The sequence below is a fragment of the Puccinia triticina genome, chromosome 1A (assembly GCF_026914185.1).
Source record: "Puccinia triticina chromosome 1A, complete sequence".
NCBI lineage: Eukaryota > Fungi > Basidiomycota > Pucciniomycetes > Pucciniales > Pucciniaceae > Puccinia > Puccinia triticina.
Window position 1 is genome coordinate 4,286,057 of NC_070558.1, and position 132,632 is coordinate 4,418,688.

Consider the following 132,632-nt stretch of genomic DNA (forward strand, 5'->3'; position numbering starts at 1 on the left):
GAAGAAACACAATGGACGCGAGAAAAAAAATGAGTAATCTATCTGTCTGCGACTCGCTCCATGTTACCAATGAAATTGGTTTGGTAGAGAAAAAAACAATTTCCAGTTGCCTTCGTGTACTGCACACATTTGAAGCTGGAGTACTGGAACGAGGAGAGAACAAGGGAGCCTACTGTGGGTCTTTTTCCTTCACGGCTGATTTTCCATTCTCTTTTTTAGTCCCATATCTTGAAGGACCGTGATCGCGTCCATAGCCACCGGGAGCACCCCAATTATAGCCTCCAGCAAAATCGTCTTGTTGATGATAATCCTGGTCTGAATAGTCGCGGTATCTTCTGTTATACCCGTCATCTTGATGATAGTCCGGGTGGGCCGACTAGTCCGAATGTCTTCTTTCTTGGCCGAAACGGTCTCCAGATCCTTGACCCCTTGAACCTCCTCTGCCTCTTGTAGAAAGCCTGCTCTCTTGACAACCGACATAGTCTTCCTGCACCTTCCCTTTTGATTCTTTTGGTTTACCTGTCTTCAGATCCCAGCCAAACTTCTTCCCTCCGTACGCATAAGGATTGTCGGTCCATTCAAGTTCGTCTAAAGCCTTTGTTACATTGTAAGCTCTAACTCTGACATCTTCTCTGTAGATTGATATGTCTACCGCCGAGACAACTCCTTCATCCACCGGCACTTGATAAGAGAAGGTGTTCTGCCTCACGATCAAGTCGTACTGGAAACCGGTGAGAAATTTGAATTTTTTGATGATCTTATTGACGTTTGCCTTATGTTGGAGGATCCACTTGGCAAAATCAGGAAAGTTATACATATCCCTGTACGTTATGTAGAAATTTCTGTGGTTAGGCGTCCACTTGACAAAGGTTTGTGACCATTTGTTTGGATAGTCGCATCCCGTATAATTTCCGTCTTTTTCATCTGACCTAGATCTCTTATTCTTATGAGGTTGGATAGCTTCCTCTTGCCAATCTTTGTCAAAAATCGTCAAAGGCAGAGGGCCCCTAAATTATCGAATGTTCTTGTTGAAATACGGGGTAAAACCCATGTCAAAATGCCTAGGAAGCAATCCCTTGATAAAAACAATTGTTGTCTTCTCTGCAGCTCGTTTCGCGACGTTGGGCGCTGTGACAATAGCGTTGGACGATTTCGCCCGCAAAACATTTGGCTTCATTATTGGTGGGCCTCATGAGCTAGAAACGTTCGTGGTCGCGAGAGCTTTGACCTCCTTCTTATATAAACCAAAAAAGAACTCCGCATCTTCTTCGTCGCCCTTATTCACTGCCTCTGTCAGCCGGGCTACTATAATAAGTTAGAGCCCGGCTAACTATTGTAACAGTACAAAAATTGTATGTAATAATAGCGGCGCAGAGCGCCGCGTACAAAATAGACTTCTTTCTTGTAAGAAAAGACCTAACTGCGGCGCGGAGCGCCGCGTACATAAAAAAGATCCCTTAAAAATGAGTAAGGATAGTACGCTCCGGCCAAAGAAGCGGCAGGAGAAAGAACAGTAGATTCAAAACCCGTTCTCAAGCCTAGAGAACGGGTCGCCAGACACTCTCAGGAGACTACTAAACCAAGAGTAGTCTCCATGAGAAATAGAAGGGCTTCGGTCGGGGAGGAGAGAAAGAATTATACTACTCCTCCTCCCCCGGCCGATGATGGAACACAAACCACGCTATTCCTCGAGCCGAGGAATAGCAAAAAGATTGAATAACAAATAAAAGTGAACAGGAGCAAAGGGACTAGTAGAATCCCCCTTCACTCCCGTCACCCTTGAAAGAAGCACTACTTCCTCCGGCCGAGAAACCGAGGAAGTATTTGCAATAAGAACTACAACCCTACCGGTTGTAGCTCGAATATATAATCGAGGGCCTTTGGGCGAAGGAAGGCCCCTCAGATACCTTTCATAACCAGCTTGAGGCCTAGCCAGTCTTGCCACTCGTCCTACCAACCAGTACGCCAGCCTGCCTTTGCCTTGACTTTGGTTTTTATCGGATCACTTGTGTTTTTTTGCCGCAGACTCCCTTTTACAAGTAAGTCTGTGTTTTTTTCCTTTCTACCGGGATTTCCATCCCTTTATATCTCCTGGGAGCATTTCGACGCGCAAATACCCCCTTGTTAAGGGCCCCAGACGTCACAGGCTACAAACACCCCTGTGCATTCAGTGCGTTGGCCCTGTAAGAACTGCGGAGGGCAATAAAAAACCCCAGGCGCCGCTGGCCCCTCCGTTAACCTATTTTTTGGTTCATTAGAAATAGCTTTCTAAGCTATTTCACACTTTTTACCGCGCTTTTGATGCGCGCGCTACTGTACCGTGCTCTGTCGCCGGCGTAGCTAGAAGAGCACTTGTGCTCTTGGCATCACCGAGCCTGACAGCTTCGGTTATCTTCTCCCATAACTTTTCTCTCTTCGTCTTCTTTTGAACGACGTCAACCGGGACAACAATCGTAGGGAGATCAGATTGATTTCCAGATTGGTTATTGTTGACTACTACAGAGTCTGAATCGATAATCGGCAGAACGCTTGAAAGAATAGATTTGTATTGCGCGGCTGTGTCTTCTGCAGATGTAGCTCCGTTTTTATCACGCGTGTCCTCTGTATGACCTGGGGCCTCTTTATCATGAAGAATAAGATCCGATTTGTTTTCAACACTATGTATGCAATCTCTACAACTCAGAGAATGCTAACCTTTAAACGCATTACTGTTGTCGCTGTCGCTGCCATCTGGGACAATCTCTATACCGATTTGATTTCCTTCTTTAGCTGTACATTCCAAAGATAATCCAAAGTTAGCTTGCCATCAACTCTGGCTGCTTTAATGTGACCCTTTGAACTAACAAATTAAGTTTGGATTGTTTATAGTGCTTGGTGGAGTCTCTTGACCTCTGTTTACGTCATCGTTCTTTGGATCACCTAGGGTAATACCCTGTATAGCAGTGTCACTTGTCTGCGTATTCTTTGCTGCCAATCGTCGTGTTGCGCGCTTCACCATTTCATCAACCATTGTAAATAGTTTGAAGAGTTTTGATCGAAGAAAGGTTGTCAAGTGAGAAGTGAAATCTGAAAAAGATGCGGTGCTGAGGAAGAGAAACCGCAGGATATGGAAATGAGGAAGCTGTGGTAGTAAGAGCGGTAAAGATGAGGTGACACGATGATGGAGAAAAACTCAGGACAGGAGGGGGTGGGGCTGGTACTATAGGTGACCGGAAAAGCCCTGACAACTGAGCTTGGTCCCTTTGACTCAAGTCAGCCCTCCTCTGAGTTTCCTCCCGGTCTGGCCTGGCTCCACAGCTTGCGTGCTTGGACCTTGGTGACCTCCCCTAGCGGTCTGGTCACTGTCCAAGAAAAGAGGGACCTATTGTTTTCATATCCAGACAACTAAAGGACAGTGAAACAAGATATGGTGCCAGCCAACTTGAATGCTTATGCCTGGTTTGGGCCCTAGAGAAACTCCATTACTACTTAGATGGCAGTGTATTTCATGTTGTAACAGATTGCTCAGCTTTGAGATCACTGCTGAACATGAAGACTCCCAACAGACACATGCTCAGATGGCAGATTGCCATTCAGGAATACAGAGGCAACATGACTATAATCCACAGAGATGGGAATATTCACAAGAATGCGGATGGACTTAGCAGATGGGCCTTGCCAAATAATCCTAGTAACCCTGCTTATGACCCAGAAGACAAAGATGATGATAGATTCCCCATCATGGGCATCCATGTCTCTACTTTCAAGAATGAGTTCTTTGACTCAGTAAGAGAAGGTTACAACCAAGATAAAAACACTGCTATATTTTCTGAACTTTTGTTTAAAGATGCTAAAGATGCCCAGCTGAAAAACTCTCTACAAGATCCTTGGAGAAAGCTTTATGATGAAGGAAGATTCTCTACATTTGATGGCCTAATCTACTTCAGAGAAAAACATAATTCTGTCCTAGTCCTAGCTGACAAAGAAAGTATCAACACCATCTTGCATGAATGCCATGACAGTGTCTACTCTGGTAATCTTTCTGAAGACAGGACATTGGAGAAAGTGGCTGATACAGCCTGGTGGGCTAACTGGCGACAAGACACTGGTGAATACTGCTCTTCCTGTGATAGATGCCAGAAAGCCAATAAAGCCACAGGCAGAAAGCCAATAAAGCCACAGGCATGAAAATTGAAGAACCTTCAAAGCCATGGGATGTGATTAACATGGATTGGGTAACTTCCTTGTCCCCTGGAGGAGCTGCTAGTTTCAATGCTTGTCTGGTAATAGTAGACAGATACTCTAAGACCCCAATATTTGTACCCTGCTTCACCAGGAAAAAAAAATAGTCACTTGATGGCAAGTGACATGATGCAGCTTTGGTTTCTGCTCCAGAGCTACTCCAGCGCTGCTCCAAGTCTGCTCCACCAGCACTTGTAGAGCTTGCAGGACTGCACCAGAGCACTCAATTTGGCACAGTCAGCTGATCCTAATTTTTTCCCAGGAACAGCTGATGCTCATCATAAGCTGAGCAGTAGGCATTGACTGAGCCTGGGCCGAAGCTGAGCATTGGCTGAGCCTAAGCCACAGCTGAGCATTGGATATCACAAGCCTGAAACAAATCCAAGTGTCAGCTGGACCAAGAATATTCCAAATCTGAGCATCAGCTTAGCCAACAATGGTCCAAAGCTGAGCATCATCTTGGAAAAGGCTTGTGCAGAGCTTAGGATCAGCTGGGACAATACTGTTCCAAAGATTAACACCAGCTGGGCCAAAAATTTTCAAAAGCTGAGCATTGGCTGAGCCAATGCAGGTACAAAGCTGAGCATTGGCTGAGCCAAGGCTGTTCCAAAGCTGAGTATCAGATTTTTTGAGACTATTCAAAAGATTAATAGCACCTGAGCCAAGGCTGTTCCACAGCTGAGAATTAGCTGAGCCAAGGCTGGTCCACAGCTGAGCATCAGCTGAGCCAAGGCTGGTCCACAGCTGAGCATCAGCTGAGCCAAGGCTGGTCCACAGCTGAGCATCAGCTGAGCCAAGGCTGGTCCACAGCTGAGCATTGTCTTAGCCAAGGTTGGTCCACAGCTGAGCATCAGCTGAGCCAAGGCTGGTCCACAGATGAGCATAAGCTGTTACAGGAGTGGTCAGACTCAGAATCTGAGCATTGGCTGGGCCGAGATTTATCCAAAGCTGAAAATCAGCTGAGCCAATACTGGTCCAAAGCTGAGCATTGGCTGGGCCAATGATAGTCCTAATCTGAGTCTAAGCTGAGCCATGACTGGAATAAAGCTGCAAATAAGCTGGGCCAGGACTGGTTCCAATCTGGGCAACAAAGCTGAGCATGAGCTGGGCACCAAAGCTGAGCATAAGCTGGGAGCTAAAGCTGAGTATCAGCTGACCAGAAATGGGGATCAGTGGTGCCCAGCAAAAACTGAGGATCTCCTGTGGAAATTCTTAAACTGTTTAGATGGTGGGTAGATGGTGGGTAGATGATGGGTAGATGGTGGGTAGATGGTGGGTAGCCCGCTGGAGCTGGCATGATGTCACTTGTCATCATATGACTATTTTTTTTCCCTGGTGAGCTTCAAGGATAATTCTGCCATGGACACTGCCATACTGTTTTGGAACAGAGTAATGCCTAGAACTGGCATCCCCAGAATCATCATCTCTGACAGAGATCCTAAGTTCACATCTGAATTCTGGACTGGTTTACATAGTATGCTAGGAACCAAACTCTACTTCTCCACTGCTTACCACCCCAGACTGATTGATTAGCTGAAAGAATGATTCAAACACTGGAATATATGATCAGGAGATTTTGTGCATATGGTCTAGAATTCAAAGACAATGATGGTTACACTCATGAATGGGTTTCACTTCTACCAATCCTTCAGCTAGCATATTGCACCAGAATACATTCAACCACTGGAAAACCTCCTGCCATCCTGGAGAAAGGCTGGATCCCAAACCTTCCCAGGAATTTCTTGAAACAAGACTCTGTAGACATTCATCCTACTGCTCTTGCCTATGGGAAAATCTTTGAGAAAGCTAGAAAACATGCTGAGCAATGCATAACATAAGCTACATCTTAAAATAAAGAAAGATGGGACAAGAATCACAAAGACCCATCCTTTAAAGTTGGTGATAAAGTCCTGATATCCACAGCAAACTTCAACAACTTGTCTGGCCCTAAGAAGATGAGAGACTCCTTTACTGGACCATTCCTTGTGAAAGCTTTACATGGAAAGAATGCTGTAGGAGTGATTCTGACTGAAGAGTTCAGCAGGGAACATCCTAAATTCCCTGTTAGCTTGGTGAAACCATACAGAGACCCCAATCCAGATAAGTTCCCCTTGAGACAGAAAGTTAAAGTTGTTATTCCCCCCATGGATAAGACCCCTCAGAGTAAAGTCATACAGAAGATTCTCAGAGACAAGAGATTGAGAGTAGAGAACAGAGATATTATGATGTACTTGGCTAGATACAAAGGCATGAGTGCTGATCATGATGAATGGCTCCTTGAGAAGGACATTCCAGACTCTGCTATCCTTCTCAGGAAATTCAGAAGTGAGAAGAGGTCTACCCCTGTGGTTTAATTTCTTACAAAAATCCAACATTTTTGGTGGTAGGGAATGTCAGCCTTAGAGTCAACTCAGCTGACCTAAAGTCTGCCTTTTTCTACTTTTTACATATGAATTACTTCATATCTTTTTCATCTTTGGAGATAACATTGTTTTGACTTCATATTCTGTTTCCTCATTCAATTTTAACCCTAGTTACAACTTATCAATTCCGTGTAACTACACTCCTTCCCTGAGTTATTGAGTTGTGGCGCGCATGCGCAGTTGTGACGTGTCAGTGCTACCAGGCTCGCCAAACCACATGTACATATGTAAATTACATAAGCAAACTGTGAAAATTTTCGTAGTCAGGATCCCCCTTGCCTGAGGCAGTTCTACAGACTTCAGCACACCAGAACCACACCCCAGATAACCCCAGGATCACCACCAAAGAGATTACCACGCTCCCAGTATACCTACTGTCACAGGCGCCTGGGATATTGACAGTAAGTAACCTCTTTCACTGAACCTTGTTTATCTCAGAGGTACAACTCTGTGTCTGCTTGATTTGCTCTTCTTTTGCTGGCCTTTGCCTTATCCTTGATCACAGGGCTGCCCCTGCTAAACATCATTCTTTTTCTGTGGTTTTTGTAAGAAAAAAACCACATAGGTTTCCCTTTAAAGAACCTTGACTATCCAGAAGGAAGCTAAAAAATTGTGGCTGGATTAAACTTGTCTAATCCAGAAGCCCTCCACGTTTTTTTTTGGTGAGAGGAGGCTGTTGCACTCTCTAGCACAGCTTGGCAGCACTCTTCTAAAGAGGTATCATTGCCAGTGGACGTGCATTCCCACTAGAATAACCTTGAATATCTGCTTAATCTTGAATCTGCTCAGTCTCTTTCTCTCTTTCTCTCTCTCTCTTATATTTGTAGTTTCTTTATCCCAAGAAATCCAAATATTACCCCCCATTTTCTTGTATCCTGTTGTCACTATAGAGACTCAGGCTCACAAAGTTGACCCAAAAGGAGAGTCACACTATCATAGGAAGTTGAATTGAGTGGAGTTATGTCCATAATGGGCAAGGTGGATTCTGAAGGGGGTATTTGAAACAGGGAAAATTAAATCCGGTTGACCTGACCAATTTGGCTGGATGTGTATGAGCGTCAGACAAAAGAAGCAAAACACCACAACGAGATCAGGGAGGGGAGCCAGAGCATGAAAGGTATAAATAGATCACAGTTTGGGTATCTTTCTCCCTCACCCTCCCCCACCTGGGCATTTTAAAGCCACGGGGTACTTTCAATGGCAACAAGAGTTTATGGTAATAGTTAGTGGGATTCGCGCCAGCCCTATAAAAATCAAATCTTGTGTTTTTGTTTCAAAAGTAGGGGAAACCCTTGAACCGAAATTCCATGATTTATAGGTTTTATTAAACTTAGATTAAAAGCTACATCATGTCTTTATCACAAGCTGAATGCCTCACACTATCTGAGGAAGAGTGGAGAGGTAGGAGGAATGAGGGGACTGAACCTTGGGTTTGCAGTGGCGAAGCCCCCTTTGCCTTTAGTAGCGCTAAATTAGCGGTTTTTGGGGCTGCTATGCTACACCATTTTGTAGTTTAAAGTGTATTACAGTTAACGCTAAGTGATATTCAAGAAAAAAATGTAATTTTAGCTGAAAATTACGGCTGATTTGGCTGTAATTGGTAGCTAATTATCTTTAATTTAGTGTTAGTGTGTTTCAGCGGCTTTTTATTACAGCCAAAGATAATAGTCGGAATCATGAGCGGCCAACTATAACGCTAAAGAATCAGCGCCAGTGATTTAATTTGCGGAGTAGTTGCATTGTTGCTTCTCATGACCTCAAAGTATTGCATGCAATCAGGTTGAATGCATCCCAGATCAACCAGGATACTCTTAAAATAGTCATTTTTTTGGTAGTGAATCTGTGTTCAATCCTGTAACCATTCAATTATTTTTAAAAACTAGAGATATGCAGTTGTATTGGGGGTTAAGTGATAAAAATTTCAAGAGGAGAAATTTGTGAAAATAAGAGGACACTAAACAAAAATTGAAAGAGTATTATGGGAAGAATTCTGTCAAACAATTATACAGACTGAGTGAAATTTTAAATCTGGGTGCGCAATTCAATTTGGATCCATGGGCACAGGAAGAGTCATTTGCAGAAATCAACTAAGAGTTCTATAAGATACTAATGATTCAATGAGAAATATTTTTAAAATATTTATTGCAGTTAACTCCCTCTCAACCCACACATGAGTATGCAAGCACATAATTCCTATTAGCCCATGTGAAATTGTCACACCAAATCGGCCAATGGAAAGTGCACCTGAAGTATCAATCTGTTCTTTCTCCTGAATCATCATTTGGAGAAATATGACTTGCAAGTGAGTTGTCATCATGAGTTTTCATAATATCATCAGATATTGAAGGGTGAGAATTTTTGAATTTCTCCCATGCATGTTCTGTGTAAATTATGTATTTAAGGTCGAAATCCTGTTTCAATCAAGCTTTCAGAATTAAATTCATCTCTACTTCAAATAAATTGAAATAACTCACCGTAAAGTCATCTCTAGGGACATTGTGTCTAGCATAAAAAGCATTAATACGCAATAGAAGTCCTTTTTGAAAGGTTTCCCGGTACGTGTAGCCTGGAAGTTCTCTATCTTCTTCTCTGCATATGGGGCATCTGTAATGTTCTTTTTTCCAAGGAGCTACACAATCCACATGGAATGAGTGTGTGCAAGTTCTCCATTTTTCGTTTTTGCTTTGATTCAAATCTCCAAGACAAATGGAACATGTATGTTCTTCTTCCTGGTGGACCCACATGTAAATGGAAACAAAGAAGGAGAAATAAGTTAGCTTTTTATAATCTTTTCAATCTGGTCTCAAATTTATCACTCACATTTTTTTCTTCAATGGAAGTTGGGACATTTGCAGATGATGAGGATAGATGCTTTTTTACTTCTTGAGAGGAAGGAATGTCTCTGGGGATTCCATCAACCACATTGGAAATCTACCAATCATCATTCACATGGTATTTTTTTTGTTTTCAATATTTTTTGTTTCTGGGATGGCCTCAACCAATAAGATTACTCACTGGAACTTCTGGTAGACCATTAAGCACTGTTGATCTAAGAATATCATTTCCAGGCATTTCTTCCCCATGGAAACCCTTCAAAAACAGACAATACAATGTTTTCCTTTAATTTTCTTGTCCTGCTGGGTGGTTCAAAACAGCTGGATTACTCACCAAATCAGTTTCTTGATCATTGCGAACTTCTGGTCCTAGAAAGCTAGTACCAGCATTTTCATTTCCATTGGAAACCTTCAAAATCCATAACCCAGATAGACTCTTTCTAAGTTTCATTTTCCTCCTGGGTGTCTCAACTAACCAGATTACTCACCAAATTTCCAGGCTGATAATTTTGAACTTTTGATGTATCAATGGTGTTGTCTTGTTTTCTTTCATTTCTATACAAACTCTCCAAAACCTATACATAGGTCACATGTTAGAAAATAAATGTACTGCTGTTGTATTTTTGAACGGTACATCACTCACAGAATCTCCTGGATGATTAAGCTGTGCTTTCAATCTGAATGTATTCCCAGGTAGTTCAGTATTGGTTCCTCTCTGAAAAACAAATGATTTAAATAAGAAAAAATAAATAAGTTTTGGTACTGTCATGAATGTTATAAAAAAAAAACTGTATCTATCACTCACAGAGATTTCAGCCTGATTGTATGGCACTTTTGATCCAACAGCAGAGTCACTAGAGATTTCACATTCTTCTTGTTGATCATGGCGCAGCACATTTGATCCAACATCTGAGTCTAAATGACAGCCATCTGAGGACCCCAATTGGTTGGGAACCTCGTCCCAAAACTCTTTCCCGCGAGGCAGAGGTGCAGTGACCAATGTAACAACTTGAAGAAGCTTTAAAGAAAAAATAATTGATGTTCAAATTCAGTGTTTTCATCTTTTTGGATGTAATATAGAATCTTACCGTAATCAATCTCATTCTATGAATAATTGAGTTGGTCAAGTTTATTATGTAAAATAGTTTAGAGGAGTTGATAATGGTTGAGAGACTAGTAGAGTGCTAAGCGGGAATAATTTCCTCTGGAATGGAAGCCAGCTTGCGCTTGCCTTATATATTCATTACTGTGGATAGCCATACATACAAAGCCATTATCTTGATACTGGCGTTAAAGAATGGAACACCCTTCAACGCGACTCAGCCTTTGATGCAACACAGCCCTCAAAGCGACTCAGCCTCCGACGAGACTAAGCCTTTGACTCGGCTCAGTCTTTGGCGCGACTTGCCCTTTGAGGGGAGTCATGCTTCAAGGTGACTCATGATGCTCGAACGCAACTCAAGAAAAAAAATCAAAGCCAAAGTATTCACAACTTGATACATGTGAAGAATCAAGTTGAAGAATTGTTGCAAGGAGAAACACACCCTTCGACGCGACTCAGCCTTTGATGAAACTCAGCCTTCAACGCGAAGTTTGAAGAGGCTCAGCCTTCGAAAAGACTCAGCCTTCGGAGGACTCAGCCTTTGAAGAGACTTAGCCTTTGAAGAGACTCAGCCTTTGACGAGACTCAGACTTTGCCGCGACTCGCCTCTGAGGGGATTCACGCTTTAATGCGACTTGTGATGCTTTAACAAAACTCAAGAAAAAAAAACCAAAGCCAAATTATTTATAACTAGATACATGTTGGGAATCAAGTACCATTTACTAACCTAGTCACTTCTTCAGGGGAATCAAGAATTTAAAAGCTACGCTGCCCTGCAAAAAGCGGCGATTTTAGCGCAGCGTAGCGGCCGCCACAATAACTCCCCAGGCCAAAAAGCGGTAGCGCAGCGGGATTATCGCTGCGCTACCGCTGAAAGTAGCGGTCCCCCGCTTTTTCCCCAACCCAAAAAGCCGTAGCGCAGCGGGCAGGGCCGCTACTTTCTGCGCAGCGGGCAGGGCCACTACTTTCAGCGCAACCCAGCAGCCACCAAAAATTGCGCTTTGCTGCGCTTTTTTGGCGCGCAGCGGAGTAACGCTAGGCAGCCAGGCCAAAAAGCAATAGCGCATGGGGACCACCGCTGCGATACCCCTGAAGGTAGCGGGTCCCCGCTCTTTCTCCGAACCAAAAAGCGGTAGCGCAGCGGGAAGGGCAACTACTCTCAGTGCAGCACAGCGAGTCCATTTGCGCTGCGCTTTCCGTTGCGCTGCACTACTTTTAGTGCAGCTTTTTCAGTCTTGGGGGATGTCAGCGGGCTGCTGATCTGGACAGCGCAGCAACTGACAAACCCTCTCTAGATAGCGTCTCCTGAAGCCTCTACTCAAAGGAGCGCACTCAACCGCAGCTATTCAGTGGCATAGATCTGTAACATGACAAATAACATGTCACAGATTAACAGATCTGCAGAGTACAAGTAAGAGGAATTTCTCTAACTCAGAGGATTCCTCGGATTAGATTATATCAAGCCCACCAACGTTGTAATCTTTGACACTCCTCAAACACTGCAATTGGGGCCTTCGATCCAATCTCTTTTCTTTCTTCTTCTTTCAACCTTCAACTCTCCGACTCAACCTCGCCAATAACTGGTAAGCTTGAGTCTCCATTTCCCATATCTCATCCTAGATCCCTCTAAGGAGTGCCGCTAGCCTCTGGTCAACAGACGTCAACAGCCCCTTCTACGGAGGCGTGGTTATAACCTCCCGCAGAAGCGGTTCAGTAGAGCTACGAATTTAGTGTTGTGACAGCTATATTTCTTTACTTTATTCAGAGCGCCGTCACCAAACAGACACTCCCTGACAGGGGAATTAACCCTCCCCATATTATGATTTAGATCCATCATAGCTGCTTAAACTTTTGAACAAGGGAAATGTTGCAGCCATCAAGGTTGTGTTTGATTTTTCACCAACAAGAGTGAATTGGCACATTCTTTCCAGAAGTAGACAGATTCCTTTGGATTTATTGCTTCTGAGAGAGGTGTTATCACCACCAGCTTCCATTACAAACTTCATGAAATTTATTGATGCAAAACTAAACTTGACATTTGTCAATTCTTTGATTAGATTACCACTGTCATCCCTCTTCCATGGTGAATATGTAGTGGAGTTGAAGTAAGAAATGAGCTCACTGAAGCCACAAAACCAACAAGGGGCTTGGGGGGGGGGGGGGGGGGGCTTCCAGGCCTGGCTGTTGGATTACGTGTAATCTAACAGAAGGACTGTGTCCCCCTTTTTGGTTTGTGTCACTACAAACATTACTAGAGGCCAATGCGGCTGCGCCGGTGCAGAATCCACTTTCCACATTTATCCTCATCTCATGAGGAAATAAACAGTTAGGTTGAAACTCAGCCCACAATAATTTTACTTTGGATTGCCAGGGTATCATTGTTAAAGCTACTGCTATGACTACATATCCACTTACTGGATGATTAGGGTGACAGTTTTGTCCCTGGCAGCATGATTGAATTTTTTGGATATCTTGCCCAGAGGGGTTCAGACAATGGTATAATTGAATTGGATGTTATTAAAGTCTCCTAATACTGTTTATTACTCATTCAACTGATCCAGAAAGATTTTATGACTTGCCAGATCCTAAGTCATGGTAATGTATGCTCTGGTTAATGCTTGCTGCTAGATAAATGAGAACCATCAAATTGAGTTCTCCGCTTCCACTGCCAGTCTTCTTCATTTCAATTTTTCCACAAATATTTCTTATTTTGCCTTCTCCATATTCTTCCAAGTAAATATTACTTGAAACATAGTGCATTTGATAAATTCCATGGTGAGAAAAACAGTTTCACTTTTTGAAGACAAAATCTTTATAATTTTGGCTCTTAATAGCAGATATTTGAAAATAAATGAAGTGCAGAAAGCACAAAGATTATCTGTTCATCACCAAGAATTTTTTTCAATACTGTCTTCTGCTTCTCCATTGAAAATTTCTCAAGAAATCTGATGGGAAAGGAGAGTGAATAAAACAATAAAAAAGTATTCAGGAAAAACCTTGCCTCATCTCAAATATTTGCACCTCAAAAAACCCATGAGAGGAGAAGTTTTCAGGTGCTGTCAAGCTGTCTCCATCTATCATTTCAACCACACACTCTGGTAAAATGTGCTTGGGGTTGGAGTACCCCCCAATCCACTCCAATGGTTCTTTGAGGCAACCACCTTGCACTCCAAAAACTTTGGTTCCATGCAATCCTTGGAGAATACACAGTCTACACACTCTAAAAATCAAGAGCATTTAGCCTGTCCCCATGAGTATTTACTTATTTTCAGTTTCACAATGTGCATGATTCTTATTGTTTCTGCAACAAAAATATCTTCACCTCCATTCAGATGTTGGCACTGAAATGTTGAAACATGATAGCAACAATGGGAGGTTACGCTACCCGTAACGGTAGCGTAACGAAAACGTAACGGAATCCTTGCCGTTATCGTTACCATGACGGCGGCAAAGCTTCCGTTACGTTTTCTTTAATTTTTTTCCCTCTCTTCCTAGCTTAGTTACGTTATCCCTTGCAATTATAGGAGGATAACCTGCGCAAAAAAGGGGAGTTTTCCCCCTTTTATGGCATTTTGACCTCTGGTAACGCGGTTAACGCGTTATCTCCGTTATTTTTCCGGGTATTGAGGGTGAAAAAACCCTCTGTTACGTTACCCACCGGCCCAAGGAGAAATTTTGCCAGATAACGGTAACACGTTATCTGGTAACGGTGGGAAGTTATGTTACGAAAATCCCTCTGGATATTGTAACGTATGTAACTTCCCATTGTTGATGATAGGGGTTTCTGTGTGAAATTGTGGGCCATCTGGAAGCTTCTTATGACTCATATCAAAAAAAATTCTTAAGGTGTGCTAGGGTTGATCAGCTCACCCTGGAAGCAGGAAGACAATCACTTCAGCAAATGTCAGGAGAGAGAGAAGAGAGAGAGAGCATACAGTTCCCGAAGCCACACAATTTACGGTGGACTCACCTCAAAGATCTGCAGTTTTAGAGCACTGCAAGTCCAGAGTAGGTCCTTGTTTTTGAGCTTCCGGAGGTCAATTTTGGGCAAGAGCTGGGACTCAAGTTGGGCAAGCTGAGCGTCAAGCTGGACCTGGAGCTGAGAAGCGTTCTGTTTGGCAGTCTTGTTGGATTTTCATCTCTTCCCTCTGCCTCCTTTTCCCCTTTTCCTTATCCAGACCTCTCACAAATGCTTGTCTCTCCTTGTTATATTTTAGATTTGGTTATGTCCTTATCTTTTTCTAGCCCAGTGACCTTGATCCTTGTCTAGAACTGTCTGTGTGCTCTCCTATCTATTGATGACCTTGTGTGCGTGTGCACTGTGTGTGATATCTTGGATGTCACTGATTCTCTTGTTCCTTCTTCCATCCGCTTCCACTCGCTTCCTTGCATATTCAATATGTCACTCAAACACAACTTGATGCTTGTACTTAGTCTATATATACCTAGCCTTGTACAAGCAATCAAGACCTTATTGGTTCATCTCCTTCTTTTTACGCCCTTTGAGCCGGTCCAGTGAGAAATCCCCATTTCACTGTCCATATTCTTGCTTCACTTCTCAGACCCCATTTGGGTCTCACAAGTTCAAAACTCAACAAGTCTTGAGCTTGATTCTGTTAGGTTTCTTGCGGAGGGAGGCGGTCATTGAGAGCTTGGATGGCAAAGAGGGCGCGGAGAATGTTTTTTAGGAGTAGAGACGGAGAGCGAGGCGGATGAGATCATCAGGGAGCCGACGGCATGGGCTACCTCCTTGATGTCTTCGCTCCTTCTTCCATCCGCTTCCACTCGCTTCCTTGCATATTCAATATGTCACTCGACCACAACTTGATGCTTGTACTTAGTCTATATATACCTAGCCTTGTACAAGCAATCAAGACCTTATTGGTTCATCTCCTTTTTTTTACGCCCTTTGAGCGGGTCCAGTGAGGAATCCCCATCTCACTGTCCATATTCTTGCTTCACTTCTCAGACCCCATTTTGGTCTCACAAGTTCAAAACTCAACAAGTCTTGAGCTTGATTCTGTTAGGTTTCTTGCGGAGGGAGGCGGTCATTGAGAGCGTGGATGGCGAAGAGGGCGCGGAGAATGTTTTTTTAGGAGTAGAGACGGAGAGCGAAGCGGCAGGAGGAGGAGGCGGATGAGATCATCAGGGAGCCGACGGGATGGGCTACCTCCTTGATGTCTTCGCCAGATCGTGTTGCTCCTGGTGTGGTTTCCTCTATTACTACACGGTTGATTGGTCTGGGTTTTCAAGGGTGGTGGAGGGGGCGAGAGAGTGGTATGGTTTGAGAGCTGTTTGAGAAGCTGCTTGTTATCAATTTTCTGGCCTTCTGCTCCTCTTGTTTCCTCTTTGTTGACCCTGTCAATTACTCCTTGCTGGCTTTGCTGGGAAGCAGATAGTTTTTTCTTTGGAGGCAGGCGCGGGCGAGACAAGATTTCCGACCCCATCTTAGCCCCGGTCTTCTTCTTAGCCTGGTCAATGGCTTACCCCTGATGGATCTGTTGACGACTCCGTTTGGGTGCCCCTTGGTGGTCTGCAGAAAAAATGGGCGGGTGTAATCAAACCAGTTACCAATCGCCAGCTAAACTCGCCGTGGTTGATCAGACTGGGTGGTTTGCTTAGCTGAGTGAATTTCTAGTTTTTTCCGGTCAAAAACAAAGCAAAGATTGGCCAGAATAAAAAAAACCTGTGCGCGTTGACAGTTGAAATGTGGTTTGTGTAGCTCATGGTTTCCATTTTCTACTTGAAGGGTTGTTTGGGGATGAAAAACATCCGGGGCGTGTTGGTTTGGTGACAATAGCAGCTGGGTCAATGTGGTGAGTTGGCTTAGTGGTGATAGTGGCTAGATCAATTCAACAAAGGACCAGAACAGTGGGGCTGCCATGATATTGCAAGTGTAGGTGGACCAGGGGTTTGGTGTCAGGGCGCGTCTCTAAAGTGGCGACGCCCTGAATGGAAATGAACAGGTTGTGAGTTCCTAAATAGGAAAACACGCTCGACTCAACCGGGATACGGGAGGAGAAAGCCGCGCCTCCGTTGGAGGGGCTGGTAGAGCTAAGTCGTACCGGAACCTAAGAAGGTTCACAAGCTCAAGCTTACCTAGTAGGGTAGCAAGCGGAAAGAACCGTTAAGACGAGGAAGTGTGAACTGCGGAGGTGAAGGCGGTGAAAGGGATTCGGAGGCGGAGGCGGAGTCGAGGAGTAAGGAGTATTCGAAGATATAAGAAAGGATGAGATGTAACTAGATGAAAGCCCCGGTCGTTTTGTATCAAACAAGGAAGACGGGCTTGGTAATCTAAAGAATAATCTGAGGAACCCTTTGTGGGGCGGAGGCCCCAGGTATTTTATACTTGACTGTGATGGCCACACTTAGGAGTCAGGCCTCCACAACGTTCTACTAGACCCACGCGTGACAACTTCGCGTGGATTGTTCTCACTCGAGTTTGACATACCATGCCCACGAGTAGAACACTCGCGTGGAATGTGCTCACTCGAGCTTGACAACCCGTGAGCGTTGTGGAGCTCTACTTAGTCGCGCTTGCTCGCGCACTCGCTGTCCTCGGCGCGTACTGTGCCTGGAGCGGCACTATGCGCGCACAGCTCTTCTGCTGCGCGTGTAGTGTCAGCTTTGGCGCTGTCTGGACTAGCCAAGGGCTGACATTTGGTAATGATGGGATGGCAACAGTTGCTGTAGGTAAGTTTGAGTTCAAATTGGAGGCATGCAGGCGACGGGGATGGAAAGGCGTGCAGGAGATGGCAATGGCAACAGGAGTTGTCAGTAAAGCACCGCGAGAGCTTAAATAGCAGGATCTGATGGTTGTGTTTTCCCCAGGATGTTTGGAATTGCTGCAATTCCAGCTATCCATTGTCCTCAACCCCTCCGCTGTTGCACATGCGGAGTCTGAGGGGAAAAGAGTGGGTCCGCCCCCACGGGTCCGTAGCCTTAGCTGCGGGCCGGGAGCCTTCACGTCCATCACTTTTGAACCGTGCACTTGACGGCTTGACACGGGCTGGGTGTTGCGCCTGTGGGCATGGCTTTGCCAATGTTGGAAGGCTGGTTGAGAATTTAGAATTAGGGTGTTCAAAGTTGAGTTGCATAAAATCATAAAATTCTGAGGTGAAAAAAATATGTACACCCAAACACTCAAGTTAGAGCAACATTTCTAAAATGGTGCATATGAAATCATCATTTGAAAGTTTCATGATTTTATGATTTTATGTAATGAAAATTTTATGATTTCAACTTTGAACACCTTAAATGCTTTGTGATTTTTTTTTTTTTTTGATTTGTATGGTTTGAGGAAAAGTTATAATTTTTGGATTCTGGGGGAACCCTTCATTTTTTTTTTTTTTTTTAGGATTCTGGGAAAACTTTTTTAGGATTCTGGGAAAAAAGTCATGGTATAGCGGTTTGACATATAGCAGTTTCATTTTTTGTTGAGGGTAACTGGGTGACACAAGACTAAGAGAGATTGACGAGGTGTCAAGGACATAGTCCAAGCACAGTGAGTCAACTTGTAATAATCATTCAGTGAGAAAGGATAACAGTCAAGAGAACAACTAGACTATATACATGTATCATATAGGCTAAGTTGTGGGTGTATAGGTTAGAAGCATACTACATAAGGAAATGCTAATATACTATCTCAACATTTTTTTTTACGTAGTTACTTCCCGCACTGCAAAAAACTCTTTGCGCACTGCACAGTGTGCGCAGTCCCAAACACTTTGCGCACTGCGGATGAAATACACCACTTTTTCAAGATTTTTTTTGACCAATCAATAGAAAACCTTTTAATTGGCCTCTCTGGATTTTTTCGGAGTTTTTTGAATCATTCTTCTGTGTTAAAAAAATCATGAAAAACTAGAACAAATGTAGGATGTAAGGTTCCCATTTCCCAAAATTTCCAAATATTTTATTGAGTAATGTAAGATATAAAAACAGCTCTTTTGGAAAGTTTTACCTAATTTGTGCAAGGATAAGGGTCTGAAAAATGAGCATATTTTAGTGGATGTACTTTGCGCACTGCAGGGGGCGTCCACTCAACGTGCCGGCCACAGTGCGTGGTAGCTCAAAACGCTTAGCGCACTGCAAGCGCAAAACTATGAAATTCTCCCTTTTTTTTCTGCCAGCCGGCAGAGAGGATTTTTCCTGCTCCTCCATCAAATTCTTGGAGGATTTGGAGCCCCCAGCTGGACACAAAAAAAGGATGAATAATAAACACAAAAAATAACCTGAGCGCAGGCTCCCGCTCCCCCGGGAGCGCTCCTCCGGGGCTTTCAACCTGCCAAATACTCACGGATCAGGTACAAAGCCCCTCAAAAACAAAGTTTGAGGGGCAGAAGCTCCGGCTGCCGCACCGATGGCCGGCACAGTCCGGTCATTGAGCAGCGTCTACACACTGGATCCCCCGATGACCGGCCAGGTGCAGTGCAGATTACCGGTCATCAAGTGGAATATGTACTCCTGTCAATGACCTGGTCGCTCCTTTCATCCAAAGGAGCACATATTTACTATACTCAATGACCAAGTCCACCCCGGTCATGGAGAGGAGTAAACCCTGGCCTTGATGACCGGGTCCGTTCCGGTCATTGAGAGTAGTGTTTTGACCAGAACGGACCCAGTCTTTGAGAGGAGTGCAAACTCTCCTTGATTACCAGGTCTGCTCCGGTTATTGAGAGTATAACATACCCCCCTCAACGGTCATTGAGGAGTAACCACTGCCCTCAATGACCGGTTCCGGCTCCTCTCATTGACCAGAGCGGACCCGTTCATTGAGGGGCTATTCTGGAAATCATCAAGAGGGAGTGCATCCTCCCCTTAATGACCAGTTTGTTCTGGTAATCAAGAGGAGTGTTTCTCTCCTCTCAATGACCAGAACCGACCCGGCCATTGAGAGGAGTGTTTCTCTCCTCTCAATGACCAGAACAGACCCGGTCATCAAGGCAAGTGTTTACTCCTCTCCATGACCCGGGTGGAATCGGTCATCAAGTAAAGTATTGTGATTCTGCTTAAGCTTGAACAATTCAAGATTCTCAGGGGGCTAAAGTTATGGCCTTTGAGCCACAGCACCGGTAAAATTTTGGTTTTCTGACCAACACAGCTCCAAAATTGACATGTCAGCCCCCTATTGTTGCCCAACAGGAAGGCTGAAAACCTGAACTCAAATGTCAGGATTCCATGATTTTGTGAGCCGCAGCTCCCGCGAACTCACAGGAAGTATCACAAGGGATATCACAAGCCACCATTGAGCGCTGCACTTAGTCCTTCCAGTCCCGCCTCTCCTAGCTCGGCAGGGAAGTACTGAGACTTCCCCCGAGCTAGTTGAGCACCTCCCCTTTCCCTCTCTTTCTTCCTTTCCCTTTTTCTCTTCTCAATGGTTTGTATGTAGAGGGAAGTACTGAGACTTCCCCCGAGCTAGCTCCCTTGCCCCATCTGCAATACAATCGGAGGTTCTAGAACTGCTCGCGCCCTCGTCCTTGTCCTCGTCCCCTTGCCTCTTGTCCTCGCCCCTTGTCCCAGTGAAGTTCTCCGTGTCAAGAGCTTACACTTTTTTTTTCTCAAACCTCTACCTTGCTAATCACCTCGACCACGCATACCTTGCAAAAGCTTCATGTCCACCAGACATACGACCTCTTCCGATCAACTTCTTCCACTAACAGAAACCGAGGCGTAAAGCCAAGAGAGCAGCCGCCGCTGCAGAAAAACAACGTCACACGACTCTACCCGTCGAACTGCCACCAGCCCCGCCAGCGACCTCACACCAAACGCCACTCTCGACCTCGCAACCGGCTACAGCAGCCGTTCCAACCCTAGTCCCCGGCCCCCTTGAAACTCACTCCTGCCCCCCATCCTTATCAACCTCCCTAATCCTTCCGCAAGCGGTAGGATTCCCAAGCAGCCCAACAAAATCGTTTTTTTTTGGCTGACAACAACGTCCCTCCAATCATGCGAGTGTGGTCCCCAATTGAACCGATGGCTACAACAGCACCCCCTCCACCAACAAAACCCTTCAACCCATTGCTGTCAACACCACCAACCGTCCCCCCACCACCTCAACCCCATCTAAAGCCAGAGCCTTCCACATCTCGCGCCCTGACGACTGCCTCCCCAGACACCCAATCAATCACCATGGCACACGGAGAAAGACTAGGCGCAAACTCTGACCCGCCCCCGAATGCACCACAAGCCTCATCATCAGCCCCCGGTCCTCAAGCGGACAACTCTTTTGTGGCACAGCTACAAAGTCTGATGTTGACACTTCAGCAGGCCAATCTCGATGTGCAACGTGCCGCGGATGCCAGAGCGCTGGCTGCGCAAGAAGCCGCAGAGGAAAGAGCGAGAGCAGACACCAAATGCTTCCGAATAGCTCAAGCGGCCGCGGAGGAACGAGTAAGGGCGAACGAAGAGCGCTTTGCCCAACTGCAGGAGACCCTGATCCGCACAACAACTCAAAAAACAGCCCCACCAAGCCCAACCACCCCACCAGACGACCATATCGACCTCTGTAGGTTCTGCACATCCAACAGCCCATCCTACATAGGGCCCTGCCAAGAGACAAAGGCATTTTTGGCCTGGATCCAGGCACTAGAGATTTTTTTTGACACCAAAAAGGTTACCGCTACCAACGATAAGATCAGGATTGCCGGCACGCTCATCAAGGAAACGAATCTCTTATTGGTATACTCAAACAAAGCAAGAAAGCACCTTGAGAAGCCCTGGAACGAATTCAAACAAACTTTCTTTGATGCGGCTCTCCCGGTACGCTGGCACCAGGGACTGAAGGAAAAGATCCAGTCCCTCAAAATGGAGGCCACGGAGACCTTTGCACAATACGAGACAAGGGCTCAAACCCTCCAATGCGTGATTAACTACGACTCCGACCCCTTGAAGATCTCGGATCTCAGCCTTGCCAAATGGCTAAGCGGCGGGCTACCCACTGAGATCCAAGCCAACATCCTCAAATTTGAGATACTCAAAACCACACCGTTTGATTACAGCCGTTTCGCGAAACATGTTCGCATCTTCTTCAACACTCTCCCGGCTTGAGCACCAACAAACCAACCCAGAGCGCAAACAACAACGGCATCCACAAATGTTACTGCAACCACCAAACCTAGTGCCACCGGGACCTTGTCGGACAATCTGCGCTGGTGAATCCACTCATACCTGGATGTGATGGGCCGCTGCCACTGGTGCAGAGGACACTGCGGCATGCCGAATGGATCTTGCACCAACGAACGCGCCAGAGGGAGGGTCGAATTCCCTCCGTCCTACGTAGCGCCACCAAAACCACCAAACTACACCGCCCCCCTAACATGGAGCTCCGCAAGAGGCCCAAGACCCCGTCCCCCTAACGCCACGGGGGGTCGAGCAACCTCGCGACCAGCTGGAGTGGCAAGAGTCTCGGACAAGCCAAGCAACCTATACTCAAGCATGATGGTCACATTGACGGCGGCCATTGAGGAATTGGAAAAAATTGTTGCCCAAGGATACAATGAAGAGGAAGAGATGGTGACTGAAGACAACAAAGCCGCCGCAATCCAAACGTTTGGTGTTCAACGAATCACTCAACGCCCTGATCTCCAACTCAATCCTAGGGCTAACTGAGGGGTATGTGTGCAATCCCCCTAAACCCCACAAGACCCTGCACCTCCTCCATAAGGGGCGTGGCTTACAAGGCCACATTTTTACAGTGAAGAACCCAAGACCAATAGCCACTCATCCAAATAGCCGTTTCCGCCCAATGATGCCCCATCTTCCCGTTAACACACCACAACCAGCTTGTCTGATTGTTGCCCAATAGCCACTCATCCAAATAGCCGTTTCCGCCCGATGATGCCCCATCTTCCCATTAACACGCCACAACCAGCTTGTCTGATTGTCGCTCACACCCCCACCCAATTTCCCGTCCTATTTTCATTTGAAGAATACCCGACAATTTCACGATCCGCCACTAACTATCAAGACCAAAAACATCACAACCAACCAACGCAACAAGACACCACTCTTTGCTACTCAACCCAAGATGTACATGGCCAAGGCCAACGCTCCAAACAACCACCAAACCATCACCCTCACCGTTGTGGCAACAGTGGGCCGCTACGCTTCACTACGCTACAAGGCCACTTAGCGTTAGCGTAGCGGCAAAAAGCGCCCGCCCATTTTGAGTAGCGTTAGCGCGCTGTTAGCGCCGCTACGCTGCGCTACGTTTCAGCGGCGCTAACAGCGCTCCAATCGTTTGTTAGTGTTAGCGCGCCGCTACAGTCACTACGCTACGCTACGCGGCGCTACAGCGCTTTTAGCGGAAAAAAGGCCTTTTTTCAGCTAAAAGCACTGTGGCGCACCGTAGCGCGCGCTCTTTTGCGCCCTGCGTGTGTAGCGTTAGCGCAATTGCGCGCATCTGCGCTAACGCTACGCTAACAGCTAAATTAGCTGCGCACCCTTTGCGCGTAGCGTTAGCGCAGAAAGGCGCAATTCCGCTAACGCTACGCTAAAATTTAGCGGAATTCCGCTACGCTACGCCACGCTAACGCTACGGTTAGCGTGGCTGGCCCACCGTTGGTTGTGGTGGACAATCTGGTACATGCGTAGGATCAGGCTTTTTGCCGCGCATGGCGCGCGCCGGAGGACGTCAGGAGTCAACACATCAAGGCCTCAAGCTCTCAAACTTCAAAGCTTTCTCAAGTTTCAATAGCGCGGCGTGGCGCGCATCCTCAAGGCGTTTCAGGTTTCCTTTCCCTCCTCCTTTCTTTTCCTTTGTTTCTGTTCTCCTTGGTCAGTTTTCTTTTCTTCATGTTGTTTGCTTTCTATCTTTCACACTGCGCGCTTTGGATAAGTTTGGATGAGGAGGGTTGGCCTTGGTTTTGTTTTGTTCTGTCTCTTGTCTTGTGTCTCTTGTCTTGTCTTGTTTGTAGCGCGCGTGTGCGCGCTAGGTTGTGATGAGCTGTCTGTTAGATGTCACAAGCTCCAGAGTTTGAGTTCAGTTCAAACTCCAGCTTTGGAGCGGCATGGACCCACTCTGAACAGTATAATTTCAGTCAATCCATCAAAGTTCAAAGTCTATTGTTCCTGGGCCTTTCAGCCCGTATTCTGAGTATCACACGTCTTTAAAGTTCTTTACCCCACAAAACGCCGATCTCCTCCACCTCTCTGGCTTAGATCACAATTCCGCCGGCAGTATTCCCGGTTTCTCCCTTATCAACAAAACCGCCTACGCGCATCTCCAGCCGTTGTAAAATCAAAACCCCCCCCCCAACGCTACACAAAACACTGTGCTCACTCACGGCCAAGAATCACCGGAGGGCATACGCAAGTTATTCAAAATGAGGAACTCTGGCCGGTGCTAGGCCGGCAGCAGTTCGGGGAGGGGAATGGAAAAGAAATGAATAACTTGTGTATGCCCTCCGGTGATTCTTGGCCGTGAGTGAGCACAGTGTTTCGTGTAGCGTTGGGGGGGGTTTTGATTTTACAACGGCTGGAGATGCGCGTAGGCGGTTTTGTTGATAAGGGAGAAACCGGGAATACTGCCGGCGGAATTGTGATCTAAGCCAGAGAGGTGGAGGAGATCGGCGTTTTGTGGGGTAAAGAACTTTAAAGACGTGTGATACTCAGAATACGGGCTGAAAGGCCCAGGAACAATAGACTTTGAACTTTGATGGATTGACTGAAATTATACGGTTCAGAGTGGGTCCATGCCGCTCCAAAGCCGGAGTTCAAACTCAACTCAAACTCTGGAGCTTGTGACATCTAACAGACAGCTCATCACAACCTAGCGCGCACACGCGCGCTACAAACAAGACAAGACAAGAGACAGAACAAAACAAAACCAAGACCAACCCTCCTCATCCAAACTTATCCAAAGAGCGCAGTGTGAAAGATAGAAAGCAAACAACATGAAGAAAAGAAAACTGACCAAGGAGAACAGAAACAAAGGAAAAGAAAGGAGGAGGGAAAGAAAACCTGAAACGCCTTGAGGATGCGCGCCACGCCGCGCTCTTGAAACTTGAGAAAGCTTTGAAGTTTGAGAGCTTGAGGTCTTGATGTGTTGACTCCTGACGTCCTCCGGCGCGCGCCATGCGCGGCAAAAAGCCTGATCCTACGCGTGTACCAGATTGTCCACCACATCCACCCACGACTTGCAGTCTGTCCCTAGACTGCTCGTCCCATACCGTGCCTAAAGGAAATCCAAGCCCTGAGAGAGAAAGAGAAACAAACCAGGCGCTCCCGCGGTGCTCACGAACGTGGCAAGAAGTAGAGTTTTTGACAATCGCGGTAGTAACTACCCGGGAGGTGCACACTTGGAGAGGAACTTACTTGTGGTCAGCAATGTCCTCCCGGGAAAAGAACCTCTTCCCTTGATCCGCGGCGAACCGACGCTTGAGCTCCGTGCCGTCAAGTTCCGCCAGGACATAAGAACCGCCATGAACCTGCTTCACAACCCGGTAGGGGCCGTTCCACCGATGAGCAAACAACTGTCCCCACTGAATTTTGAGTGACCGGTTATTCCAGAGGACCTGATCGCCCGGCTTGAGGGGCTCTTGAATCCGTGACGCCTTCTTTTCTTCCCAGTACCGCACGGATTCGCCTCTTGCATCCACCATCCTTTTGTACGCGACACCGCGCGTCTCCTCGCTGCGTTCCAACTGAAGAGAGCGCGCCGCCAGCAGGTCCGCAGTGTCCTGGACTGAATCCCAGTCAACTCCTAGATAGGACTCCAGTTCCAAATCCAACGGCAGAACGGCCCGCTGGCCGAACACGAGCTCGTAGGGGGAATAGCCGGTAGTGCGCTTAGTCGAGATCCGATCGGCGAACAGAACCAGGGGCAGGAATTTGCGGCAATTCTTTCCGCTCTCGCCTGCCAATTTCACCAAAGCTGCCTTAAGGGGTCCATGGCCACGCTCCACCATCCCTTGTCCCTCGGGGTAGTAAGGAGTGGATACGCGGTGCTGGCCGGGCAGAGCGCGCAACATCGCAGCCAGCGCACCGCCAAATTCTGAGCCGCCGTCCGTCGAGTAAGCTTGAGCCAATCCATAGCGCATAGTCCAGTGTTCTTGCAAAAACGCGGCCACCGCTTCTGAGGTCAAATTATTAAGGATCTTGGCTTCGACCCACCCGGAGAAATCATCACGCGCCACTATCAAATACTTAGCGCCGCCGGCTTTAAGATTTACGGCGTCCATAGATACGCGCCCGAAAACTGTCGCCTCCCCCGTAGGATAGCGCAACTCCTGCGGGCGTCTGAGGTCCTTTTTCTGGCACGCCTCACAGCTGCGACGCCACCTGACAACCGCCTCCTTTAACGACGGCCACCAAAAGCGCTCCGCTACCCGCCGATACGTCTCCGTAGAGCCCCTATGGCCCAGATCCTCGTGAAGCTTAGTCAGTATTTCCTGCTGCTTCGCCGGGACGGTCACTACGATACGAGGTAGGGGACTTCCCCTCTTCATTAGTCTTCCGGCTTGCAAGAAGAAATCCGACGACCGGCGCTTCAGCGCTCGAAAATCCTTCGCGCCCATCCCTTCCGGCTTGAGCAGAGTAGCTAGAAACAGCTCCATACAGCGCCAATAGCCTTCCTGATAGCCTGAATAAGCTTCCTCTGCGGCAACCGCGTAGGAGTGTCGTGCTATGATGTGAGGTGCTTCTTCGTCAAAATCCGAAGGGGGGTCCGACTCGTCGTCTCCTCGAGGGCGTCTTGAGAGGCCGTCGGGCATGGTGAAAGACTTCCCTGGCCGGTGGACAATATCAAAGGAAAACAGATGAATAAAAGCAACCCAACCCGTCATGGGCGCATTGGGAAGGCTGGGTGCATTGATCATCTCAATCAGAGAATGTGCGTCGACCTGAAGCTCAAAGTGCTGGCCCCAGAGTATGGTCTGCATCTTCTTGAGAATCCGCGCTACGCCGCACAGTTTGAGTTTGGGCTGAGAATAACGGGATTCCACGTCTGAGAACAGAAGAGACTTGTAAAGCGCTGGCCGGTCCAAACCCATCTGATCCTCCTGCGTAAGGACCGCTCCAGCAGCATGGAAACTGGAATCTACCGCGAGCTTGATTCTGCCCGCCTCCGGGCCGTAGTCAATTTTCACTAGCACAATGTCCTGACCGAAAATTGTCTTGAGTTTCTGAAACGCGGCCGTGCATTCGGCGGTCCAGATCCATTCGAAATCCTTCCGAGTTAAGCGTTGCAGCGGGAGACAAATCTCGGACAGCGCGGGGATAAAAATGCGCACGTAAACCACGACGCCCAGAAAACCACGTACCTCCGTAGGATTAACCGGAGTTGGCCATGAAAGAATCTTATTCACTTTAGATTCCGACATCTTCCGGCCTTCTTTGCATACTACATGCCCGACTATTTCAAGGGCGGGAACACACGCAGCTAGCTTTGAAGCCGCGACCGTCAGTCCGGACTCCTTTATTCGGAAGAGAATCCGCTCAAGTGTTGTTGCATACTCCCATATAAAGTGACGAATCCCGGAATGCCATGGAACCGTCTTGTTGTCATAATCAGAAGCTGGGCCCTTGATGCCTCCGTCGTCTATGAAGATGCCGGCGTATTCGGGAATTTCCTCTTGTAGGATCCACGTCATTTGCGCCTGGTACACGGCGACTGAATTAGTGGCGCCTTGAGGCAGACGCGTGAGTTGAAAACGCCCTAAGGGAGTATCAAATGTAGTGAGAGGGCGAGATATGGGATCCAAGGCGCGCTCGTCGTAGCCACCCATTATGTCGCCTAACCCGTAGCAAGCTTGACCCGCGAAAGATTCCACGAACTCTTCAGTGGCCGGCGGCACTCCAGCATCCTTAACCGTTACTTTTTTCAAAGGCTGAAGGTCGTGGACGACTCGCAGCTTGCCGTTACTTTTGAGGACGCAGAAAACTGGGGACGAGTAGGTCGAGGTGGATTGTTCATACAAGCCCGTCCTCACACGCTCCCGAATCAGTCGAATAAACTTGTCCAGTTTAGCCGTGGGGATAGGGATCCTCTTCTTCTGCCAAGGCTCATGGTCTACCACTGGGATGATGTAGGGCATCCCGTACGAATCTTTTAGCAATCCTTGCTCCTCTTCGGTGAATGCAATGGCAAGGTTGCGCTCGGACAAGACATTTTTGATCAGGTTTAATTCGTCGGGACGAAGCCAACTCGGTGGACCGAAATTCACGACCTTCAGCCTCTCCTCCGTTACCCGTCCCTTAGGAACAAATGGACCCGCGAAACTGCGCGGAAGACTGCGGTAAGGGTCCCTAGAGAGCAAAGGGCGGCGGAGCGGAGGGTTTAGTCCTTGCGGCATAGGAGAATTTACCGGCTTGATCTTCTTGGATACCGGCTTGTATTTTGCTGCGAAAGCAAGACAACCGCCTTTGCTCCATGCGTTGACCAGAGCTTTCTGAGTACCAATCTTGAGCCCAGCTTCCAGCATTGTCCACGTCCTATGTTCGGCGGAATCCTCGAAAGCCGCCTTTTCTGCAAAGGTGAAAGAAGCGGGCAACGCTTTGCTCACAATTGTGGCACGAGGTAGGGTTTTCGACAAAGACGCGGCATCTTGCCCGGAGGTGCACAACTGGGAGGAACTTACTTTTAATCCTCCCAACCCCTCCGTCACACCAAAATACACAAATCCTCCCTCCACCGCCATCCAATATTCCGCTAGTTTCACCTCATCGCGGAGGATCTTTAGTTTTACCTCGTTGCGGAGGCTCTGGAGTTTAGGCTCATCGCGGAGCTGAACTAGATTAATCTCATTGCGGAGGACGTCATAGGCGTATCTAGTTTATCCTCATTACGGAGACGAGCAGGAATCAAAAATGACGCTAGTTTTCCCTCATTGCGGAGGCGCAACTGATAGGCTGAACGGTCCTCTGGAGGGAAAAGACGAGACAATTCAACGGTAGGGCTCACATATGTGGCATGTAATGTTTTCGACGGTGCAGTAGAGCCCTTGGGGGTGCATAATTGGGAGGAACTTACTTTTAGTTCTCCCAACCTTTGCGCCAAACCTTTTCCCTCCTTTCTGCCCGCTATTCCCGAATCATCCATCGCAAAGGAGGCCCTTGGGCCCTGAACCGCATCCAAATCTTGAGATAACGTGAGAGATAAGTGAGGAGACTGAGAGGAAACCGTCGAAGAAACTGAGGGGCCAAAAGAAATGATGTTTTTTATGCTTTGAGGATTTTCTGATTGTTTTTTGACGTTTTCTGACTGTTTTTTCTGATGAGACTGAGAAGATAAAGAGAAATAGCGCCCTTGAGTTCCTGAATGTGCAGTTGATTCAGCGGACAGAGTTCGGAACTCTAGATTAGATCTGCCGCCTCCCGAATCAACTGCGCCTACAAAAAATGACGGCCCTCCAAAGGGTCGTCGCGAGCCTTCCCTTTGTGAGAAAGAACCGCTTTACGTCCATGTCCCGGAAACTCGCGCTCCCAGCGCCCAGAATCAACTGAGCATAAAGAGACCTCAATCTTGCGGCCAGTCGAATCCGGTAGAAGGATCCTCTCGCCGACTTGATTGTCAAAATTGAGAGAAGCATTGAAGTCCATAAGAAAAGGCCGACCAAAAATGAGCGGCCCGTCCATGCGCGTGATCCAGAAGTGACACGAGCCGACGATTGTCTTCCCCACTCGGATTGGAACATCCTCCGCAACCCCTACGAGTTCACACGCCTGGTTTCCAATCCCGTAAACCGCGGAGCTAAAATTCACGCGCGGGCTGATATTAAACTTATTAGCCATGGAATCAGAGATTAGGTTCAACTGAGAACCAGAGTCGATTAGCGGAAGGGCGTTACTCTCCTTGTCGCCAACCAAGCATGGCATGTAACCCAATGGGCAAGAGTAAAGCCTCATTCCATCAATCCGCCCTTCTCCTTCCGAATCTTCCGCCAAGGTCCCGGAAGCCACCTTCATCTCCTCTGCACCAACCTCGACGCGCCGCCGGGAAACCCACTTCTTCATTCCTTCCACAACCGAAGGGGCCACTGCCAAAAGCTCCGAAACCGTGACGTTCGGCACCGAGACGTCAAACATCTTTTTAAGTATCACGTCCGCCGCGTTGGGGTGGTCCTTGGAGATGCCACGCTCGAAGCGCACCTTGGGGGACGATGGGGTCGCCTTAGGCGTCACCGGCGCGGCTGGGGTGTCTTGCAGGGAAGGAGCCGTAGGAACCCGCTCAAACAAATCGGGTTCAGCGTCCATCTCGTCCGTGTCCGACCCCGCCTTCGGGGCTGGAGCCTTGTGCATCGGTCGCCGCGCCACGGAGGGGGGAACAACAGGGGCTTTGAAGGGCTTAGAGGCCTCGTGCTTCTTCTTTGCGGGATCCGACTGATACGTTCCCGAGAACGACTGAGAGGAAATTGAGGGTGGTTGCCAGGGGTCTAAGGAACCGCACGCCGCTCGAAACTCTTGCTCCGGAACACTAGCTGACGCCGCCTTAGGGTTATAAGAGGAAACTACATGCCGAATAGGCCTCGAGTTGTCGACCGGGATGAGCGCACCATTTGGAAGGAAAAAGCTTCCTCCGCGTTGCTCGACCAACTTAGCTTCCTTGTCCTTCTGCAAATCCGCGCATCGACCGAGCCCATGACCCTCCCTATGGCAGTAATAGCACACCATAGGCCCTCGAGGAGTCGACGGTCGCACCTGTGCCGCAAATTTCTGCTCCAAGCGTTGCTCAAATGACTGAAGCATGCGTTCGATGTTGTCCATAGTAGCTGGAGATCTAGCTTGCGAAGGCGCCTCCTTCGGACGACGGTCGGACTCGATCTTCTGCATGACCTCGTTAGACTGCTTGAAAAGCCCTGCGGGAACCGGAACTTCAGCGCGAGAATCTTCGAATGTGAGAGCCGTCTGGTTCCTCATAACTTCCTCCACAGCCTTCTTCATAATCTCAAACGTAGGTAGTTTGAACCGGTTATCTTGAGTAGTTATCATGGTCTTGTCCTTAATAAGTTGATCCCGAATGCGCTCCTGTAGACCTAGCGAGAATGACTGATAATAGAGTCTCTTAATTTCCTCCACAGAATCGATGTGGTCCTTGCGCAAAAGATACAACTGGATAGGTTGCCAAGACTTGCGGAAGTCCTGAAAGTCCACTACCGACTGCACTCCTCCTTTATCCTTCCACGTCTGAACCAGCTCCTCCAGATGCCGAGTGGTAAAGCGAGCTGTATCTATTTTTCCCCAGTGGGAGAGCATTGCCGCTCTCAAGAGAGTCCAATTCGGGGGTTCAAAACCATCCAAAGTCTCGACCACGTCCTTAACTTCAGCCGTGCGAATGAAAAACCGCACCTGCTGAGCCATGTCGGCCTCGGAAGCGCCATCAAGTCTCGCAGCCAACTGGTAATCGGCCAGGAATCTCTCCACATTAGAGCCATCGAAGCCTAGGGACTTATCTTGAGGCTTAATCTTAACCATCCGAACACCAGATGCACCTGCCACCGGTTCTGCCATCGCGCTAGCCGCCTTGATTGATAATCTGAAAAAGGAAGCAAGGCGAAATCGGGAGGCTCACAAAGTGGCAATGTAATTCTTGACAAACTTGTAGCGGAAAAACCCTCGGAGGTGCACAACTGGGAGGAATTACTTCTAGTCTCCTGTGCCTCCGCCGCTGAACCCTAAAATAAAGAAACAAAACTAAAAAAAATGAAACAAGACCGCCAAGCGTCTCGAATCTGTCGAATCCAGCGAGACTGTAAATCTTGAGGTCTCTGGTTTGATCCCGGCTCGGGGGACCAAATGAGGAACTCTGGCCGGTGCTAGGCCGGCAGCAGTTCGGGGAGGGGAATGGAAAAGAAATGAATAACTTGCGTATGCCCTCCGGTGATTCTTGGCCGTGAGTGAGCACAGTGTTTTGTGTAGCGTTGGGGGGGGGTTTTGATTTTACAACGGCTGGAGATGCGCGTAGGCGGTTTTGTTGATAAGGGAGAAACCGGGAATACTGCCGGCGGAATTGTGATCTAAGCCAGAGAGGTGGAGGAGATCGGCGTTTTGTGGGGTAAAGAACTTTAAAGACGTGTGATACTCAGAATACGGGCTGAAAGGCCCAGGAACAATAGACTTTGAACTTTGATGGATTGACTGAAATTATACGGTTCAGAGTGGGTCCATGCCGCTCCAAAGCCGGAGTTCAAACTCAACTCAAACTCTGGAGCTTGTGACATCTAACAGACAGCTCATCACAACCTAGCGCGCACACGCGCGCTACAAACAAGACAAGACAAGAGACAGAACAAAACAAAACCAAGACCAACCCTCCTCATCCAAACTTATCCAAAGAGCGCAGTGTGAAAGATAGAAAGCAAACAACATGAAGAAAAGAAAACTGACCAAGGAGAACAGAAACAAAGGAAAAGAAAGGAGGAGGGAAAGGAAACCTGAAACGCCTTGAGGATGCGCGCCACGCCGCGCTATTGAAACTTGAGAAAGCTTTGAAGTTTGAGAGCTTGAGGCCTTGATGTGTTGACTCCTGACGTCCTCCGGCGCGCGCCATGCGCGGCAAAAAGCCTGATCCTACGCATGTACCAGATTGTCCACCACACCGTTCAGGATCATCCATTTTCGAGGACTGACGCCGTCCCCCATAGTCATCTTTGATAGGTGGGGGGTATGTGAGCCGCGGCTCCCGCAAACTCACAGGAAGTATCACAAGGGATATCACGAGCCACCATCGCGAGCTGCACTTAGTCCTTCCAGTCCCGCCTCTCCTAGCTCGGCAGGGAAGTACTGAGACTTCCCCCGAGCTAGGTGAGCACCTCCCCTTTTCCTCTCTTTCTTCCTTTCCCTTTTTCTCTTCTCAATGGTTGTATGTAGAGGGAAGTACTGAGACTTCCCCCGAGCTAGCTCCCTTGCCCCATCTGCAATACAATCTGAGGTTCTAGAACTGCTCGCGCCCTCGTCCTTGTCCTCGTCCCCTTGCCTCTCGTCCTCGCCCCTCGTCCCAGTGAAGTTCTCCGTGTTGAGAGCTTACAGATTTTGAGCTCACAGCTCAAAAATCTGTCCAAGCATTCCTGGGATCACAATATGTGCTCCTTTCAATGACCGGAGCAACCCGGTCATCGAGAGGAGTACATATTCTCCTTGATGACCGGTAATCTGCACTGCACCTGGCCGGTCATTGGGTGATCCAGTGTGTAGACGCCGCTCAATGACCGGGCTGTGCCGGCCATTGGTACGGCAGCCGGAGCTTCTGCCCCTCAAACTTTGTTTTCAAGGGGCAGGTTGAATGCCCCGGAGGAGCGGGAGCCTGCGCTCAGGTTATTTTTTGTGTTTATTTTTCATCCTTTTTTTGTGTCCAGCTGAGGGCCAGCTGAGGGCTCCAAATCCTCCAAGAATTTGATGGAGGGGCAAGCTGGAAAATCCCCTCTGCCGTTTGGCAGAAAAAAAAGTGAGAATTTCATAGTTTTGTGTTTGCAGTGCGCAAAGCGTTTTGAGCTAGCGCGCACTGTGGCCGCGACGTTGATTTGCCAACCCTCACAGTGCGTGACAAGTTTTTTGCAGTGCGCGAAGTACAGCCGTATTGTAGATGCAATGTGCTATCATGTAGTGAAATTTCCTCATTTTGCATACCCTTCTTTTTGCACAAAGTGGCTCAAAATTATCAAAGTAGCTGTTCTTACACATCTCATTACTCAATAAATGATTTGGAATTTTTGGGCTATGGGAACCTTGTTTTTTAGGCCCCCACATCCTACCTTTGTTCTGGTTTTTATGATTTTTTTTAACATGGAAGAATGCTTCAAAAGACTCCCAAGAAATTCAGAGAGACCAATTAAAAGCCTGTCTATTGATTGGTCAGAAAATATCTTGAAAAAAGTGCATATTTCACCTGCAGTGCGCAAAGTGTTTGGGACTGCGCGCACTGCATTGCGCGAAGAGTTTTTTGCAGTGCGCAAAGTAAGTCCGTAAATTATTTGAAATCTTTGGCCCATGGGAAGTTTGATTTTCAGGCCTTCAAATGCTACATCTGTTTTTTGCTTTTAATAATTTTTTTAGCACACAAGGAAATCTGGAAAAACTCCCAAAAAATTCACAGAGGACAATAAGAAGCCTTTCTATTGATTGGTTGAGAAAAAACTTGAAAAAATTTGATATTTCTCCCACAGTGCACAAAGTGTTTGAGGACTTTGCGCACTGTGCAGTGCGCAAAGAGTTTTTTGCAGTGCGTGAAATAAGTCCGTAAAAAATACAACATAAAACCAAAACAGCAAGTGTTAGCAGTTCTTTGTTTTTTGGTGAAGCAAATTGAGTGGATTTGAACAACAAAGCAGCTACAGGGTGAGAAAGGCAAAATAGAGGGTTTTCAGCCCAAATCAAAAATCTCATCATGTGGGAATTTGCCATAAGACATAGGCCTCCACTGATGTGGTCAGCTCTGCTCAGTGCTGCTGTCTCCCATTTCCCCCCTGTGCAGGCCTAATTGAGCTTGAGGTTGTGGCAACACCGCAACTGCTGTGTTTCACTGACAAAAGAGCCAAAATAACAAAGCGCAGCTGCCATCCGCTTTTCCTGGCGCTAAAAAGTGATAGCGTCAGCGGCCAGGCGCCACCTTCAGCTTCAGCGGCCAGGCTGTGAGCCTGAGTCTATTATGTGACAACAGGACAAAAGGAAAAGGAGGGTAATTGTCTGGATTTCTTGGGATAAAGAAATACAAACAATGAGAGAGAAAGAAAGAGAGAAATAGAGAAGATCAGGCCTAGACTTTAGAGTCTTTAATTATTGATCTGGGCTATTCTCAACCTGGAAAAGTTGGATGCCAGCTGTGTGTGAGCTCACGCTCCGCGACCTCACCAAAGGAATCACAAGGGTGTCACCAAACCACCTCAGACCAAGCTCTTAGACCTTGTTGGCCCGTGCCCTCCTAATCCAGCAGGGAAGTACTGACACTTCCCCTGGACTAGGTGAGCATTTCCTCTTTTCCTCTTCCTCATCTCTGTTGTAAATAGAGTAGGGAAGTACTGACACTTCTCCTGGACTAGATTGCAATGCATCCCTAGTTAGGTTCCAGAAGTGTTCCCTCCAAGGTTAGACCTTGTATCATGCCCCCTCCGTGACTCACAGATTCCCTGATCAGTGAAGCTTGGTTAAAAGCTTACACTGTGCCAGGCCAAAAAGAGTGCAACAGCATCCACTCACAACAAGGAAAAATTGGTGGGATTCAGAAGTAGGGTTGATTGAAGCTATATTCCATCCTAAAGACTACCATTTTTGATGATTTGAAGGTAGGATAATTTTCTTGGACTATGTACTTGATGTGTTCAATGTGAAAAAACACTTATGTGTCATGTTCTTTTGTCTCAGAAACTCAGCACTAAATTTATGCTCATCCATGATGTTTGGACAACAAAGGGAAATAGATTTGCATTTATCAGTGCCGCGGTGGCTTACATTGACTCAAACTGGGATTATGTGGTCTGTCATCTAGAGCTCAAAATGATACTCCAGAAGCACTACGGGCTAGTAGATGCCCGTAGTGCTTCTGGAGTCCTTATATCTAAGAAAGGTGATCTGTACAAAATGTTGTTGGCTCAGACAAATGATTCTGGCTCAAACAACAATACTATGGCCAGTACAATGTATCATCTGCTTAAAGATAACAAACCAACTAAGCATTCAGAACACATGTGGGAACCGGCTAGCATGGATATTTGATGCTTCTGCCATAAGCTAACTGTGATTGTAAACACTGGCTTGGATGCATTGAACCTCAAGACTTTGCCTCCTGGGAAGGCTAAGGAATCAGTCCTTGGTTTCTTTCCTGTGCTTGGAAAATTTCTTGAGGAAGACAAGACTGAATCTCTTGACGTAGCTCCCAAACTAGCCCCTGCTCCAAAGATAAACCCAGTTGAACTTGAACAAGAAGATGAGGATGAAGAGTGGGAAAGTCACTATGGTAACGCCGACAACATTCTGGATGACAAGCCTGCTGCTGCTGCAAATAAAAAGTATGTCAATCCCTCCGGCTCTGCACAAACCAATGTTTACACTGCTACTTGGGGTCAACACGCTGTAAGACTCAAAAAGCGGTTGTGAAACCCTTTTGCTGAATGGTGAAGGGGATGATGGAGGTGCAGAACTCTGCCCTTCTGCTATCAGATAACAAGACCCACCAAGCTAAGCTTGGCAAGTTTTAATCAAGTGATAGGTCTGGTCTAGTTCCAGGTGAATTTGTTTGATGACAGGTATGTGATAGTTGAGAGTGATTTCAGTAGCTATTTGCAAATATGAGGGTTGTGGTGAGGTATAGATGTGATGGTAAGTGTGAAGGTGGTGTGTAAATAACTGGTGAGTACTGAGCTGAGGAGCTGACAACTGGGGAGGAGACAGCTCCTTATATAGACAAAAGTGGAGCCCCAGAGGGCTTGTGGGTTAGGGTTTCAACTAATTTAGACAACAGTGTGAGGGATTTTAGCTGGTGGGAGTAGATACAAATGATGTCATAATATGTCAAGGGTACATAAATGATGTCAGAAAAATGCAGTAGGGCTGCATGAAGGCTGCGTAAAGTGACAGTAGACTGCATGAGTTGACAGGTGGATGCAGGGGGTGCATAAATGAAGTCTGAGGCTGCAGAGTCAGTGTGTGATGACATCATAATATGGCAATAGAAGAGTACTTGATAATATTTAATGACTGTAGTCTGATGGGGCAATGTATGTTTGTATCCTGTGATGTGTATAAGCATAATTCTGTGATCCTTGACTTGAGGTTTGTGACAGGTTGGTGACTTGGTATGTTGAACGTGTGATGGGTGTCCAGTGTCCAAAGAAGTGTAGGTTCTAATCCAGCGGGGTTCAGGTGATGCTTCCAGTGGTGACTAGGGGTAAAATTGGCCGTAGAATCCATTTCTGAGTTCTATTTGATTGTATCTTGAGGTGTATTGTGAGTATATATATGTATGAGAAAAAACATTTGATTTTTCACTTTTCCGTCTACCACAATGCAAATAAATTGAAACTCAAGGTGCTTATCACAAAACTTGACATTTTGATTAAGCAGATAACTCAATCAGCGGCCCAGCAGGCTAATTTTGTTTGATTTGCCAAAGAAATGAATGTCCAGGTTTGCTGGCTATGGCATTGGCTGGAACATAAAGTACTAGAGCCAACCAAAAGCCATCAGCGCGCGGGAATTTATTGACCGCTTGCTTAAGGAAGACCAGGGCCAAAATGGGCCTGGGCACTTTGAAGATGCTTTCTTCCTGCCTTGCGACTGGAAGTAGATTGACAATCTCAACCGTGAGCTTGAGATGTGTACACAATACCTCCAATTTGAATGACATCATTTTTTTGTTTGGGACTCATCCATTTACACTTTTACCTAGGTTTTTGTCAATCTGACATCGCAGATGTAGGGAAATCAGCCCACTGGTGCTCATGTAATCCCGGAATACCTGGAGCTCAAGAACCAGCTTTCCAAGAAGCTTAGTAGCTCCAAGGAAGATGATGCTTTGTACCCAATGTTTCATACAATACTCCAAAAAGTCATCAAATACTTGGATGAAGCATTGGCCTGAGAGACTCTGGTGCTTGCCACAATCTTGCATCCGTGCTTTTGCATGCACTTATTTGAGCTTGGATTTGGAAGCAAAAGTGTTGAGGTCGCCAACTGTCTCAATCTACTCACTCGACGCTTTCAAATCTACAAGGAGAAGGCCCACAATCAGCGCGCTGTATCAGAATCAGAAGTCGTGGAGATCAAAAAGCCACCGCCCGCCGAGCCCCAGTCATTCATAGCGCGCCTGGCCTTGAGGATTTTCAAGACACCTGCGCCGCATGAAGACAAAGTTGAAGTGTTCTTGAAGGCCAATATACCCTTCAAGAACAAAGCCATTGAGCTCAAATCAACACCATTAACATGGTGGAAGATGAAAGCCAATACCCACCTGGCACTCTCCCAGATGGCTTGAGCTTATCTGGGAGCTCTTGCGCTGTTGAACGCCTATTTTCAGCTGCATTTTGTTCTGTTAACCGGGGGCGCTTACTCCCATCAACCATGTCACGCTGTGTAAGCAGCATGATGTGGCTTTGAGAGGAGGTACCCCTCACTGGAGTGTTTGAGGACGCAGGGACATTGGAGGACTTCCTGCCAATCTGGAAACCCAGATTTGCCCAGATTTTGCAGGGAAATCCAGGCAGATCTAGGATTTGGGAAAATTGAGCCCAGATTTCCCCGCAAAATCTGGAAAAATCTGGGTTCCCAGATTGACGGGAAGTCCTCCAGTATTGAGATCATAATTAGCCTCCCACAAAACAAAACAATTCTTCTGTTTCCATTGTTTCTACCCCATGCAGCTTATTCTAGTAGTCATGCATTATCCGTAACAAAATTACAACCGCCCCAGTGATAATGTAACTTAAATTGTGTTGTTTTCCCTGCCTTTTGCAGACAATGTAATGGGACAATGAAAAAAGCACCAAAAAAACAGTTACTGTAACTATTACATGTTACGCGTTGTTGTGGGGTGTGGAAACTCCAAACCTGGAGTGCCAGGGGAGCCAAGAGGTGGAGCATGCGGAGCAATGAGATTCAAGGTTTTTCCCCTTCAGCCACAACACGCGTAAAGGGACGGATAACTTAAAAAATCCTGTTATGTTACTGTTATCCCTAATGTCACTACCCATTGTTGATAGTAATATGTGAGGACAAACAATAGGTGTCAGCTTTACATGGTTAAAGCAGCTGCGGCTGAATGAAATTCAAACCAACACCTCCCCCTGCACTTGAAAATAGATGAATAGCAAAGGGTTGCTTGGAGGAGGTTAACTGATTGGTTGAGGACAAGGATGAAGCAAAATATATGAAGCTTTTTCACAAGTGACATGTCCTGAAAATTTGGCTGTTTTCAGCCAGGAAACCCCCTGTAAATGGGGGTAATGAAAATGTATGGTTTTTTTTGGCACAAACCCATAATGGTAGGCACAAAAATGGTATGAATGGGCTTTCTTGGCCTCATTGGTAAGGAATTCAAGTGGATGAATTTTTTCTGGGTAAGGGAGGGTAGCAACTAAGATGTATGAAATTCCTGAGAATGCACCAGAAAAGCCCCCCCCCTCCGCCTCAGAAGCACACCTTGGCTTACTTTTGGTGCCCCCAGGTTTTTTTCTTTTATTACATCATTGGTCACAGGGCAGCAGAGCGGCCCATGAACCCTAGTATACCATATATATCAATGTCTCCCTTTTCATGCAGAGTAAATATTTCAAGTCCAAAAAAGAAAAGAAAAAATCCCGAGTTGTTTTCCCGGGCTCCCAGCTGGTAGGGAGCCTTTTGAGATGGTTGTTGGAAGCCGGAGGGCGGCGAACTTAGTCAGTCCCTCTTCTGAGGGGCGGGCAGGGGCCGCTCGCGCGAAGCGCAAGCCTCCAAAGGAGGGACTTGGGACTAAGCGGCAAAATTTGGTGTGAGTCCTGAGTACAGCTTTCACCCATTTGGCTGGTGTGAAAGTTTGGCACCACTTTTCTATAGCATCCTGGTGGCCAAATAGGCCTCCCAGGTGCCAAATTGAAGGCCTGCATCTGGCCTTCAAGACTACATAGGCCACATGTTGATGCCTTGAATGGCCTTAAAGCTACAAGGATGTAAATTCATGAAATCATGATTCCAGGATTGATCTTACACCATGCTATTGGATAAGTACATGAAAGTTTCAATTACTTTTAATAAGTACATGAAGTATGTTTATTGTTTGAATTGAACAATTAACTACATTTGGTATGCAGGCCACTCATAAAATGTGTACAGGAGTTGAAAAAAACACACTCTGGTCGCTGGGACAAGCTCGGCATGGTTTTTGAAAGCATGTCCAGCAGCTCTACAAGGGGCTTGATGGATGGTGGATGGCTGGATGTCTGCACAAGAAGCTAGGCTTTGATTTGGTGCCACTCATGAGCCTGCCCGGGTAGTGGTTGATGTGTAATAAGAGATCCTTTGAAAATTGGGGGTTGGCCAAGCCTTAGGTGCGTCAGGATTCACACCAAAGCTTGACACTTGGGGGCAAGCCTCTCTGTGAGACAGAGACCCTGCGGGGCCCCTAACTTCAGGATGTAAACGGGTTGGGTTTGGGTTGGAAAACAGTGCCCGAACCCGGACCTGATAATATGTCGGGTTGGGGCGGGTCGGGTCAAAATTCCAAATACGCTGCCCAAACCTGAACCCGACTAAGTGTAGTCGGGTTTGGGTCGGGTCCGGGTTGGGTTTGGGTCAACCCGGGCTCTTTGAGCCGTTGAATGAGAATAGAGACAAGTTGGAAGGGATAGTGAGAAGAAATGATCAAAAACAAGAAAATATATATACATTGCAGAAAATAGAAAGTTGAGAAAAAAACTAGGCTGAAGTAGAATTAATGGAAACCAGATCCAAATAGACTCCTTCATCATCCATTATTATTGCCTCGTCCGCGCAGATCCAGGTTTGCCCGCATAAGAGTGCTTCAAGAGTGCAGGGTTTCATTCGGGTTCGATAACTACTGAGCATTCTGCCACCTGTGGAGAATGCCGACTCCGATGCAATGGAAGTCATTGGAGTCATAAGGATTGATCTTGCTAGTATAGCAAGAGTTGGGAACCGTTTGCTATGGGTGCTCCACCAGGAGAGGACAGAAAAGCTCTTGGATTCGACCAGAACTGGTGGTTCCTGGAGATAGAGATCTAGCTCGGCGGTTGTAGAGACTGATTGGGCAACCTTCTTCTGTTTGAGGTATTGCTTGAATCACTGATTGTCTTCATCGAGATTAGGCAATTTCTTTGTGTTGGTTGAGTTGTTTTCTTTGGGATTTGGGCTTGGGATATCGTTTGCAATGGATTTATTTTTCTTGCTAATCACCTCTTTAAACCAGGTCGAAAGGATACTCTTGATTTGGTTGATTGTGATTGTAGCTTGCTCATTTCCAAGCTCCTCAGAGACAATGAATTCAATGCGTTGGAACTTGCAACGTGGATCAAATACTTGGTTGATGGCTGTGAAGTCTTCCATCGGAATCCAATACTTGTTGAATTTATCCTGCATGGGCTATGTCATTTCTAAGATGTGAGCCAAGCTGCTGCGTAGGGAGGCTTTGAGCTGCTTATCAATCTTCTTCATAGTTTTGTAGGCAAGGTGTGCAGTTGGGTATTGCGTCATTCCAAGCGTTAAAGTAGCTTTAATAAATAAGGAGTGAATACAATGTCAGTTAATTGATAGATGGTAATTGAACGCAACAAAGAAGAAAAGACTTACCCAAGTAGAAAACAGCCAAAAAGTCCTTCATTCTAGCAATCTCCTCCCACTCAGTTGAGGTAGGAAAATTAGAGTAGTTTGCATCTTGAATCGCTAGCTGTTCAAACACTTCTTGGTACGGGAGGGCCAACGTAAGCATTAGATAAGTAGAGTTCCAGCGGGTGGGAACATTGACTGATGGGAATGCTTGCTGGTCCATTCTAATAAAATCAATTGCTTCCTTGAAAAACTGTTTGCGCAAAGGGGTGCTCTTAGTATAACAAACGCTCTCCCGAATCTTGTCAATAGCTTTTGAGAATATTTTAAGGCCATCCTTCACAACCAAGTTGATGACGTGGAAATACTTTCCCTTCATCTCAAGGGGGACTCCGCTCCGAGCTGAAATGACTGATATCACTCGAGTGACTGCAGAGTTGTTGGCTGTGGCGTTGTCAACGGTGATAGCTGCTACCTTATCAAATATCTTCCACTCAGTCATCGTAGCTACAAGTTGATTGGCAATAGCAACACCGGTGTGAGGAGTTGGAAGCCCTTTGAAGGAAATGACACAAGTCTTCAGGGTCCAGTCGGACAAAATATAGTGAGCCAAAACCACCATAAATGGTGTCTGGTTAGACAAGGTCCAGAGATCTGTGGTTAAGGCTACCCAATTAACATCAGAAATCTCGACCGCTAGCTTTTCCTTCATTGAATTGTATAGAGCCATGGTATCGGTCTTGAGGGTTGTGCGAGTAAAAAAATTGAACTGGGGTTGTAGTGAGGCAACAAAGGCTCAGAAGAGTGGTTGTTGGACAAAGACAAAAGGCTGTTTGTGTGCGATGATCATTTTAGTTAATAGTTCGCGTGAGACGTCCTGAGAAAAGATCCAATTGGTTGCTGTTGGTCCTTTTGAGCCTGCTGCTGAGAGTTTCAGCACAGTCTGCTTGGTTGCACTGATGTAGGAGCTGCATTGATCAAGGTGGCGCCATAAGTGCTTCGTACCGTTGACGCTCTTACCGTCCAGTTGTTGTTGGCAGTGTCGGCATTGAGCCTTGGTACCCTTGCCTTTAAAAAGGAAAGGAATTAATATGTTGATTGTCAGTGGGTGCTGATGAACACATACAATTTGGAATCTGGATGGCTCAAAATAAGTGACTTACTGTTTTCTTTCTTAGTGAAGTGCTCCCATATATTGCTGGTGATCTTCTGCTTCTTTGATGGTTGGCTAGATTCTTGTGCACTGGACTGTTCTTTTTAGTTGTTCTGTTGAGTGCTTGACGGGGTCTCATCCTTGGCGGTGACTTGGGTAATAACTGCAAAGGGATCGGAATCTTCATTGGACGAAGAGGAAATCACGGTGACGGGTTGTTTCTGTTTGAAGCGGGGCATCTCTGGGGGCCAAGGATTGTTAATGCTGGATATTGATACCACCATGGCCCGTTCCATGGGGGTGGGCTTGCAAGGGAATATTAGATATGTCACCAGTCACGGCTGACAGGTGACTTAATCGGGTCATTGTCGGGTCTTCATGCTGACCCGAAATGAAAAAGACGTGCCCAAACCCAAACCCATTTAGAGGTTGGGTCGGGGCGGGTTGGGTCAAAATTCCAAAAGACTTGCCCGAACCCGCCCCGAGACCCGCTGGGTCTTGGGTCTCTCTTGGCTCAACCCGACCCACTTGCATCCTGACCCTAACTTAACAAAGTCCCTCCTGATCTGCAGGGCTGAGTGGGGAGCAGAGTGAACCCGACCACAGGGAGGGACTTAGGACTAAAGTGGGGGTTGTGGCGCGTAGAGAACCTCGGAAAAGTGTGGTTCAGCTTACACAGGCCGTAGCTTGCTTGTTTTGTAAGCTACATATGAGCTCCCAGGCAATGATCAATGCTCCAGCATCCCAGCTATCTTTCTGTTGACTCAGAATTTTAGCAGATCTCTTCAAACAAAAAAGAAACACTGAAGAAGCCAGACAGAAACTGGCTGTGCTTGGACCCCCAGGCTCAAGCACCACGCCAGATGAGGGTTGTTCTGGCTTGGCTTGACTCATTTCAAAAATCCACCAAAAATAGTCCGGTGGGTTGATTGATGGGGGGGGAGCTCCAAAAATCGGTGCCATGGAGGAGCTTCTAAATTCCAGTAGCTGGAATGGCCAGTGTTAAAACTACAGGCTGCAAAATACAAAGACTACATATCTGTCACTTTTTGGTGGGTGGCCTACGTGCCACGACCCCCACATTAGGCCTCAGTCCCTCCCTGCGGGAGGGGTGGCTTCGCCACCAGCCAAACTTAAGCTCCACCCAAATGAGCTACCACCCGAACCACCACCCGAACTCCGACCTCCCGCATAGGGAGGGACTTTGATAAGTTTAGGCGGGGCCCTCCTCCAGAGAGGCTTTGTTAAGCTCGGGAGGGCGGCGGGCGAGGGGCGCATCCAGGCGTACCCATCGCTGCGGGGTGGTTACCATGGCGGCCCGGCCGACCGTTGGCCCGCCCTGGGCGCCGGTGGGGGCGCCGCATTGCCATGGGTCACCTGTACATCCGCCAATCGGGGTCCATGTGGCGTCTTGGGGGCTGAAGAATCCAGCCGGGCGGTCGTGGCGCCAGGGCCTTGCTGAATTTGCCCCGCAGTGTTACGGCTGCAAGTTGCTTGTGATCTGCAACCAGGGTTCCTGCTTGAGGTGCCCTCATAAGGCGTCCTCTCTCTTGCAGGGGATTTTTTCGCCCCAGCTCCTCTTCACATCCAGGCCATTCGCCAGTCTCCCCTCCTCTTTTGCGCGTGTCTAGAGTGCTGTGGCCTTGAGACAGCCCCTCTGGTTTCCCGAGTCGTTGGTTTGTTCTCGATCCGAGGCCCTCCGCCCAAGATCAGGATCGTCGCTGGCCCGGGCCGAACAGCGTGTTTGGATCTGCCGGTGCTGTGGATGGCCGTGCAGTCGACACTGGTGGATTGCGGCCGGCCTGAGCCGAGTGCCGAACACCCAGCAAGTGCGTCTGATTAAGATCACCCACCCGAGCCTGCCAGTGCCGCCAGCCCATCCCGGCGATCCTCGCCAGCTGACGATAAATAATCCTGCTCTCCCTCAGCACCACCAACTAGAGTACTAGTGTTTACCATGAACAAGCCCAGCTCAGCAGCAATCCTCATCACCACCACCCTGTGTCTCTACCTCTGGCTCATCCAGCACCACCACCAGCATCCCGCGCAAACAGACCCCCTCAAGCACGCAAGCACAGACCGCAGACCACCCAGAAAACCAGCAGCCCTCCACCCCACCGCGGCTCAGCGGCTGCCCACGCGCATGGCCCACGCCTGGCTCGCCCAGGGGATCCTGCCGCCGGCCGCCATCAACAGCCAGCCGATCGACCTCCTCTGGACCTGGGCAAACGACTCGGCGCCCTCCGACACCGTCCGGCCCTCCTCCGAGCCGGACCCGACCGCATATCTCTACCGGCAGCACGACGAGCTCCGCTTCAGCCTCCGCTCCAGCCTCCAAAGCCTCCCCCCAGCCGCTGTCCGCTCCCGGATCATCATCACCCCCGACGAGCCCAACCCACCCTCATCGGGCTTGCCCCCCGCTCAACAGGCCCGGCCTCACTGGCTCGTGCCCACCCCAGATCAACTGAACCCAAAACAATCTCATCAGCCCGTCTCCCTCACTCACCACTCCCAGATCTTCCGCTTCATCAACAGACGCCAAGCTCTCCAGGCCTTCCAATGGCTCAAAAACTATCTGCCCTCCCACAACAGGTACATTAGAAGTTGTAGGCCCAACAAACAGAACAACTGCAATCTTCCTCTCATCCACCGCTCACTGATCTTTCCCTCTGTATAGCATGGCCATTGAAAGTCAGTTCGGTCATTTAGACGGCATCCAGGATAACTTCCTCTACCTCAACGACGATTGCTTCTTCATCAATGTCCGTCCTTCCACCAAGAACCATCAATGCGCGGCTGGAAAGGCTGACAAACTGCAATCTTTGTTCCAGAAATTCAATCTGGGAGACTTCTCCAGTGAGCTATTTGGGCCGGTCTTCCGGATCCAGTTCGATCTCAAAGTCCAGGACGATCCGGAAGACCATTCGGGGACAGTGGCTGCGCAAGGAGAGTGGCCTTCGCTAGGATACAGTTGAGTGTCCTCCACTCGTCTTCGAACCAGAACAGATCAGGCTTATAGACCGATGACAGGTAATCATCTCTTGAGTCTGCGGTTCGGCAGACGCGAGCGGAGGTACTTGAGCCATCTTCCTAAGGTCATCAACTTCCAAATCCTGCGTGAAGTCTCGGAGATCTGGAGCGAAGAGATCTTCCTCGTCAGTCCCCAAGCTACTGACGTGCAGAGCCAGCTGCGTTCATGTACTGAGAGATCGTCCGGAACGTGGGCTGTTTGTGTAGACGGCGTCGTCGAGAGTTCGTGGACAGGGCCAAGAGCTCAACATGATGTTCCTTGCCACCTGGTACCACATCGAGAAACATAGAGAGGCAATGTGAGTCGGTGTGAGAGAGAAAGAAAGAGATGGTGAAGGGAAGTTGATGTGATCATTTTTGGGAAGGTTACATTCATTTATCATGCTCCAGACGGACAGCAACAGAGACGGCCAGATCGATGCGAAAGAGAGGGCGAAGATGATGACGCGGCTGGGGGCCGGGCAGGGGTCCACGATCGATGTGCGGAGGCCGTTCCGGCCGCGCGGCGGGGCAGTGGAGGACGGGCTGGGCACGGCGCGGCCGGCGGAGACGGACTACGAGTGGCTGTCGAGCGACGGCTACCCGTTTGCGGGCGAGGCGGGGAAGGTGGCGGACTACCGGCACGTCGGGCCGGCGACGGGGCGGGGGGTGTGTCAGCTGAACCTGACGGCCTGTTTCCCGGCGCCGCCGACGGCTGGGACGGAGCGGGCGGAGAGCGTGCTGCGGCGGGTGGCCAGCGAGCAGCCCGGGTGCGGCGACTGTCTGCTCGCCCTCCTCGTCGGCAAACGGCCCGCCGGCATCGACGCCCTCCTCCCGCCCGCCTCCCTCCGCACCCGCCTCGCCGAACTCGCCCGCCCCGCTGCGCTCGTCTCCACGCCCTTCTCCAGCGCCCATAAACGCGCCCCAAACACCGCCTTCTACTCCTCCCCCTTCCCCCGCCTCTCGCGCTTCTCCAGACGCGGCTTCCTCGCCGACGACCCGCGCATCTGGGCGATCCGGAACATCCAGCGCTACCAATACGTCCTGGGTAGCTCTCTCTCTCTCTCTTCCTCCCCTGCTGAATCCCTAGCTCCTGTGCGTCTCTGATCCGGCGCGTCCTCTCTCTCTGTGTGTGTGTGTGCAGGCCACTCGCCGAATACGTTCGACGCCTTGACGACCATCTCGTCGAGTCGAATGGTGCTCGACCGTCTGTCCGAGCAGTTTGACGTCAAGCCTGCGACCAATTCCTCTTCCGCGGGCAGCTCGCCCTCGTCGTCCTCGGGAGGAGCGAGGGGCGCCAGGGCAAGTGCCGCCCATCGAGCCATGCTGGTCACCATCAACGATCGCATCTTCGGCCCCCACCTCGACCGCGTCCATCACCTCTTCACCACCTGGCTCAATACCTCGTGGCCTACTCCCGCCCCCTGGGAAAAAAATTAACCAACAGATCTTTAAAAAAATTTACACACACACACCAATCACTCTTCTTTCATTCTCGTGTGATTCTTTTTTTTTTTTTGGCGTTGGTTGTGTTTATAAGAACTACTGTGTATCTTGACAATGTATATCACTCATCTCATGCTTTTTTTGTATTATTTAGAATTATATCTTAGGTAGAATTAGCAGTCAAATGATTTTCTTTCTGCTCCAGTACCCTTTTTTTGGGCTGTATTTGTGGGTGCATCAGTTGGAACTAGTGACTGTATAAGTCCAACCCTTGCAGATAAAATGCATTTATTATGATGTCCCAGACAGATGAGCATTATGATCACCACCCAAACTCACCACACAAATGTCTGCATTTATGGTGTTCAAAGCTGGTTTGCATAATTTTATGCATGCATAAATCATAAAATCATAAAATTTTTCTTGCAGGGGATATGACTGTCTGATGATGTAATACAAAATTTCCTCACCAAAACATTTTTATGATTTTATGATTTATGCTGCATAAAATTATGCAAACCAACTTTGATGAACACCATGATTGTAAGATGTTTCTTTGACATATTGTTGATTGCAGCACCTGATCAACGTCCTACCTTCTGCAAGGGATGAGTGGTTTTCAAGTGGCGTAAAATAGCCTTCACTGGGTAGTTCCAAATCAGAAAAACCTAGTGAAGCCTATTTTTGCCTCAAGCCTCTGACAGTGTACCTTGCCTCCTCCGCTGATGTAGCCCGCATTGACTGTCATGGCTTTAACACCAGGGGAGATATGTTCCCACTCCCCAGGGAGTGCCTTACCGTAACTTTTTTCCATAACTGTGCTGGAGGCCTTTGGTAAATAAATATTGAATAGGTATGAACAAGACTGGAAGTCAGCTTGAAATCAGTTGGAATCATCCTGAAATAAACCATAACTTGCCAAGGAATAATCCAGAACTCATCTGGAATTCATCCAGAACTCATCTGGAATTCATCCAGAACTCATCCAAAAATAGGCCTCTCTTGGCTCCATGACCAGTGTGTCCTTTTCATGAGGATGTGAAAGGTGCAGTATGTCATATTGTCCCCCTCATGTACTCGCGTACATCAGGGGGACAATTGGTGTCTCAACACAAAGTTTTTACTTTTCATGTGGCTGTGAAAGGCCCGTTGTAAAGCTCAAAAGTGTTCCTGAGAACCTTTTGCTGAGTGCGGAAAGGGATGAATGAGGTTACCTCTGCCTTTCCTGGGTCACTAGACACTAAAACAAGCCCCCCAATCTACGATTGGAAGGTTTATGTAGTGATAGTGGAGGTGTATCAAAAGATAGCCTACTTTGAGCAGGTGGCTTAAGGGTTATGGTGATGTAGCTGATGTGTAAGTGTTGTAATGAGGTTGTAATTTGTATGTAAGAGTGTAAACCACAATATAGAGTGGGCTAATACTGTAGAGTGAGCAAGTATTGTACTGTTATGGGGTAAGCTGAGTGCAAGTAGTTTGCTGAGAGAAATTACAACTGGGGGGAGTAGAGCCTCCTTAATGTCAGCCACAGAGTACATGTCACAGTACCTTACACGTACCAAGTACCTGCAATTGTTCACATTACATATAGTACACTCCTTTTACACCTTTATTACATATGTATATCATTTGATACAAGCTTAAGAATGTACTCCTGTTATACATTACATTACAGATAACCATAGTTAAATACAGTTACCATAATGTACTGTTGTTATGAGAGTTAAGTTACGTGCAACAGTAAGATTACAATACATTGTAATATTACTGTACAAGTGAAATACCCCAAGACAGGTATCACTCATTTATCCCCTGTTACGCCTCAGTCCCCATTTACATAATATATTGGTTATGATATAATTAAATAAATAATACATGATGTAATCCAAGTCAAAGAGCACTGAATGGAATCAATGATTGGTTATGATCAGCTAGTGTGCACAGCTACTGATCCAGGATCAGTACTGATCATTACACTGCCCTGATCATTTCCAATGTTGATCCTCATGAGGATCTGCTTCCCTTGAGCGCTTCCAGTTCCCCCCTGGTCCTGAAGCGCCTCCCAGCGCCTCATATTCCCTCCTGCTCTTTCCCCTCTATATAAACACGCCCCTCAGGACTGTTTATCCCTCAGAATATTATTACAGCAAAGTTTAACCCATACTATAGTTAAACAGTGCTTTCATTCTCACCCATCATTCAATTCAGGAATACTCTCAACTCTTGATTACCCTTACCTTTCTGTAGTTAAAACCACAAACCCAAGTTGAGTTATTCCTTGGATGCCTATTAACACCCTGTGTTGATCTGGATGCGCCTTAATTGAGCAAGCCTCTCAGTCAAGATTACTGATAGAGTGAAACCTTTTACAGGTCTTACCACGAACCCATTGGCCCATCCTTGGCATCTTACACCATCATCTTGATAGTAACAACCCTCTCAGACACGGTTAGTTACATACAGGCTGACACTTAAATAGAAAAGAGTGAGACATTTTAGCTCCAGGGGAACAAGAGAATGAGGGGTTTTAGCTGCCCTGAAATCTACAATGAGGTATTTTGGCTGGTGGTTGACAGGTCACATGAGGTCATGATGTCATATGAGGGAATTTAGCTAGTGAGAAATAGGAGGTGAGATATTTTAGCTGGCCTGGCCTGTCAACTGATGTCATCTGCAAGCTGCATGAGGGGTTTTTGCTATCTTGACACCTGCATGATGTCATCTGTCAACTGTCAGACTGCATAAGCCTGCATCAAGTGTGCATAACACTGCATGACACTGCATGACATGTGCATAACACAATGAAATGAGTGCAGCTGATGAGGTAAAGTATATGTAAAGGTTTAGACAAGCTGTCAGGGTGGTCCATGTAACGGATTACATGTCCTGGGTAAGTGTGGTTCATGTAACGGATTACATGACCTGAGTATGGTGTTTTGTGTGTATGTAACTGAATGATGGTGTCTTGAAGGGGTTGTATCTTCTGATCCAGAGGGGTGTAAGGTGTGTTGTCCATGGTGTCCTGTGTAGTATTGGCCGGAGAATCCCGTGGTGTAGCCGTATTGGTTGATTTGAGAGTGTACATATGAGAAAAAAAGGATATTTTGAAATGGGCTAGATGGGTAACCATAAAGCATACCACACCGTCCTGTGATATCTCCACCTCAATGTACGCGCGTACATTAGGGTGACAATTAGCAAAGTGCAAAAAAGTTCACTTGCATGTGCAAATGTGGATTTTGAAAAGCAAAAGCAAAAAAAAAATCACACAATCATTTTTGTGAAGAGGCCAGGATATGTGGCCAAACTGGGGTGGCACTGCAATCCAACCTTGACTTACCTCAGACTTTCACCCCAATACAATAGTTTATCAACATTTTTTTAGCCAAATTCAAATTAATTACAGCATTTCCAATAAAATGGGTTTCACTAATTTTACTGCAACATTACCACATTCCAAAATTCTAAACCCAATAATACCAAGTTGACTTTTACTATAATTTTGTACATGAGGGCATATAATGTGAATTACAAGAAACTCATTTTTTTCGGACTTACTTCGCGCACTGCGGAAAACTCTTTGCGCACTGTGGGGGTTGTTGTCCTGACGTCCAGCCCCCAGTGCGCGCTTCTGCCACGGCTCTTCGCGCACTGCATTTTCCCCCAAAAAATTGGCTTGGATTTCTTGAGATATTTTTTGATGAATCAATAGAATGGCTTTTTATGATCCCCCCAAAAAATAATCAAGTCATTTAGGGGTCTCCTTGAGCCTAGAGAAAATTGACATGAAAAAATCATATTTTGACGCAACAAGCATTTAAAAAGCCACTTCCTGCGACCCAGTAGCCACAAAAACTTCACAGTACGATAGTGCATGTGCAATTTCACAGCCTGATAATTTTCAGAATTTTCACCAGCTTTCCTGTAGCTCAAATAGGTATTGCGTTTATTATTTTGCGTATATGTATAAATTTTTTGTTACACACACCAAAGGCACAAAATTTTGAGAGCACGGAGAAATATGCTTCAAATTGATTTCCTGAAATTCCTAGCAATAGTGTGTCATTATAAAATGGAATATAAGGGGTGCACAGCAGGCTTAGTAGGAAAATTACTGCTAGCTGTATAGCCTTTTTGTTACACACCCAAACAGTCCCAAAATTTCAGAAATGTTTTCATTGTGGATATTCTCCGCGCCATAAATTTCTTGGCAATATTGTGTCATGATAACATGAAATGTAGTGAGGCGGGCTTAGTAGGAAAATGCCTGCTAACTTATCTCATGTTTTAATGACACACTATTGCTAAGAGCTTTATGGCGCGGAGAATATGCCAAATTGAAACATTCCTGAAAATTTCAGACTTTTTCAGCGCGTAACAAAAAATATATACATGTAGCAGCCATTTTCCTACTAAGCCCGCCGCGCACCCCTTATATCTCATGTTATCATGACACACTATTGCCAAGAAATTTATGGCGCGGAGAATATCAACAATGAAAACATTTCTGAAATTTTGGGACTGTTTGGGTGTGTAACAAAAAAGCTATACAGTTAGCAGTAATTTTCCTACTAAGCCTGCCGCGCACCCCTTAATATATCTCATTTTATAATGACAAAATATTGCTAGGAATTTCAGGAAATTAATTTGAAGCATATTTCTCTGTGCTCTCAAAATTTTGTGCCTTTGGTGTGTGTAACAAAAAAGTTATACATATACGCAAAATAATAAACGCAATACCTATTTGAGCTACAGGAAAGCTGGTGAAAATTCTGAAAATTATCAGGCTGTGAAATTGCACATTTTCTATTGTACTGTGAAGGTTTTGTGGCTACTGGGTCGCAGGAAGTGGCTTTTTAAATGCTTGTTGCGTTGAAATATGATTTTTTCATGTCAATTTTCTCTAGGCTCAAGGAGACCCCTAAATGACTTGATTATTTTTTGGGGGGATCATAAAAAGCCATTCTATTGATTCATCAAAAAATATCTCAAGAAATCCAAGCCAATTTTTCGGGGGAAAATGCAGTGCGCGAAGAGCCGTGGCAGAAGCACGCACTGGGGGCTGGACGTCAGGATGACGACCCCCACAGTGCGCAAAGAGTTTTCCGCAGTGCGCGAAGTCCGTTTTTTTTACAGGAATTAAATTCAAGAATGGCAATTTTGCTTTCCTATCCTTTGACATCATCAAACAGGAGCAATTGGTGAGTTGGACTGGTGAAATATCATTTCATCATGTTTTTTCCTCTAGTTGTAACTAGAAAACAAAAGAATTCTACACAACATTGTGTTGACTCCCAAATCAATCCTGACTGACTTTGACTCACTTCCGCATCCACTTCAATTCATTTAGGGACGAGTTACTCATGCACATCAGGCTCACATCCAACCAAAACTCACATCAAATTCAGCTCTGGCACTCCCTGGGGAGTGGGAACATATCTCCCCTGGTGTAATGGGCAACAAGCTGTGGGACACTAATATACCAGTAGCAAATCTGTGAGCTACGTGAACAGATGACACAGCAACCCTGGTGGAGGCACACCTACGGAGACCAAGTGGAGAATGGAATGTGAGTTGTGATTGAAAGATGAACAATGATGGATGGAATGAAACACAACAACAAATATACCAACCTAAGATACCAGTAGCAAATCTGTGAGCTACGTGAACAGATGACACAACACCCGTGGTAGAGGAACACCTGATTGTGATGAACAAGAAGGTGAGACAAAGAGCAAACACTGGAATGAGAGGAAAGTACAGTGAGGCATACCTGCGGAGACCAAGTGGAGAATGGAATGTGAGTTGTGATTGAAATATAAACAATGATGGATAAGGTACAACGTGAGGAAGAGAGTTGAACTCAGTACATCATGATTAGGTTTCATCTATCATCAACTCTGCAGCGTGGTGCTCTGGTGTCCACGCCGCAAAGTGCCTCAATAGGCCTCCCCCAGTCCTGCACCGGTCCGCCTGGTCCAAGTCTAGCCCTGACTTCTGAAGTCATGGGATTAGCTGCAGGGGTGTAAAATAAGTTCCAAAGGATAATTATGACAGAAAAGAAATGAAAAGTGTTGAAATTTTCCAATTTTGTACAAATTTCTCAGAATCTTTATTATTTCTCAAACCAGGGAGAGAAAATTACAGAGCACAGTATTGCATGTGACAGGAATGATAAAAAATGGAAAAAAACTGAGACCATTTTCAATGATTTTTTGGGTGAATGAGGTATCCACGTATTTGAAATAGAAGTTGGCACCTGCAGGCCAAATCAACACCAATTTGACCAGATTTATTTGATCCAACAAAAATCATTGAAAATGGTCTCAGTTTTCTCGGTTTTTATCATTCCTTTCACATGCCATAATGTGCTCTGTAATTTGCTCTCCTTGGTTTGAGCAATAATAAAGATTCTGAGAAATTTGCAAAAAAATGGAAAATTTTCACACTTGGGCCGTCGCAGGGTGGTTAGGGTCCAAGGGGGAAGGTTCAACACTGCATGGGTCTACAATTGTTGTGGTGAATGTGGTAAATGGAATTGGATCCTGAGGATGACTTTTGTAAAAAAGAAATGCTGGCAGTGGCTATATTACAGGCTCTACTTGTATTTAAAGGAAGCCATTTTTCAAGGCCTCAGGGGCTCTGAGGGGTGTGGTACATAGTGGTGTACGCCCATGAATTCCTGTGACAGATGAGTGGCCTTTTGTAACATTTTCATTGTTACACAGGATTATTCTACTTGACTAATGAATTATGTGGTAAGGAGTTAGTATTTCATTTGAGAACCGCTACCTAATCTTGATTGATTTAACTGGCCTTTTAATTATAAAAGCTTTTTTTATGTGATGTGATCTCTTTGTTATATCTGGTTGTCTTTCACTGTTTGTCTTTCTCTTTTTCTCTTGGGAGTTGAAAAATTGACTCCCAGGAATTAATAAATCGACTCCCAAAAGTCGTTTACGTCGCGCGGACCGTCTCCAGACGCCCCCCCTGGGTCCTGGGGACCTCGCGCGGCCCCAAAAGCATTTTGGTAGTCGATTAATTAATTCCCCTCTTGAGGATGGGAGTCAATACATTAATTTAACAAAAAATGACAGAATATACAAAAAAATATATATCTTGTCACTGTTGTACCCAAACGCCCTAAAACCTTTACAGCAATATAAATACACTCTTTAGAGAATATTGTGAGCTTCACGGCATTAGTACTCCTCAGGGAGACCGTGTGTAGCTGGGGGGCGGATTTGGCGGATTTCCTACTAAGGCAAACCCCTGAAACCTTATTGCTCCAAATGGCCCCAAAGTTTTTTAGTTATAAGAATACACTCTTTAGAGCATATGTTAATCTTCACAGAATTAGTACTCCTCAGGGAGACCCTGTGTAGCCAGGGGCGGATTTGGCGGATTTCCTACTGAGGCAAACCCCCAAAAACCTTATCTATGGTGCTCCAAATGGCCCCAAATTTTTTCTGCTATAGGAATACACTCTTTATAGCATATGTTAAGCTTCACGGAATCAGTACTCCTCAGTGAGACCCTGTGTAGCCAGGGGCGGATTTGGCGGATTTCCTACTGAGGCAAACCCCCAAAACCTTATCTAAGGTGCTCCAAATGGCCCCAAATTTTTTCTGCTATACAAATACACTCTTTAGAAAATATTTTAAGCTTCACGGCATTAGTACTCCTCAGGGAGACCCTGTGTAGCCGGGGGGCCGATTTGGCGGATTTCCTACTAAGGCAATCCCCTGAAACCTTATCTACAGTGCTCCAAACAGCCCCAAATTTTTTCTGCTATAAGAATACACTCTCTAGAAAACATTACAAGCTCCAATATCACACATCAGCCACACCTTTTATCAAGTGTGGTGTAGCGTAGTGCAGCGCAAACGCGCTATTTTTTAGTGTAGCGTTAGCGCAATTGCACGCATCTGCGCTAAAGCTACGTGCACAGGGTGCAAAGCTCTTTTAGATTCTATTTTAGTGTTAGCGCAGATACGCGCGATTGCGCTAATGCTACGCTAAAAAATAGCGGATTTGTGCTGTGCTACGCTACACCACGGTCGATAAAAGGTGAGGCTGATGTGTAATACCTCATTGGAGCTTGTAATGTTTTCTAGAGAGTGTATCCTTATAGCAAAAAAAAAACTGGGGCTGTTTGGAGCACCGTAGATAAGGTTTCAGGGGTTTGCCTTAGTAGGAAATCCGCCAAATCCGCCCCCCGGCTACACAGGGTCTCCCTGAGGAGTACTAATGCTGTGAAGATTAACATATGTTCTAAAGAGTGTATTGTTATAGCCAAAAAATTTTGGGGCCATTTGGAGCACCGTAGATAAGGTTTTGGGGGTTTGCCTTAGTAGGAAATCCGCCAAATCCGCCCCCCAGCTACACATGGTCTCCCTGAGGAGTACTAATGCCGTGAAGCTCACAATATTCTCTAAAGAGTGTATTCATATTGCTGTAAAAGTATAATTTTTTTGTATATTCCGTCATTTTTTGTTAAATTAATGTACCAACTCCCATCCTCGAGAGGGGAATTAATTAATTGACTCCCAAAATGCTTTTGGGGCCGCGCGAGGTCTCGAGGACCCAGGGGGGACGTCCGGAGACGGTCCGCGCGACGTAAACGACTTTTGGGAGTCGATTTATGAATTCCTGGCAGTCGATTTTTCAACTCCCTTTCTTTTCCTCATTGCAATATTCTTTGTTCTTTGTTTTCATCATTCTCCGGTTCCATTAGAAAATCAATTCTATCAAATCACCCTTCAAGAGTTTATTCATCATTCAAAGATAAACTACCCCTTATTACATCTGAACATAAGTGACATTCTCCCTTGAGTTTGTTCATAGCTACTACAGAAGTAAGAGTAGCAGGGTCACACCTTTGGCCAGATTTACAGCTGGTTTTAAACACATTGGTGGGTTGTTTCTTGAATTTTGAAAAGCGTAGCATATGCAAAAAGTCGCGAGGCTTCCAATGGTACCATCAGCTTCCTACAGTTTGATCATCAAGATGGACTTCTGTGAGGTTTTGATCTGGCACCTCCAGCCATTTATTTGGCTGGTGCTGCTCATCCGAGAACCTCGACGCGTGCAGGTGCTCGCGGGGTTGAGCATCGGAGGGACTAGGGTTAAGTCCGGGGTCGCAACCTTGGCCTCAAATAAAAAAAAACATCAACAAGTCGAGGTACATACAGCGAACTTCAAGAAATCAATGGATGACTCCAACGCCGAAGAAATTTCTGACACAGGGGGCGAGCAAACATTCGACACAGGGAGCGAGGAAACATCTGAAACAGGGAGCGAGCAAATATCTGACACAGAGGGCGAGCAAACATCTGACTCGAGCAGCGAAGGCGAAGACCCACTCGAGCGTCTAATTAAGGAGCTTCAGCAAGAAGAGGGTAAGTTTGATCCAGCTTTGCTTCTAGTCTATTGATTCAGGTTTTCCAAAACATCAACTGACGTGGCAAACAATCTCCATAGATGTGGTCATTCAGGGGTTTAATGGCCTCTTCAACAAATGTAAAGCATGCGTAGACCATGAACCCATGCGCGCTCATCCAACCTTCAATCGAGAAACACCTTACATCGACCAGATGAAATTGATATCGAATTGTTTGCACTCCAGCATTCTGCCTGAACTCCGAGACCAATTCAAAGCTATCTTGCCATTTCTAGAGCCTTCCGAAATCCACACAGAACCCGGCTCCCGATGTAAACTCATTTTGGAAATTCAATCGCAACTTGACCAGACTGTGGATCAAACCATATCTGCGTACAATTCTCTTTTCTCTGAAGGAGTGATTCCGCCGGACCAAACAAATGACCAGCTCCTCAAAGAAACCAAAAACTATAGACTTTTCGGCCTACATCTTGGTATAAAAGCATTACTGTCGAACCTTGGCTATTGCTTTCACCAGTCCTCCATGCTTCTTGCCGAATCAGGTATCTCGATAACAAGAAGAACTGGACGCGTGGAATCGACCAGAAAAAGCAACCTCCAGTCAGCATCTCTGTGCGAAGCTATACTTAAGGCGGTCTTCACGTGGTCAAAAGGTTCCGAGTGGGATACTGTTCTAGACAGTTGGCGATTTTCGACTCGCGCTTCAATATTCGACAACCTGCTAGATTATATCCATCAGAGGATTACGTCGGCGTCCAACCCTCAAGAAGAACCTCTTCTTATACCACCCCTTGACGAACGAAACATCTCGCTCGCTAAGTTATTGATACCAATCTTGAAACTATCAAAAATATTTATTTGCAGATTTTCGAAAATCGGAATGAGCGATCAGCCGCTCCCACATTTTACGGAGATGTGTACCCATCAGCTTGAAAGCTTACTTAATTTGCCCCCGCGCGCTCACGCCAATCTCGCTTCTCTTCACTCTTTGTTGACTGAAAATCATTTGACCCGTGAAGCTTTCAACAGACGCTTTGATGCAAAGATTGGTTTGCTGCTAGCTCAGTTTCGCTCAGTTTCGCTTGATTTGATGTTTTATGTTATTCCTCTGATCCCAGACAAAGATGGTTTCCCAGTTCAGAATGAGTACAAAACCTTTCTTGCAACTTGGAATACTCAGTGGCTGACAGCTACTCAAAACGCTATAAAACTTGCTCGCTCAACCTCAATCAATCCTGCATAGTATTTATATTCATCTTCCCTTTTTTGATGTAGTAGGTTTGCAACCAAACAAAAAAAAATGTGGTTCCCATATGTAAATGATTTCTCAAAAGTGTGTATTGTGTTTTAATCTTCTGGAGTCAAAGTGCAGCTATTTTCCGGGACAGGCAATCTGGCAATCTCTTCGAACTAGGACGACTGATGTGGAGTGGCTTCACTTTATCAGGAACGCGGGGAAGCTTTCTTCTGATCAGAAAAAGATGGAATCACTGTTCACAGGTCATTTATCTTCAGACTTCAAAATGCAAAGGTTGGGGGCACTGGAGGACTTCCCGTCGTCTAAAACACTTGATCTGGAGGGAAAGGCTGAACCCTACTGGCTGGTGAAAAGTGATCGAGATCAAGTTCTCACCAGCGAACAAGGTTTAGCGCCTCCCGCTAAATCAAGCCATTTGGCGACGGGAAGTCCTCACTGCAGGTGTTGTGGTTTGGGGAACTGTAGTACCAAATGTGTAAACCTGTTGATCCACCAATGGAGATCACCACATAAATAAGCATGTCGACATACAACTGTGGATCAAACATTTGAAGACATTTGCTAGGTCTGATAAACTGCCAAGATTGCAGCTGCGCCTTCTGACGACTTTATTAGATCCAAGTCCCTCCCTTCGGGAGGCGGGCCCTTCGGGCCCCCCGAGCGTAGGCGTGAGGGGGACTTGTGCTGACTTGTGTTAAGTTCGAGCCTAGAGGCACAGCGAACTTCAAGAATGGACGACACAAATGCCGATAAAATTTCTGACACAGGAAGCGACCACGCATCTGACGCGGGGAGCGAGCGAACAACTGACTCAAGCAGCGAAGGCGAAGACCAACTCGAGCGTCTAATAAGAGAGCTTCAAGAAGAAGATGGTAAGTTTGATCCAGCTTTGCTTCAAGCGTGTCGATTCAGGTTTTCCAAAACATCAACTGAAGTGGCAACCTATCTCCCTAGATGTGGTCATTCAGGGATTCAGTGGTCTCTTCAATAAATGTAAAGCATTCGAAGACCATGAACCCATGCGCGCTCATCCCACATTCAATCAAGAATCACCTTACATCGACCAGATGAAATTTATATCCAATAATTTATACTCAAGCGTCCTACCTCAACTAGAAGAGCAATTCAAGGCTATCTTCACATTGCTGGACCCATCCGAAAACCGCAGAAAACCAGGCTCCCAACGCAAACAAATTTTGGAAATTCAATCGCGACTTGACCATACTGTGGATCAAACCATATCTGCGCACAATTCTCTTTTCTCTAAAGGAGTGATTTCACCGGACCAAACGAATGACCACCTCCTCAAAGAAACCAAAAACTATAGACTCTACGGCATACATAGTTTGATCAAAAGATTACTGTCGAATCTTGGTTATAGTTTTTGCGCATCCTCTGTGCTTCTTATTGAATTAGGTTTCTCGATAACAAGGAGTATTACCTGCTCGGGATCGACCAGAGAATCCCTCCTCGTGGCAACATCTCAGTGCGAAAAATTATTCAAGACGGTCCCCGTGTGGTTAAAAGGTTCCGAATGGGATACTCTTCCAGACAATTGGCGATATTGGGCGCATACTGCATCACTTGATAACCGGCTACGTTCCATTGGCTCGGATATACCACCCCTCCACGAACGAAACATCTCGCTCGTTACGCTATTGATAACAATCTCGAAGCTATCAAAAATATTTCTTTGCAAAATATCAAAAATCGGAACGAGCGATCTGCCGCTCCCACATTTTACGGAGATGTCTACCCATCAGCTTCAAGAGTTATATCATTTGGCCCCACGCGCGCACGTTAATCTTGTTTCTCTTGCCCTTATGTTGACTGAAGATCAGTTGAATGAAGCGTTAACCAAACAGTTTGTTGCAAAGATTCAAGTGCTGCTATCTTATTTTCAATCCGCTTCGCTTGATATAGCTTTTTACGTCATTCCTCTGATCCCAGACAAAGATGACTTTCGAGTTCAGAACGAGTACAAAGCTTTTCTTGCCACTTGGAATTCTCTGTGGCTGACAGCTATTCAAAACGCCATAAAACTTGCTCGCTCAACCTCAATCAATGCTGCATAGTATCTATATCTCTCTTCCCTTCTTCCATTCGGTACTTTTGCACCCAAAGAAAAAAAAACACGTGGTCCCCAAATATAAATGTTTCTCAACAAACGTGAATTGTGCATTGATCTTCATCGAGTCAAAGTAAATACTCAATGAATCATGTTTCACGAACTCCTGGACATAGATGACGCCCAAGTACAGCAATTTGGGGCGGTGTCGGAACATTGTGCCACACCACGGGTGCACTCAAGGTTGTCAAGGTGCTTTGGAAAACCTTTTTGGTTGCAATGTGGTTTCCGGACCAGAATTGGTTGGAATTTGGTTTGGTAACCAATTCCTTTAGGAAAAGGTTCCAAAAACCGCGCCACATGAGAAGACCCAAACGGCTTTCATGACACTTTTAAATGGTTCTGGCAGTATTTCCAACCAATTTGGTTGTCAAAATCTTGTCAAGAGCACCTCCAGTGGTTCCAAATATTTTTCCACCATGTCTGAAGTGGGATGCTTTGAGACTGATTTATGTATGCATAAAACAGAAATTCACAAAACCTTATTTGTAGGGTATCCTGCAGGGCCCTAGAAGCCCCCAAAGTAGGTGGGTAGTGTAAATGTATGGATTTTTGCATTTTTTTGCAGAATGTTAGGCATGAAGTTGGTATGAATGGGCTTTGGAAACCACAAGAGTAGGCATCAAACATGGCATAAATTATGATGTTCAAATTTTGTTGCTTGTGCCACTGGTCAGCGGTAGGTAACAAAAATAGGGACCTTTCTCCCTAAATACCAAGGAAAACAGTGCAGATAATTTTTTAAATGTGTTACCTGAGGTATTGGAATGGGGAACACCCTGCACTGTAACAGTGCATTGAAGCTTAGTTGAAACAACCTTTGAGAAACAGTTGAGTAACCAAATGAGCTTCCTTAGAGTAAAGAATGTCAATTGGTACCCGTGGCGGTACCTAGTACCGCTTGGCAGGTACCGCCCGCACCCGCCCTGCACCTGTGAGGCGGTGCCGGGTGTGGTACTAGGTATGTGCTTTTGGCCATAAAGCGGTGCGGTACCCAGGTACCGCCCACAAGTACCACCCATCACCATGTTGTCAGAATTTGAGCTTGATAGTCCGCTGACTTTCTTTGCTCTCAGTTCTTGTTCCTGTTCCTGTTCCATGTTCCTGTCCCATGTCCCCTGTTCCTGTCACCTGTCCTGATTTGTTTGGCCGAGTGGCCATGACTTGTCTCCTGTACTTCCCTGTCACCAGTTTTTGTCACCAGTTCCTGTCACCTGTCCTGTCCCCTGTTACTGTTGTTAGGTCCCCCTTTGGATCTTGCTGGGGGGCTCTCTAGTTGTTTGGTTAAATTCCGCTCCTTGGACATGAAATAAAAATCATTGAGTCTGAGCCTCAACAACCTCAACCCTGCTCCTTGGTCCTATCTGTTCACCTCAAGATAGCCCCCCCCCCTTTTTTTTGTCGCCTCCACCTATAGAGCTGAAATCTTAACACATTTTCCCGCAGCCAGGCAACAGTGGGTAGTTACTGAAAAGTTACTCAACTTTCATCTGGTGATATCTCATGAGAGAAAAAGTTTAAAGAAATTCTGAGTAGGCCAAATTATCTATTGAAGGTTTTTTTATTATTTCAAACACCTTTTTTCTGAATTTTGAATGGATTACATATTTCGAATTCCCTATTTTGTGACAAAATTGCAGTTACAGATAACTAGTTACTAGTAACTGAAATTTTGTCACAAATTTAGGAATTACAAGTATTCTATACATTCCCAAGTCATGAAAATGGTTCCGTAAATCATAAAACAGCTCTCAGCGGCTATTTTGGCCTAGTCAGAATTTCTTTAAACTCTTTCTTGCAAGAGATATCACCAGATGAAAGTTGAGTAACTTTTCAGTAACTACCACCGTTGAGCCAGGTAGCCTGTGAAACTTTCAGGCATGCATGAAGATGTCACCAAAGCAGGACCAGATGTCCAGAATTAGTCCATATAACATTGCTTTGCCCAGCCAAGGGTATATCACCAATCAGCAATAACCATGGCTCCAACCCGCAACAAACCCAAGAACCAATCATCTCAAGCATCTTCAACCCAAGATAATCCAACCAATAATCCAACAGATGAAGGAAATCCAATTTAAGCTTCCACCAAAGACAACAATACCAACACTCCAACCAGCACCCAGCCACCATCTGGAGCAATTCACATAATCACCAATGAGGAGGAATTAAGTGAGAGCAGTCAATTATTTAGATTATATCCTAAACCATTCTGAACAACAACTATTTACCTGTAGGAAAAGATAAGAAGATTGCTTTAAACTCCATTAGCTCAAGCTATGGTCAGTATGAGACACCCAAGCTTTCCAATCAATTGGACAAGCATGGCCAACGGATTATTGACTATCCTTGCAAGCTGTAAGCAATTTGTACTCATCTCAGACCTTCAAAATATTATTTAACTGAATTTGAGCTTCAGATGCGGCACAAAGATCAATCGTCCCACCTCAGACTCTTCTTGCAGCAATCTGAACAAGCAAAAATCAATCTGTCTTTGCAAAATTCAGGAAACTAAACCAACACATTCATTGGCTGGTCTAGGAATTAAAGGCACCGGGTAAATCATTCCAAATGAGGTAAGCCTACTTTTTTTTTGGATTGTATCGTGAACAATTAAAATCCCAGGTTCCCCAACTCTGCGCAATTTGGTGCGCCAAGGCCGCTAGACCATTCCCGGCACTTGCTGATGCTAGCCACAAAGTGATCCTCTATCCCACGGTCATCAAAAATTTACCAAGACCCCATGATGTTTCTAAGGATATTCACTTACTTTACTCGGCGATACAACTAAATTACTGTAGTTATTTAAGGGGCAGGCTAAATCCACACCAAAAAATTACTACATCCACTCCAAAAATGGAGTGAACAGTAGTCCACTCCAACTTTCATTGGAGTGAACCATAGTCTACTCCAAATTTTGTTGGAGTGAACAAAATTACACTCCAAAAAAGCCTGTTTTTTGGAGTGTACCCATAATGCACTCCAAAAATTTTGGAGTAAACCCAATTCCACTCCAAAAATATTTTTTCCAAAGTAAAATGATTTATTTTTTTGGAGTGCACAGACGTTCACTCCAAATTTATTGGAGTGGTTTTACACAATATTCTAGTGAAAGAATTCAGGGTTCTCAAAGAGGAACAAAACCTTATGTCAGCATCATATGTGTATTTAAAATACATCAAAAATGATGTATGTACAATTCTTTCAGTTTCTACAATGACTAAAACCTTCACCAGAAATAAATTTGGGGGGATTCAATTAGGTTGATTCATGTAACCTGCATACTACTGCTATTAACTTTTCCTGGTACTCCATCCCAAGAACTTGGAATATACATTTTTCAAAGTTACAAGTTTTGATTATACAGATTCAAAATTGCATTTTTTTTTTTCAAATTTGAGAAGCCTTAATCCACTCCAATAAATTTGGAGTAAACATCTGTGCACTCCAAAAAAAAAAAAAAAAAAAAAAAAAAAAACTCCCTTGAAAGAATATTTTTTGGAGTGGAATTGGGTTCACTCCAAAATTTTTGGAGTGCATCATGGGTACACTCCAAAAAACAGGCTTTTTTGGAGTGTAATTTTGTTCACTCCAACAAAATTTGGAGTAGACTATGGTTCACTCCAATGAAAGTTGGAGTGGACTACTGTTCACTCCATTTTTGGAGTGGATGAAGTAATTTTTTGGTGTGTATTTAGCCTGCCCCTTATTTAAACCTGAGGTTACCTTTTCTATAGAAATTCTTGATTGTTTGAATTTGCAATGGATCAAACTGAATCATTGTAAACTTTTCAATCTTTAGGCTCACAAAGGAGCCTTATATCTTGGGCTTGATGTGTGGCAATCACCCAACGGATTTGATATCCTTGGCACGGTGATCTACCAATTAGTAGAAGGCAGCGGCGGTGATATGAAGCTAGAGGCTATGCCTCTCGACTTTCTTTGGCTGTCTCATAGGCACACTGGTGAGTAATTGGCCAAGACAGTCTCTTTAGTTGTGGAAAAATTCAGAATTAAGGACAAGGTGAGAGGTTTTTTTGAGTTGTTTACTATGATTTTATTGTTTGCTTTCTTTGATACTGACAACACAATATCATATTTAGAGATGTGGTTTTGTGAGCAACAACGTCAAAAATAACAAAGTAATGGTGAGGGAGCTCCAGAAGCTTCAGTGGCCTTCTTTTAGGGGCAAGCCGGATTGGATATGCTATTTTGCACATATCTTTAACCTGATCGTTCAGGCCATTTTACAGTTGTTTGGTAACAAGAAGCAAAAAAATATGGGTTCAATTGATGCAGATGTTGACTCGGATGGGTCACAAAGTGGAGAGGATGGCACTGTGGATCAAATCAGAATGTGAGTCCAACTCTCATTCCTCTGTAATGAACCTAATATTTGCTCAATGTTCTTGGATGCTACTCTAGTATTTCCCAAGGCAAAAAGGATGATTCAACCCTGATACCAGATAAAGATCCCAAGGAGGAATCCCTCTCAGAAGATGAAGATTCACTCAGTGAGGGCAACATCAAAAGAGCTAGTGAAGAATAAGATGATGATAACTATACAACTGATAGTTGCAAAATAACACTGGCTAAGGTATATAATTTATTTCTCTATGTATTAGGTTGCTTGAATGGAACTAACTGAATTTTTCCTACAGTTTTGCTTGATCACTAAGAAGTTATTGTTCTCACCAAACTCAAAAGCCAAGTTTGTTGAGATTTGTCAAGAAAAGGAGTGTGAGACTCCACATAGCGTTGAGAGGGATGTGCGTACACAATGGAACTCGACGTTCTCTCAACTCCTAAGCATTCTTTGGTGTGAACCTGTGATGTAAGTCCTCTTTTTGCTTTGGTGGTAACTTACTCTCAATTAAATTTATTCTCTCCTGAATTTTCTAAGTCTTGAGTGGCAGTCTCTCAAGCAACACGGTATTGAGAGCAAATATTACTTGGATCAGGCAGATCTAGATTTAGTGCGCAATCTAGTCCACATCCTGGGAATGTTGCAGGAGTTAACATATCTACTGCAGGGATGTCTTGCCTGTCCAACATTTTTGTCTACATTGAACAAATCACAGAGCACTTGTCAACAGTTATCAGCAATATAAAATACCCTCCGGCACTGAGGAAGGCCTGCTGACATGGATTAAAGTTGACAAACAAATATTATAGCTTGAACGACTTGTCCCCACTCTAAAGGATCTCAATTTGCACATATTTTTCTCTCTTGTTTGCCTGTTGTTACTCTTTCTGAACCACTTCATTAACAGTGCTTCACCTGTTGTTTAAGGACAAGTACTTCAAGCTGGCAAAATGGGAGCCTGGATGGATCACCAAAGCAACATGTCTGGCCCGGGACATGTGGTCATTGTTTTACAAGCCGCAGCCACCTACTCCTCTGACTGCCCCAATGCCCGCCTCAAAGGTAGGTATCACATTCAGATCAAACAGAAAACCAACATAAAATAAATCTAACAGATTTTTTTTGCGTCTATTTACAGCCCATGACGAGTATGCTTGCCGGCCTAAGCAATGCTGCTGCGGCAAGAGGGGGCAACTGCTCAAACAACGCGCTTGATGTCTGGCTGTCCGGTGGCCTTATACTCAATGACAATGAGCCAGTGGATCCTCTGAAGTGGTGGATCACACAGAAGCATTTGGGAAACATGAATGGTGGACTTGTGGACATGGCACTGGATGTCTTAAGTTGTCCAGGTGAGTTAAATATTTGTGCGCTTCTTTCTTGTATTTCTGATTCTGATTCCTCTTTGACTTGATCCTGCAGCAACATCTGTTGATGTTGAGAAAGATTTTAGCTTAGGCTTGGATTAAGCAACACAGACTCAAGCATGTCTCAATAAGCAGGGGGATGACCATAGCCTTCTATTCAAAGAACATGTTAAAGCTGAGAACTGAGGTCAAGGCTGAGAGCAAGGACAGAGGGGGCCTGAGGGGGCCCGGGGAACAACAAGCTCAGAGATACTATGAGTGAGACAACAAAAGGGGCCAAGGGAGCCCTCTAGGAGAGCGAAAAGCTTCTAACTTGCGTGGCGGAAAATTGCACACGCTACAAGAGGTTGTATCCTGTAGAGACCTCAGGGAAATGCACGAAGAAGCAGATAGTTGTTATTTCTGTCTAAGCCATCATCCATGGATATATAAGCTATTACAAGTGGAGGGGCCAGAATGTGGGACAGAAGGGGAACTATGCATATTAAATCTGGAGGGATTGAGGGAGTGAGAGGGAGAGGACAAGTGTGACAGGGAAGGGAAAGCAGAAGAGGGAGAGACAGGTGACACTGTAATTTCAACAGAACAAGATGATAAAAGAGGGAGTCTTGGCCGTGTGGAAAGAGGGCATTGACAATGCCAAGAAGACCAAGAATAAATCTAAAAGTAAAAGAAAGGTGATTGTCTTGGATGAAGATTGAAGTTGCTTTGAAGTTTTTTTAAATAAATATTTGACATAGCTGGATTACAAGTAGATAGGACTGATATTATAAACAAGAATGTTACTAGAAGTAAATTTATAGTTATGAATGTTGAAAAGTGAAGAGAACAACAGGTGCTGGTGTTTGTTGAGCAAAATTCAAGAAATGGACCTGGCGGTACCCGTGGTACCCGGTGCGGTACTAGGTACCAACTTTGGCTGAAAACTTAGGGGGTAGGGTCTACTTTGACATTCTTTACCTTAGAGCAACTCTACCATGGTCCCTGGCTCAGTTCTGTATTTTTACACAGGATACAGACCACCCAGTGGGAATAGGTGTTGTGACCTGGGTCACAGTCTTCTTGGCTGTGGCTCTCTCCTGTGGAATAGACAATATAGTCTCCTCCACCGGAGACACATTATCTGCATTGACCATCACTGTTACCCACATCTCACCAAGTCCACAAGCCCAAGTCTCCACAATAGGGACCTGCAATGTTTTCCTGTCATACCAGGGCAGTCTATAACTTGCAAAATTCTCTTCAGTTTTTCTAATAGCCATGCGGATTTCATAGAATTAGATTGGGGGAATGAATCCTTTTTCTGGATTTCAGAGTAAAAGAATTTCAACAAACAATGGAGGAATTCCCGTGCAATCTGGGACCCCCACAGATGTTAATTGAGACCCAAAAAGTCCAGCTTTTTTTCAGGGAAAAGTAGCTTTTTGGGCTCTAGATCACTTCTGGGAGGCCCACACATCTCAATTGGAAGTCATCCAATACAGTCTGAGGACATCCCCAGAGTCTCCAAACAGTCATACATGAAGGCTGATTTAGTAAGATTTTCCAACAAAAAACCCCTTTTGAAAAGAATTGCTTTCAGTGCTAGGCCCCATTTGGACGCCCTGTGATACATGATAAATGGCATTTGTCACATGCAACCCCCAGATTAAAAAAAATGGTGGAGACGGGGGCAAACTTTGGGTTCACCAGGGGAGAAAGTGTTGCACTCTCTAGAGAGTGCCAGACCGTAACTTTATCTATGACTTGGTCAGAAGTCAGTTCAATGTGGGTGGGTAACTTGTGTTCAACTTTGTTGGTGAACTTATTAGCAACTATTGTATAAGAGTATGACAAGTTCAGTGCAACTCATCTGTAACTCCTGATAGTATCAGTTTGGATTTTATTCTATCCTTCAGGCATCTGGATTGGAAGATAAGTCATGATGACTGCCAGATACTTACCTAAACTTGTCTGATTCTGTCCTCATTACAGGCCATTTGCGTGATTTGTGAAGATTTTTTTTGGGCTTCCTCATGGACCATATTCAGCCACCTTATTCACATGAGCTATTTGGATGCAGATGTGAATTATCTTGTTTCTCCCTATGACCCATATTGTTTGTCTCCTAGTGGTTTCCTGCAGCTGTTGCTTGACCATGATGACCTGGAGAGTGGGTGATGGTGCCCATTCAGGGGATTGGGGAATCCTCTTGGTGGCATGGTTTTACTGGCCATTGAGGAGACACACCCCCTTTGATGGCCAGTACAGCCCAGCCATCAAAGGGAGTTGCACCCTAGTTGCATACTACATTTCCACCTGTGAAATAGGCCAGCAATGTCACATGAAGATCCTGTGCAACATTGTCACCCTGATGTTCGCCCAAAAATCAGGGTGACATTCATGCCCAGGTTGTGCCTGCCATCAAGAGGAGTTGATGGCAAGTACAACTTGGCCATTGATTTGGATGCAGACTCCCTTTGATGGCCGGGTTCCACTGGCCATTGAAGGGAGCACACACCCTGTTTGATGGCTTTTGAAACTCAGCCATCAAAGGGCTTAGATGGCCAAGTTTTAACAGTCATCAAACAGATTTTTTACTTCCTTTGATGTCCGGTGTGGTGTGCCAAATCTGTTTCAAGTGTCAAATTACATAAAGTGAGGGTTGAATACATGAGAAGGAGATATATTCTTAGATTTATTATTGCATAATTAGATTCTGAAGGTCATTTAACCCCTAGTCACTCACTTGAACCACTAGGATAGCTCCACTCAGTCAAAAGTTATTTTGGTTAAATGGTTTGTGACAGAACATAATCAAATACTATAGAATTATATTTGGTAGTACGTAGTATAGAATCAGGTACAAGCACATAGTTAGGGTGTAGTTTCTACAGGTGCGCACACGTACCCCTGTATGGTCGCATGACATCATCAGTCACATGTTGGATCACATGTTTATCAGAAGGCTCACTAGCTAAAATCCCTCAACGGAAGCTTCCATGCAGCAAAAATCCCTCACAGGAGAAGCCAAACCAGCATAAATCCCTCAACTGACTTCCCCACCAGCAAAAATCCCTCACATTTCACTATATAAGGAGCCCTTCCTCCCCCCTCATTTGAAATCAGCATGTGAATAGCAGCCATCAACCAACCAGTCACTCACTCATTTAACAGTGTGATCACAAACATCCACTCACCCAACACCTGTGATCATAATCAGGTTCTTAAATAGCTTGTGTCATTGCACATCATCTACATTGTTTGATCTAAGTCTGATAGAGACTACTACACATAGTGATCTCTATCAAGGTTTTGCCACAACAAGAAATAAATTTTGTTGTTAGAATCCTTGTGTAGTACAATAGAGGGGCAGGTCCTTCAAACCACCCGTAACATAAATATTGCTTAACTGCAAATATCATATTTGTTATCTCCCCCTCACAGAACTGCCACCCGTCCCAAAGGAGTTCTCACACCGGTGCAACCGGGCTATCAAAGGGAGGCTGCCTTCATTAATTGTCCGCGCTGTACCAGCCATTGCGGGAAGTTCATACTCCCTTCAATCGCTGGGCTGCAGTGGCCATCAAAAGGAGTACACGCTCCCTTTTTGCTGGTACAACTCTGCCATCAAAGGGAGTGGGGGAGTGGAAAATTCTCTTGATGGCAGGGTTGTACCCGCCATCAAGGAGACACACTCCCTTTGATGACCAGTAAAACCCGGCCATAAAAGGGAGTTGCCTGCTAGTTTCATCCTACAGGTCTATCCGTGACATAGGCCATCAATGTCACATTAAGATCCTGCTCGAAATTCTCACCCTCATGTTTGCCCAAACATCAGGGTGACATTCATGGCCAGGTTGTACCCGCCATCAGGAGGAGTTGATGGTGGGTACAACTTGGCCATTGGAGGCAGACTCCCTTTGATGGCCAGGTTGTACTGGCCATCAAAGGGAGTACACACCCTGTTCAATGTCTGTTACAACTCAGCCATCTAAGGGCTTTGATGGCCGAGTTGTAACAGCCATCAAACCAATTTCAAACTCCCTTCAATGTCCAGTGAAAAACAGCTATTGAAGGGATTCTGCATCCAATTTCTGAGCTATACCAGCCATTGGGGGGATCTCACACTCCCTTTGATTGATAGGCTGTATCTGCCATCAAAAGGAGTACACTCTCCCTTTGATGGCTGGTGCAACTCTTCCATCAAAGGGAGTAGGGGGAGTGGGAAATCCTCTTGATGGCTGGGTTGTACCAGCCATTGAGGAGACACAATCACTTTGATGGCCAGTAAAAACTGGACATTGAAGGGAGTTTCCCACTAGCGGCATCCTACAGGTCCAACTGTGAAGTAAGCCAGAAATTTCACAAGATCCTGTTCAACCATTTCCACCCTGAAGTTTGCCCAAATTTCAGGGTGAAATTCATGTCCGAGTTGTAATTGCCATCAAGAGGAGTTGACAATCCCATCAATGACTGGTATAAATCAGCCATCATAAGCAGGTTGCATCCAATTAACCAGCGCTCTTTACCATCCATGAGGAGAAATTCACACTTCCTTCATTGGCTGGGTTGTAGCAGCTATTGAAGGGAGTACACACTCCCTTAAAATGCTGTTACAACTCTGCCATTAAAAAAAGTGCAGACTCCTCTTGATGGCAGGTTTGTGTTGGCCATTGAGGAGACACTCCCTCAAATGGCCAGTACAACCCTGGCATCAAAACTCTGTCAAATGAGGTTGGCAACAATAGTGATTCCAAGACCACACTTGTTCACACACTTTATAACTTAAGGTACAATCCTGGATAAGGTAGCCACTACTCAGGTCTGGTGATGATTAACTGTTAAACTGTGGAGCCCAGGGGATCATGTGTTTCCAGTGGTCAGGCAATTTGAAAAATTGATGCTAATTACATCACATTTGAACAATGTTCGGCCTGAACACAATTTTTGCAACACGCTAAGCAGGTAAGAGATGATTATGGTGTCTTCCACCTCCTCCCACTTTAGGTTTATCTGACAGAGAAGTTGGATTGTACCACCCTGAAATGATAACCAGGAGATGCATACATCTTGAGGTCCCCTTGTGGCTTGATCAGTTGAACCTGCCTGGTCACAGTGAAGTTGACCAAGATTGACCTGTTCTGATGGACACATGAATTTCAGGATCCTCAGCTGGAACAACCATGGAATGTTTTCTGGGTTGAGTCAAGCTGGAGTTGAGCATTGGGTGAGGTGAAGTTATAAAATTTGACATGAGGTTAGGATGGAAATGATATCAGCCTGAGTTGAACATAACATCACTATTGACACAAGCTTAAGTGGTGTATGTTGCACACATGTTGCATGCTTGATACCCGCCAGGGTTGCTGAAGGAAGTTACGGTCTGGCACTCTCTAGAGAGTGCCACACTTTCTCCCCTGGTGGTTGTGTGTCATAAATTTGCCCATCTACCATGTATACTGGGGTGTCCAAACAGGGCCCAAGTGTCCATTCACAGAAGCAAGTGAGGAACATGCCACTTTAGGCAACTCAAGAACATTATAAATTGGGGAATTTTTCTTTACATATGTTACGTAAATTACAAATACCCATGGAGTTTCTTGACAACATATAAGCTTACAACACTTATACAAGTCACAGGAAGTAGAGCACCACCAAGTCCATAAAGGAAAACAAACACCGCACCAGATTTTTTTTTGACAAATTAAAATGACCAACCAATATTAACTTAAACCCAATCAAGAAGCCCATGGAATACGAAAAAAGGAAATCAAGGCCAAGATTGAGAGCTACCAATGATTGGGAGTTTCTTCCATTATTCATCGGTTGCTGAGCTGGTAGTATATGCAAATACAGCATCCAAGCCTAGGATCTTTGTTTCTAGATGACGAAGCAATGAAAGCTTAAATTCCCGATCGAGTGCCCGCACCAAAAAAGAAAAAAAGGTTTGCAATTGTCAAAGCCATCAATCAATTAAAAAAGAATGGAATGGGAGATTTGAAATAAGTTGGGACTTACAGAGTCAATGTTGGAGCTTTTGATGGTGATTCCTTCTCCGACCATGTAAGGAGAAACAGTGACGATCAAGATATTGAGGATCGGATTGTCCGAGACTTGGTTGAGGATCGAAGAGATTATCGCAGCTCCTCCTTCGATCATCAATCGATTGATCCCATTCAATTTACATACTTCTAAAACTTTCTCTAGATCTAATCCTTCTTTTGCTTTGACGTCCTCTCGTTTTTTTTTTCAGTTTCGAAATAGATGATCATCAGGGAAAGAAAACAAAAAAATATGCATGAAAAGACGAGGATGAGCGAGTGACAATATGAGGATATGAGACAATAATTTGAAACACACATGCATTCATTCCGTTAGTGATTGGGATGACCCGAGCACCAGCGGCTTCCAATTCTTGACGTTTCTGCAAGGACATTGCGCTTCTGGCGCATATCAGCCAGGGTTGTTTCCCGGTTTGATTTTGGTAATTCTTGATCAATTTACAATCCGCTGGAGTCCGTAGAGCGGTGTCTAAGACGATCGGTTGTGGTTGATTGGCCAATGGGACGGTGATAGAAATGTTGCGGACTGTAAACAGAATCATATTCTCATAATCAATCTCCAGGTGATTTTGAATAGAAAATGTCTCTATCAGTCTGATTCAATATCTTCACCTGCATACCATTTAGTTGTGGATCATCGTTCAGCACGGTGCCGATTCCAACCATTATTCCATCGTGTCGGGCGCGCAAACTGCAGAAGGATGACACTTTCAGGGGCTGAATTTGGGTGGTCGAAAATGAGGGATGATGATAGTACTAACAGATGGGTCATCTTCATCGACTGGTTCCCGCTCAATCTCAACTGTTGTCCATCTGCGCCGGCGATCTTTCCATCGATAGATTGGGCATAAGTCAAGGTGACGAAGGGGCGTTGATTACAACCTGGACAGGCTAGTAGATCGATTGGCTCGGTCGTGCTCGGCGGCTGCGACTGGGATGGGAAGTTGGAGTGGCTGTAGACCTGGTCCAGGAAGTCTCCGATCTCGCTCGATGTCGTAGTTGTTGATAGGGATGATAAGAGACCGAGCATGGCGATCGGCTGGGTGCTTGTTTGATTCTACTGGAATCTCAGGGACAGGCCGATACTAGGTTAACAAAGCCACTCGAACGGAGGTCCGGGGGACCCGCGCGGAGCGCGCTATCCCTCAATTTTGGCAGGAGCAGAAGGGATATTCAGTGCAAAAAATAAAAATACAGCCCTATAAATTGTAATAAAAACAATAAAAGAAAACTGAATCGACAGTCTTGTAGCCTTGATAAATGCGCAAATTTTGACCCCTGTTTCAGCCTCTCAATCCAAAGACTGCACTCCCTAGTGGCAAAAGTGTTCAGGAATCTGGTCAAGGAAGCAAAACAAAACTCCAAACCATGTCTTAAGTTTGGAAGATCCATGTGTGGATCCACATTTGGCCAGAGGGAAGCACAGTGGTGATCTTAGCTTTGTACATACAACGTGTCAATTTACATACAACCTAGAAAGCATGCAGATTTTTTGGTCCACAAGATCTACAAGCAATACAGCCTTGTGAATCCTTGTGCAGATCCATTTCTTGAGAAGTCACTTTTCAAAAATTTATTAAAAATACATTGAGGGTGATACAAAAATTATGAGGAGACAGAATTTTAGAGGAGATGTCAAAGGGTCAGCAAGATGTGGCTCAGACCTTGGCAGGCGCTGGGGGCAGATCTATTAAAAAGTTAGAAAACCTTACAGCCATTTGCTACTTTCTGCTCCCCTATAAAATTGGGGGATAATATGGAAGTCCCTCCCGGCAGGAGGGGCCGCTTCGCGGCCAGCCACAGCGAGCCTCCCACCAGGGGGACTTGTGTTAAGTTAGGGCTGATATAAAGGACGGATTCACAATCCCCTGAAGCTCCCAACTTGATCCCGGATGTGAGCGGGTTGGGTGGGCCCGCGAGATATTGGCAACCAGGGCGCAAGGAGAGACAGGTTTGGCCAATACCCAGGCTGTTGGTTCTGCTGCTCCTGAAATCATTTCCCCTTAACTTTTGCTTGGGACTCAAAAAACCACATGTTCAGGTCCAGATCTCATCCGGTTGACTTGATCCTCTTGAGAGAATTCAACCTTTTAGCATGCAGAATCAACTGAAAACCCAAAAAATTGAAGGAGCTTGCCGGTGTGGTGGTATAAATAGGCGGGCTGTCAGAGAATGCTCACAAAGCAGCATGGCCGGAAAGCGCGGGCAGCTGAGCTCATTGGAAAGCTTGTGCATTCCTGAGAGAGGAGAAAAGCACACGTGCTTATATGCTGCTGAGGGAACCTTGAATGTACAACCAAACAAAATCACGCAGAAAGTCATTGGGCGGAGGCGGGTGCGGACTGGGGGACAGACACGGGTGCAGGGAACCGGGGTTCAAGCCACAGCCTAGACAAAGATTTAGCTGAGAGTCGGAGTAGGACTGCGGCGTATCAAGCGCACGGACGGACTGGTAGCGGCGCGGGGTTAGGCAAACTGGGGCGGCGGAAGCGGACATCATCAGCGGATGATGTTGGGGTGGAAGCGCCGGGTAGAGACTAACTCCAGAGGCTAGTCGCGGGGTGCAGGAGAACAGGCGTCAGAGATGTGCTAGGCTGGGAGGTGATGCAGGCGGAGTTTGTTAGTGCGGGAAAGGGGGATGCAGACAGCGTTGGGTGGGAATGGAGGACGGCGGGGCGGAGAGAGTGGGGGATATGGAACTTTAGGGGACGGCTTTTCTCTCAGTGTCCTGGCATTGTACTTACTACTCTTACGGTACCAAAATTGTAGTAGAGGTTTTTGTGTGTCACTTACGGATTACAAGCGTGCGAAGAGTTTTTACCTACCCTAAAATCATACCTTTGCGGAGTTCTTGCATGCGGAAGCAGAGTAATTGAACCCTTTGTGGACTGGGTGGATCGTATCAGACTCACGGAGGAGTGCTGAAGGGATTCATACATTGCGGAGTTTCAGTGTTGGCTACCAAACAAGCCCAGAACTGTTCTAGAAGGAAGGCGGACATTCAACCTAAACTTTACGTCCCGCTTTCTATTTGACACCAGGTACCTCTATTCCATTCCCACATGCTAGTGATGTCAGAAGTTTGTCTGGGAACACAGCTGATTAAGTATGGCATATAAATACTTTGCTGAGTACTTGAGGTGTTCAAGTTGAAATCATAAAATCATAAAATCATAAAACTTTCAAATGATGATTTTATGTGTATGTACCATTTTAGAAATGTTGCTCTAATTTGAGTGTTTGGGTGTATGTACATATTTTTTTCATCTAATTAGAGTTTTCTGATTTTATGGTGTTATGATTTTATGAAAGTCAACTTTGAACACCCTAACTCCAGAGCAAATCCAAAATCTGCAACAGTGCAACACACATCCCTCTTCACGCACAAATGGCCCAAAAGGGTTTTCCCAACCACCAGTTGGCTGGTCATCTAGTCTAAATGCCCTATTACTATTTGGGTATTTGGCTGTTGTATTTGTGCATCTTAAATGTTGTGGTTTGTTTGACTTGTGAAAACTCTTGCAACAGGGATTACAACACTTGATTTGACACAAACCATCATGACCTTTCCATGATGGGACAAGGACTGATTTAAAGTTCTTTTTCCAGTTGTCCAGTTTAATTGCTTCAGCGTCTACATCTCTTGAAACAATGAAGGCTCATAGCAAGGGTGTCGGTGACTGTTGATGCATCTAAACATGCAGTTTTTGCTTCGTGTAATACATGTGGAAGATCGAACGGTAAGTGTGGAAGATCGGACGGTAAGACCTAGTTGCTGCTCCAGTCAACACCTGATCAAATTTCAGATAGATTCTGACGGGCTTGACAAAGAAAAAAAAGAAACAGACAAAAACAAAAAAAACTGTTAGGGGCAAGGAAGGAGCAAGAAGACAACATGTTGCCCAGATATCATCGTGTGTCAACTTTCGATAATGTCTAGATAGGCGATGGAAAACATGCTGTTTGGTAAAGTTTAAGTGTGTTTAAATGGGGACAACAGCAAAGACGATCACAAACCAAACCACCTGCAGCCTGTTCCTAGTAAAAACTTCGACAAGAATGATGTGCGAATCACAGGCCAACCAGGGGCATTAAGTGGCCGAGGGACAAAAGCCGGGGCAAGAGAAGCTTGTACAGGACGAATCACACAACAGGTGTACTGGTTTTTTTGTTTCTTTCTTGTGCGAAAACGGGAAGTAGCAGTTAAAAAAAGGGGGGATGAGGTAACAACGTGTCCGTATACATGTCAAGATAGAAGAGTGTAATGAGCGGACTGGAGGGGGTTAGATCTTGTCAGCGTCTGCAGCATGGATGATGATGATTTGTTGGTCTTCCGCGAGTTTCTCGTCAGCAGGAATAGCCTCATAGGCGGGAGGGACGGTGGCAGCGGCTTCGGAGGCCTCGAGTCGACGACGGAGGAGAGTGGAGACGAGGGTGGAGAAGACTAGGAGGACGAGGGCTAGAGGCAGGCCGAGGAGGAGGACGGCGAGGGAGGAGCGGGCGACCATCTTGACAAAGCATCTCATCCTGTGACGGAAGGCGGTGACGGCCGAGTGGCGCACGGTAGGCTGCTCGGACGATGCGGGGGCCTTGGTGGCGGCAGCCAGCTCGACCGGCTTGGCCTTGCTCTTAGCGGCAGCACCCTTGTTGTTGCTGTGGTGGTGATGGTGGTGCTTGTGGCACGGCTTGCGGGCCCGGGTGCCGCTCAAGAGACCGGAGGCGTGGGCGGCCATACCTTGCATGGCGTTGCTCAACGCATGGAGGGTCGATGCAAGCGAGGCCCGGGTAGTGTCGAGAGCTGCGTCGAGCATACCAGCGGGGGTCATGCTGGCGCTGCTGCCGAGGAGCGACGGGTCTGGTTGGGGGTCAGAGAGCGCCTCGGGGGCAAGGGTGGTCACAGTGGCCACCTTGGTCGGGTCGGCTTGGTCGGGATGAACAATCAAGTGAAGCAGGTCAACCGCGGGAAGATCGGTTTCAGAGAGGGACATTCCATCGACTTCCAAGATCTGCGTGAAGAGTGTACGAAAAGGGTTATTCGATGAAACGAAAGGCCGGTGGAGAGTTCAGGATGGGATCGTACCTTAATTCCGATGGTCACCTTGTAAGCTTCAGCTTGCACGGGGGTGGCATCCTCTCGCATGGCCTCTATGACCAAAGGCTCTTGAGTGACGCTGAGCATGGCAGCGACGATGCCCTCAGACATGTATTTGTCGGCAATGCTCAAGACCTCAGGAGGGGTGAGTCCGAGGGGTACGAGCGGACTGTCCTTGGGCATCTTGAGCATCTGGACCTGTTTCAGCTTGACGCTGACCTCCAGAGGACGTGCGCCTGGAAGCATGGGGAGAGGGTGGCCATTGACGGCGACGGATTGGTTGCCGAGCTCGACTCGGATGAGCAGGTGCGAGAGTTTCTCAAGTAACAAGGGCTTGGACTTGAGTTTGTCTGCGATCAGGTCCTCCGTGCGGATCACGTGGATCAGGATGCCGTCGTGAGCGTTGCCGGATTGGAGCCCGGAGAGGGTAGCGACGGTGGTTGCTGAGGTGGTGAGCGGGGATGGGGCAGCCCAACTAGAAGCTGAGGACGGCCAGGAGGGATCAACAAAAAAAAGATGAGCAGATGTTTCCAATCGGTCAGGGGAGAATCAGAGAGAGGGTAATCACCAGTGAGGGCAGCCAAGAGGAAAGTCAAGTAAGTCGACCACATGGTTTAACAAGTGTTGAGATGCAGATAGGGCGAGGATGCTTGGGTCCGAAGTTGGGTTGGCTGATCAAGGGGGGAGAGATGGACGAGCGGAGGGGACGAGGAGGCTGGTTGGGGGCTGTTTTATAGACTGGCAGCGGTTGCCTTCTGCTTGACGTGGGTATGGGTATGTATGTAAGGTTATGTGAGGCTATTGAAAAAAAAGGTTTTATATATCAAATTCTATATGGTTGCACGGGAATGATGATGGCAAAAACAGGAGAAGGTTCGAGGGAGGACAAGCTCTGGGCAGTTATAGCGAGTAGGGCGACGAGCAGACGGAGTCCGGAGGCAACGAGACGGATGGTTAAATATGTATGTCTTCTTGGCGACTTCTATAGAACAAGTAACCCTGGTTCCAGTTGCCGGGGGTCTCTGGCTGGGGCTGTAACAAGGGTCTGAGGATAACAATCCTTGTCCTTGGCAGACGAACGATCGGGGTAAGGGAAGGAGCTCGAGGGCTTCAGGTGAGAGCGGAGGGGTTATTTATGTATGAGCTGGAGAGGCAACGGAGGGCTGTGTATACACTGAGGGCGACTTGGCAAGAAAGCAATGTGCTGAATGTTTGCGCTGTGCCTGGGGGGACTGGAGGCTGGAGAGACGGGAGATTTATAAGGTGAGGCTATCAGGATTCAGGATGGAATGGGGGAAAGAGGCTCTTTGTTTGTGTTCTAAAGCTGTAGTACAGACGACGCCCTACACTTGGGGGCTGTATCGATAAGTTCTTGAGCTTTCGAGCATGGAGTTAAAAGTTTCGGATCAGTTTTCCGAAAAAATGAGCAGCTGATCTAAACGAAAAGCGGAGTTCTGTCCTCATTGGAGACCATCTTTCTCCTGCCAGCCGGTCGTCAGGCAGGTCGAGCCGGAACCAATGGCAACCGACAGACCAACCAGCCTGCCACACCCATCGTCCAATCCAACGAGCCGCCATGGTCGGTCCAGGATCGATCCGGATCGTTGTTTGGTCGCCATACCCAGTAAAAAAGTGTATTACAGCTCGGCGAGAAGAGTGCCTTCCCCACCCTTCGTCGCCCCTGGCAGCCATCAGGCTGGCATGGCCCACGCGAGCAGTAAGTGCTATGCCAACTAACCAAACAGCGCCCCGTGATCGATGACCTGCCGACGGAGCAGATGGTAAATACTGCCAAGTGGTTTGTACAGTGACTGGCTGCCAAGCACTCTTCCACTCTTTTCCAAGCCATAACTGTATGTGTGTATGGATACATGGGATCTGTCTGGTGACGTCACACTCATCGCCAAAACCTCTTGAGTCTTGATCAAGCCAAAATCCATGCACACAGCCAACCCACAGGCAAACGCGCAGAGTCTCGCAGAGTACGATAATGATAAGAATTGGGCAGTTTATTTGTCTTTCAAGCCCTGCAGTGGGCACATACTCTACCCACCCCACAGCCCACAAACAAATGACATCAATCCGTTTAGCCATGTGAAAAAAGTACACTTCAATACCAGAGAAGGCTTCTAGCTTGCTGTGGATGCATTCTGCAGAGGAGGTGAGGCATTGCAAGTTTAAAATGAGAAAAAAAATCATTTGATTACTGCTAATTTGGCAAGCATAATGAGTAATGGAGGACTTCACTGTTTAATCTAGACGGACAGGCTAAACCTTCCTGGCTGGTGAAAATTGATTGAGATTGAGTTTTCACCAGCAAACAAGGTTTAGCGGCCTCCTCTAAATCAAGCCTTTTACATAGGCAACAGGGAGTCCTCCAATCACTTGAGTGAGTTCCACCACAAAGTTACTCATAGACAAAAATAGGAACTAGTAGATGACTTCCAGTCACAACTGGGACCCTCACAGTTGTGGATATAGACCCAAAAAGTCTAGATTTTCATAGGGAAATCTAGCTTTTGGATCACCAGATCACTTCTAACAGGCCCTCAGATCTTGAAGGGAAGTGGAGGACTTCTCATCAATCTGGGAACCCCTTCCAGACCTAGATCTGCGGCTTCCCCGGATTCCAGCCCCGCCATCTCAGCACTGGCCAAGTTGGGGGGGGGGGGGGGGATTGTTTAGGTACCCGCCTGCCACCCCACCAAAATTATGGACGCCTGCACCTGCACCTGCTACCTGTTTAGTAAAACGGGTACCGGGCAATGAGTACCTGTTTGCCATCTCTAACAGAAACACTACAGTTATTTTCAAGATTCTCTCACGCAAGAATCCAATTTTTAGGCATAATCTCTGCTTGCAACTTCAGATTGGCAGTGTGTGGTGCAGAATGATACACTCAGATTCAGCTTGAAGTTTATGGTGCAGTAGACCAATGTAGAGACTGTAAAATGAAGATGTGTCTGGTGAGAGTCAAACTCACGACCTCAGCTATGCTGAGACACATACTAGAGTGCTGCCTTTACCAACTAGGCTACAGACACTTGTGGCTGCCAGCTGGGTGGTTGGTTGGTAGTGCTCATGGGTCAATCCAACAGCCCTCCATACTGTGGTGATACATCATGGTAGCAGACTAACAGACAACTCAACACCCCCCCTTGCTACATGATGGGAAGTGGGGATTGACCCCAAGAGAGAGTGGGAATGAGACCCAGGAAAGATGATCAGCGTAGGGATTGAACCCGTGATCTAGATGTAGGCTTATAGCGGTTTGCGTGGTCTTACAAGTAAGCATTCACAAATTCATCAAGTCTCTATTGTAAGCGAGTAGCACTCAGGTAGCTCTGGGCTCATAACCTGTAGAGACTGTAAAATGAAGATGTGTCTGGTGAGAGTCAAACTCACAACCTCAGCTATGCTGAGACACATACTAGAGTGCTGCCTTTACCAACTAGGCTACAGACGCTTGTGGCTGCCAGCTGGGTGGTTGGTTGGTAGTGCTCATGGGTCGATCTGACAGCCCTCCATACTGTGGTGATACATCATGGTAGCAGACTAACAGACAACTCAACAACCAATGATGAATTCAAGATGTTTCAGGCTTTTCAAGACCAAGAGGCGGACCTCTTATGTTCAAGGTTCAACTCCACCTCCACCTCCGCTTCCACCTAATTATTATCCCAGTATTCCAGATTCACAACTCTAAAGCCCACCATACCATCATTAGTAAAGCTTGATTTTACTCCACTCTGCTCTGCTCAAACAGCTTCTCTTTCTGCCCCATTCTTGTTTTGTTCTGTTGTTTTGCTTGTCTAGTTTTGTCCTTTTCTATTTTTCCTTGTTTATGTAGTATGTTCAGGTGTGTGATGACATTTCCGCTAAATTTCACAACCTCAGAGTTTTGTCAGAATTCTGGCCACCTTGTCTGCTCACATCCTTCCTGTCTGACCAAGTGATCTTTGTTTTTCCTGTCCTGTCTGGCCATGTGGCCTTTTTGTTGGAATCCAGTCATCCCTCTTAAGTCAAGGAGTAAAAATTGTGAGTAGTACCTTGAGTACACTTGCTAAATCTTCATATTGAATATTTATTTATTCTTATGATCAAACTCGTGACAGGTCTTCTGCATGAACTTCACCACAAGAAGCTCTGCGCTGTTGGGCCGAATAGTGACGGAACACTTTTGATTACAAAAAACCTTAGTGATCCCAGATCACTATACTCCTTGTGAGTGACAGACAAACAGGATTTCAAAACCCAGCTGATTGAGATGAACTAACAAGTTCAACTTCTCTTTCAGTATGAATCCCAAAATTGCAACTCAGACATCAAACAGCTTTAGCAAACGCACTATGATTTCTTTTTAAGTCGTTTGTTATTAAAACCAACTCCACACCAAAACTAGGAGAAGAAGTTCTTACTGAATTCTTCTTCTTTTCAAACCAAATTAGTTTGAGTCTAGCTGCTCGAATAAGCTCATTGATCAAGACCAATCAATCAAAATCAAAACAAAGCTGAAGAAGCTTTTACTTGGATATTGTCGGACTGACTATTGATCATTAAGTAAAAGACTCTTCACTTTCTCTTTACAAAAAATAAGAGCAAACAACAAAAAACTAACTCCTTTTCTTTTGACAGACATCACTGGTCATTACCAATATGATTGTAGTCATCATTCTATCCAGGTCAAACTTAATATGTGTTATTGATTAGCAGATTCTTTCTGCCTTCAGGTAATCATATTATAAACTCTAAAAACAGAACTGTCAAAAGAACTTCATGTATTTCTTTTAAAGTTATTTATACTTACTTACAAAATATACTTCAGTTTTCCATATTCTCACACTTTTTCCTGTCCTATCTGACCAAGTGGTCAAATCCTGTCCTGTCTTGTTGACCAAGTGGTCCATCTGTCCTGTTCCCTGTTCCTGTCCCCTGTTCATGTCCCCTTTCCCCTGTCACCTGACATTTCCCCTGTTATTGTGGTTAGGCCCCCCCTTTGGATCTTGCTGGGGGGCTCTCTAGTTGTCTGGTTAAAGTCTGCTCCTCGGACATGAAATAAAAATCATTGAGTCTGAGCACTTTTCATGTGGAACCGCCTTGGTCCAATGTTCCTTGGTCCAATCTTGATCACTGCAAGATTGTCCTCCCTTCATGACCACTTTCTTTTTAGCTGAAATCTTGACAATTTTAAGTTCAGTCTGAACTCAGACAATGGGGCGGCATGGGACTCACTCTGAACCACATTTTATCAATCCTTATCCTTAGTGTTCTTCACAGTGCTACTGAGCTGCTCCAATCCTATCTTCTGATCAGGCACTTGGTGTTACTCCCACTGCAAGAAAAAGTCAAGCAACTGCCAGCAGTTGACATGCAAGAACTCTAAGCAAGCTTATGGTATTACACAAGCCTTTGTCAAGGCTTACTGTCAACCAAGCTTCAATGCACAGTCACTGTGCAGAAAAAGTTATGTGTGTTTGGGTAGAGCTAGAACAGCTGTTCCACAGCATTAACCCACATGTCAACTGCTAGCAATTGCTTGAATTTTTCTTGCAGTGTCCACTTTGATTTTTCTTGATCACAAAATTGGTGCTCTTCCATCAATCTCTCATCTTCCCCAACCTCTTCATGCGCCACCAATTCACCCCTGACTGGTTCCCTTTGCTCACCAACCTCCAATTCCCTTTGTCAGACTTCTGGTGATGTATCTCCTTTTCCTGTTCCTTATCCCACAAAACACCACCAATGAGCTTCCATGCTCCATTGATTCTCAAACAAATCTACCCCCAATTGCACCATCCACCTAATCCTTCCCACTCAATCTTTCCCTGACCCACCTCAAAGGCAAGTGCATATCAATGCCTCCACCAATTCTTCAATCCGGTGCATTCAATACACTTAGGCCAAATTGAAAACATAGCCAAAATTTCAAAGAAAATCTGGAAGAGTATAGCTAGAATATACCTGATTCACTGGAAACAATAGAGAATCAAAAAACTCCAAGCCCAACAAGTAGAGCTGTAAGGCCACATTTGTTAGTGGTATATTGTGAGTGTGATATTTCAAAATGTTATTGGTTGAGCAATCATCTGACAAACACACTCAAGTCATCCAATGCAGAGGAAAACCTGTGTAGTTGTTTTTTCTTTTCATGTTCCCATGTTCATTGGTATTTTTTTGTTGGTGGGGGATTACATTACAAGACAAACTGGTCAGGAATTGAAGCAAGTTAAGGATGAAAAACTAATATACTTCAAATTCTTGAGCAGCCTCTCTAAAGTTTTGAGTGGCCAATTGGAAATGAGTGTCCCAAGTAACAAACCAACTACTGTAATAATTTTTGCCTTGAAGGTCATTCATGTCAGGGATATTTGGAACATAATGAAGCAGTATAAGACGCATAGCAGTTTCTAAATAAGTTTGCAGTTTGGTTGGTAATTGAACAAACTCTTCTCTATCAACCACCCCATGAGAATTATCAGCCATAATTATATGAAAGTAGAACTTATTAAGATCACCATTAACATTTCTCATCGACTCAGTGAGAGAATAGATTTGCTGTGAGCTCATCTTGGTAGAAGTTGGGAGACCTTTGGAATTCATTCCGCGTTTCGTGGTCTTGACAAAGAAAATCTTGCATAGCTTGGCCATTGGTATTGATAATCTAGCTAGAAGGATGACTTGTTTTCGTTTTAGTTTGTTCGGCCTCTGCTCCGCTTTCTTCAAGTTGGACGGTGTATTGGACAAACTGATCATTTCCTTTATAACACTCTCCATAGGAATCAACTCGGATTGCCAATATTCTTGTGCGATATCGAGCTCAGATCCTCTTATCGACAGGATAGCGGAGTTGATTGAATTTAAGGCACAATTGGAGTACTCGATGAGCTGATCTTTAGTAGGCTCATTCCCAGCCTCGTTTTCCGGTTTCTCCGATGAGAGTCTCATTTCTCGAATAAGTTCTTGGCCCCGAAGAGAAGCTATACGCAAGGTGTACAGGAACCCCTCATTGAATGTACTTTTGAGACGGCGAAGCCTGTAGATTTTTAACCTTCCTAGGTGTTGATCGTCGGCTCGGAGTGATTCAGATATCGATTGTGGAAAGACAGTATTGATTCTAGAATGGGTGTGATTGATTGTATGGTCGAGTTCTGATTGGATCTCCAAGATCCGCTGGAGCTTTGACCCAGGGTCATTAATTAGGCCGGATGGGTTGAGTGATTGTGAGAGAGAAGTTATTTGGCGATGTAGGAGCGGAAGAAGGCTCGATTGCAGCTGATCCAAAGTACATTGCTTGAATTTGGCTTCGCCATCGAGAGAAAGAGTCGAAAGGGCTTCATCGACGGATTGGTTCGGACTATCATTGGGTTGTGGTGGGTATTTGCTTGCCAGACGTCTGAATCCCTGGACCACGAGATCTGCAGTGAGTTATAGAATAATAAACCGAGTCGGTTGACGTTTCATAGATGCTGAGATTGATTGTTCTTGTTGAGACTCGATCATACCTCCTTGGTGCCAATGCTGCTGATATTCCGGTTTCTCCCCGATCGAGTCGGCCGTTTGATTTCGCTTGCCGCCTCGTTTCCTGCGCTTCGCCATTTTGTGGATGCTATATAGGCGAGGCTCTGCCGACGTTGACTGGGACCGGGTGAGAAGAATCGGCAGCGGCCAAATGGGGATGAGCCGCTGGCCATCAAGTTGCATGCGGCTGCGCCCCAGCATGCAATACACTCCCGACTCGAATCGAAGAAAGTGCCCGAGGGCGAGTCAGCCATCGATCTATCTATCAATGGATTCATCCACCCAGGAACGACCTTCCAAGCGGAAGAAAACAATTACCAAAGAGACCACATCGCCATTGGATCAGCAGCTGGTAAATAGATTTTTTTTTTCTGTTTCAAAGACCAAAAGGGAGAAGAAATGTTGATCAATTTGTTTACAACATAGATCCTTGCCCTTAGAGATGTCACTCGTGCCGCAAAGAAAGCGAAAGCTTTCGAAATCCAACATATGGTTAGGAAGCTTCGATTAGCCAAGTGAGTGGTGTAGTACTCTTTTTTTTGCCGACCAACACAAAAGAAAATCGAGCACTTCCCCGAACCGATGGTTGATATTTCATTAGAGAAGGTAAACCACTTTCCAAAAAACCGTCCACTGCGGTGGATCCTAAAGATTTGGAAGCCGACCTCAACAGCTTTAAGGTCAGCATCAAGGTTTGTATTGCAACCCAGCTCGCCAAAAGACTGATCTTTTTTCTTTTCACTTTTAGTCGATTAATGTTGAAAACCTATCAAAGAAGATTCTATATACGCGCCTCAAGCGACAATCGTCCGAGCTGATGACTCATTCGACCTTCCAAGATTTCCAAGACTTAAGCGGACCGATCCAATTTGAGCGAATTGAGAACAAGATCAGTAGCCAGAAATCCTTATCAGAAGTCATCAAGCAAACTGTCACCAAGTTATTACTTGCTCACCTCCGGCCAGATCCTGTTGAAAAGATTGACTCGAAAGCTAAGGAGTGCACATCGAAAGCGAAAAACTCACAGCAACGAACAGCTGATACTCGAGTCGGATCATCAGATCAGTCGGGCTCTGAGGATGAGGGCGAGCTCTTAGGCGACGCACTCGATGAGGCAGTGGCACGAGAATTGGCAGGCTTGGAAGCCGGGCCAACCAGCGAAGAAATGAGTGAATCGGAGGAAAGCCAATTAAGCCGCACAGATGACGATGATGAACACAGCGATTCGCACTCGGACTGTTCTCGCGACAGTCAAACTCAATCCGGCCATTCATCATCATCCACTTCTTTCCACCACCCAGCCCCGGCCAAAAAGCCCAAACTAGCAAAGCCTCCGGCTTCTAAAACGACCACCCGCCCATCCTCTTCAACTTTCTTGCCCGCCTTAAACGTCGGTTATACGCTTGGTGATTCCGATGCTTCTGATCTCGACATTGACGATCAAGCGGTAGACAAAATGGAGCAGGAACGCGGGCGTAAAAATCGAAGAGGTCAACAGGCTCGTAGAGCGTCAGTTACTATTCATTCATCGTTTTACACCACAGACGTGAGATGACTGATGATGTATTTTCTTTTGTCGATGGGTTTTTAGCATATGGGAGAAAAAGTACGGCAAATCAGCCAAACATCTAGTGAAACTAAAACAGAAGAGCTCGACTCATCCTGACAAACCAGCAAAGGCGGAGGAAAGACACCGAGGCAAATCCAAACCATCTCGTTCCAGTGGAACCGATGTCAAGGTTAAGAGTGTGACCGGGTCGAACTCTGAACCACTTGCTACCCTCGTCAAGAAACCCGTCGATCCTAAACTTCATCCTTCTTGGATCGCTAAACAGAATCAAATCAAAAACCTCAGTGTCGTTAAACCTGCCGGCAAAAAAATCGTCTTCGATTAACTTTGTATAATCCACTCTCGTAGATTTGCTTGCGTTTCTATTGTCTTATTGTGGACTCGCATTGGGGCCGTCCTACACATCATGTAATCAACAGTGTCTTAGTTTTTCCAATACTAGATTTTCGATTTATTTCCGTGTGTGTGCGTATGCAAGTTCGTGTACTGCTAACACTGGGGTGTGCTTCTCTTACCTCCGGGACTTTTGCAAGTCCCAATGGTTTATGCTCAACCAAACCAAAACCACACTCAAGTTAAAAACTGCTTGCTTATTTCCCTCTACACCGGACCGGCTGCGGCCCGGTAAGAGCATCTCCAACGGACTCGCTAGAGCGGGACTCGCGACCCCAATTTAGCGAGTCGGGCGAGTTTTCGGGGTCCAACCGACTCGCTATCCGACTCGCCAAACGCCTCCCGAGTCGCCTCAACTCGCCACAGCCCTCCACTTGTGGCGAGTCTGCTCCAGTTGCCTCTTGGACCACACCTCGCACCAGCTCGCACCCCACGCACACTATACCGCACGCTACCTCACCTACCGGCCGATCCTCTTTTCATTCAATTGGATCTCGCTGCCGATGACCGATCATCAATAGGATGACCGGGCATCGATGCCCATGACCGGTCATCAATAGGATGACCGGGTATCGATGCCCATGACCGGTCATCAATAGGATGACCGGTCATTGAGACCGATCACCGGGAATCAAGACTGATGACAGGTCATTGAGACCGATTACCGGCCATCGAAGCCGATGCCCGGGCATCAAGACTGATGACCGGTCATCGAAACCGATGCCCGGGCTTCAAGACTGATGACCGGTCATCAAGACTGATGACCGGTCATCAAGACCGATGACCGGGCATCGAGAATGATGACCATGACTGGATATCCTATCGATGACCGCGCATGATGCACATGGCCGGTCATTGAAAGGATGACCGGCGGGTGTTCGAGAATCGGAAGGATGACCAGAAGGTGGTCATCTGTCTGTGTGGCTCGACGGGCAAGTTGTGGTCTTGCCGACGACAAGTTGGTCCAGCCTCTTGTCGGGTCTCTATTTCTGGCGAGTCCGCTGTGGACCAAGCCTGGGATACCCCGTTACATCTGGTCCAGGGCCGCGACCCAGGGTCTGCGCGATCCAGGGACCGTTGGAGATGCTCTAAGAATACACCACCGCTCGAATTTGGGCTCGGGTTGACGATGGCCCAACGTCGCGGTCGGCAAAAGGTTGGGCCGGGTGGGCGCCAACCTGCCCGCCCAGAGTTTGACCGCGGGGCCGAACTGGGCCTGTACCATACGAAATCTGTATTTCCCGCGCGAGGAAAACAGCTTTCTTTTTTTCAATATTCAGGCCCTGTTTGGCACTGATATAAATACGGACCTACTTCGCGCAGCAGCGAAAAACTCTTCGCGCACAGAATCGACCGTCCCCCAACGTCGATCCCGCTGTGCGCGCAAGCAGAGAAATACTTTGCGCACAGCGACTTCCCCCGAAAGGAGGGGATTTTTCCCAATTTTTTTTTGATGGATCAAAAGAGGGGGTCTTAACTGCCCTCTCCAAAAAATATTAGATTTTTTGGAGGTGTCCTTGTCATGTAAAAAAAAAAATCATAATATTAATCCAAAAAAAGGCACCCGCTACCCCGATAGCCCACCCCGGGGACTTTTCACCGCTAAGACTTCAGCGGTCGGGTACCCAGCCCCTTGAAAAGAAAGTTCTCCGGGCCCGGCTATCCCCCAGCCGCCGTGCCGATGGCCGGCACAGGCCATCGAGCGGAGTTACACACTCCCCCAATGACCGGCCAGCACCTGTGTGCATGTGGCACAAATTGCCGGTCATCAAGGGGGTGTTCACTCGGACCCGGTCATCGAGGGAAGTATGGTGTTGCAAGCGCGTCTGGGCACATACCCAACTCCCGCTTGGCCGAGTGCCTCCGGGGGTTGGGTATGTGCCCAGCGGGCTTGATCGGGCAGGTTGCGCGGGGGGTAGAGCTTGGCACACAGCCAAGTCCCGCTTGGCCGAGATCAAGCTCTGGGCCGATGGGATCTGTGACCTGGCATGCAACACGCCGGTCATCAGACGCCGGCCCTTGTCTCTGCCTCGAAAGGCAAGAACAACGTATCCTCAAGGAGGGGAAATGTTCTGCCTTCTCGACATCGCACATCGGACATTGACAAGGGAGCTTTCCCTTCTCGATGGCCGGTCTGTAGGCTGGTCATCGGGGAGGAAAGACTCCCTTCGCGGTGGGCGATACTAAGTCTTGTATCGATCATCAAGAAGGGAGTCTTCCCTTCTCGATGACCGGTTTGTAGACCGACCATTGAGGAGGGAAACTTCTCTCCTTGACGGCCGGCACAGCGTTTGGCCTGCGTGGCACCCTCGCTTGAAATTGGCCCAGCGGGGCTTTGTGCCGAACCCCGCCCACTTTGCGATATGCCAAGCGGGGTTGGGAGTGTGCCAGGCGGTTTGAGGATCGGCCAAGCGGGCTTTAGGGCCGGCCACGCGCACTTGGCCTTTTTTTGGCCAAACTTTGGTGAGTGCCCAGACAGGCTTGCAACACCATATGTACTCCTCTCGATGACCGGCACGGACCCGGTCATCGAGGGTCATTGAGGGAGTATGTAATCCTCTCGATGACCGGGCCCGTTCCGGTCATCGAGGGGAATGTTCACTCCTCTCAACGACTGGAGCAATCGGGTCATCGAGGGTGTACTCCTCTCGATGACCGGAACGTGCCGGGCATTCTTGGAGGAGTACGTACTCCTCTTGGTGACCTGGTTGCTCCGGTCGTCAAGAGGAGTACATACTTCCCTCGGTGACCGGGTCCGTTCCGGTTCACCTCGATCGAGAGGAGTGAACACCCCCTCAATGACCGGGCCCGTTCCGGTCATCGAGGGGAGTGTTCACTCCTCTCGACGACCGGAGCAACCAGGTCACCAAGAGGAGTACGTACTCCTCCGAGAATGCCCGGCACGTTCCGGTCATCGAGAGGAGTACACCCTCGATGACCCGATTGCTCCAGTCGTCGAGAGGAGTACATAATTCCCTCGGTGACCGGGTCCGTTCCGGTTCACCTCGATCGAGAGGAGTGAACACCCCCTCAATGACCGGGCCCGTTCCGGTCATCGAGGGGAATGTTCACTCCTCTCGACGACCGGAGCAACCAGGTCACCAAGAGGAGTACGTACTCCTCCGAGAATGCCTGGCACGTTCCGGTCATCGAGAGGAGTACACCCTCGATGACCCGATTGCTCCGGTCGTTGAGAGGAGTGAACATTCCCCTCGATGACCGGAACGGGCCCGGTCATCGAGAGGATTACATACTCCCCTTGATGACCCAATTGCTCCGGTCATCGAGAGGAGTGAACACTTCCCTCGATGACCGGAACAGACCCGATCATCGAGGGAAGTATGTACTCCTCTCGATGACCGGCACAGACCCGGTCATTGAGAGGAGTGAACACCCCCCTCGATGACCGGAACGGACTTGGTCATCAAGGGAAGGATTTAATCCTATCAATGACCGGAATGTTCCGGTCATCGAGAGAGAGGTACGTACTCCCCTTGACGGCCCAGTTGCTCCGGTTGTTGAGAGGAGTGAACACTCCCCTTGTGACCGGAACGTCATCGAGGGAAGTTTGTACTCCTGTCAATGACCGAAACAGAGTGGCCATCGAGAGGAGGACATGATCCCCTCAATGACCGGTAGTCTGTGCTGGCCGGTCATTGGGGAGCGTGTAACTCCGCTTGATGGCCTGTGCCGGCCATCGGCACGGCACGGCGGGTGGGAGTTAGCCGGAGCTGCTGCCCCTCAAACTTTCTTTTTGAGGGGCTGCATACCCGACCGCTGAGTTTTGGCAGGTCAAAATTCCCCGGGGTGGGTTATCGGGGCAGGGGGAGCTTATTTTTTGGATTAATATTATAAAAAAATTTACATGTTGGAGGAAACCTCCAAAAAATCCAAGATTTTTTGGAGGGGGCAAGCAAGACCCCCTCTTTTGATCCATCAAAAAAAAATCCAGAAAAACACCCTCCTTCTTTCGGGGGAAGTCGCTGTGCGTGAAGTATTTTTTGGCTTGCGCGCACAGCGGGCTTGACGTTGGGGGACGGTCCATTCTGTGCGCGAAGAATTTTTTGCTGCTGCGCGAAGTAGGTCCGTATAAATATAGGTGATATAATCACCGGTTAATTCAATAAAAAATACAAAATTCAACATAAAGCCTCCAAATTCTTTTTGTAGGCAACCTACAGTGCTGGTCTCTTCAACTGTGAACCCAGAATCAACTTATCCATCCATCTTCAGCACGATAATACCATTATATCACTTTTGACCAATATGAAGTGATATAATGGTATTATGGTGCTGAAGATGGCTGAATCAGTTGAATCTGATTTCAAAGTTGAAGAGACCAGCACTGTAGGTTGCCCACAAAAAAAATTTGGAGGCTTTATGTTGAATTTTCTATTTTTTATTGAATTAATCAGCAATTATATCACCTATAATTATATCGGTGCCAAACAGGGCCTCAGTTTATCAAGAGGTAAAAACAGCCTCCCATAATTGTGTACCACAACCTACCACAACTGCAGGCTTCCTGCACTGCTCTCCTGGCCCAAACTGTGTATGTACATACATAAATACATAACACATGGGTCCGGGGTGGATGGAAGGTCCTCAACACTAGACCAATACATTCATTGTGTATTGGTCCAAGATGAGAGGAGGTGGGCCCAAACCTCTCCCTTCCAATACAATGTATCGATCTGAGGACAACACTCCCCTTCTTCCTCTTGGACCGATTGTATATCGGGCAGAGAGGAAGACGGGGAGGATTCCTCTCGGACCAATCCAATAGAGCGGTCCGAGAGGAAGGGGGAGAGAGCTACTCAATACATAGTATTGGTGGCAAAACCCTCTCTCTTCCTCTCCAACCAATCTAGTTGTATCGGTTGGAGAGGAAGGAGAGAATTCCTCTCAAGTCCCTCGCTGCTGCGGGCATCTGGTCTTTTGAAGCAAGCCTTGATAGCCCTCAGCAGGAGCGAACTTAACAAAGTCCCTTGAGACTTTGGGACTGAACTCGCAAAGCAAGCCTCCGTCAGGAGGGACTTAGACCCTAGCGCACCAAGCTCGCGTAGCAAGAATGGAATTTTGGGGTACTTTCTTGATTTTTTCTATAGCTCACCTATCACACCCACTCCCATGTGATTAGCTCAAGGTCAGCAGAAGATGCTGGAGAAAAGAGTAGAAATCATTCTATCTCCATTGATCCCCTCTACGTTTTATTCTGGACAGAACTGTGGAACTGAGGTACTGAGCACAGACCTTTTCCATGTAAAATCCACAGATTCAGTGTTTTTGATGTTTTTATTTGGTGTGGAGGGAATGGATTGAGATGCCTTGAATTCTCCAGGTTGGACGGGCACAAGCCAGTCTTCAACCTCAGCAAATTTAATCTCAAGAAGGTTTTGGAAGCAAGGAATTACACACTTTTGAAAATTCCTCCCACCAAAATGTAGAATCTTGCCCCCGCAAAAAGGGGCGATAAGGTGCAAGTCCCTCCTGCCAAGGGCTGTCGGAGGCTTGCTTCACAAGACACATGCCCGCAGCCGCGAGGGAATTGGGTTAAGTTTGCGGCAGGAGGGACTTGCGCGCTATCACCCCCTTTTGCAGAGCCTAGAATCTGGGTTTGGCTGGGTGGTTTATTCAAACCATCACAGTTTGTTGCCCTCTCAACATTACTCTTGATGACCGGTCTGTACTGGCCATCGAGAGGGATGTTCTGGTTTGATCTAAAAAGCTGGTAAGTCGGTGGAAATGTCCGCTGACCGCCTTCTTCAAGAATATTGGTGTCTGGGATGTGTGATTGTCGGTGACTTGGCTCCGCACCGCTACTATCCGCTAGCCTTCAGCGCTCCTCACTGAGCCTGATCTATAGTGTAATAATCCGCAATTGAATAAAGCTCCGCACCCCGTAAGTAGGGATGAAAGTGGGTTGGGTTGACCCGGCGGGTACCTGGCCCGTGTTGGGTCTGGGGCCGGGTTTGGGTCGGCTTTTGTCTCAAAAACTGTTTTTTGACCCGACCCGCCACAGACCCGCTAGATTTTTGGGTCGGGTTTGGGAAGCATATTTTCTAATTGGGTTGGCCTGCAACCCGACTACAACACCTCCAATAGTAAATTTGGGGGTTTTTGGCTCCTAAAAGGTTGGGTTGATGTGGTGTTCAAACCAGTACAGGCCCTCAAGATCATCAAAATCCAGAATTCATCAAGATCAGACATCTCAACAGCAAGAATCTTCAGCCTCAAGATTCTCATCAAGCCCCTCATTCTCAATATCCTTCAAGATTCCTTCCCCCTTCTTTTTCATATTTCTTGGTCCTAACACATGAGTCATGTGGGTTTCTTTCATCTTGTTTGTTTTATTTCTTCTCTTCTGTTGGTTGTTGTTGTGTTGTGTTTTCTTTTCTCTCCTTGTGGTGTTGTTTTGTAGTTAGGGATGTGATGACATGTCCTGTGACATGTCACTCCCCAGAGTCCAAGTTCGGGTTTGAACTTGGAGGATGGGACGGCATGGGACTTGCTCTGATCCAAGAGAATTCCATCACTTTTCTGATCCGCTGGCAGCATCCCCAGCACTATTCCTGATCCTTATCCCCCTTATCACCATCACCTGATCCTCCTCAAACCAACCACTGCCAACGGTATTCCATCCCCGTCGTCTCTCAAAAATCCCCCCCAACGCTATCACACTTTCTGATCCTCATCTCATTTGCCAGACCACCACAAGGGCAGCCTCAACAGCACCTATCCCCTCAACGCTCTGCCTACCGCCTGGCACAGTAGGAGTTCCACATCGACCCAAGACCCGTCGGGTCAGAAACCGACCTGACCCAAAACAGTAAAACATTGGGTTGGGTTTGGGCAGCATATTTTCAAATCCGACCCAACCCAACCCGACCCGCACTAATCGGGCACTGTTTTCCAACCCGGTTTCATCCCTACCGGTAAGCACAGAATCCGCAAGTAAGTCTGGAAGTAAAGATAAGGTCACGAATATATCTCCTAATACTCTAGTACGTCTGCAATTTGTAAGTACAAAATGAGTAATCCGTCCGATGATAGGATAATAGGATCAGGAAAGAGAAGAGACAATCCATGAGCCCCCTTTTTCCGTCCTTCCCTCCACGCTGTGGTGGCCCATTTGGTTGACCGCTAGTCAGAAGCATTCTTGCCGCTGCTGCCAGCAAGATCAGCAAGTCTCAGATTCATTCTCACCCTTCAAGACTTTCAAGATTCAAGACTTCATGCATCAAGAACCAAGATCCATCCTCAAGACTTCAAGACCCTCAAGGCTTCAAGAATCCACTCCTCAAGACCTATCATCTCAAGATTTCCCTCATTCCCTCTCATCCTCAAACTCATCTCTCTTCAAGATCCTTTCCTCCCCCCCCTTCTTTCTTCTTTTTCCTGGTTGTTGTTCTTTGTTTCCTTTCTCAGTTTTACTTTCTCCTGTCCTCCCCTGTTTGTTTGTTTATTTCTCCTGTTACGCGCGTTGGTAGGTTTCAGAGTGGAGGGTTGGTTTTGTTTTGTGTTTTTTTTTGTGTTTTTTTTTGTGTTTTTTTTTGTGTTTTTTTTTTTTTTTTTTTTTTTGTGTTTTGTTTTGTTTTGTTTTGTGTTTTGTTTTGTTTTGTCTTTGCGGGCATCATGACAGGTCCGCTAGATGTCACAAACCCCAGACTCTGAGTTCAGCCCAAACTCAGATGATGGGGCGGCATGAACTCTGTACTGATCCAAGCCAGAAATTCATCAAACCTTATTGATCCTGATCCTTCCTCATCTTCCCTGAGCTTCCCTTCATCCCTTTTACTGATCACTTTGCCGGCAGTATCCCCGGCCCTCTTCTCAAACACCTCAACCGCTGACGCGCGCTCAACGCTGTGGTGATCAGTTCTGGAACTTGTGTCAAATTGTCCACGGAGCAATCAGTGCGGCGCACAGGCGGTGCGGAACCGGTGCGGAAACGGTGCGGAACGGAGCGGAGCGGAGCGCACAACTGAAGGCGGCGGCGCGCGGAGCTCGACGGCGGAACTGGACTCAGACTAAGCAGGCCAGCGCGGACTGGATAGCGGAGGTGGTGATTGGGGGAAGCCGTGGCAGCCAGAAGGGCGGCGTGTGGGATCCTGACATCATAGGCTAGACAGGGGCGTGGAAGCTAGAGAGAGGAGTTTGACGGCGGTCGAAGGCAAGCGGCGGAGACGACAGGTGTTGGCGTGAGAGCGGAGCTTGGCGGATGACGTACGTGTGTGTATAGCGCCTGACAGATGACGAGTGTGCGTGTGTGAACGGAGTTAGCGGATGGCGTGCGTGGGAGGCGGGCGGAGGATATCTAAAACCACGGTGGGGGAGGAAGGATCCGGGAGGATCATACTCCCCACAGACTCTCTTTTACGGTTTTTTTTTTTACTTTACTTTGTGGATTGTTGTGCTTCTTTTACTTTGCGTACATTGTGGAGCGGAGTTTTACATTGCGGACTTGCTTTACGTGTTACCGTTGTGCTTTGCGGAGTTTTGTGCTGGATTTACGGCTGTTGTCTTGCAATTGTTGCGGAGTTATCTTCTTTATGCGGCGGAGCTTTATTTTACTGTTTACTTTGCGGAGCTGGATTATTTTACGTGCTTTACTTTATTTACCCCACTCAGAGCCCTACAACACGGCGGTGTGGTGTGCCAAATGTGTTTCAAGTATCAAATCACATAAAGTCACAGTTTACTATTGAGAAGGAGACATATTTCTAGATGTATTATTGCATAATTGGATTCTACAGGTCATATAACCCCTAGTCACTCACTGGAACCACTAGGCTAGCTGCACTCAGTCAAAAGTTACTAGTATTATACTGTGTTCATAAGCATAATTACATACTGTAGAGATATTTTGATAGTACATATTATAGAATTAGACTCAAGGACATATTTTTAGTGTATGTAGTGGCGTGGTTTGGCTCTTCCCATGGCATGGTTCCACCTGTGGACAACTCAATGATTGTTGTTTGGCTCCACCCACGCACCACAGCATGGTTCCAACTGTGGACACCTCCAGGGTTGTTGTTTGTCTCCACCCACGTACCACAGCATGGCTCCACCTGTGGACACCTCCATAATTGTGTAGGCGCCATGGACACCACCACGTGGACACCACATGGACACCACAACCACGTGGGTACCATATGGACACCACCACCACAACCACGTGGATACCATCACCACATGGACACCTGTGTGGTGGTCACACCAGCAAAAATCCCTCACAAGGATCCCCACCAGCAAAAATCCCTCACATTTTACTATAAAAGGAGGAGATTTTCCCTCCTCAGTTTTCGGCATGCCACTCAGGCAATCCTAACCAGAACACACATCTCACTCAGAGTTACTAGTCACATCCACATAAAATCCAGTAGTGTGATCTCAATCAAGTTGCCCATCAACATCTTTCATGCCTCAGAGTAGTTCTAAGTAGTCAAGTAGCAAGCATCACCCACTTGTGCTCTTAACAAGTCAGAGTGATCTTAACCCATTGTGCTCTTAACTGAAGGTTAAGGAAGAGGGCAAAGACACTTTGAATAGTTCACATATAACATCAGTTCTCTCACAAGTTTTGTATCAGTTTATCTCCACCTTTCATATCACAAACATATAAAACCATATAAAACATATCTTACGTTAAAGACTCATTTCCATTATCTGACTCAAGGCTGCTGTAAAACCACTCTAACTCCATTTCCCATACAAAATCCACTTTCCGCTGAATTCAAGTTTGATCTAGGTCTGATAAGAGACTGCTGCACATAGTTTTCTCTATCATTAGTTTTGCCACAACAATAAATAAATTTGTTGTGATAGCTCTTGTGTAGTATCATAGAGGGGCAGGTCTTTCAAACCACCCGTAACAGTTGTAATAGCTTCTTACATCTTTGCAATATTATAACTGGTATTTCCCCCTCGCAGAACTGCCACCCGTCCCAAAGGAGTTCTCACATCTGGTGTCCCAACAGTGGCCGACGAAATTCAGAAGATCAACAACAAATCACCATCAGCAACACGGAAATAAATAAACAGTGGATAACAATACGAACCGAAACCGAGAGGAGGAGCGTATTTGGCACAACCCCGGCTTTTCAGAACAGGAACGAGAGTTTGTAAGCGAATACATTGACGAGGTCCCGCAAGGCAACACGGATATTCACGAAACCCTAGCAAGCGTGCTACAAGAAAACCACACAATGGCTGAAGAATCAACAAATCCTACAGCGGTTCTCCAGGAGAAAGAGCAAGAGATATCTAAGTTGCAAGCTTCTCTGCAAGAAATGATGGAAGAAATGCGGCAAATGCGCAAAAATCAGGAGAAGATGCAGGCTGTACTAGACACACCTCAACAGAGACCAATCTCAGAAACACCTGCGCTAGCACAAAGAACTTCTTTGAGATTTGCAGAGTCAACACCTTACACGGATAGGACACAGATTTTAGAGACAACTCTGGGTGCAGGGGACGAGAGCTTTTTGATGTCACCAGGACCATTACCTGTGGCCGGAGGTCCATCGCCAGAGTCAAGTCAGGCCCGACCTCATACCAAAATCATGTTGCCAGACGAGCGCAAAGGAGTTATACTTGACGTCAAGAAGACAAATCTTCACTTTGATGGCACGGACGTAGAGACATTCATACAGAGGGTAGAGAAGGTTGCTTCAATTCAAGGCGCCGGTGCAATTGACCTGGCATTTCAATTGCCACTTATCATCAATAATAAGAAGATAAGTGAAGCTCTTGAGCAGATGGACGGACATGAGACGGGTAACTGGGAGCTTCTGAAGAAGCAGATGATCAGGAAATGGGGCAGGGCTATTCCTTTTAGGAAATATAGGGAAGATGCCATACCACAGTTGATCCAGAAGGCCCGTGACAGTCAGGGTATCAAAACTAGAATTGAGTATAAGAAGTTCATTGGTGAGCTTGAAGAAATGACAGACTATTTTACTCAAATGGGATACAGTCACTTGAATCCAGAAAGCGGTAATCCTCTTTGGAGGGCTCTTTCTGCTGAGCTGAAGAAGGAAGTCACCAAAGAGTTAGCTCATGCCAAGGAACTCAGGAAAACCAGAGACGGACGTAATATCATCCCCGAATTGGACACGTTAAAGAAATATGTGGACATGGCCCTAATCATTATTGACTTTGACGATGACAAGGTAGCATCCACTACAAAAGAGGGGCCCAAGAAGAAGGTTGCCATTCAGGATCCTACTGAGACAGAGGAGTTGAAGGAGAAAGTAAAGAAGCTCACCAATGCACTAGAATACCAGACTAGAGCTGCCCCTCCTCATCTTAGCAGACCCTCTTCACCCGGATTTTCAGAATCAAGACCAGGTTTTTCAGACACAAGGCCCCGGTTTGCACCATTAGAATGTTACTACTGTAAAGAGAGACATACCCTATCTGAGTGTGAATCTTACAATCAGGACATGCAGACTAGAAGGATGTACAGATATCAAGGAGTTTACTACTACCCAAATAGACAGCCTATTTTAGTAGATAAAGACTCCTCTGTGCGGCAAATGGTACAGAGGTTCCACGATGAACAAAGCACGGTAAATGAGACCACTGCTGCGGCTCCGGAATCAACATCAGCCGTCATAGAGCTAGAAGAATGGGGATCATGGGTTCCACCTCAAATGCACATTGAAGAAGGAGAGGTGCAGAACAATATAGGGTTTGGACTCAGAAAATCTCAAAGAATTCAGGAGAAAACCACTTCAGGAACTAGTCAATCCTTACCTACTAAACCACAAGAGTCAATCAGCAAAGCACCCCCACCAAATCAGGAAGCATTAAAAGCCCCCACTAGGAGGAAAAGCTTTCCTGGGTCCTGGATGGAAGAGGAAGAAAATGTGGAAGAAGAGGGTGTACAGCACAAAGCACCAGCTTCTGAGAAGGCAAGCAAAACCAGGGAAGAGTCTCCATCAAGTAAGGAAGAATCAAACCCCAGATTAGACAAGTCTATCCGCAACAAGTTCTATAAACAGACATACACTCTCACCTTAGAGGAAATTGTAAAAATTGCCCCACATTTCTTGAGAGGTCTACAAGAATGCCAACCAGAACCTGAAACGCCAGGGAAAGGAGTAATTAAACTGTTCTACTGGTGTTGACGCTGAAGATGAAGATGACACACGGCTCAGTTATGCTTGTCCTGTTGGGATGGTGGATATGACCATCAATAGTAGGAAGATCAGGACTTTAGTTGATACAGGTGCAGAAATGAACATCATTCCAGACACCCTGGCAAGTCAGTTGGGACTAGTAACTACAGAGATATTTATGCGTCTCAGAGGGATTGGGGGTCACTTCACACCAATTGTAGGACTAGCAGAAAAAATACCCATTAGTGTTCTTCCCGGCTACGTCCACTTGGCCAACTTTTTCGTAGTAAGAGGCTCAGTTCATACAGTTTTAGGTCGACCTTTCCTAGCAGATCATAACATAAGATTACAGTTGTCCAATCAGAAGGGCAAGGTATTAAGTTTTCCCGATTCAGAGGGAAGAAGAGTATGCATACCTATCTGTTTGCCTAGTACACCCGGGTGGCACAAAGAAGCTCCAACATTCAGGCAGAATTGCTCCTTCCAAGTAGTTGATTGGGATATTTTTAATAAATTTGCTAATCGAACAGTGGGAAGGGAAGACAATAATGTTCCAGTGGTTGAATGGGATCAGTTGGAGGAACTGGGATCTACGCTAGGGACCGGCCAGCTGAATTCAGGAGAAGAAGAGTTGCCACAAGGAGAAATTTTGTCCAGCATAGATTCAAACCCAGTCTTAATAAGGGAGGACCCTTGGCAAGTATTTGTTGCCGAACCAGTAGATTGGGCAAATGAGTTGGGAGCAGCTATTCTCACAGAAGAGGAGCAGATTAGAGTGGACACCCAACTTGCAGAAGCAGAAGTGCTGTGGGAAGCAGAACCTATAGTCAATCCAGACCTGCGATTGGAATTATACTGGGTCGAACATTATATACCCCGCAGGTTCAGAGAAGTTTTTGACAAAACTAATAGACCCAAGAGAGAGAGAAAGGGACAGGAGTGGCTCAGAGAGTTACCCGGAGGTTTCACAGACTCACTAGATTTTTTGCAGCTTCTGAATTACTCAGGGGGGCAAGCATTTGTCAAGCAGGGATCTTGGACTTCCAGATTTGGCTTTGTGAGCAGCAAAGTAAGACAGAAACTTTATTCCGGGGGAGGTAAGAAATGGTATAAGGCTCATGTATCTAGTAAAAAGGCTAGAGCGGAGAAATGGAGGAAACACAAGATTTACGTTTCCACTTATGTGGGATCATATTTTTGTTAAAGCCAATAAAAACCCTTTCACAATTTTTTATGCTTCTTTTTGTACCAACATTGGGTAGACAGATAGTAGGAAAAAGAAAACAGTGATTTTTTTCTAGGTCATAGGTGCAAGCAGATAGGAAAAGAGCAGACACTGCTGCAATAAGAGTTTTTTTTAGCCACAGATTTTTTTTTTTTTTTTTTTTTTTGGTACCTTTGTTCCGTCAGATTTGGTCTAAATAGGACTTACTAAATTAGGATTAATAACGGGTAGGAGTTGGTCAGAAATCACTCAATTAAAGTCACATGTACATAGGATATATATAAAAAAGGGGACCAGACTTACTAGAAGCAACAGGAATCAATGTAAAATTTTTGTGCAGTAAACAGCGCCTCACTGATGGTGCACACATCTCCCCAGTCATGGCGCGAAGGGTTGGAGCTTTTGATAAAGGTATCAAGAACCTCGGATAGTTGAAGGAAGGCGGCGCGGAATTGGATGCGAGGATCATCCGGGGTGAGGTTTCCCCCGGAAACGGGAAGAACCCTGGAAGCGGGGAGAGTCGGGGGCTGCATATTCAAACTCAAGTGGGCTTGAAGTGGGTCGGGCATGCCGAACCCAAAGTTAAACTCAGGGGACGCCGAGAGCGAGTTGAAGAAGGTGTTCGCAGCCGTTTCAACAGCAGTCGGGCGAGAGGCGCTAGCAGTCGGGACATCTGGAGGCGCCATATCGATTGCCTTGATCAAGGCTGATTAAGCATACGACTAGTAGCCATGCCGACCAGGAGATCTTTGGGAATGGGGAGAGCTTACTATGAGAGCGAGCGGATATGAAACGTCCCCGGGCATCTCTGAGACGAGGCTTTGCTGGGTGACTAGGGGTTTTGCTCACCTGTTCAGCTGCAACCCTCAATCGTTTCTTAGCGGGCTTGGGAGGTACGTATGAAGAATCACTCGAGTTATCCTCGATGCTCGGCCACGAGGAGATCGAGGTAGCTACTATATAATCCAGGAAAGGAGTAAGGTCAGCAAACAGTAGGGAGCAGATATGTTAGTTTGAACAAATCAAACGGACTATTGTTGTGAGCCGCATCTTGGCTTGGCCAGCTCTGCGGAGAGGGGTCCGTGGCAGCAATCATCCCAGCAGTTAAGGGGGGACGAACATCAAGCCCCACACTGCTCATGGAGTGATTGGACCGAGCGGAGTCGTCAGCATGGTAGGTACCATCCAAAATCGTTGGATTGGGGAACCCGGCCGCGTAGGTAGAGTTAAACAAGTTCGCAATATGATCATCCCAACACCCTGCTAGTAATATTATAACCCAAGAGGAGCTAGAAGTCAGAAGTGTACAATGCACGAGATTTGGGACGAAAGAGATAACTCACGATTGGCTAGGTCGTTCACAACGGGCGGGTTGGTCTGCAGGTTTGAACCATGGGTCGGAGAAGGTTCAATCAACCCAATAGCCGAGTGTCTAGAACTTATGGCTGTAACAATTTGTATAAGCCGAGGATCAGTGCTCCACAAGAAAAAAATAAAGAGGGCTAGATATAAGAGAGGAGGCTTACTGTCTTCAAGATCGTATTGCTCGTCTTGCTCCGACCATGGACGGCCATCAATTTCAGGCATTGGAGGATAAGCCGGCGATGCTGCGGCGGCCAGCAGGCGGTTTCGGCGATCGCCAAACGTTTCGCCTAGCAAGGAACCAACTACACAGTATTTGTTAAAACTTGCTTAATGAATCAGGCTTAAAAGATACATACCCTCACGGAGGTTGTCTCCGATTACCGGCGCGGGGACTTGATATAAAAGACAACACGATCAGCGCTAATGATGGAATCATCACAGATGAGGAATCAGAATGGGCATACCGTGATTGGACATGACGTCGAGCGGAGAACCGGGACCAGAGGTATGCGAGTCCGAATGCGCACGAACATTAAATGGGGCTGAAAACAAGTGGATATAATCAACAAGCTGGAGTTCTCCTTTAGAAGCTCTTATCAAGACAATAGGATTGAGCGTACTAGGGAACTCCCCATCAAAGATATGACGGATTGCTTCTCTCAAGTGGGGAGGGGTTTGGAGTAACCCAAGACTAGTAACGGAGTCGCCATCCTCATTGAAGGGGTTGGTAGGCGCATAATCAGTAGAGATTGAATAGATGGAAGGACTACGCGAAGGGAAAAATAAGCCAGACATGGCGTGAGATGAGTGCGAATGAGGAGAGGAAGAATCCGATGACCTCGCCTTTTATAGTCGAGGAGGGAGCGGCAATAGTTTTTTTATCCAGCAGCAGGCCGACCGTGGACGGTGGTACCAGCTCGGTCGTTTCTTCCTGGTATGGACCCATGCACCATGGAGAGGTTGTGGGTGTCCGATCGGCACGGTGGACCAACCTCTACGAAGGAGTCCGTATCCATCCACGGTGGTACCAGCCCGGCCAGGGATTCTTCCTGGTAAACGACGCCAATAAACCTTGTCCACAATATACGAGCAGCAGGCATCCATAAGGCTAATGGAAACCAAACACACTCACTTTATTCCTGGCGATTGAGTTGAGGCCGGTTGTACTCGACTCGCCATCAGAGGCCATTATCAGCAACAATCCTCGATCTTCTTGGGGAATAAATAGAGGTCAATTCAAGTCCTGCAGCGGTGGATCCAAGGCGGGCCAACTTAAGGTTTAGTTCAAGCGGTGTGGTGTGCCGCATGGTACACATGTAGACTCAGTTCAAAGCGTGGCGCGCCGGCGCGCGGCTGGTCGAGGTGCCCTAGGATTCAAGCCTCAAGACTCAAGACTCAGCTCCCGTCAAGATCTTCGCGACGCGGCGCGCGTCGCGCCCTCAAGACGAGTTCAGGATCACTCTTCCCTTTGTTTGTTCTGCTTGTGCTCTCCGGTTGTTGTTTCTTTTTCATGGATCCTCTGTTTTATTTTCCTTTTTCTCTACTGCGCGCTTTGGATGGGTTCAGTGGGGAGGGTTTGGTTTGTTCTCTCTTTTTGTTTCATGTTGTTTTGTTTGTCTTTGTGCGCGTGCGGGGCGTGATGACGGGTCCGCAGTCCGCTGCGCCTCCCTGAGTCTGAGTTCAGCCCCGAACTCAGACGAGGGGCGGCATGGAACCTATCTGATCCCAAGTCAGAAAATCCATCAAATCTTATCGTAGATCCTGTTTGGCGCACTCCACGCCCGATCCCGAATCTTATTGATCCCACTCGAGCTTCTCTTATCTCCTCTTTTCTCCTCAAACAACAAAACCGCCGACGCGCGCTCAACGCGGTCGTAAAATCTTTCCCCAACCTCATCGCTCCCTCGATCCTCAGCACCCTAACCGACCAAACAACCCGGAGGGCACTCATCTCGAAAAACACTCTTTCCCTCCAACAACTGCCGCCGGCCTAGCACCGGACGGAGTTCCACATTTGGTCCCCCGAGCCGGGATCGAACCAGCGACCTCAAGATTTACAGTCTCGCCGATTTTACGGTTTTCGAGACGCTTGGCGGTTGAGTTTCTTTTTTTTAGGTTATCTTTCCGGACGGATCCGAGTTTTACCGTCGGGAATCTTTTATTTCTGTTTTGTGTGTTCAGTAGCGGAGGCAAGGAGAGCTAGAAGTAAGTCCTCTCCATAAGTGCACCTCCGAGGGCTTCTACTACGAGTTTCGAAAGCATTACATCTGCCACTGCCGTGAGCCGCCTCGACTGTTTCCGCTTCTTTCGTCTAGGCCACCATGGAAGCGTCTCAGGGCTCGGGACCGTCGCGCAAGATGGTAAAAATAAAGCCTCAAGACCGGACGCTCAGGTTCACCGGGACTCGAGTTGAAGCTTTCCTCCGCCAGTACGAGCTAGCGGCTAATCTCGACGGCGCGTCTGATGAAGACAAGGTTCTTCAGATCCCATCCTTTCTCGGAAGTGAGGATATCCAGGATGCTGTCTGGGACATGAGCGGCTACGCGACGAAGTCGTGGACAACGCTTCGTGAACAAATGATTGAACGTTGGGGTCAGGTGGATACAGTCCGGTACACTGTCGCCGATCTTCAAGCCCTTAAAGACTCGTGGACCGCCAAGGGCGGCGTCGCCTCATTGGACGCCTATCGATCGTTTAAATCTGTGTTCGACGTCGTCTTATCTTACTTGATTCGCTACCAGCATCTATCGTCGGAGGATCTAGCCGTCGATCATTTTTTCTTCTCGTTCTCCCCCGGCTTCCAGCAGCGTATCAAGTCCTATCTAATTAAGGAGAAGAAGATGGTCAAAACGTTGGACGGGCGGTATCGTCTCCCAGTTCTTAGCGAGCTTCGACTAGCAGCCAAATCCGAGATGGAAGAGGAGGTGGCGTTTACCTCCGAGCAGATCAAACCAGAGCCGGCCACAGCTTCCACCTCTGAATTCAAGGCCTCAAATGAGATTATGCAGAAGATGGAGGTCGAGCGGCGCCCCAAGGACGCCCCTGTTTCGGATAGAGCCCCGGCCACTGTAGATGAAATCTCCAAGATGCTGCAGTCCTTCGAGCAGCGCTTGGAGAAGAAGTTCGCGGCGAAAGGCGCATCTTCCGCGCCCGGGACGCCGAGGGAGCCTCGTGGACCTTTGGTCTGCTACTACTGTCATCGCGAGGGACACGGCACGGGACGCTGCATGGAGCTTGTTAAGGATAAGGAGGCGAATCTAGTCGAGCAGAAGGGCAGCAATTTCTTTCTGCCAAACGGCGCGCTGATCCCTTTTGACTCATCACGCCCAATTCGGCACGTGGTGGCGTCTTTTCAGCCTAAGGCCTCGGTGGCTTCGACAGCTCCAGAATTCCGTGCCACTTGCGGCACGCTTGAGCCCTGGTACCCTCCAGCTATTTCTTCTCAGTCCTTCTCTGGCACTTATGAAGCGGATCCAGCCCGTAAGAAGCATGAATCCCCGAATCCCTACAAGGCGCCAATGGTTCCGCCTTCGGCAGCACGGAAACCATCTAGGAAGACCGCAGCGCCACCAGCAGATTCTGAAGCGGAGGATATGGACGAAGAGCCCGAGCTTTTCGAGAGGAGCCCGGCAGCGCCTTCAGCGGATTCGGTTCCGCAGAGTAAACCCGAGGCGTCTAGCAGCCCAAAGTCACCCGCTCAGAAGGTTCGATTCGAGAGGGCCATTTCCAAGGATCAGCCTCACGCGATCGAAGAGATGATCAAGAAAGTTTCGGACCTTCCGGTCCCAGGAGTTACGGTCAAGGAGCTTCTGGCGATTTCTCCGGCCATGGCGGAGGGCTGGAAGAAGTGGGTGACGAAGAGGCGTGTGGAAGTGGGCACCGAGGAGCTGAGGACGGCTTCGGGCACGTTGTTAGCGGAGGGACCCGACCCAGAAGGCCCAGGCGCGGACTCTAGGCTCTACTCATGTCCCCTGGGTTTTCTGCCCTGCCTGATTGGGGATGAGGAGAGTGCCGCTTCTCCCATGATTGATTCTGGTTCCCAACTGAACCTGATTTCGAATGCGCTGGCTAACAAATTCAATATCAGTCCACGCGTTAATTTTAGCTCGGCGGTTTACGGAATTGGGAATCAGTCCTGCGAATTGATAGGTGTCGCGGAGGATGTGCCGATCCGTGTTGGGCGTACGATTGTCGGATCCTGTCACTTCTGGATCACTCGCGCCGATGGGCCTTTGATATTGGGCCGACCATTCCTCATTGATTTTGAGGCAACTCTTATCTACTCAGGGCAAGGTGGCGAGAAGATCCTGCTGCCGGATTCCGAGGGGCGGCAGATAGAGCTTTCGTTGTGCGCCACGGATCAAGGGCGGTGGGAGCGTGACTTCCCTGGCAAGGGAAGGAAGGCGGTGTTGTCCCGGATGGCGGTGGTTTGCGACGATCTCGTTGCGGAACCGCATTTTTTATGACTTTAGTTAACCCTGACGTCAGCCGAGCTAATGTAGAATCTCGCTCTCGAGCTGCTGGGTTAACTCATCTTCAAGAGATTCACCGGTCGCGCTTTTCTCAATCTCAGTTTTCCTCTTTCCAAGACCGCAAAACCCAAAAACATCAAGAAAATCAATCAAAGCCTAAAAATGTTGTTTCCGATCCACTCTCCGATTCGCAAGCGGCTTTCTTTTCTTCAAGATACCATGTACCACCAGTTTCTCAACTCTCCTCGTTTCATAGCAAGATGGCTTCGTTAGGCACTGAAGGCCAGGACTTTCGGCGGATAAGACCCTTGAGTGTGGAGGCCAGGGCGTTTGCGGAGGAAATGGGTATTGGGCGGAGGTATAGGAGTACAGAAGTAAGTTCTTTCCATAGATGCACCTCCGGGCTGGATGCCACCTCTCTGTCGAAAACCCTACGATCCGCCACACTCGTGAGCCGCCCCCCATGTTCGATTTCTCCTTTGGTTCCAGGTGGTTCTCCATACAACCCAACTCGTCTCCGCAACGAGAATAAACTAGATCCTTCTCAATCCCGTCTCCGCAACGAGAATAAACTATCCGTTCATCAAGATGGTCTCCGTGATGAGTATAAACTATATACGTCTTCAGACGTCCTCCGCAACGAGGGTAAAACTAGACTCCGCGATGAGTTTAAACTCCCGAGCCTCCGCAACGAGGGAAAACTAAAGATCCTCCGGAATGAGGTGAAACTAGATGGTCATTGGATGGCGGCGGAAGGGGGATTGGTGCAGTTTGGTATTGGGCGGAGGTATAGGAGTACAGAAGTAAGTTCTCTCCATAGATGCACCTCCGGGCTAGATGCCACTCCGTTGTCGAAAACTCTACCGCGTGCCACACTCGTGAGCAATGGACGTCCCTCCGGTCTTTCTTTCGCAGACAAAGCGGCGTTTTTGGATGACGACGAGCAGCGCACTTGGTCCCTTTTGGAGCACGGTCTGCGTTTTTCGGCGCAGAAGGCCCTTCTGGAGGCGTGGTCACGGGGCGAATACCTCACATTTGCGGCCAAATACAAGCCTGTTTCCAAGAAGATCAAACCGGTGAATCAAGCTATGCCCCAGGGCCTCAATCCTCCCTTACGCCGGCCTCCTCTGTCACGCGATCCGTATCGCGGACTCGCGCGCTCTCTTGCGGGCCCTTTTGTTCCCCAAGGGCGCGTCACGGAAGAACGCCTGGCTGTGGTCAATTTCGGTCCCGACGGGTGGCTGCGGCCTGACGAGCTTAATCTGATCAAGAACGTCTTAGCAGAGCGAAACCTAGCGATAGCCTTTACGCCATCGGAGCGCGGTCTCTTAAAAGACTCGTATGGAATGCCATACATCATTCCCGTTGTGGAGCACGCGCCGTGGCAAAAGAAAAAGATTCCGATCCCTGCGGCCAAGCTAGACGAGTATATCAAGGTCATCCGGGAGCGAGTCGAGACGGGGCTGTATGAACAGTCTACCTCCAGCTACACTTCCCCAGTCTTCTGCGTCCTCAAGAGCAACGGCAAACTTCGAGTTGTTCACGATCTCCAGCCCCTAAATAAGGTCACCATTAAGGATGCGGGCGTGCCGCCCGCCACAGAAGAGTTTGTAGAGTCTTTTGCGGGACGGGCGTGTTACGGGCTCGGCGATATAATGGGCGGCTACGACGAGCGCGCTCTGGACCCGATTTCTCGTCCTCTCACAACCTTTGAGACTCCTCTTGGGCGTTTCCAGCTTACGCGCCTCCCTCAAGGGGCCACTAACTCTGTGGCTGTTTATCAGGCCCAGATGATGTGGATCCTTCAAGAGGAGATTCCAGATCATGCCGGTATCTTCATAGACGATGGTGGCATCAAGGGCCCCAATTCTGATTATGATAATGCGTCTCTCTCTTGGCACCCCGGTATTCGCCGCTTCATCTGGGAATACGCCACGACATTGGAGCGCGTTCTGTTTAGGATTGAGGAGTCAGGACTCACTGTCTCCGCCTCAAAGCTTGCTGCTTGCGTGCCAGCGCTTGAGATAGTAGGGCACGTCGTCTGCAAGGAAGGGCGAAGGATGTCTCGAGGAAAGGTCAACAAGATCTTAACGTGGCCGACCCCCGTCAACGCGACAGAAATTCGCGGTTTCCTTGGAGTTGTCGTCTACGTTCGTATCTTCATTCCCGCTCTCTCTCAGCTTTGCCTTCCTCTTCGTCGCCTGACGCGCAAGGACGCCGACTGGATCTGGACGGAGGAGTGTCAAGCGGCTTTCGAAAAACTCAAGTCTATCGTGGGCAAGGACATCGTCCTTGTCAAGATCAACTACGGCCCTGACGCTGGGAAGATTAAGCTAGCTGTAGATTCTAGTTTTCACGCGACGGGCGCGGTTCTCACGCAGGAAGACTCAAACGGACTGGATCGGCCAGCCTTGTATGAATCCCTCCTCTTCTCTGATGTCGAATCGCGGTACTCACAGCCCAAACTGGAGCTGTGCGGCGTGGCGCGGATACTCAAGAAACTCCAGACAATCCTTTGGGGCCAACACTTCGAGCTTCAGGTTGACGCCCACTCTCTCATTGAAATGATCAATGCGCCAAGTCTGCCTAACGCCCCGATGACGCGCTGGGTGGCCTTCATTCAACTTTTCTCGTTCGATATTGTGCACCGGCCGGGAAAAACATTCCTGATGCCTGATGGTCTGTCCCGGCGTCCTAAGGGTGAAGATGAGTCGCCTCCTGATTCTGTTTTCGACGAAGAGGAGCCCACGATCAAACCCCTAGGGTTTTGCTTGACAACTGCTAACGGTAAATATTCAGGATACCAGCAGGGGTTCTGGCGACAGTTGGAGCGCTACCTGATCGACCTTCGGGCGCCGCATGGGATGGCGACGGAAGATTTCAGAGCTCTCAAGCGCAAATCGTCAGAGTTTTTTGCCCACGCGGGGCGCCTCATGAAGAGAGGCTCCCCTTGCCCGCGAATTGTTATCACGATCCCAGCAAAGCAGGATGCGGTGCTAGAGCAGCTGCATGAAGGATTAGGTCACCGCGGGGAGACAGAGACGTATCGACGCGTGGCGGAAAGATTTTGGTGGCCCTCTTTGAAGAAGAGCGTCGCGCTCTGGTGCAAGAGCTGCGAGGCATGCCAGAAGCGCGATTTGCGACGGCCTTTAGAGATCAGAGGACCCACGGGTGAATCATCTGTTTTTGGGCGTGTGGCCATGGATGTTGTCCATATCAAAGCCCCTGGCGCTCAATACCTCATCGTGGCCCGTGACGATTTTTCCGGTTGGGTCGAGGCTAAATTTCTGAATAACCTCAGCTCAGAGGCGGTGGCAACGTTTCTTCACGAGAACTGGACGATGCGCTACGGTTTGGCGCGATCTTATTCGACAGACGGCGGGTCTGAATTTGGCGGCAAGCTTGCGGAGATGTTGCGCGAACTTCCCGGCCAACATCGCGTCTCTACGCCTTATTACCCAGAAGGTCAAGGGATGGTCGAGCGCGGCCATGGTCCTCTGAAGGCTGCCCTTGTCAAGCTCGCCGGTGAAAGCGCGAAGAACTGTCGAAAATATCTCCCGCTTGTCTTATTCGCGGATAGGATTTCAACAAAGCGCACGACGGGGTACTCGCCTTACGAGCTCGTCTTTGGCCAGCGCGCTGTGCTGCCTATCGATCTGGAGATGGAATCCTATCTCGGAATCGACTGGGACGAAGTTCACAACACGGCCGACCTCCTAGCGGCGCGCTCACGGCAGCTGGAGCGTAGCGAAGAAGTGCGCGACCTGGCGCACCGTAAGCTGATGAAGTCACGCGAGGAATCCGTCAAGTATTGGGAGGAGAAGAACGCGAGCCGGCTCCGGACGCCTCTCCAGCCTGGCGACATGGTGCTGGCGTACAACCGGGCCCTTGAGACACAGTGGGGCAAGCTCTTCGCCAGCCGCTGGAATGGGCCTTTTCGCGTGGTGCGTCAGGTTCCCGGTGGCTCCTATATCTTGGCGGAACTCGACGGGACCCCCTTGGCGCGGCGTTTTTCAGCAGATCAGGTAAAAAGGTATTTTTCTCGTGGAGGCACAGGAGAACAAAAGTAAGTCCTCCCATGTGTGCACCTCCAGGGTATTTCTACCGCTTGTTTTTTTTCGAAACCCTACTTTATGCCACGTTCGTGAGCACCGCGCCGGCCTTTGGTTCCTCCGCAGTTTCTAGGCTCTTTCCCCCTTTTCTTTGCTTTTTTTCTCTTCCTCGATTAAATTCCCCGACGGCGGACGCGAGCAGTCTAGGGACAGACTGCAAGCGTGGTGGAGATGTGGTGTGCCGCATGGTACACATGTAGACTCAGTTCAAAGCGTGGCGCGCCGGCGCGCGGCTGGTCGAGGTGCCCTAGGATTCAAGCCTCAAGACTCAAGACTCAGCTCCCGTCAAGATCTTCGCGACGCGGCGCGCGTCGCGCCCTCAAGACGAGTTCAGGATCACTCTTCCCTTTGTTTGTTCTGCTTGTGCTCTCCGGTTGTTGTTTCTTTTTCATGGATCCTCTGTTTTATTTTCCTTTTTCTCTACTGCGCGCTTTGGATGGGTTCAGTGGGGAGGGTTTGGTTTGTTCTCTCTTTTTGTTTCATGTTGTTTTGTTTGTCTTTGTGCGCGTGCGGGGCGTGATGACGGGTCCGCAGTCCGCTGCGCCTCCCTGAGTCTGAGTTCAGCCCCGAACTCAGACAAGGGGCGGCATGGAACCTATCTGATCCCAAGTCAGAAAATCCATCAAATCTTATCGTAGATCCCGTTTGGCGCACTCCACGCCCGATCCCGAATCTTATTGATCCCACTCGAGCTTCTCTTATCTCCTCTTTTCTCCTCAAACAACAAAACCGCCGACGCGCGCTCAACGCGGTCGTAAAATCTTTCCCCAACCTCATCGCTCCCTCGATCCTCAGCACCCTAACCGACCAAACAACCCGGAGGGCACTCATCTCGAAAAACACTCTTTCCCTCCAACAACTGCCGCCGGCCTAGCACCGGACGGAGTTCCACAGCGGCGGTAAACAAAGATAGATGAAAACATTTGAGCGGGGGGGTACATACTTACAGTAGTTGCGGGCTACCAATCCGTAGGAGGGACGCAGGTCCATCAGCGAGAACACAAGTGTTCTCGGAGATCATCCGCGGACATAGCATATGTAGCAGGAGTCCAGCTGATCAGCATTGACAACAGTCAAATCAGCGGATACCAGTCGTGGGTATGCGTGAGGGTACGGCAAGGATGGAGAGGCATAACCTGAGTTAACTTAGGAAAGCCCGGATTTTTATTTAGTAATGTTTTGGTCCTGTATGACCTTAAACTGCGACAAGTTCTAAGAGGACTTGATAAATTCACAATTCTCTAATCCAACACAATGACCAAATCAGTGTTAGCAGCAAAGTACAAAACTGTTGACAAGAAAATTAGACCAATTAATCATCCCATGCCACAAGATATCAACCTCCCTCTTCAGCGGCCACCCTTATCAAGGAATCCGTACCAGATGCCACTTACTCCCCATCCTCCTGAGTTTGTTCCTACTAAAAGAATCACACATGAGAGGTTGAAGGAAGTGAATTTTGGGCCACCTGATTGGCTTTGGGAGCAAGAATTGAACTTATTAAAAAATGTAATAGTGTTAAGGGAGAACTCTGTAGCGTTTGTGGAGGAAGAAAGAGGCTTACTACATCATTCATACGGCAAGCCATACAAAATTCCAGTTGTAGCACATGAGCCATGGCAAAAGAAGCCAATACCGATCCCAAAACCTATTTTACCAGACTTTATAAAGCTAGTACGAAAGAGGATAGATACTGGACTGTATGAACAATCCACATCTAGCTACTCTAGCCCCGTGTTTTGTGTGACTAAGTCCAACGGGAAGCTGAGGATTGTCCACGATCTTCAAGCTTTGAATAAAGTAACAATCAAGGATGCCGGACTACCCCCCAAGATTGAAGAATTTGTAGAATCCTTTTCTGGAAGGGCATGTTACGGCTTAGGAGATATAATGGGTGGTTATGATGAACGGGAACTTGACCCTGTCTCCAGACCACTGACCACATTTGAGACAGTTCTAGGAAGACTACAATTAACCAGACTTCCTCAGGGTGCGACAAACTCAGTGGCAGTCTACCAGGCCCAGATGACTTGGATTCTACAAGATGAAATACCTGATCATGTGGGAATCTTTATTGATGACGGAGGAATTAAGGGACCAGTATCAACATATAACAATGAGACATTGAAGGAGAACCCGGGAATACGTAGATTTGTTTGGGAATATGCAATAACCTTGGAGAGAATCTTATTTAGAATAGAGGAGGCAGGGCTCACCATATCAGGGGAAAAATTTGCTTGCTGTGTTCCTGCTTTGGACATAGTAGGTCATGTTGTTTCTCAGGAAGGAAGAATAATGGCCGCTAAGAAGGTCAATAAAATTCAAAGTTGGCCAACACCTAAGAGTAAAAAGGATATTCGGGGCTTCTTGGGCATTTGTGTCTATGTCAGGATGTTCATCCGGAACTTTTCATCTATAGCTTCTCCCCTTAGAAGACTTACTAGGGATGACATAGAGTTTTACTGGGATTGTAAATGCCAACAGGCCTTCGAGGAGTTAAAGAAGATTGTTGGGGAGGAAATAGTTCTCAAGAATTTGGAATACGGTGAAGGAGCGGGAAGAATAACATTGGCCGTGGACTCCAGTTATATTGCGGCTGGGGCAGTGCTCATGCAAGAAGACAAGGAGAAAGCTTATAGACCAGTAATCTACGAGTCAGTAGGGTTTTCTAGGGTGGAATCTGATTACTCACAGTCAAAACTTGAGCTATGCGGGGTTGCAAAAATTTTGAAGAAATTGCAGACCATGCTTTGGGGTCAACATTTTGAGTTACAAGTGGACGCCAAGGCTCTAATTGAAATGATTAATACTCCAAGTCTTCCAAGTGCACCTATGACGAGATGGGTGGCATTTATTCAACTTTTCTCTTTTGATTTGGTACACAAGCCAGGAAAGACATTCACCATGCCAGACAGTCTGTCACGAAGGCCAAGAGACGAAAATGAAGACTTGAAAGAGTTTGACGAGGAGGAAACTTGGGTCACACCACATCCTGGGTTTGGAGCCAAGGAAGTCAATCTAACAACCCTTGGGGTAGGGATAGAATCCAACACGCAAACACCCTTCTGGCAGAAGATGGCGGAATATCTGTTGAGTTGGAGGAGGCCTGAAAATTGTGAAGACAAAGAGTTCATAAAAATCAAGCGTAGGTCTCCAATGTTCTTTGTGGAAGGGGGCCAACTCAAAAGGAGGCGGATACCCTACAATCAATTGGTGGTCTCAAATCCACATATCCAAGCTCAGGTGCTTAGGTCGTTACACGAGGACATGGGGCATCGAGGGGTACTTGAAACTTACAGAAGGGTCAGAGAGAGATTTTGGTGGGAAGGAATGAAGAAGGTGTCCAGAAAATGGGTCCAAACGTGTGAAGCTTGTCAGAAGAGGAGCAAGGATCTGCCAAAGGAAGAAGGAAAGTCTACTGCTACATCAACTTTGTTCCAAAGAGTAAGCATGGATGCCGTACATGTAAAGGCAGGGAAGTGGAAGTATATTATAATTGCAAGAGATGACTTCTCCGGTTGGGCAGAAACGGTGGGGTTAACAAATCTCAAATCAAAAACTATTGCGGAATGGTTTATATCCGAGTGGGTCTGTCGATATGGAATCCCAAAAGAAGTAACAGTGGATGGAGGTGCAGAATTTAAGAAAGAACTCCAACTAGCCATGAAGAAAACAGGTATCAAGCTTAGAGTTGTGACTCCCTATTACCCAGAAGCGCAGGGAATGATAGAACGAGGGCATAAAGAAATTAAGGACGCTTTAATAAAAATGTGTGGGGAAGACGGAAAGAAATGGAAAGAGTACCTGCCCTTAGTAACTTTAGCTGATAGGATATCGACCAAGAGGACTACAGGATACACGCCATTTGAGCTACAATTTGGACAGCCAGCTGTTTTGCCAGTAGACATGGAACTTAAGAGCTACCTCAGTGTAGATTGGACAGAAATTAAATCCACGGCAGACTTGTTGGGAATAAGAGCGGAACAGTTAGCTCAGCGGGATGAAAATATTCTGAAGGCAGAAGAAACATTGGAAAAAGCGCGGGCAGATTCTGTAAAGTACTGGGACAGAAGGCTTGCACATCGTATGAGAGATCCACTTAAACCTGGGGATCTGGTCCTGGTTTATAATAAAGCCTTGGAAAATCAATGGGGACTTCTGTTTAAGAACAGATGGAATGGACCATATAGAGTTAAGGAGCAGATATTAAATGGACCTTATGAACTCGAGGAGCTTGATGGAACTAAACTGGCAAGAAGGTACGCCGCAAATCAAGTGAAGAAATTCTACCCTAGAGGAGAACTGTATGAAGACAAGGACAAGATAGAACAAGATGAAGAAGATGAAGATTTGTTGAACAATACAGAAGACTGAAATGTTACATAGATTATGTGATGGATTCGTGTATACATATACAACTGTACAGGTGGCATGAAAAGAGGAAATAAAGGCAGAAGGTGGAAGGTACCAGCTGCATCATGGCGAGGAACTAAGGCCTTCACTATGGGAAAGGAATCGATTTCTTTAATATTATGGAAGAGAGATTATGCAGGATTCAAGAACTAGTAGCAAATTTCCAGATGGTTTACTTTAGAGTTTAGATTAGAGGTATTGGTTAGAATGGGGATAGCTATTAAATTAGTTGTATCTGCAAATTTACAAGTTGTTTTGAGGTTGTTGGATTTAGCTACTAGTTAGGAATGGGTTGCATGGTTTCATTCTAACAATAAAGGCAGAGATAAATGGGTCATAGTATGCTTAGGAACTTTGAAGGTGATGATAGATTTTAGTACTTCCTGTTTTTTTGTTGAGATTTTTTCATGTTCTTGATACTTGAAACACAGGGATGCTGCGGACAGCATTAAGTTGGGGGAGGATGTGGTGTGCCAAATGTGTTTCAAGTATCAAATCACATAAAGTCACAGTTTACTATTGAGAAGGAGACATATTTCTAGATGTATTATTGCATAATTGGATTCTACAGGTCATATAACCCCTAGTCACTCACTGGAACCACTAGGCTAGCTGCACTCAGTCAAAAGTTACTAGTATTATACTGTGTTAATAAGCATAATTACATACTGTAGAGATATTTTGATAGTACATATTATAGAATTAGACTCAAGGACATATTTGTAGTGTATGTAGTGGCGTGGTTTGGCTCTTCCCATGGCATGGTTCCACCTGTGGACAACTCAATGATTGTTGTTTGGCTCCACCCACGCACCACAGCATGGTTCCAACTGTGGACACCTCCAGGGTTGTTGTTTGTCTCCACCCACGTACCACAGCATGGCTCCACCTGTGGACACCTCCATAATTGTGTAGGCGCCATGGACACCACCACGTGGACACCACATGGACACCACAACCACGTGGGTACCATATGGACACCACCACCACAACCACGTGGATACCATCACCACATGGACACCTGTGTGGTGGTCACACCAGCAAAAATCCCTCACAAGGATCCCCACCAGCAAAAATCCCTCACATTTTACTATAAAAGGAGGAGATTTTCCCTCCTCAGTTTTCGGCATGCCACTCAGGCAATCCTAACCAGAACACACATCTCACTCAGAGTTACTAGTCACATCCACATAAAATCCAGTAGTGTGATCTCAATCAAGTTGCCCATCAACATCTTTCATGCCTCAGAGTAGTTCTAAGTAGTCAAGTAGCAAGCATCACCCACTTGTGCTCTTAACAAGTCAGAGTGATCTTAACCCATTGTGCTCTTAACTGAAGGTTAAGGAAGAGGGCAAAGACACTTTGAATAGTTCACATATAACATCAGTTCTCTCACAAGTTTTGTATCAGTTTATCTCCACCTTTCATATCACAAACATATAAAACCATATAAAACATATCTTACGTTAAAGACTCATTTCCATTATCTGACTCAAGGCTGCTGTAAAACCACTCTAACTCCATTTCCCATACAAAATCCACTTTCCGCTGAATTCAAGTTTGATCTAGGTCTGATAAGAGACTGCTGCACATAGTTTTCTCTATCATTAGTTTTGCCACAACAATAAATAAATTTGTTGTGATAGCTCTTGTGTAGTATCACAGAGGGGCAGGTCTTTCAAACCACCCGTAACAGTTGTAATAGCTTCTTACATCTTTGCAATATTATAACTGGTATTTCCCCCTCGCAGAACTGCCACCCGTCCCAAAGGAGTTCTCACAGCGGAACTGTGGAGCGGAGTTTCTCCAGATCACCTGACTTTACCTGGGAATCATCTTGGAGCGGCGGGGTCCTGACATTTCTACGCAGTGACCACTTTTGTTCATCACAACGCCGTTGTAAAATACCCTTTTACCTCCTTGCTTACACGATCCTCATCACTTTTCCGGACCACCCACGAGGGCAGCCTCAACAGCACCCATCCCCTTGACGCTCTGCCTACCGCCTGGCACGGTAGGAGTTCCACATTCGGTCCCCCGAGCCGGGATTGAACCAGCGACCTCAAGATTTACAGTCTCGCCGATTTTGGACGGTTTGAGACGCTTGGCGGTCTTCCTTCTTCCTTTCTTTGTTTTAGGTGATTCTTCCCGGAGGGATCCGAGTCTTTGATTCTTTTTTTTGGTGTGTTCAGTAGTGGAGGCACAGGGAGCTAGAAGTAAGTCCTCCCCAATAGTGCACCTCTGCAGGTTGTCTACGCGTTGTTGTCAAAGCATTCCGATCGCCACGCTGTGGTGACCCATTTGGTTGTCAGCTAGTCAGAAGCAGTCTGCTGCCACCACCATCAAGATCAGCAAGATACTCAGCAAGCATCAAGATCTAAAAGCAACCATCAAGATTCTCACTCATCCTCAAGACTTCAAGATCCTCAAGAACTTCCCCTTTCCCCATCCCTTTCTTATCCTTCAAATTCTTTCCCCCCCCCCCCCCCCCCCCCACTTTTCCATTCCCATCCCCAAACTACTTCCTTTTATTTCTACTGTCTCCCCTCTCATCCACTTCCCTTCCATCCCTCTTGATCCTAACACAGCATCTGTTGTGGATTTATTCTGTGTTTTGTTTGTGATTTCCATTTCATCTTATTCTTCCTCTCTGGTCCTGGTTGTTCTCTTTCTTTCTCATCTTTCTGTTTCCTCCTTTCTTTTGTGTTGTGTTTTCTTTGTTTTTTTGTTCTCTTCTTTCTTTCTCTCTTCTGTTTTGTTGTCTGTGCGCGCGTAGCGCGCAGAGGATGTGATGAAATTCATGTGACAGGTTGCCTCCCTGAGTCCAAGTTCGCAGAACTTGGAGGAAGGGAGCAGTATGCCATTCTGATCCAAGAATAAGGGCATCACCTTTTCGATCATCATCAAGAATCCCGAGTCCAAGTCCTTCATCCGATCCCCCAGTCCCTTCCAGAATCCTCACGCATCCAAACCAACACCCGCCGTCGAGACTCCACAGCTCGACGTTACCTCAAAACCACTTCCCCCCAGCTATCACTTCGAATCCTCACGACTCATTTCTGGACCATCCGAGAGGGCAGTCTCACGACACCTTTTCCCCTCCCAGCGCTGCCGCCGGCCTAGCACCGGACGGAGCTCCATAACGCTCGTGAGCCACTCGGATCTGTTTGCTCTCTTCTTTAGGGGCTAGTCAATCTGTCATGGTGGACGCGATCCTTCCAGCTCCAATTGAAGTCGACTATCAAGATCTAGCGCTGGATTTCGATGGCGCAAACGTCAAAAGTTTTTTGGATGCATATGAGACGAAAGCAAAAAGGGACGGCGCTTCCGAATACGACATGGCCTGGCAACTGGCATTTTTTATCCGTTCAGACGAAGTCTTCGAGATTGTCAAAGCATTCGACGGATTCAAACGTCGCAGATGGTCAGATCTGAAAGTATCAATGCTCGCGTACTGGGGACCTCCTGAAACCCCTCAATTCACTCCACAAGATCTGGAAGGTTTGATACAATCTTGGTCAGCAAGGGAATATGTCTATTGGCCGTGGGATTATCCGATCTTTTGGCAATCATTCAATCCGATTGTGTCATATCTACTCCGGAACAAGTCTCCAGACTCGGAAGCAATACACGATCTTTGTTCTCAAGCCTTCTTCCGGGTCTGCCGACGATCTCTTGCTGCTTGCTTCCCTCCTTCAGTGAATGAAAACAAGACCTGGTTTTTTGATTGTTGTGCGGCGACAGAGTTTATCAATGATGACACGGACACCGAGCTGGATTCCTCTGAACAATCCGTCAAAGATCCGAATCACGCCAACGCGGCATCAACTAGACAGTCCTCCTCTTTTAGTTTGGTCGCTTCCCCATCACTTGCTGAAATGGATACATCAGATATTGCTCAAGGTTTTCATGAAGAGCCCAGTCCTGGCAAATCTCTGTCGGTTAAAGCATTTGCGCCCCCTTGCTTCATTGAGAAGCCCACGAGTACGGCCCCAGAGTTTGAAGAAGAAGATCAGAGCTTTATTCTTGATCGGTCCGAGCAATCAACAGATGGATCCCGGTCCCGTGGTAAATCCAATTTTGGTTCCGAGGCTGTAGAGACGACGGAAGCGCCGTCTGGCTGCGCCTCTGCCTCTGAATCTACCCCCAATTCCACTGTCCGTCGTCCGCTTAGGTGTTATTATTGTCATTGTGACGGTCACCGCTTCAGCTGCTGCCAGGATCTTCGGAGAGACAAGAAGGCCACGCTTGTTGAACAGATAGGAAACAGTTTTTTCCTCCCAAGTGGCGCTCCGATTCCCTTTGATTCTAGTCGTCCAATCCGTCGAGTTGTCACTTCTTTCCAATCTCAAGTTCCAGACAGTTTGAGGCGTGCCCCATTTCGATCTAGCTATGTTTATCTCAGTAAGATCCAGTCAACCCAGTTTGTTCCGCCGCCGCTCCGAAATCATGTACTGGATCCGGCAACAGACAGGAGTAAGGCGCCATCCAAATCCCGCCCATAACAATGCTTCCCGGTCAGAAGACCCTTCAGTTCCACCCCGTCCGCCGTGTTCTGTTCGATCTGCACGGGCGGTGGATCAAGTGCTCAAGAAGATTGTGAATCTGATTGTTCCTGGCTTTTCCGCTTCTGCCCTTGTGTCAGTGAATGGAATCAACTCTAGTCCTGCGGCTCACCTCCGAGACGAGGTTAAACTATGCCCCAGTCCTCCTGATCTCCGTTCTAGTCGCCCACTCCACCAGATGGCGGAGCCTCTGATCTCCCTCCGAGACAAGGTTAAACTACGTTCCAGCCCTTCCCTGACTCCGACCGCCGATCCCTGTTATATTCGCCAGCTCCGCCGGGCGGCGGAGCAGTTGATTCCGCCCTTCAGCCTCCTAGACGAGGTTAAACTAGCTTCTCAATCCACATCCGATCTTATTTCCGAGTCAATCCATTCTCCGAATCCAAAAACCGTTGCAGACCATCTCCGCACTTCTCCTACCCTCCAAGACAAGGTTAAACTATGTTCCACTTCCTATCCAACTGCCGCTTCCAACCTCCGCTCTAGTCTTCAGTCCCGCCAGATGGCGGAGCATGCGATTCCAATCTCCGATCTCTGTTCTAGTAGCCAGCTCCGCCAGGCGGCGGAGCTTCTGATTCCACCTTCAAGCCTCCGAGACAAGGTTAAACTACGGTCCACTTCCTATTCAACTTCCGCCCCCAATCTCACCTCTCAGACCCGCCAGATGGCGGACCCGTTGATCCCATCTTCTCACCTCCGAGACAAGGTTAAACTACGTCTACCTTCCGACTCAACTTCAGTCCCTGGTCTCTGCTCTAGTCCTTGACTCCGCCAGGTGGTGGAGCATCTGATCCCGCCTCCTAGCTTACTAGAAAAGAATCAATTAAACCCGTTGCCATGCTGTGTTGCGGAGCCGCCCCGCGCGCTCAATGATACCGTTCCATCCTCACCATTTGATCCTCTTTATTTGACAACCTCCAACTCTTCTTCAATCTGCACTTCACCTCAAACCCCCGCTATGATTACCAGTCCTTTTTTCACCGCTCTTCCCAGCACACTCCAATCTTTCCACCCGGAACCTGGCTCTACCTCAATTCTCCGACTCAACCGTTTCTGAGCATTTTGATCTGACGACTCCAAGGCCTTCCCATTTGGGTTGTTCTTGTGGGGCATTGCAGACCAGAAGTAAGTCCCCTTCTCAAGTATGCACCTCGGGTAGATACTACCGTCATCTTGTAAGCTCTACTTTAGCCACACTCGTGAGCCATTTGCAGGACCCCCGTTTTTTTTTTTTTCTTTTCCGTTTCTTTTCAGATCTATCTCTCTCTGGCCGCAAGGAATGTCAAAGGAGTCTGGGGACAGACTCCAAGTGGTGGGTGGATGTGGTGGCCCATTTGGTTGACTGCTAGTCAGAAGCATTCTTGCTGCTGCTGCCAGCAAGATCAGCAAGTCTCAGATTCATTCTCACCCTTCAAGACTTTCAAGATTCAAGACTTCATGCCTCAAGAGCCAAGATCCATCCTCAAGGCTTCAAGAATTCACTCCTCAAGACCTCTCATCTCAAGATTTCCCTCATTCCCTCTTATACTCAAACTCATCTCTCTTCAAGATCCTTTCCTCCCCCCCCTTCTTTCTTCTTTTTCCTGGTTGTTGTTCTTTGTTTCCTTTCTCAGTTTTACTTTCTCCTGTCCTCCCCTGTTTGTTTGTTTATTTCTCCTGTTATGCGCGTTGGTAGGTTTCAGAGTGCAGGGTTGGTTTTGTTTTGTGTTTTGTTTTGTTTTGTCTTTGCGGGCATCATGACAGGTCCGCTAGATGTCACAAACCCCAGACTCTGAGTTCAGCCCAAACTCAGATGATGGGGCGGCATGAACTCTGTACTGATCCAAGTCAGAAATTCATCAAACCTTATTGATCCTGATCCTTCCTCATCTTCCCTGAGCTTCCCTTGATCCCTTTTCCTGATCATTTTGCCGGCAGTATCCCCGGCCCTCTTCTCAAACACCTCAACCGCCGACACGCGCTCAACGCCGCTGTAAAATACCCTTTTACCTCCTTGCTTACACAATCCTCATCACTTTTCCGGACCACCCACAAGGGCAGCCTCAACAGCACCCATCCCCTTGATGCTCTGCCTACCTCCTGGCACAGTAGGAGTTCCACAACGCACATCGCCGTTCCCACCCAATCCCGCACGTCTGACACTTTCCCACACTAGTCCTCCAGCTCCACCCACTCTCCCAGACTCCGCTCATCTCTGACGCTTGACCTCCCACCGTCCTCAATCTAGCCCCCGCCAGTCAGTCTCTCACCACCGCCTCCGCCCCGGTTCCACCCGCTTTGGCTGTTGTGGCTCACCTGCTGACGCGCCGCTGCTACCATTCCACGTGTCTAATCCGCTGCAGTCTAGCCCTGTCTTTTCCGCTCCGATCCGAATACCCAATCCGCAATCTGCAATCCGTGCATTCCGGTCCGTGTGTGACTTTCCGTAAGCTTTCCTAGCGTGCTTTTCTGACATCATCCTCAGTGCTTATGTCACCAGAATGCACTCTGCCTGAGCCGCTCTGTGCATTCCTGCCCGTGCTATCCCTGAGTGGACATTCTACCACGCTCGTCTATATAAATCACCACACCAGTCTGACTGGTCATTGAGGGGACTCAAACCCCTCAATGACCAGTGAAACCGGTCATTGAGAGGGCTCAAACCCCTTGATGACCAGCTAGACTGGTCATCAAGGAGTCTTAAGCCCCTTGATGACCTGTCTTGGTATATATGGCGGGTGTTGGCAAGTGCTTGGTCCGAGTACCCGCTGTTTTTTTCCACCAAAAGTCGACACCCGCACCCGCACCTGGCACCTGTTTGCGGGCACTTGTTTTTAAAAACAGGTGCCAAGTACCCGCAAACGGGTACCTGATGACATCTCTAGGCCAGTCCCACTGCAAGAAATACTCTAGAAAATGCTTTCAGTTGAGATACAAGAGCTCAAGGCAAGCTGTGCCTCATGCATGAATCAAGCACTGGTTGATTCCATGCACATTGCCTAATTTATGCAAGAGTGAGTCTAAGGTACAAGAAACTGAGTACAGGAGTTGATATCTGTGCAAATGCCCCTTTTGTGTGAAAATTCCCCTTTCATGTGCACATACCCCTTTCATGTGCACATATCCATTTTGTATGCATTCACCGCTTTCATAATGTGTACTAGAGATGGCACTTGGCACCCGCCGGCGGGCCCCCGCCACACTTCAGCACATAATTCTATATTTGAAATTTGGACCCGACCCGCCCAGCTGGTTGGGTCAAAATTTCAAATAAGCTGCCTGAACCCAAACCCAATTAAGGATGATACGGGTCAGGTTGGGTCTGGGTTGGGTCTTGGGTCGACCTGGTGCATGGCCATGTTGTCCATAACCTTGTCATCCGGAAGGAATCCCTTCCGGAAAACAGGGTAGTAATGCCTTTCTGCCCAGAGGGGACCCTTGCGGATAGCAAGGATAAAACTTTTTTGCCCCAAAGAGATGCCCTTGTGGTCGGGAAGGAATCCCTTCCAGATGACAGGTTGGTATAGCCTTGTCACCCAGGGGCAACCATTCCGGGCAACAACGGGTCTTGGGTCTCTCTTGGGTTGACCCAACCCACTTGCATGCTGAGATTCAATGGAGGTTGGTGTTTGGCAAGCCAAAGGCAGGGGAAACAGCGAAGTCACGGCTGTCAGATGACTTAATTGGGTCATATTTGGGTCTTTGGGCCGACCCAAAATGAAAAAGACCTGCCCAAACCTGAACCCAATTAAAGGTTGGGTTGGGTCAAAATCACAAAAAGGCTACCCAAACCCGGTCTTGGGTCAGTGTTGGGTCAACCCAACCCACTTGCATCCTGAGTTCATGACCCTTTCATGTTTACATGTCCCCTTTGAGTTTTTTACATCCCTTTCAATACCCCTTTCATCATTCAGGTTTACATACCCCTTTGATGTTTACATATCCCTTTTAGAGATGGCACTTGGCACCCGCCGGCGGGTACCCGCCACACTCCAGCACATAATTCTATGTGCTTGCAGGTACCCATTGCGCGCGCAGCTCCCTACATGTATTTTTACTAAAATGGAACCCCTGGCACCCGCCATGGGCGCCTGCAGGCGCATAGAATTATGTGCTGAAGTGTGACGGGTACCCGCCGGCGGGTGCCAAGTGCCATCTCTAATCCCTTTCATGTGCAAATACCCCTTACTGCACATACCCCTTTCATGCATGAATACCCCTTTCATGCATACATACCCCTTTCATCATGTGTACATGTTCCTTTTATGTGTTAATACACCTTCTCACATTCCCCTTTCATGTGTACATATTTCTTTCATCTGTACAGTGGGTCATCTAATGTTTTTGGCACTGCATTTTTCATTGCAGAAGCTCAGGCAACAGACCCAAAGTCATGGGATTGGCTGGAGGGGTGTAAAATAAGTTCCCAAGAGTGATTATGACAGAAAAAAAATGAAAATGAAAAATATGAAAAGTGTGGAAATTGTCCAATTCTGTGCAAATTTCTCAGAATCTTTATTATTGCTCAAACCAAGGAGAGAAAATTACAGAGCACAGTATTGCATGTGAAAGGAATGATAAAAAATGAAAAAAACTGAGACCATTTTCAATGATTTTCTGGGTGAATGAGGTATCCACCCATTTGAAATAGAAGTTGGTACCTGCAGGGCAAATCAACACAATTTGACCAGATTTATTTGATCCAACAAAAATCATTGAAGATAGTCTCAGTTTTTTCATTTTTTATCATTCCTGTCACATGCAATACTGTGCTCTGTAATTTTCTCTCCTTTTTTTGAGCAATAATAAAGATTCTGAGAAATTTGCACACAATTGGAAAACTTTCACACTTTTCATTTCTTTATAATTTCATATTTTTTTGTAATAATCATTCTTGGGAACTTATTTTCCACCCCTGTAGCTAATTCCATGACTGCTGGTCTGTTGCCTGAGCTTCTGCAATGAAAAATGCAGTGCCAAAAACATTAGATGGCCCACTGTACATATCCCTTTCATGTGTACATACCATTTTTATGTTATTCTGGCTGGATTCAATGGAGCAAGCTTGCTGCATCTCAACTGCAAGCAGTATCCAGAGTTTTTCTTGCAGTGTCCCAGGCATTAATGTTTGGGGACTTGAAATAAATATTTCATAGCAATGAGTCAAACATGATTCTGCCTGAAATATATGGGAAATGGGGGAAACATTGTCAATTTGGCCACAGCCACACTGGAAAGCCCCTTTTGGGGTCTTTTGAGAAAGGGATAGGGGAAACACTTGATCCCAATTTCCACAAAAGTGTGAATTTAATGTACTTAGGCCCCGCTAGGAGCCAGTATAATTGCACAATATAATCTGGAATTTTGTGACATCTGATCAAGTTTTGGTGGACCTGATCAGATGTCACACAGGATGTCACGCAAAAAACCCCATATATTGCCTGGATTATATTGGCTCCAAACAGGGCCTTAGATAATCATTTTTGGAAACTTATTTTCCACCCCTGTGGCCAATCCTGTGGCCTGAGCTCCTGCAATGAAAAATGTGGTGCCAAAAACTTCAGCACACCCACTGTACATACACAAAACCAGCTTGGCCGCTTCACCTGACCGTGAGGCCCGAGCCCAGAGGCCCGGGTAGGGGGACCTAACCGGAATGTCAACAACAGGACAAGTTGACAACCATCGGCAACACGACAAAACAACAGCAAAAATGGAATCTTACTTTTTATCTACTTACATAAACTCATCTAAAAATATATATGCCTCTCTTTATCATGTACATATCTACAGTAGTTACAGATACAGTTGTCAATTGTTACATTCTGATAGTTGCGTTAGTGTAGATGTGTTAGGAACATTTGGGTCCCCACGCGTTCATCATTTTCCCTGTTCTGTTTTCCCCTACATATAATGGGATTCATCTTGTTTTCGCTTTCATAACTATCTTACAAAGTTCTAAAGTTTCTGAAAACATAGACTTTATATCCATTTCTGCCTTACCCCAATCGGAAGCCCAAACCTTCCTTTCCTGAGACAGTCTTGATATTCTTTACACGGAACCTCTACAAACATACCTTGCAACATTCAGACATAGAAGTTAATTTGACTTCAGCTTAATTCGTAGCATGGATGATCCAAACGATTCGGTCGGTAACTGCGAAAGAAGTCTCGGCCAAATGTCCTTCCTTCCCCCCGTCAACTTTATTCCACGCTTTCGGCCTATAACTAGGAATCCGGAACATGAGCGGATTTGGAAACAAGGAGGTAAGTGGAATGATTCTTTCAGCCTTGAGATTCCAGCGGTACCTCGACTGATCTTGGCAAGAAACCTCTTCAATCGAACTGTAGATGCGGTAATAGAAAGCTTTCAAAGAATGGTTACTAAGTACGACGAGTCCGCCGACCGGCGCCTTGAGAACTTTCGAGCAAATCACGTCAAGTTCACAATCGACGAGCTGACCCGGAATGAAGCGACCTTGAACCATCTAGTGTCGAACCTCCTGCCTATGTTACGGTCTCAAATCATCAGGCTATTGAAATCACTAAACCCATTTGGCTTGCAGCAAGAACCAGAGTCAAAAATCCGGCTCATCTCTCAGAACCGATTAAACGTTGAAAAAACTATAGACATATTGAGAGCTTGGATCGTTAAGGTCTGTCCAGGCCGCTTGGTTAAACCATACCCATCCAGTGACCATCACTACAAACGATCAAAATCATTCAGACTTTTTACCTTGAAAAAGTATATTTTTGAGGCCTCGCTAGACATTGGTCGAAGCTGTCGTGTAGCCTCCGAGCTCCTCCACCACGCGAAATGCTCGGCAGATGCACATAGCCAGCAGACGAAAAAAACGTATTATCAGGGGCTATTGGCAGCCAAGAGGGCAGTTGGGTCGATCCACGCGGCTATCGAATGTATCAAAGGATCTGAATTAGATGTCGCTGAGAAGAGTTGGCAATCGCGCTTGACGGGTATTGACTACAGCATGCGAATCATCATGTGCTTAATCACGCCTGCAACTAATTCTAGTCGCCGTAGGAAAAAATTTGGCGATGAATCAGTCATTCACCTCTCTAAGTCGGCAATAACATGGATCAAGGTCCACAAGCTCTTCTTTGTCAAGTTCTTCTCCAAACGCGGGGCTATTAGGAGAAATCTTCCATGTTTTACAGAGTTGTGTTCGGATCAAATCCTATCTATAGTCCGATCGATCGAGGACGTTGCTGAGGACCTTAATGGACTTGTTGAACGCTTGAAAGAGGCGGATAGGATTGGCGACTACATCATTAACGACAGTCTGCGTTCATCAGCCGCCGCTCTCAAAGCTCGTTTCGATGCTCCTATGGTTCTCCTACTCCTTTATCTCATTCCTCTGATCCCCGATATCGCCACTCAAAATGATTACAGAGATTGGTTGCTTACTTGGAACACTCAGCGCAATTTAGCCTGCGAGAACTACATCGATATCTCCAGGTCATTAATCGACCGCGAGTCTGACGGCCACGAGTCCGACGACCACGAGTCCGACAGCTACCACTCCTCCGATTCCTACGAGTCCGACTACCGCTTCTAAAAAACTAGCAAAATCGTTTCTCTCTTCTTCTGTTATTTGATGTACTGGTTCAGCTTCAGACAATTTAAAACGGGCGCGTATGTGTATGTAGGCTCAATTTTCCTGTGCTGTAGACTTTGATCAGGTCCGATTTCCAGGAAAAAAAAATCACTGCCAACAACACCAACCTGGGGGCTCTACTTTGAACGCCCCCAAATGCAAGAATCTCCTGATCTTGCATCAGGAGTTTCCAACCTGGAGGCAGAAAACCTTTTGTCCGTAACGGGTTACCTCCCGGAGTCCGGACTGCTCCTTACTAAAGTAAGGCCCCAATTATAAACACAATTTTGAGATTATTTTGAGATTATTTTGAAATTGTTTTGAAATCAAAACCAACTTTGTTTTGAGTTCTTTTCATTTCAAAATAATCCCAAAACTCTTCAAGCACACCCAAGAGGGGTGTTTGAGATTCCAAAATCTCAACATTTTGAACAGGCAGTATGCCTGTATGGTGCCTCAGACCCCCCCCCCCCCCCCATTTAATGGCTGTATTGGGTCGGCGGAGTTCGCCGGGCGGGGGTTGGCTGACACATGAAAAAAACTGCTGCTGCAGTACCAATATACAGCAGTTCCAAGAAAGCTTGCGTTTCCGGACCTGCAATTCTGCCCCCCAAACTTGACTTCAACTTCAGCCACATCCCCCCTGTATTCTGGACAGCCCAGGTTATACAGGGCTGTGGGGCCTGACTGGGCAGCCTGCTGCCCGGTCATGCCCCGTGGGCACAGGGGAGCAGAGGACCGCTGGACTCAAAATTTGATGAGGAGTCCAATGGTGCCACTCTCAAAAGCTAAAAGCTAACTATCACAAAGATTGTAACTTTTGCAACAAATGCATGTTCCTGTATGGCAATGGCCATACAGGAGGCAATACAGGTGGCTGAAGTTGAGTTTGGGGGGCAAAATCTCAGGTCCAGAAGCGCAAGCTTTCTTGGAACTGCTGTACCAGATTGTGTTCCATGATTGCACTCACTGACAAAAATACTGATGGCCTACCCTTACAAACCTCCAGGAAGCCCGTGCTTGTGTGTTATTCTGCTCGTTCAAAAGCCAGGTGGCAAGGAGCTGATTTGTTGAGTTGATCATTGGGAGGGGGATCATTGTGTGCGTGTTGGCCTGGTGAGGTGTGGCAAGGAGTGTGGGTTGTTTTTTGGTTCAGACAGCCAAGGCTGAACAGGCAATCTGTATTCTATCCAGCTTGCCCGTGTCACAGACATCTTGCCCCTGCCTGCCCACTCCGGCAGGCTACTTGCTCAGGGATGCACAATTTTCTATATGTGCACCCTGTTGTTTGAAGTTTTTCCAAGAGGATTTTGAAATCAAAAATCTTTCATTTTGATTTCGTTTCTGTTTTGAAATTCTCTTCAAATACTTTCAAAATAAAACTCAAAATTTTGTTTATAATTGGGGCCTAAGTGCGCGCACACAACTGGTTCACACAGCATCTAATTCTCAATACCACCAGTCATTGAGTGTTGTGAGTACTCACTCAGTAGGGATGTAAATGGGTTGGGTCAAATTGGAAAGACCTGAGACCCAATGGGTTCTGGGTCGGGTTTGGGCAGCCCTCAGGCCTCTCTTCAAAAAACCAACCCGGCTCATTGAGACCCAATTAAATAATTGGGTTGGGTTCAGGCAGGGTTTTTCCCATTTGGGTCGGCCCATGAACCCAATTGCAACCCAAAATGAGGCTATCCACGCTTCAGTCCAACCAAAAAATGTATGTACATCATACTCAATCACTCGCCAAGAGGGATACGGCGAGATAAATTTGTACCAGCTTGCTGAGAGGAATACATACCTCCTGGCGAGCTGGACTTCAATCAGCTCGCCAAGAGGAATACATACCTCTCGGCAAGACAGACTTTTTCAGAAGCTCAGCACGAGGAATGCATACCTCCCGGAGAGCTAGACTTATGAGCAGCTCGCCAAGAGGAATAAATACCTCTTGGCCCAAGAGGAATAAATACCTCTTGGCGGGATGGATTTGTACCAGCTTGCCAAGAGGACTACATACCTCTAGGAGAGCTGTTCAAAGCCCAGCTTGCCGGCCCAAGTCCAGCTCACTGGGAGGTATGTATTTCTCTGAGCTGGACTTGGGTCAATTGTCCAGGGTGTCTTGGTGTACATGTCCCTGCACGCCAGAAAAATATGGTGTACACAGGTTTTTCAAGAATGGTGCAAACATTTGGTGTGCATTTAGCATGACTTATGTTGTCTTGGGTTGGCCCAAGACCCAACCCGGACCCAACTCCTCATTAATGGGTTTGGGTTTGGGCACTAAATTTGCAGTTTTGCCCCAACTCAACCTGACCCGGTGCTCACGTTGGATTGGGTTTGGGCACCATTTTCCAACCCGTTTACATCCCTATCACTTGGTGACCAGTACAGACCTGACCGGCCATCAAGTGTTGTGTCACTCAATGGCCGGTACAGACCCAACCGTCCATCAAGTGTTGTGTCACCCAATGGCTGGTAGTGATACAAACCCAACCGGCTATCAAGTGTTGTGTCACCCAATGGCTGGTACAAACCCGACCGGCCATCAAGTGACACAACACTCAATGGCTGGTACAGACCCGACTGGCCATCAAGTGTTGCATTGTTGTGTCACTCAATGCCAGTACAGACCTGACCGGCCATTGAGTGTTGTGTCACTTGATGGCCGGTAAAAACCTGACTGGCCATTGAGTGTTGTGTCACTCAATGGCTGGTAAAAACCTGACTGGCCATCAAGTCTTGTGTCACTTGATGGCTGGTACAGACACGACCAGCCATTGAGTCTTGTGTCACTCAATGGCCGGTACAAACCTGACTGGCCATTGAGTATTTTGTCACTCAATGGCCGTAACAAACCTGACAGGCCATTGAGTGTTGTGTCACCCAATGGCCATTACAGAGCCAACCGGCCATTGAGTGTTTTCTCACTCAATCGCTGGTACAGACCCGACCAGCCATCAAGTGTTGTGTCACTTGATGGCCAGTACAAACCCAACCGGCCATCAAGTGTTGTGTCACTCAATGGCCGGTACTGACCCAACCAGTGATTGAGTTGCGTGCGTAATCACATGATTACCGGTTGAGTGTGTGCTGGCTCATACTCAATGACCGGTATGCGGGTGTGATTGGGGATGGGTAAAAACACTCTGGAGGGAGTGTTTCTGACCTTTTTCCTGCTCCTGGACCTGATCTCCTGGAGCCTTTTTTGAAGAAGCAAATCAGGTCCGCAGGAGAGGTTCCAGGTCCATTTTTCCTGATTCCTGGGACCTGTACAACCTGATTTTCAACTTTGAAACACCCTATTGTTATACTTTCTAGCAACATGAAGATAGAAAAAATCTGACTACACCACGGGTCATCCAGGACATCCATTGGCTGGACCAATGGTCACACCTTTGGCTGTCTGGCTCCGGCGCAGGTGGGTCTATCCTTTGGACGGACATTGTACTTCCCTCGCGTTGGATGGTTGGGACAAACCCATGGACGGACCAGGAAACATTTAGCGGATGATTGAAGGACCATCCTCTGGATGGCTCCACATTCCAGCGGGCATGAAAAAATGATTCATCCCGGCCAGCCCGCACGATTCATTGCTTGTAGGTGGGGTCAAACATGCAACCTTCCACACAAGACCAGTGTAGGGCCACGCTCTCCCAGCTACGCCACGTAGACAACACCTGCAATCATTGCCACCTTCATCACATAAAGACTGCAGCCAACAATATCCCTTTGCCATCCAACAGTCTATTGGACACTCTTGATCAAGGGTGTCCAAGGTTTTTTTTTTGGTGTCCATTGGACACCCTCATGAATCAAGGGTGTCTGATGCACAGTGTTTCTTGTGTTCATTGGACACTCTCAACTGAGAGTGTCCGCTGGGCAACTTGTTTGGTGTCCATTGGACACTCCAGCTGGAGTGTCTGATTGTTGGAGGGCACATTTGCGTGAAAAGCGTCCATTGTACACTCCTGGAGGAGAGTGTCTGATGTAAGACTCAAAAGTGGTAATGAAACCCTTTTGCTGAATGGTGAAGGGTATGATGGAGTTGCAAGCTCTGCCCTTCTGTTATCAGTCAACAAGACCCACCAAGCTCAGCTTGGCAAGTTTTATTAAGTGATAGGTCTGGTCTGTTCCAGATGAAATCTGTTTGACTGGCAACTTGTAAGTGTTTTAATTACTTTGTTATAAGGGTTGAATTATTGTTATAAGGGTTGAGTTGTTATTATAGGGGGTTTAGGATTTGAGTGTGGATGAGTGTTGGGTTACTTGTGAGTTCTGGGTGAGGAACTGGGGAGCAGGCCACTGGGGGTGGAGAGAGCTCCTTTTATAGACAAAAGTGGAGCCCCAAAGGGGCTTGTGGGTTAGGGTTTCGGCTAATCTAGACAGCAGGGTGAGGGATTTTAGCTGATGGGAGTAGATACAAATGATGTCATAACCCCTCAGGGGTGCATGAATGGTGTCAGAATATACCACAGAACATTCTAAATATGCCAGGGGTGCATACATGATGTCAGAATATACAAAAGAACATTATAAAGCATGCATGAGGTGACAGTAGACTGCATGAGCTGTCATACAGGGGGAATTAGTGTATACACAAAGTCTGAGGCTGCAGAAACAGTGTAAATGATGTCATACTATGTATATAAATGAGTGTATTTAGCTAATATGTAATGAGTGTAGCCTGACAGGGAGATGTATGTTTGTATCCTGTGATATGTATAAGTGTCCTACTGTGAAACTTGGGTTGAAGCAGGTGACAGCTGGGTCACTGGGGCTGGCCGTGTGATAGGTGTCCATCAACGCTGCAACCAATCCGGGACAGGGATCGGGATTAGAATGTATTGTATCACGATACTGCCCGATATTTAGTATCGGGATTGTATTGTGTTTCCAATACGATACATTTATTGGCAAAATTGTGGATTTTGCATCCAATCCGATACACAGGATCTTCCTCCTGTGTATCTCCAAGACCAATACAATACAGCCAAAGTGCGATATGTATTGGGCTGTATAGGAAAGACAGCGGCTGCGCCGTAACCCAGGTGTCATGTCCATGTCCACCCCTTTGCGCCACCCTCCGCCAGCCCATGGCACCATCCATCCACCCCGCCATTGCCATCGCCACCACCACCGTCCACTCGCACCCGCCACCGTCCACTCGCACCCGCCACCGTCCACTCGCACCCGCCACCGTCCACTCGCACCCGCCACCGTCCACTCGCACCCGCCACCGTCCACTCGCCAACGGCACATAGGCAAGATCCCTTTGAGACGCCCACGGTGACTCAGAGCAGATCCGCCGCCGGAGCCCTTGACTCGCCACTGCCGACCACCCTCAAATCACAGCTCCTCCTCCTTGACCGCAACGGTAAACCACTCGCACCCGCCACCGTCCACTCGCCAACAGCACATAGGAGAGATCCCGAAATGGCCCGATCATGTGCATCACCTCGCCGAACCCCGTCCCGGCCACCATCTCGCCAGTCTACTCGCATCAGAACCCCCGCCTGCTCAAACGCTAATTCTCTTCAGACCAATCAAGATTCTCAGAGAAGATCAGAAGTTCCACCAAGCCCTAACAATTCTACTGGAAAATCAAAAAGAAAGCAGAAGAGAAAGAAAAGTGGTACTACTGCCGATAAGAATTTGGACGAAGTCGATGATGTGATAGATCACAAACAGGACTCGGACAACGATAACATGAAGGTCAAGAAGTTGAGAGGGAAACCAAAAAGTTCGTTTGATGATGTTTTCAATTACTTTGAACCCCCGTTCCATGCAAATGAAGGAGATACCGTAAGTGTTTTATTCATTTTTGACTTCAAGAAAGAGACAAGCTTCACACAACTAATATATTCCTGTTCCAGGGCAAGAAAATGATGTATAAGTGCAAGTGGTGCTCAACTGTTTACAAAAAAGGCGTTGGGACCAAATCGAACCTTATGAAGCATTGTGATGGTAATCAGCACCGTTTGCCCTGCTCATCACGAATGGACGCAATCGATAAAGGAGCCAATCTCCCGCCCACAGCAAAGGAAATCGAGAACGACATGCAAGAAGAACAACATGGAACAATGAAGACCTACGCAAAACACACAGTGTTTGACCCAAGGGTCTTTAACCAGCTTCTGGTACTTTGGCTCGTTCGATTCTCGCTACCCTGGTGCCGGATCAGAGACTTTCTATTGGGTGTTGCGTTCAACTATGCTCGAAGAGGTATTTTTCTCTATTCCCGGACTTGGGCAGCAACCGAGGCACATCGGCTCTATCTCAACCTGCAGAACAACGTTGTTTCCAGCTTACAGGTATGTTGTTTTGCTTGTTTTCTCATATGCAAAGCTGACCAAATCCAATCCTCCCCTTCCAGAAACTAAGCTCCAAATTCACATTGATCCATGATGTCTGGACCACAAAAGGTAACCATCATGCGTTTCTCGGAATCTCAGTCGCTTATGTTACTGCGGATTGGGAATTTAAAATCTCGCATCTCGGCATGAAGTTTATTGCATCAAGTCACAAGGGAAAGCTTTTGGCAATCCCGTTTGCTAATATTTTGACAAAATTTAAACTTGAAGACAAGATAAGTATTTTATTTCATTTCTCTAATTCACCGTCAATTTTCTGAACTAACACATTTGTGATGATGTGTTTTTTAATACATCTTAGCTCAAACAACTGATTCAGGCTCGAATAATTTCACGATGGCTTCAGAGATTGATCGGCTTATTTTCATCAAGACTGATATCGATCCCAACCTTTCAGCAAATCACATTAGATGTTTCTGCCATAAACTTGCGCTGATCCTCAATGCGGGGCTACGGACGATCGAGCTATCAACAAAAGGGTTAGGTACATCCAAAAACGGCACGCTTGGCTTCACCCCCGCCTTGAACCCCATTGTGGAAGAATCTGAAGAAGTCAACAAAGCCGATCTGTATGTGACCAAGGACACAATTTTGGCATCCTCCAACAACAATCAAGTTGAGGAGAACAATCATGAGGCGTCCGATGAATGTGAGAGTGACAATGAGCCTGATCCATCGATTGTACCAGATGAAGGGAAAATGTGATTGACAAAAGCTTAAAAAAGGTACGCTTCTTTCTGCATGTGTTCTAGTTTTTTTGAAGGCTGACAGTTGAATTTTCCGCCTAGGTTGACTTTGTCATCCAGAGGATCACATCCTCAGCAGCCAAGAGATCCGAGTACAACACGTGGTGCAAAAAACTTGACTTCGACGGGCCCA

The 132,632-nt window shown here is 47.0% G+C and overlaps 7 protein-coding genes across 7 annotated transcripts; 5 read left to right on the forward strand and 2 right to left on the reverse strand.

Annotated features, from left to right (window-relative positions):
* Nucleotides 1-43,681: 43,681 nt before the first annotated feature.
* On the forward strand, nt 43,682-46,365 carry PtA15_1A500 (uncharacterized protein; the record flags this gene model as incomplete). Its single annotated transcript, XM_053165535.1, has 8 exons — nt 43,682-43,745; nt 43,845-44,508; nt 44,594-44,678; nt 44,748-44,886; nt 44,947-45,071; nt 45,154-45,245; nt 45,312-45,973; nt 46,070-46,365. The coding sequence occupies 8 exons, from the start codon at nt 43,682-43,684 to the stop codon at nt 46,363-46,365; spliced, it is 2,127 nt and encodes a 708-aa protein (XP_053016716.1).
* Nucleotides 46,366-55,582: 9,217 nt separating this feature from the next.
* On the forward strand, nt 55,583-59,107 carry PtA15_1A501 (uncharacterized protein; the record flags this gene model as incomplete). Its single annotated transcript, XM_053165536.1, has 4 exons — nt 55,583-55,772; nt 55,855-56,316; nt 57,743-57,904; nt 57,987-59,107. The coding sequence occupies 4 exons, from the start codon at nt 55,583-55,585 to the stop codon at nt 59,105-59,107; spliced, it is 1,935 nt and encodes a 644-aa protein (XP_053016717.1).
* Nucleotides 59,108-70,690: 11,583 nt separating this feature from the next.
* On the reverse strand, nt 70,691-71,967 carry PtA15_1A502 (uncharacterized protein; the record flags this gene model as incomplete). Its single annotated transcript, XM_053165537.1, has 5 exons — nt 70,691-70,777; nt 70,894-71,099; nt 71,236-71,463; nt 71,558-71,628; nt 71,699-71,967. The coding sequence occupies 5 exons, from the start codon at nt 71,965-71,967 to the stop codon at nt 70,691-70,693; spliced, it is 861 nt and encodes a 286-aa protein (XP_053016718.1).
* Nucleotides 71,968-75,220: 3,253 nt separating this feature from the next.
* On the reverse strand, nt 75,221-76,640 carry PtA15_1A503 (uncharacterized protein; the record flags this gene model as incomplete). The annotated part of the gene is made up of 3 exons (XM_053165538.1): nt 75,221-75,943; nt 76,018-76,511; nt 76,598-76,640. 3 exons carry the CDS (start codon nt 76,638-76,640, stop codon nt 75,221-75,223), a joined length of 1,260 nt encoding a protein of 419 aa, XP_053016719.1.
* Nucleotides 76,641-83,698: 7,058 nt separating this feature from the next.
* Nucleotides 83,699-85,442, forward strand: PtA15_1A504 (uncharacterized protein; the record flags this gene model as incomplete). The annotated part of the gene is made up of 5 exons (XM_053165539.1): nt 83,699-83,899; nt 83,974-84,062; nt 84,149-84,227; nt 84,296-85,056; nt 85,139-85,442. 5 exons carry the CDS (start codon nt 83,699-83,701, stop codon nt 85,440-85,442), a joined length of 1,434 nt encoding a protein of 477 aa, XP_053016720.1.
* A 38,455-nt stretch (nt 85,443-123,897) lies between these two features.
* Nucleotides 123,898-125,346, forward strand: PtA15_1A505 (uncharacterized protein; the record flags this gene model as incomplete). The annotated part of the gene is made up of 3 exons (XM_053165540.1): nt 123,898-124,036; nt 124,121-124,833; nt 125,035-125,346. 3 exons carry the CDS (start codon nt 123,898-123,900, stop codon nt 125,344-125,346), a joined length of 1,164 nt encoding a protein of 387 aa, XP_053016721.1.
* A 5,469-nt stretch (nt 125,347-130,815) lies between these two features.
* Nucleotides 130,816-131,188, forward strand: PtA15_1A506 (uncharacterized protein; the record flags this gene model as incomplete). Its single annotated transcript, XM_053165541.1, has 2 exons — nt 130,816-131,094; nt 131,177-131,188. 2 exons carry the CDS (start codon nt 130,816-130,818, stop codon nt 131,186-131,188), a joined length of 291 nt encoding a protein of 96 aa, XP_053016722.1.
* Nucleotides 131,189-132,632: the final 1,444 nt, after the last annotated feature.